This window comes from Bidens hawaiensis, unplaced genomic scaffold (genome assembly GCF_021521415.1).
Source record: "Bidens hawaiensis isolate Kalapana, Puna unplaced genomic scaffold, B.hawaiensis_p1.1 tig00004020_1, whole genome shotgun sequence".
In the NCBI taxonomy this organism is placed as follows: domain Eukaryota; kingdom Viridiplantae; phylum Streptophyta; class Magnoliopsida; order Asterales; family Asteraceae; genus Bidens; species Bidens hawaiensis.
The window spans coordinates 438,975-572,050 of NW_027491236.1; the positions used below are offsets into that span (position 1 = coordinate 438,975).

Consider the following 133,076-nt stretch of genomic DNA (forward strand, 5'->3'; position numbering starts at 1 on the left):
ATCGGTAACCACACTGGATGAGAAAATTTTGTTTTATTAATTAGTTAAAAGATAGTTTTATATTGTAAAATAAACGCATATGCATATCAATAAGTATCAATAAGTTAGATACTATAATATGAAACAACATCAAATACATTTTATTCTTAACATGAAAACAGTGAGAACCAATCTGCTGTTATTATTAGGTTTATTTTTATAGGTGTTTGCTGTTATTTTTTATTCGTATTTGCTAATTTTCGATTATGAGACGTTGTAAGTGTTTGCTGATTTATATTTTGTTGTTATCATTAGATTTTTTTCTTTTGTTGTTATAAGTATTTGTTGGTATTTGCTGTTATTATTTTGTTCTTGATTTTTATTCTTTTGTTGTAAGTTTTAGGTTTTTTTCTTTGTTATGATAAATCATTGTTTTTGTTGATTGGTATCGTAGTTGGTATTAATTCTTACGTTCTCATTTTTTTATAAATTAGTATTATTTCCCACGTTCTCATGTTAAGATTAAAATGCACATGAACCTTTTCTACTATAACATAATCATGTTATTTCTATATATTTATTGGCTTTTAATCAAACAACTTAATAATATAAAAATGATTTAAATGAAAAATGTCAAGTTACTACCCGCCCGTCACACTATGGGAGCTGGCCATGCACGAAGTCGTTACCTTAACTGCAAGGAGGGGGATGCTAAAGACAGAGCTAGTGACTGGAGTGAAGTCGTAACAAGGTAGCCGTACTGGAAGGTGCGGCTGGATCACCTCCTTTTCAGGGAGAGCCAATGCTTATTGTATATAACTTGTCTAAATGCATTCAATTTTTACATATGATGAATTCAATACATCAAATGAAAGTTATTTAACATTCACCGATTCTTGTAATATTTTACAATATTATAATACCAGTGTTTTGAAACCCGGCCCGGCCGGTCGGACCGGTTGACCCGACGGGTGGACCGGTAAAACCCATTTTTTATAAAATCCAAAATGAAATGTGCATGCCAGGATTCGAACTTGGGTCATTTCAGAAATAGAAGCTTTAATAATTACCCCATAAGCCAACCAACCAAGCTTCATTGATGTCTCTATTAATCAAACATAAATCACATATATTTAAAAAACAATGTATAAAACATAAATAAACATTAAAGTTTGTTATTATTATTATTTTTTGTTATTATTATTTTTTATATGTATATGAATTATATATATATATATGTAAATATATATTTAAATTATTTATGACGTCATCCGGGTCAAACACCGGTCCGCCCTCCCGGGTCGGTCCGACCTTTGACCCGGTAAGGAGTTCGGGTCGACGTCTGGGCCGGGTCTGAAAACATTGTATAATACTATTAGGTGATCGCCGATTGACTTTCTTATAAGATTTTGTTTGCGCCTCGATGTCGATGACATTTTCCCTTTTTCATGGCTTTCCATACTTTTTGAATCCTCTTTACCATTCTTTAATCATCGTTTGAAAGCCGAGTTAGAACAAACAAATACAAACTAACTATATGAAAATCTTTACATAAATAATTATAAGGTTGAATACCTTCTTAACTTGTTTGGTTGTTTCTTTAGACGAACTTTACTTCAGACATTTTTTATACGGCTCACTAAACATTTATTTACAACCAAACATTAATATAGAAAAACCATGATGAATGCTCTAGGGTTTGCCTTCTCTTAAAAAACAATCTTGGTATACTTGATGATATACGCGCATAACTACATATGAAAAAGGAAACCGTCATAGTTCTAACAAGTTTCATTTACCAACGATCCTATCCATATCGGCTTTACAATAGACGTTCTCAACATCCGTAGGTACAAAATCGAGTTGAGCCATTGTAATGCTTCACAACTAAATGATGTTTATTAATTGATAACTAGTACATGATAAGTGAGATAATTTATGGTATCCAAATAATAATAATAATAGTAATAATAATAATTATTATTATTATTGCAACGGTATCCAAATATAAAAATATAATTCTTACACTATGCTTCTTAGGGTGTTAAAAGAGGAGAAATATTTTTATAACTAGATCGGACAATGAACTGGCCGGGAAACCGGTTCAACCGGTCGGGCTGGCTGAATGGCTTTTGCTTAAAAAATGCTAAAAAATGATTTTTTCAAAAAAATTATTTTTTTAATAGAAAACCGGTTCAACCGGTTCGGTTTTCTGGTCAAACCGGTGAACCGGTTCGGACCGGCAGTTTTCTAGGAACCGAGCAAACTGCATAGAACTGAACCAGCCAATTAACCGAATCTCGGTCAAACCGGTCTCAACAACACTGAAGAGGATCACCAATTTTTTTTTTTCATCTTAATTTCTTGTTAATCCACTAGTGTCATTTTGAATGATTTAAAGTGAGATCTACCCACAAACCACCAATAACACCCGTTAAACCACAGCACAAGGGGCAACATCTTTTTGTTAATCCACTAATGTCATTTTGTATTATTTAAAGTGAAGTCCATCACTCTACCCCACCCACTAACCATCAATGTAACTTTTTTATTATGTTTTATTTCCTTTTTTTTATTTAATTTTATTTATATCTAGTTAACTCAGTTAAATGGTGAGTTAGTTAAACCCATTGTTTACATGGTAGGACGTTATGCTTTTTTTAGTTAGCCTATAACACATAACCTTATTTACTATTTGTATTCACTATACACGTATTAATTTGATAGGTTGTTTTCATGGTTCAACGTGTTAGCCAATTTTTACCTCTTTTGCCTACTGGCTTATTTGGTGTCGCCTATTTAGTTGATTTTGAATGTCTATAATATATTTTATTAAGGCGGTATTATATTCACACAATTAGCAATTGACTAGCTGCAAGACAACACAGGAAACAAAAATTCACACATCTGATTCATTAAATTTAAACTAGTTATCCGAATTTATTTCAATCCCTGATCTTATAAGCACAAGGAAGCCTCAAATCTTTATGTCTTCCAAGATTTTGCTCGGGCTTGTGTTGGTTTCATTGAACACGTTATTATTCCTTGCATTCCAAATACGTCATAGTGTGACACGAAAGATTGCTTGAATTAACTTCTTTTGTGTTTGATTTCGTCCCAAGTAGAATAATAACAAACATCGTTTATGGAAAAAGCAAAGAAAGAGGAAGTTTGCACCACTGTATCACACCTTGCCATGGTCCATTTGCCACCGAGCATTGTACCAGTAAACGTTCCACATCTCATCAAAATCAAAACATAACGAACATGATATCAGGCCCACATCAACGTTTCGTCTATGTAGTGCGGTACCCGTAGCAATTCTCCCAACATTTATTCTCCACCCAAACACGTTTAACTTCAGGGCCCAATTTATCTATTAATATTTTAATTTTCATTTCAGTTTTTTTATAAAACTTTTTAATCAACTAAACTAGTCTTAAAAATGGTATCTTCAATAAAAAATTTTCTTTCTTTCTGCAATCAATTTGGGAACCTATAAATAAGTGAAGCAATTACATAATTCACAAGAATCAGCATATGTATCTACCATTTCATCCAACATCAGATCACATCAAGATTCTACTTTACGCGGGCTTTTAACTGCCAAACGAATCATTCATTTCCCCCAAACTTTCCGTCGCTAAAATGTCGTTTCTTGAAGATTTTCAAGCCAGTAATCCTCAATCTCTCTTCTTTTTATCATAAAACACATTTCTTTAGCAAAATATTAAACCCCATGTCGTCAATTTACGGTTTAATTGAGACAAAATTGAAAATTGATTCGAGCCCTAGTTTTCTAGGGTTTCAAAATTTTTCTTGTGTGGTTACCAAGGTGTTAAATTGAGGGCATAAGTATGCTTACGTGGCTACTCTGTCGTTAAATTGACTGCCAATTTGATAGATTTTGATGCTTGATTGGTATACAAGTTTTTAATTATTAGGATTTCATATTAGAATTATTAAATTGCTTTCATTTATGTAGGTTTGGAGCCACTGCCAAATATTTTACAGAGGAAGTATGCATTGTTACGTGATTTGGATAAAAGTTTGCAAGGTATATTTTACGGATCCTGTTTTCTGCAAATTTATATGAAGTTTAACAAACTGATGTACGTGTCTGCAGGTATTCAACGACAAAATGAACAGCATTGTTTGCAGGAAATAGAAGAGTTTAAAGAGGGAATTAAGTCTGGGAACATTGCACCGGGTACTTCACTTACCAAATTCTCGGATGAAGCTCAGGACGAGCAGAAACATGCGATTAGGATTGCTGATGAGAAGGTTGCTCTGGCTGTTCAAGCATATGATTTGGTACGTTTACGTATTTGTTTTGTTGTTTTTGTTCTTGCGTTTGTGCAGTAGTTTTGAAATGTTTGTGTTATTCAAACGTATGAAGTCTGGCGTGTGTTGTGAGGTTATTTTGTTGGTTTAAAGAAAAGTGTTGAAGATGTTGTTTTCACAGGTGGATGCTCATATTCAACAACTTGATCAGTATCTTAGAAAATTTGATGAGCAGCGACGCGGTAGATTTTCTTTTCTTTATAAATCTGTCACAAGCAGATGCGATATTATATGGTGTAGAGGTTGCATTTAGGCTTGTAAACCAACTGAACGTTCAGTGAACCGATCACGAATCTTTTTTAGGGACGTTTGTTTATTTAATAAACGAACGAATATGATTTTTTTTGTTAGTTTAGTTAAATGAATGAACATGAAACATGTGTTGTTTGTTCTTTTATATTTGTGAACAATGGTTCATTTATTTCCGTTCAGTCGTTCGGTTGTGTTTGTTCGTTTACGTGTATTAATATATTTGTTTAAGTTTTTTAGTCCCATTTCAATATAGTCTAGGTTTAATAACTTTTTAAGCGCAACACATTGTTGTTCACGTTTATTTTTAAGACCAACACATTGTCGTGCATGTTCATTTATGCTCATGCATCGTTCGTTTATACTTCTGACAAATGAAATCAGTTTTGACCTGACCCATAGGGTTGAAATCGGGTTGTAACCTTACACTTTGAAATCGGCTTGTACCTGGTCAAACCCATCCAAGTTAAAAGTTAAAACCTGGCTTCAAACCGGTGAAACCTGATTTGGCTTTTAGCCATAAAGGGGCTCCAACTGACTCAGTCCCGCCAAAACTCATCTTTGACTTTTGTTGACTATTGTGCACCTCTATATGGACTGGTGGGTTAGGTTGATCGCAAACAGATTTTTGTTCAGTTATTAATAAATGATTGATGAGTTAAATTATGATTAAAAACAGAAAAATACTAGAATAATAATATGAATTTTTGAATAAGGATCGACTCATTTCGTTTATGATATTTTTGTGGTGGTTGCAGAAAAGGAAACTGTTGCTGCAGCTGGAACACCTGGTTCGAGCCCTGATGGCAACGGAAAGCCTGCAAAGGAAGGTGGAAGAGGAGGCCGAAAAAAGTAATAATCTTTATAATAAGAACTTGTAATTTCTTGAAAAAAGTTGTGAAATTTGGTCACATATATGTCTTTGGGTTGAACTTTAACGGTCTAAGATTTTACTTTTCTGTTATTCAGGTCCCGCCTTGCTGCTGCAGCAGCAGCTCAAGTAGCAGCTGCAAACCCACCCAGTATTGACTTGGATCTACCAGTTGACCCTAATGAACCGACATATTGTTTCTGCAACCAAGTTAGTTATGGGGAAATGGTAGCGTGTGACAACCCTGATGTAAGTTTTTTAGAGGTTGCAAAATGGATACGTGTGGCAACGGGTCAAAATGGGTGCTTTTGGTTCCAAAAATTATTTTTATGAATAGCGTGTCAATACAATGATCTGCAATTGTTTTATAATAATAATAATAATAATAGTAGTAGTAGTAATAGTAATAATAATAATATTAATAATAATAATAATAGTAATAATAATAGTAATAATAGTAATAGTAATAATAATAATAGTAATAATAATAGTAATAATAGTAATAATAATACTAATAATTAATAATAATAATAATAATAATAATAGTAATAATAGTAGTAATAATAATAATAGTAATAATAATAATAGTAATAATAGTAGTAATAATAATAATATTATTATTAATAATAATAATAATAGTAGTAATAATAGTAATAGTAATAATAATAATAATAGTAGTAGTAATAATAATAATACTAATAATACTAATAATAATAATAATAATAATAATAATATTAATCATCTTTGTTTTGGAATACAATAATTAGCCGACTCAGTTTGTAAATGATCCGAGCCGAGCCAGAGTCCACTCAGCTCGTGGCTCATCACCTTAACAAAATAAACTAGTCAAGCTGAGCCGGGTCATTTAACTTCGAGCTTGAGCCCGAACCAAGTCTGGCTCAGCTCGGCTCGTCCCGTTCAAAGCCCTAAGCGAAATTGGCATCTTAATGAGTTTATAACCGACACTAATGAGGTGGTAATATGTTCACAGTGCAAGATAGAGTGGTTCCATTATGGCTGTGTTGGTCTGAAGGAACAACCTAAAGGAAAATGGTACTGTAGCGATTGCAGTGGGATGCAAAAAAGGCGAAAGGGGAAATAAATTAATGGGCCTTTTTTTTCCTTTTTTTTTTCTGGTATTATAGGAAGTAATTGAAGATCAATTAACTTGGATTTTGCGCTTTTTAGTGTTTGAATTGATGTTTTGTGCTACAATTAGATACTGCTTATGTGACATTAATTAGTATGAGCATAGAGTTCCTCATCTTTTCTAAAAGTTACTTTGCTAGATGCTCACCAGAGTTTAAGATTTGACCTCTTTATTGGTAAACGGGGTTGATCCATGACGATGTTAATCTGGGTTATTCTCGAATGGGTAACATCTAGGGGTGGCAAATGTGACCCGTGGGTTGAATGAGTTGTAATAAAATGTATATAATGGGTCAAGTTAAAAAAGAAAATGATTGAAACAGGTCCAAACGGGTTGACATTTCTTGAGCCTTTTTTTTAAGAAACGAGAAAAATGGAGGAAACTTTTTAGTTTTTGTACTTTTTTTCGAGTTATGATTTTTTAACTATTTTTGTTGAATTTTTTAATGAGGGGTTTTTGAAATTGGTCAAAATGAGTTGGGATTTTAGAAACCCTTACTAAAATATTCAAAAAAAATAATTAAAAAATCATAACTCGAAATATAAGTAAAAAACTAAAAAAGTAAAAAAAATAAAAAATTTCCTCCGTTTTTCTCGTTACAAAAAAAAAAAAAACCATAAAATGTCAACCCGTTTTGACCCATTTCAATCCTTTTCTTTTTTTAGTTTGATCAATTATATACATTTTATTGCAACCCATTTAACCCACGGGTCACATTTGCCACCCTCAATAACATCTTTTAGAACTAGCTAACCTAAACTTACGTTTTAATTGTTCTTTTAAAAATTAATCTCAATTAGGATGTCCTATGAGTTCAAATAGGATGAAAGGAGATAAAAAGACATCATTGTTTTTTTTTTTAATATTTATTATTATTATTTTTTTCGCAATAACTTATTAATTTTGCATTTCATCATAAAATAAAAGGATCCAATTACAATAGAGAGGCAGGTAAGCGGGCAACAAGCTGCGCCGCTACCCCATTTTGAATAGCAAAACCGATCTTACTGAAAACGAAGTTATTGTTCTTCGGCGTCGTTGAGTTACTGTGCATGACCCGCTTAACTCTTTTCAGAAACATAGCAGCATCGGGGGCAAGAGACCCAAATGTATCGAAAGCAAAAGGAATGAAGACATGTTGGTTCTCAACACACGTGTTCTCGTGCTTAGCCATTTTTCCTGTTTCTGCCTTTAGCATGATCTGCCTAGCAACAAACCCGGTGTCCTTAAGCCCGACAAGAGGGGACACCCCAGTAAGGCCCACATAAGCATGCCCCCCGGCCCATCCATGTAACACCCCGACCAAAGGCGGATTATACATCGGGGCGCCACATATTGTTTCATTACTCGTGACACTATTGGGTGTCAATATTTAATAAATACATTCATTCGCGCACGCGCAGGGTAAACACAAGATAACATAGATCATTAAAAATCAATATATTATAAATCATAATATTCGAACAGCAATAACTTGTCTTGATACATTTTAATCTAGGTCCAAAAGTAAAAACGTCCTACGTGTCCACAAGCTCCAAAACAGCTACTGCAAACCTGAACATGTGTTAAAATAAACGTCAAACACTTGCGTGTTGGTGAGAAATCAAGTTTAATACAATACATAGATAACAATAAATCTGCGCGCAACATGTGTATGTCTGGTTTTCAACAAGGGTGTAATCTGATCGGGACCAACTCTAAGATTCATAGACTGCCAGTGCTCACAATTGAGCTCACAAACAAGACAAACTGTGCATGTGCAAACAAAAGAGAAAATCATAAACGATAGTTCTCCCGTGTTCATCTAATGGTACCATGAGAACTGCGGAATAGACCGACAAGACGGTTAATGATCCAAACATACAAATAAACAGCCAAGTCTACGTCCTCAACACATGGGATACTGCGCGACTAAAGTTCATAAACAGTTTAAGACTCTAAGTTTGTATGAACACATGAACATCCCAAAACATTAAAAGCAAAAAGGGATTAGGTACGAGATTACTCACTTGATAAACGATGCGGTGTAAGATAAAGCAAGAACCAACTTTAAACAAGCACAAGTTAACCTATAAATAAGATTATTGCTTTAATGATTTGTTTTAAGTCTTGATTATAAGTTTGCATAAGTAAATTATTATATATATATTACCGAAAATCAGGGCAGAGGAGAGGAGAAAACGGAGGCAAGAGAGGAGGCGGCAGAAGGACAATCGGCAGAGAGCAAAGGAAGAGAGATAATAAGTGTTTTGTGTGTGTAGTGTTAGGAAAAATAAGATTATTATTTATAGGGAAACCCTAGGAGACATGAATCCAGAAAAAAAGGGAAAAGATTCCAAGACAAACAGAACAAGACAAAACAAAAGATAACAAAAGATATCAAAAGCAAGTAAAAGATATCAAAAGATATGGCAGCAGGGAAAAAGAGAAAAAGGCTGACAGGGAACAGTAAAAAGGCATGGGCGGTTCAGATAAAGGTACAGGTCAGGCATGGAAAAAGCAGATCTCAAAAGATAATGTCAGTCACTTTTTCTGTCAACCAATGGGGTTGCTGCGCCGAAAGTAACTTTTCAGACATAAAGCAGATTAGGTCAACAGCACAAAAGATAAGACAACACAAAAGCAAACGGCTAGATTTAAACAGAAGAAAACTCGAAGGGTTTAGCGCGAGAAGGCTGACACAGAAGGTCAAGAGAGCGCGAGCGCGAAGGCAGACAGAACTAACCTTAACGCGTCGCGGAAAGAACTACATTTCTAAGCGCGCCGCGGGAAGAACTACATTTCTAAGCGCGCCGCGGGAAGAATCACATTTCTTAGCGCGCCGCGGGAGGAACTAAAATTCCTAGCGCGCCGCGGGAAGAACTATAATTCTTCGCGCGTCGAGGGATGAACTACAATTCTTAGCGCGCTGCGAGAAGAACTACAAATCCTTAGCGCGTCGCGGGAAGAACTACCGTTCTTAGCGCGCTGCGAGAAGAATTACAATTCTTAGCGCGCTGCGAGAAGAGTTCGTCTCGCGTATCGCTGAAACAGGTGGTCTTCACGCAGGATTCCTTGTAAGGGGTCTGGCACGTGGAGCTGCGCAGACAACCTTAGGCGGGAAGGAACAAAGGACAAGCAAAGAGTTAGAAGAAAAGGAGGGAAACAAGGCGTAAGGGCGGGACGGCGACAAGAGGGAAAAGAAGGCGGAAAGAGAGAAGGAGAGGGACGGGACGGCGGAAAGAAAGAGAGAGAAAGAGGCGGGAAGGAAAATATATATTATTATTAAAAGTAAAATATAAGTATAAATATTAAATCATAAAAGAAAGAGATCGGGTCAGAGAAACGGGTACCTGGGTCGGGTCGGATCGGGGCAGATGTTACAGTCTCCCCTACTTTAAGAAATTTCGTCCCGAAATTTATCTCGAAGTAGGTGGCGCAGAGAACAGGTGCGGGTACTTGATCTTCATTTGATCTTCCCTTTCCCATGTAAACTCGGCTCCGCGCCTGGACTCCCAGCGAACTTTCACGATAGGGATGCGACTGCGCTTGGTTTGCTTAACCTCGTGATCCAAAATCTCAACAGGCTTCTCAACGAAATGCATAGTTTCATCAACTTGAACTTCATCAAGTGGAATGTGAAGGTTCTCGTCAGCTAAACACTTCTTGAGATTGGATACATGGAACGTTGGATGCACATTACTGAGCGCGGGCGGCAGGTCAAGTCTGTAGGCAACTTTTCCTACACGCGCGAGAATCTTAAATGGTCCAACATATCGAGGAGCAAGCTTACCTTTCCTCCCAAAGTGGACAACACCCTTCCAGGGCGACACCTTGAGGAGAACAAGATCACCAACTTGAAATTCGAGAGGCTTCCGCCTACGATCTGCGTAACTCTTCTGTCGGCTTCTGGCAGTCAGCAGATGATCACGGATCTTGGCGATTTTATCGGTTGTCTCTTGAACAAGTTCGGGTCCTGTGATTTGAGTTTCACCCACTTCGCTCCAACAAATCGGGGAGCGGCACTTACGACCGTAAAGTGCTTCAAATGGGGCCATACCGATACTGGAATGATAGCTGTTATTATAAGAGAACTCGATCAAAGGCAGGTGCGAATCCCAATTACCTCCAAAATCAAGAACACAAGATCGGAGCATATCCTCAAGAGTTTGAATAGTTCGCTCAGACTGACCGTCAGTCTGGGGATGATATGCCGTACTCATGTCCAAGCGAGTTCCTAGCGCAGATTGGAGAGATTTCCAAAAGCGAGATATAAAACGGCCATCGCGATCGGATATGATGCTCAAAGGAGTACCATGGCGGCAGACAATTTCCTTGACATAAAGCTGCGCGAGTTGCTCAACACGGTAGTTTTCACGAATGGGCAGAAAGTGAGCAGACTTAGTCAAACGATCCACTATTACCCAAATGCTATCATGTTTGCTTGCTGTCAAAGGTAACTTGGTAATAAAGTCCATCGCTACACATTCCCATTTCCACGTAGGAATTTCTGGTTGTTCGAGCAAACCAGATGGGCGTTGGTGTTCAGCTTTCACTTTAGAACAAGTCAGACATCTAGCTACGAACACAGCAATATCCTTTTTCATACCGGGCCACCAATAAGTAATGCGCAAATCCTTGTACATCTTATCAGCGCCAGGATGAATAGAATACCGAGATTTGTGCGCTTCACTCAGGATATCAGCGCGAAGATTCTCATCAAAGGGAATCCAGATGCGATTAAGATAGTAAAGAATTCCACTCAGATTAGGGACAAAGAGTGCTTCCGCGCCACACGCTAACTCGGCGCGAAGGTTACCATTACTGATGGATGCGCGCTGCGCGTCACGAATACGCGATTCAAGGTTGCTTTGAATCGGCGCGAAGTGAAGCTGGGTGCGCGGCAAGATACAGTTAAGTTGGCAGGGTTTTCGGCTGAGCGCATCGGCTACCACATTAGCCTTACCAGGATGATACCGGATCTCACAATCGTAATCGCTGATGAGTTCGTTCCATCGGCGTTGTCTCATGTTAAGTTCCTTCTGATCAAAGATATGCTGAAGGCTTTTATGGTCAGTGTAGAGGATACACTTAGTACCATAAAGGTAGTGTCTCCAGATCTTCAAGGCAAAAACAACTGCATCAAGTTCGAGGTCGTGAGTTGTATAATTCTTTTCATGAACCTTAAGTTGCCTTGATGCGTAAGCGATAACCTTGCCTCGTTGCATAAGAACACAACCGAGACCTTGGTTGGAGGCATCGCAGTACACGACAAAATCATCATTACCCTCAGGTAGCGCAAGAACAGGAGCTTCACACAACAATCGCTTGAGCGATAGAAAGGCTTCTTCTTGCTTCGAGCCCCAAATATACGGTTTACCTTTGTGCGTTAGAGCTGTTAAAGGCAAAGCGATCTTCGAGAAGTTCGAAATGAAGCGCCGGTAATAACCAGCTAAGCCCAGAAAGGAACGGATCTCAGAAGGAGAGGATGGCGTAATCCAGTTCTTGATTGCTTCAATTTTGGATGGGTCGACATGAATGCCCATCTTGTTAACCACATGACCAAGAAACTGTACTTCATCAGACCAGAATTCACACTTGGAAAGCTTAGCATAGAGCTGCTCGGTTCGAAGCTTCTGCAACACCAACCGGAGATGTTGCTCATGCTCGGCCTTGGTCTTAGAATACACCAGAACATCATCGATAAACACGATCACGAATTTATCCAAGAAAGGCCTACACATCCGATTCATTAGATCCATGAAAACGGCGGGTGCGTTGGTTAAACCGAAGGACATGACCAAGAATTCAAAATGGCCATAACGAGTTCGAAAAGCAGTCTTCGGAACATCTTCATCGCGGATGCGCAACTGGTGATAGCCAGAGCGGAGATCAATCTTGGAGAAACAAGATGCACCTTGGAGTTGATCAAAGAGGTCGTCAATACGCGGTAAGGGATACCGGTTTTTAATGGTGAGTTTGTTCAACTCGCGGTAATCGATACACATGCGAAACGATCCATCTTTCTTTTTAACGAACAACACCGGAGCACCCCAGGGCGAAGAGCTAGGGCGGATGAATCCTTTAGCAGTCAACTCTTGAAGTTGGCTGGCCAATTCTTGCATCTCAGCGGGTGCAAGACGATAAGGAGATTTAGCTACGGGGGAAGCACCAGGGACAAGATCAATACGGAACTCGACTTCTCGAGCGGGAGGGATACCAGGAAGATCATCAGGAAAAACTTCAGGAAAATCACGCACAACAGGGATATCGCGAAGCTTCTTCTTTTCTTCAGCAGGTTTGACCACATGGGCTAAAAATGCAATACGCTCCTTCCGCATGAGTCTTTGGGCTTCGGCGCAAGACATAAGCTTAAGACCACTGGAGGGTTTTTCGCCGTAGATGTGAAGATCACCATTTTCTCGAGGAATGCGAATCAACTTCTTGGCGCAAATAACTTCGGCGCGATTATGCGTAAGCCAGTCCATACCAATAATAACATCAAAGCTCCCAAGAGGCATGGGGATGAGGTCGATCAGAAAATCGTTTTCGTTAAGGTTAAGCGTACAATCCTTAATCACTGAGTTAATTAAAACAGTTTCACCATTAGCCAATTCAACTGAAAAATTTTCTTTTAAATCGCTGCGCGGTCGCGCAAGCTTCTGCTCGAAGGCGCGAGAGATAAAACTTCGATCGGCGCCAGTATCAAAAAGTACAGAAGCATAAAATCCGTTAAGCAAAAATGTACCATTAACTACGTCATTATTCGCTTGCGCTTGGTGCGCGGTTATGTTAAAAGCTCGTCCACGCGTCACTTGGTTCGAAATCTGGTTCACCGGATTCGCCTGTGTGATTTGCACTTGTAGTCTCGGGCACGCGTTTCGGAAATGACTGGGATCACCGCAGTTAAAGCACGATCTGGGTCGTGGGTTTTGGTAGGTTGGTTGTGGGTTCTGCGGGTAGACTGGTGGTGTTGGCGCGATTGGATTGGCGGAAAGGACTCTACAGTTTTCTGCAAGGTGACCAGCGCGGCCACATCGGGTACAAAGTCGACACGGGGTTTGGGTTGGGTGGTGAAATCTACAGGTTGGGCAAAAGGGGTGGTTTCCTGTGTAAGGTTTCTTAGTTGGCGGGGCAGGGAGTGCTGGATTGGTTAAGGCATAGTTGTGGGCTACAGGAGGTGTTGGGTAGGCTGACAGAGGGTTAGGCGCGTAAACTGGAGGTTGGTAGATGGGTTGCTGGACAATGGGCGGGTTGGTAAGCGCATAGGCCTTGCGCCTGCGCTTGAGGTTGTTACGGTTTGAGGGTTCGGGTTTGGTTTCTGTTGGTTCAGGGGCAGTCTTGGTGGGTTTGGTCTTCTCAGCTCCCCGCAGGAACAGGGTTCCTGCTCTGACATGGTTGTCGCTGAGCACAGCGGCCAATTCGATGGCGTCAGAGAGGGTAACTGGGTTTCTGGCCCATACAGAATCTTGAATTTCCATGGGGAGACCCCCAAGGAATTTCTCTATGGCTCGGCGGGAAGGGGTAACAAGGTGAGGGACCAGTAAGCTTAGCTCGTGGAAGCGCGTCGCGTACTCGCGCGCTTCTCCACTGTATTGCTTCAGGTTCCAAAATTCTTCCTCCAGGCGCTTTACTTCGTTGGGAGGGCAGAATTCTCGCGTCAAGAGATCCTTAAATTCCTCCCAGAGTATGCTGGAAGCAGCTTCTGCGCCACGCGCATGAGCTACTCCATTCCACCATGTAAGCGCTCTAGATTCCAGGACACTGGAAGCATACAGGGTTCGTCTGTCTGAGGGGCATTGGGTGTGGAGGAAAGTGTTTTCTATTTTCTCAAGCCACTGGAGCATCACGGTGGCTCCTTCAAGACCTGTGAACTTTGGAGGGTTACCCGCGTTGAAGGACTTAATGTTGTAACCAGAGGTGTTGGTATTGTTTTGGCTCAAAGCTTGGGCTATCGCGGTGGCCATTTCCTGGGAACGTTGCTGCGAGCGTCTGCGCGAGGCTTCTCTTCTCTGAAATCGGCGAGATAGCGGAGGCATTCTATAAAAGTTTAAATTTTAGTTAATATCTTGGTTTTAGCGCAAAGTATAACCTCGAAGAGCTTGGTTTCGCGGAGTTAGATACTATCAAAAGTTAAAGTAAAATAAATGATCCTAAATGCAGACTTAATAAAGGTAACAAATTCGAATCAAGAATCGACAATTCATGTATCACCATGACTTTCCGAATTCCCAATTTAAAATATACGAGCAAACGAGTATTGGAGATTGACGATTCATGTATCACCATGACTTTTCAATCTTCAATATAAAATACACAAGAAAATGAGTATTGGAAGTTGACAATTCATGTATCACCATGACTTTTCAAGTCTCCAACCTCAGAACATAATCGTAAATGGAAATTGAAAATCAACTATTCATGTATCACCATGACTTTTCGGATTTTCAAATCCAACAAACGAGTATGTAAGTAAAATCAATAAAAATCGAAATTCAACAAAAATCGAAATATCGCGGAATAAAACATAAAATCATATACTGCGCAAGCGCGAGCATATTCATAAATAACGAGTAATTAACAATAAGCGCGCAAACATGAGATTTCTCCCATGCGCGAGAAGGGACTCTTAGGTATTCTAGGCCGTTACGTCTAACCACCTATCCTAAAGTCAACGAGCTCTGATACCAATCTGTAACACCGCGACCAAAGGCGGATTATACATCGGGGCGCCACATATTGTTTCATTACTCGTGACACTATTGGGTGTCAATATTTAATAAATACATTCATTCGCGCACGCACAGGGTAAACACAAGATAACATAGATCATTAAAAATCAATATATTATAAATCATAATATTCGAACAGCAATAACTTGTCTTGATACATTTTAATCTAGGTCCAAAAGTAAAAACGTCCTACGTGTCCACAAGCTCCAAAACAGCTACTGCAAACCTGAACATGTGTTAAAATAAACGTCAAACACTTGCGTGTTGGTGAGAAATCAAGTTTAATACAATACATAGATAACAATAAATCTGCGCGCAACATGTGTATGTCTGGTTTTCAACAAGGGTGTAATCTGATCGGGACCAACTCTAAGATTCATAGACTGCCAGTGCTCACAATTGAGCTCACAAACAAGACAAACTGTGCATGTGCAAACAAAAGAGAAAATCATAAACGATAGTTCTCCCGTGTTCATCTAATGGTACCATGAGAACTGCGGAATAGACCGACAAGACGGTTAATGATCCACACATACAAATAAACAGCCAAGTCTACGTCCTCAACACATGGGATACTGCGCGACTAAAGTTCATAAACAGTTTAAGACTCTAAGTTTGTATGAACACATGAACATCCCAAAACATTAAAAGCAAAAAGGGATTAGGTACGAGATTACTCACTTGATAAACGATGCGGTGTAAGATAAAGCAAGAACCAACTTTAAACAAGCACAAGTTAACCTATAAATAAGATTATTGCTTTAATGATTTGTTTTAAGTCTTGATTATAAGTTTGCATAAGTAAATTATTATATATATATTACCGAAAATCAGGGCAGAGGAGAGGAGAAAACAGAGGCAAGAGAGGAGGCGGCAGAAGGACAATCGGCAGAGAGCAAAGGAAGAGAGATAATAAGTGTTTTGTGTGTGTAGTGTTAGGAAAAATAAGATTATTATTTATAGGGAAACCCTAGGAGACATGAATCCAGAAAAAAGGGGAAAAGATTCCAAGACAAACAGAACAAGACAAAACAAAAGATAACAAAAGATATCAAAAGCAAGTAAAAGATATCAAAAGATATGGCAGCAGGGAAAAAGAGAAAAAGGCTGACAGGGAACAGTAAAAAGGCATGGGCGGTTCAGATAAAGGTACAGGTCAGGCATGGAAAAAGCAGATCTCAAAAGATAATGTCAGTCACTTTTTCTGTCAACCAATGGGGTTGCTGCGCCGAAAGTAACTTTTCAGACATAAAGCAGATTAGGTCAACAGCACAAAAGATAAGACAACACAAAAGCAAACGGCTAGATTTAAACAGAAGAAAACTCGAAGGGTTTAGCGCGAGAAGGCTGACACAGAATGTCAAGAGAGCGCGAGCGCGAAGGCAGACAGAACTAACCTTAACGCGTCGCGGAAAGAACTACATTTCTAAGCGCGCCGCGGGAAGAATCACATTTCTTAGCGCGCCGCGGGAAGAATCACATTTCTTAGCGCGCCGCGGGAGGAACTAAAATTCCTAGCGCGCCGCGGGAAGAACTATAATTCTTCGCGCGTCGAGGGATGAACTACAATTCTTAGCGCGCTGCGAGAAGAACTACAAATCCTTAGCGCGTCGCGGGAAGAACTACCGTTCTTAGCGCGCTGCGAGAAGAATTACAATTCTTAGCGCGCTGCGAGAAGAGTTCGTCTCGCGTATCGCTGAAACAGGTGGTCTTCACGCAGGATTCCTTGTAAGGGGTTTGGCGCGTGGAGCTGCGCAGACAACCTTAGGCGGGAAGGAACAAAGGACAAGCAAAGAGTTAGAAGAAAAGGAGGGAAACAAGGCGTAAGGGCGGGACGGCGACAAGAGGGAAAAGAAGGCGGAAAGAGAGAAGGAGAGGGACGGGACGGCGGAAAGAAAGAGAGAGAAAGAGGCGGGAAGGAAAATATATATTATTATTAAAAGTAAAATATAAGTATAAATATTAAATCATAAAAGAAAGAGATCGGGTCAGAGAAACGGGTACCTGGGTCGGGTCGGATCGGGGCAGATGTTACAATCCAAACACAAGAATGTCCGTTGGTAGGAGATTAGACCTTCCTTCACGCGGATCCGACAAGAAATTCACATGGTCCTCTTTTTTGCCAAGATTCCCGCCCATTTTAACGCATCATAAAGGACATCCCTGACCAAATCATGCCTGTATTAGACCCTGGGAGTTCTTTGCAATGAACCGAATGTTCACCAAAATTATCTAAACAAACTTTACGACAGACTAGGCAGAGCTCATCAACTGAGAACAGGAGGATCATTAAACGACATTTAAGAATGGCCCGGTACTCCGCTGCTGACATGTGTTGGCCTAACCCTTCGATGGGGGTGACAGCCAAAAAGTCTTGAGCATGAGAAGCCTGGAGATATTCTAATACCGCTCTCTAACGAGAGGACAAGCCAAACTTTTCTCCCAAACTTTGGACGGTTTGCATTTTGGGCCGAGGGGGGGGGGTCCCTATTATTAGTACAATCACCTCCACATGCTCCATTTTCCGCACACAGGAAGAAGTGTAAAGTAGGCGCACACAAATGCTTAAGCTTATGGCTTTGTCAAAGTATCCTATACTGCCGTACACAAACTACTATTGGCATATCCCAACACTACACATTTCCCTACACTCACCTTCACATGCTTGCAATTTACCATACGCAAGTGTTGACGTTTTTGCTGACATACAAAAGCGACTAAGTTTATGATTTCTCAAACTTTCCTACACTACCATACACAACTATTTTATGTCATACCATATTGTCAAACTATCATACACTGCCACACATGAAAGAAAAAAATTGACATAACCCTTCTCAAACTTTCCTACAATGCCATACACAAACTATAGTTCTCCAACACCATTATGAAAACTACTATTGTCAACAAAACCAATTAAGTTTATAGAACTGATACTATAGATATGTTTGGGATTGAGTTTGAAAAATACTTATTGGCTTATTGATATTTTCAAAAAGCTAATAAATTAAAATGTGTTTGGCAACTACAAAAATTTTTCTTATTTTCGCTTTTTGAAAGCATTAAAAAGCAGTTTTTCAAAAACTCCAAATCTTAGCTTTTCAAAATGACTTTTTAAAAAAGCCAATAAGGCAATAAATATTTTTAAACTCAATTCCAAACACCCCCTACATACAATCCCAATCAACCATATAAAGGCATACGTAAAACCTTTATATTAACTCCATACAAAATCCATATATAATACAACCTTTGTGTAGGCATGCTCAAAACATAAACGTTCACAAAAATATAATAATCGCACCCGATATAGAATTGATAATTAATCTTTAAAGACAAAATAACAAAAGACGTTCTTTATGTTTGAACGTTTTTTCAATTGGCGTTCTTTAACAAAAGAATGGCAAAAAACATACATCATTTTTCAAATTCTTTTCACGTTACGTCCTTTATCACTAACTCAATTAAAATTTTTTTTGTTAAATATAGTCATGTGCAAGACACATAAGGATAGTTTAGTAATTTCACCTATTTACTTAATATTAAAACTAAAGGAAAAAAGAACTATTTCTTTCTCTCTCTACAATCCATCCACTAACCAAACAACCACCACCACTTGCTGTCGATCGTCCCTACCGCCATCACCAAATAACCAATCGAACACCCACCTGGATAAAAAGAATAAGAACACAAATTGATGGGATGGTGTACTCAATACTACGATTAGTCACTGTCACCATTAACACCACTGCGATGCTCTTCCCCGCCGCCACCATTAGCACTAGCCAAAAATCGGACCCTAAAATGGATCTCACCATTAACACCGCCCAACTGCTATGTCGATTTTCAGCGGCCGGGGGGGGGGGGGTGGGTGGGGACGACCACATCGGACCAAAATGAAATTGGAACATGACCTGAAGCACACCAAATCGGTGATGAAGATTAAAGAAAACTCCGAGTATCTACTTCAGATCCCCAATATTTGCATCTTCAGATCCCCGATTTTGTTGTGCCTTGTTCGATTTTCCAGTGATTCGTGACTCTGAACAAGAGGGTGTCGGTGGTGTTGGCAAGAAATGGAGAGTAGATTTTGGTGTTGTTTGTGATGACGACGGTTGGGTAGCCGGTAATAGGAGAGAAGGGTGGAGAGTCTGTGGTGGTTAATGGTGGTATCCGGAGCGGCCTAGGGCTGGTGGTTGTAGTTCGGTGGTGGCTGTGGCAGTTGCGGTTTCGATGGTTGCTAGGTTGTGACGGTTGATTAATAGTGGTGGTGGATGGTGGCGATGAATTGTAGTGTGAGAGAGAGGGAGGACAAAGTGAGAGAGAGAGAGTATATGATATATATATATATATATATATATATATATATATATATATATATATATATATGGGATGGATCAATTTGTAACATCATCATGGTTGTTACATTTATGTACCTACATTTGTCATTTTGTCATTGCGTTGATCAAGAAGATAAAGAAGGTTCGACAAAAATTAGATTTTTTTTATGCGTGTGTGTGTGTTTGTTGTTGTTGCCAAAAACGAGTTTATATTTACATTAATATATGATTTCATATGGTACAACATTTTACTACACTATTTAATTTGTGTAAGTTGATTTTTTTTGTTTTTTATATAATTTGACATATACTAATATCATGGTGAATTAGGATGTATACATGTAAAACAACCAGCTAGATTTGCAATGCCTGCTGTGTATGATGCAAGTTTTATGGTTGGTTTGTTATAGGATCTCAGATTTTAATTTATACAAAGGTTGTTTTGGATGTGATGTTATTGTGTATTATGTAATAATTATTGTGTAGGTTTGGTTTTGTAAGAGTTATATTATTGTTTTTGGGTAGTACATGAAGCTTTTGTGTAGGAAGACAATGGTGTTGTCTTGTTCATTGATATATGTATAGTGTAGGTGTTACATATAGTACGTTGGTAGTAATATTATATGGTATATTTGTTGTGTAGCGTATAAACTTTTTTAATTAACAATTTAATAGTGTAGAAGATAGTTATCCTACAGTAGAAGTCATTTTGTATGGTTTAATGTTTGCAGTAGGATTTTTTTTTAATTCTGGATCCTTTAAATCTATTTGCAGTTCATAGCTACTAATCAATTCCTTCAGAATGTCAAACACTAAGTTCATTGTGTGAAGGTATTTAGTACATGTGCTAAATGCGTTACTACATCTCATGTGTAAACGTATACCTATATAGGTTGTCATTGTTATTTATTATGTGTTGATATGATGCAGAAAGTATTTAAAGAAATACAATATTTCCAGAATTATGGTTGTGGTCTATGGGAGGAGTCGGTGAAGCAGGAAAAGGTGTTAAGTCAATTTCAGGACTAAGTTCATAGCAAAGATTCTGTTTGCTGAAATAAACACCAAAAATTTAGTTACTATGAAAGCTCTCATGATAGAATGATGATTTGGTTTAAGCAGGCTAATAGTTATTTTAAATGGCATTATGTTTTCTAGTCGTTTAGAGGTCATTTTGTTTAGTTAAACTGTTTAGTTGTTGATGGTCCCTTTTGTTTATATTTTGCCTACACGAATGCGGGTTAGGCATGTATGAATTACTTATGTGGTTGGCAACTTTTATAAGTTTCAATGAAAATGGTTTTAATTTTGGTTGTGAAATAAATGTATTTTATCTACTTTTTTTTATATTAACAGTGTATTTGATGTGTGTTTACATGTAGGCTTACTTTGTGTGGGTGTTTGTTAACAAAATGTGATCTAAGTTTTGTAGGCTTACTTTGTGTAGGTGTCTCTTAAAAGGAAGTGATCTAAGTTTGATATGAAGTCATGAGTCATGACCGATGATTAGTCAATAAATGTTCACATTTGGTACCATTGTATATGTCTTTGAAAATAAGTTCCAAATATTTGTTTCTTAAAGTAATGAAGGGTTTCAAGCGAACGGAAAAACAAGTGTATGCTTCAATTGTTTCGTTCTCAAATAAATGTGTGCCTACATATGTACCTACCTACACAAATAAATGTGTACATAGGTACATACTTACAAGGCATAAACAATTTGTTACACGTATATACATACGCACGCACGTACCTACCTACCTACATATATATATTGATATCTGTACGTGCACATGTGCCTGCGTACCTATATACACATATACATACCTACCTACCTACATAAAAACAATTTACACGAGGCATAAATAATTTGTTTTCAAAAAACATATATTTGATTTATTATTGTGTGCAAATGTTTAAACAAATATATGGATAATTCTATTATGAAAACCATTATACAAAACGAAGAACCATTGTTAAAAACACAGCGTAACTAATTCAAAGATAATATAAATCAAGCAACACACATTTATAAATCAGAATTCGAATCGGATTCTAAGATTTCATAAGAATCTACGGTTTCATCGCCGTCACAGGGATATACTTTGAAGAGTGAATTCGAGCCCTCACATCTAGATGTAGTTTTCATCAAACAACACATGGGCAAGTATCTAAAGTAATTGCGAACCAGTGTTTCCTGATAGCAACCATGTCATTGTCACCTAAGTTGAATTCTTTAATCAAATCATACCTACTTGCTTCAAATGTCTCTTGTTTGATTAATATGTTTCAAACCATATATGAACACAATCCCTCATGTGTTTATTATGCTTCAGCTCACCCTTTAGCTATAAATAGAAAAGACATACAAAATATAAAAACAATTGATGTTGGATTTTGTAGGCACTGTATTATGTATATAGCATCATAATGGCTAGAAAACAATGCAAGACATTTAACTATTTATTAAAAAGTGACCCTACACAAGCAAGTGTGTCACAAAAAGCTAATAACTTACTAGTGGCTGTTATTGGACTGAATTATACACTGCAGTCTACCAGTGTTACACAACAATACATAATGCAAATTATAATAATAATAATAATAATAATAATAATAATAATAATAATAATAATAATAATCATCTCACCAGCACATACCAACCACAATTCTACAATTTTAGTTTTGGGTGAGCATAAAGAATTAAATTCAAAAACATACCTGCATACATTAACAAAATGATTATCGACATCAACACAAAATTGTTTAGATTAGCAAAACGAACGACACAAATTTTAAAAAAAGTGTGTACATCAAATAATATAATTACCAACACGGCAAGTTGGATTATAAACATAACACCAAAGAAACTAGTTACATGTTTTTTTTTAATATAACAAACTCTCATTGAATATTAACCTAATAAAACGAGAATTTAATAAGATTGTGAAACTGACCTTCCAAACAGCAAGTTGGCATGGCGTACGTAAATAAAAACATTTGTGCGTACATACGTTCATACATTACTACATACATACGAACCATGTGGATGTATTATGTACGTACTTATGTACGTACTTATGTACATACACACAAACATACCTACATACAAACATTCAAACGAACATATGTGCATACATACATACATACATACAAAATACGTACATGATTACATACACACAAACGTACCTACATACATACATGTAGCTGCTACCTTTTTTTCAATAATTTTATAATGAAGTTGTGATTGTTTTTTACCAGACAAACATCCAGATTTTAATGAATTTGAGCTTTTGGTAAAAATAAATAAATCTATTATATGCTATGATACTTAACTGATTGGAATTCAATAGACATCAAAAAGAGTAAATAGAATTACATTAAATGACTAATAATTGATATACTAATACAGAGCAAAAAAAAAAAATAATCAAAATTGTTATAGTCACACAGAGCAAAAACAGTTTGACCAAGTTCATATCATAATATAATAAACCGATTGGGAGAAAACGAAGATTTATAAAATTGAAATTGATATAATCGAATTGATTAAAACCTGATTCTGGTGAGGTTGGTTTGATGCGTCATCCTGCTGAGAAAATTAGGGCAGACTAATTAAGCAAAATCGGGTAGAATCGAAATAGGGTAAAATGACTTCTGCAGAATATTAGTATCAAATTAGCCGTTTTTGAATCAATACTAATATGCTACTGGATATTATTAGCCATGGTGATGCTTGAAATCTAAGATTTTGAAACTGGGTCGAAGGTCGATGATGATGCGAACATGGTTTTTTTTAATAAACATATAAAAACAAATAATAATATTTGAAACTCCTATAATTATTACTTACCAAAAATAAGATTTTGTTAGATTACAATCATGCCCTTATAAATAAATTAAAGATAAATATAAAGAAAATATATGATTGGATGATATTACTTATCGCACTTCTCGCTGCAAAAATACTTCTGAAATGAACCAATACCTATATATATATATATGGAAGGGTTCCATTGAGAACCATAGTTTTCTAAAAAACTAGTTAAATCAATCTAGGCCATTTATTTATTAGATCAAGGGTTGATACGCACAATGACAATTGAGTAATTAAATGAAAAATTAAGGAGACTAATCAAGAGGATTAAGGGTAAATTTGGTAACTAAAAATTTTAATTACAGATACCCTAAAAACCCTCACTCTACCTTACGATTTCTATTTTTTTTTTAATTATCTTTCCTTACTCCATAATCCATATTTGTAGGTAGAAAAGGATTCACATTTTAATCAATTCCGAAATAAACATGGAATTAATAAAATGCGTATACATAAATAAGGTTGGAAAATTTACTTGTCTCTATCCTACGTAATATCTGTATTACGAGATTACAATAAAAGAGAATTTATTGTTGCGTGTGTGTCGTTAAGTTAGTCATGTGTTTAGTGTTTGGATAATATTTGGACTTGGAAGTGTGAGTGGGTTGTGGGGCCCATAACCCCCTATATAAACCCAACCCCTCCACTCTTTCATCATTTTCTTTTTTTCCACACACTTTCACACACACCATAGAACACACATACTCTCTCAAGACCCGAATCCAAATCCGGGTTAAAGTAAGGAAAATCTTGGTGCTCAAAGTGTCTTCAAATAACAAGAATCACGTCCAGATCCTCAAGTCGTCTCGGATCCGAACCGAACCCGAAGCAAAAGGTAGGTTTCAGTTTAAATGGTTAAGTTTTTAGTCGGTTTCGACATGCAAACTGATAGGATGATAGATCGGGCTGTGAAATGTAAGAAAAACATAAACTTGGTGAGTTATAACCTCACGGGTATGTTATAGGACAAAAAGGTGATGTTCGGACCTCATAAAACACGGGTATACAAAGTTGGTACAACCCAAAACCCATAAAAAGAGTAAAATCGGGTCCTAATAAAGAGTCATGGAGTAAAATAGCTTTAAAAAGGCAAAAAAAGAAGAGATGTAAAAAAATGGATTTTTTCCATGAGAAGAGAAATTCCATGAGAAGCGAAATTCTTCCATGAGAAGATAAATTCCATGAGAAGAGAAATTCTTCCATGCGAAATTCCATGACCCCCGTTAGTTGAGGATTTCATTAGCATAGATATAAGAGATACTAGTAACAGATGATTGACACGCGTAATGTATTGTGCAGTTAGCCGTGCACAACTAAGGAAGGGCATTACCATTGACGGCGAGAGAAACCGACTCCAGGTGAGTTTCTAGCCCCTTATCTGTTATGTTTTCGGGGTTATGTGCATACCCAATGTGATAGTTGTTAATACACTTACCTTAAGTGGCGAGTGTATGATACGCGTATGATATGTGTATGACATATGTATGATTAAGTATTGAATGTTATTATAGAATGTTTATACGAATGAATATGTATGTGTATGTATATATATATATACATGATTAGAAGATATGTATAGTATGCATGTATGAAAATGAATGTATGAAAGAGTGAAGAGACAGGTATGGTTGTATGGTTAGTTGAGACAGAGGGACCAGACCCTAATAATATCTGAGACAGAAGGGACCAGACCCTAATAATATCTGAGACAGAAGGGACCAGGCCCTAATAATATCTGAGACAGAGGGACCAGACCCTAATAATATCTGAGACAGAAGGGACAAGACCCTAATAATATCTGAGACAGAAGGGACCATACCCAAAAAATATCTGTAATGGTAGAGATGGTCTAGCCTATGTTATACCATAGGGGATTAAGAAAGAAAGTATGAGAGCACGAATGAATGTATGTATGTATGTAAAGCAAGTATGAAAGAATTAAAGTCCGAAATACGTATCTCCGGACACGTATGAGTAAGAACATGAATGTATTGTATGTTATATGTTAATTGATTAACTAGAACTCACTCAGCGTAGCTGACTTTTAGTATGCACGTAGGTGAATAGGATGCGACGGGTTGCTTGAGGGAAGACACGTGGCAACAAAGTGAAGACTGGCATCGAAGAAAAGAAGATTCACGTGTCGTTTACGTTACCTTTTAAGACTTAATGTATTTTGTTTAAAAACAAGCATTTATGTTATGTAAGAATGTTTAATATTATGTATTCCACGAAAAGTTTTTAATTAACTCTGATTTAGAATTGTGTTTATGAGTAAATCCAACGCCAAAGTAGAGCTTTCGGGAACGGGGCCTTACATCCTATCTCCTAATTTATTATAAAAAGAAGTTTCTAACAAGTAACAATAAAAAAACAATCTTATTCAAAAAAAAAACTTATATTTATACCTACATACTACATATATGTAATTTGAGGAAACGCACATATGTATCAGGTTATATATATGTAACGTGACAGGCTACATATATGTAATTATCGGATGTTACATATATGTATCTGGTTACATATATGTACAAAATAAACTAAAAAACCAAGAAAGGGTTAATCAAGATCGTATGTAACAATATAAACATAAAGACCAGTAGCTCGAATATTAGATTGAATAAAAACTAAAATTAATAAGTATATAAAAGGGTATTTGAGATTGGTTCTAGAAAAAACTAAAATTACGTATTCGTTTTTTGTCTATAACATTTATTAAAGTATACATATGTGTAACAGTGTAAGTGACATTTTAATTAAACTTATGTTTTGAATAAACCTGAGAGTATTATGTAATTGAAATATATATTTGATTAATCAATCAACAACAATGACGATTTTGATGAACGGTTACATTAATTTTGTTTTTAAACAAAAGAAAAAACTAGAAAAAAGAAAGAAAGTTGTACCTTTGAATTTTGATCATCAATAAATTGTGAAAAAATTACTTTCAAATCAAACAAATGAACGTATACGTGGCAGGGTAAATGTAATGATTCTCTAATCGATTTTCATTGATCTTTCAAAGATTTTTATATCATTTATTTAATTGTTCTTCATCTGATTTTTTCCATAGCAACTGATCAACATATTAGATTTGTAAATGAGAAATTAAATGTAACTACCTAAAATAGTGGGATGCCATTTTACTAACATGCCCTTTTGATAAAAATAAAATGAAATAATTTCTAAATTATTTGATTGGTTAAAATGAGTTTTCATAGTTTTTAAGTTAGGAATAGTTCTTATTTGAGGAGGGATTTTTTGAGAACCATGTTGAGTTGTAAGAACTTAAGAACTCCATTTTAGGCCACACATTTAATTAAATGAATTGAAATATGTGTTTGAGATTAAATCTGGCAAAAAAAGTCAAAGTATGAGAGAGAATAAAGATGTAAGTGGTTACACTAACTTTTACGTCCGTTACACGTGTAAAAAGTCGACTCGGTGCGTAAAAAATTATGTAATTTTTTTACATGTATGTAACTTACATATATTACGCATATGTAAAAAAATTCGAAAAAAAATCGTTACACTGAGTTCTTTCGAGTTCTTAAAACTCTAAGGGGTTCTTATTTGAAATCTCCCCTATATGTATATATATATATTAAATATTTATTTTTTAAAGTATTTTCTTCAAGACTCAAACTCTAAGTAATCTACACAAATAATCTCTTAAGGAGTAGAAATACAAATTTACTCTCGTGTGCCTTGCGCATGACTATATTTAATGAAAAAAATTAATTGGGTTAGTGGCAAAGGACGTAACGTAAAAGGAATTTGAAACATGATTTTTTTTTGCCATTTTTTTTTGTTAAAAGGACGCCAATTAAAAAAAAATTTAAACATAAATAACTGTTTTTCTATTTTATCATTTTTAAAACTTCAAAAAAGATTACATGAATTGGTTTGACTATTTTGTTAAGATTGATTACACTATGTTAATTGGGTAAATGGAAATCTGAGATGACTATAGCGAGTAGTGGGGGTTCTCATTAATATTCACGAATTTCAACGTTTGATCTAGTATTGAAATTACAACAATACTCTTTTTAATTAAAATCAACAATTCACTAATTACGAAAATGCCATAATGAAATATAGTTCACTAATCATTCTTAATCAAGGGTTGCAATTCACTTCTCGTTTGATAGATCATATGAGAAATCATCTTAATATAAAAAGTACAAGAAAATGGTAAATGCCAATAATTAAATCAAATATGTATCAATTTACATAAAAGGGCACATATCAGCCTTGGTTTAGATAATTTATGATGGGAAACGTTCACAATCAATTACCTTTTTCAACTTCTCCTAAAAATCTTCTACAAACTTCAATCTCACGTTCAAGCACCTTCTTCACGAATTTCTGTTTAAACTTTTAATATTATTTACTTTGAAACATATAAAATTAACGATAAATAATGGAATTCGATTATTTGTTTATATGAAATTTGTAATTTGAGGGTAAACACATATATGGTGATCTCCAAATAATTTGAACACAATGATTTTAATTAGGATCGATGAACGAATAGATGAATTTTATTATGTTTTAGATACTTGAATTTTTAAAAAATAAAACCAAACAATATTATTTAATTTGCAAAGTTTCCTTAATTAAGTTTACTTTACTAAAATAAACACGGTAGTCTTTTTAGTTTTTTACTATTATGCTTCACAAGTAATTTAAATAGAAATAAAAAAAAATTATAATTAGTTGAATTAATTTATATTTTTCGCTTTAAAATCAATTTTAATATTAACTGAAGCCTTATATACCAATCAAAATAAGAATAAGAAGGGGTGTTTAAAAATGAAAGATGGATTTTGAGCTGTAGACAGCTCTGGCTAGGCTTTGCTTTACATTGAAGCTTACCCTAGGGACGTTAAAAAAATCCAAATTATTTGAAAATTCAGATATCCGAACGACTAGAATTTTTTTTAATTATTAAGTAATAAATATTATTTATAAATTTCGGATATTTTGGATAATTTTAGGATATTTTTTAAAAGTAGTTCTTTAAATTTTTTAATAATTATCATTTTTTTGGATATTTCAGATTTGGATAGTGAAATCACTATCCGTAATATCCGGATATCCAACTTTGAACACCCCTGGCTTACACTAGGCTACACATGAGATGTTATTATGCTTTAGGATTATTATTGGGAAATTCTAGGGACACCCCCCCCCCCCCCTTTTTGCTAAAACACCATCAATACGTCCCGTATACCCCCGTATAGTCCTATACAGGACGTATTGATAGGTGTCTGGGTGTTCATTGTAGGTTCTTTAGGAAAAGCCTCCATGTAGGGCTAGCTAGCGGTCAAGATCTCGGGGATGCCAAGAACAATTAGACAACTCGACCCATAACATCAATATCTCATCTCGGGGATTCCAAGAATACACATCACATAATCTTATTGTGGCCTATCTAAGGCAACTAATTTTAATTTTCACATGCATGCAGATCCAAAATTTTCGGTATGGAGCTAGGGTGGCACTGGAGTCGACCCATATATGTATATATATACGTCTATATATTGATCATACGTACTGTTTACCGCTACAAGATTTAAAACAATAAAAGCAGCTGTACGTACGTGTGTTAGAAGTTAATGATGATGATTGGGAAGATCCTACGATTCGGAAGAAGGCAACTCCACACCGTTATATCTCGAGAAATGATCAAGCCCTCATCTCCAACTCCATCTCATCTCCGGACTTACAATCTTTCCATGCTTGATCAATGCATGCCACACGTCTACATGCCGCTTATTCTTTTCTACCCAAACAATGAAAATTGCGGTTTAACCGCTCATGAAAAAGCCCGGGAGATAAAGAAATCATTGTCAGAGAGCCTAACACGATACTATCCGTTTGCGGGCAGGTTGATTACCCCGACAACACCTTATATCGACTGTAACGATGAGGGAGTTGCGTTTGTTGAAGCCAAACACGACTGCCACATGGACAGGGGCCAACTAATTATAAGTGAAGATTTTGCCAGTGTTGGCCAACTTTTCGCAGATGGCATGGTGTGGCAAAACTCTGTTCAAAGCACGAGTCTTGTCGCGGTTCAACTTAATCACTTTGCTTGTGGTGGAATGGGAGTGGCACTGTCTATGTCGCACAGAATTGGCGATGGCTCCGGCCTTGTCTCATTCGCTACTCATTGGGCTTCAGTTGCACGCTATGGTTCCACTGATCACAAAGAAGTACTCGCGCTTAACCCTCACTTTATTCAATCCCCATCTACTACTGATTCTCTTCCACTAGAAACCGCGGCTTTAAATCCTAGTACTGCCAATCGCGTCATCCGAAAATTCGTGTTTCCCAACTCAAAGTTAAGTGAGCTCAAGAAGAAGGTCCTAGGGATGGCGGAAGGTGGATCGAAACTATCTATAAACAATCCTACACGAGCCCAAGTATTGACTTCTCTAATCTACAAAACCGCGGTGGAGGCAAAGGCAACAAGAGCTTCTCATTTTATGCCATCTTTCTTATTTATTCCGGTGAATCTGCGTGATAAGTTCGTCCCAAGGCTGCCCCAAACCACGTTTGGAAATTTGGTCATAAGTATGTGGGTCATGACCCAGCATGAAAGTGAAACTTCATTAAGTGCGGTGGTTTCAGCGATACAGAAAGCGAAGATGGAAGTTAAACAAATCCCCAATCTGCAACAGGCTTCTCAAGACTATATTTCGTTTCTGTCGAGTTTAGGGAAGGAAGATTTAGAAACTTTTATCAACAGATCCTATTGGTATTCAAGCATGTGTGGGTTCCCGTATTTTAAGATCGATTTCAGATGGGGAAAGCCAACAGGTGCAAGCATACGTTAGGATATTCGGGCATGACTGGTTGTGTATTGATGGATACTCCAGATGGAGATGGTATCGTGGCACGGGTGAATCTAGAAACACAAGACATGGAAATATTTCAGAATGATAAGGAATTGCTTTCTTTTGCCAAACTTAAGTTAATTTGTTTATGCATCAATAAAAGACACATGCACTACTGAGATCTATCCACCAAATATATTGTTGCTTGATTTCTGCTAGCTGGTAAAGTTAGTAGATTAATTATGTTTCGTTTATGTATCAATAAAAATGCTTTGTTTAATTATACTATGCAAAATGTGTGTTTCTAAAGGTAACATACTTTTAGAAGTGTTCTTGTTTATGCAACTTATTTAACACATTTAGTCTCAGTACTTGGATATCCTTTTTTCCCTTTTTTTTGTTTCTTTAGTTTGAAGGCAGATTTACAAATAAAACATATAACTGTTTAGTGGTAGTCTTAAGGCTTGATTTATAAAAAGGTTTTGAATAGTGCGTGATTCATAAATGAGTAAAGTTCTAATTTCGTTCATGTGGTTTGCTCATTGTTGTTATTTTCATTCAATTTTTTTTCTTTCATATCACTATGATTTCTAACACTTGTTATTTTTATCAATTTTGTTAACTCCAACTATCTTTTAACACTATAAGAGCCTAAGAGGGGTATGTATGTTTTACACGTTTTTATCATTTTACTTACAAAATTGAAAAACGTGTGTATATATATATATATATGGGAGATTTCAAATGAGAACCCCTTTGAGTTTTAAGAACTCGAAAAACTCAACGTAACGATTTTTTTTTCAAATTTTTTTACACGCGCGTAATATATGTAAGCTACATATAAATAAATAAATTACAAAATTTTTTACGCACCGAGTCGACTTTTTTCACATGTGTTACGAACGTAAAATTTAGTGTAATCACTTACATCTTTATTATCTCTCATACTTTGACTTTTTAGCCAGATTTAATCTCAACCACATATTCCAATCTATTTAATTAAATGTGTGGCGAAGAATTGAGTTCTTAAATTCTTAAAACTCAACATGGTTCTCAAAATATCCCTCCCCTATATATATATATATATATATATATATATAGACACACACACATATATATAGGGGCGGGTTATAGTAAAAAGAGATATTTTTCTAGGAAGAGTAAGAATAGATCTAGGCCATTGGATCTAGGATCTAGTGGTTAAGATTAGTAGTTTGAAAAATACCAAATAGTTTCGTAGGATCTAGGATTTAGTCTACATAGTTTCCTAAATAGGCTCACATAGTTTCCTAACTCTAAATTTTATATTCTTCCTACTCTTCCTACAAAACTATGTATTTTTATTTTAACCCTTCTATATATATATATATATATATATATATATATATATATATATATATATATACACACTAGATTTTATCCCCCCGTATTACGAGGGTTGTTTTACATTATTCGTTTTTAATATTTATATATATGTATATTTGGATTTTAATTTTATTTATTGTAAGAAAGTTAGTAATTAATATACTTGAGGTTTAATGATAAAATGGTTTCACAAATAAATGATATGTTATAATCCGGTTTAAAGGCTATCTGGGTTTGGTGATACCTGTTACCCGTTTATTTTCTTTATTATGAAATTGTTTCTTAATTATAAATAATATCTTTTTTTTAAATAAAATAGGATTTTAATTTTTAGGTATCCCTATTTTATAAGATTTTCATATCAAATATTTTATGCGATTAATTTATAATATAATGAGATGTTATAACACATTTAAGAGCTATCTGGGTTTGGTAAGACATTCACCTATGAATTAGGGTCAAATACGTGAGAAACCTTCATTTTCAAATAAAGCAATCTCATGGCTTGAGAGAATGGTTGTTTTTACATTTTTTGTTTTTTAGTATTTATTTTTTGAATTTTGTAAGAGCGCTATATGGACGTTTACGAGCCAGGAATCTAGTCGCAAGTCGATACGTTAACTCGTGTTCATTCAATACGTTAATGGAGATCAATACATTAAGTCTGGAGAGAATCCGGCAGCATAACGTTACATGGGATAAATATGGCACAGATCTCTATGCACATTCACTAGGGAAGGCCTATTTATAGGCAGTCCTCCTCATTCGTTAACATCACTAACGAATGAGGCTTCCCATAGCGAATGACCTCCCATTCGCTAAACATCCTTAGCGAATGGGCATTACTTTAACGAACGAGCCACCATTCGTTACACAGTAATAACGAATGAGCTCTTACATTAACGAATATGTCTAGCCTTTAACGAATGAGGACCATTCGCTAAACATCATTAGCGAATGTGCCTTTATACATTAATATAAAGACTAAACAACCCCTATCCTATTCGAACAGCTGCGGACACCAAATCCGTGCACTAACAAACTCCCCCTTGTCCGTAGCTCTCGAATGCTTTCCAATACTTTAGCATCCAATACTTTAACATCGAATACGTTAACCTTCAATACTTTAGCGACGAATACGTTAACGACCAATACATTAACGTCGAATACGTTAACAACAAATACGTTAAAGTCGGATACTTTAACCGCTAATACTTTAACTGCATATCATCAGCCGTACAACCAACCCCCCCTTGGTTGATGATTCTCGGGCTTGAGCAAACAGACAAAATATAACTCTTTGTAAGCAAACCAACAACTTGTAGCGACTCGTATAGATCTCCCCCTCAAACAAGAATGTCCAGGTGATCATTTCGATCATCCAGCTGGCATATGATATGGTTCAATCAAACGAATCAATTAGCAGCAAGTCATCGGCTATTTGTCGCACCGGTAAAGTACAAATGTCTTTACGTTTAACCTCGTCACACATCTTCATGAACAACCCGATCATTCCACATCTTTCACAACGGTCTTCACTCTCTCGATAACGTCTATCCCAAAATATAACCATTTGAAGCTCTTCGGCAACCAATACGCTTGGATGCGCTAATGCTTTGGGCATATGATTTAGAGTTCCAACCTTCGTTAATCAATCCCGAACGATCAGATTCTTCAATCCAATAACAAGACCCGTATATTCCTCAACCACATCAAACCATTCAAGAATGTCCCCTTCAACAGAAGCAATCCGCCGAATACTCGTAGCCAACATAGTCAGGATCAAAGTCCCTCAGAAAGAAGTAAACGGACAGACACTCGTATCCCACATAGTCAGGTTTCAATCTTGAACAAATCAATCATCAATCGAAGAACAAACATAATCTTGAACTCGGTCAAACATAGCTTTGCAATCACATATTACCACCCGAAATGCAGTAATTTTTCAAGAAATCCTTGCAAATGTAGGAAAGATACCAATCGTTTAAACTCTTTGAAAGTTTTATCTCCCCCATTTCTTGACAAATTAGGCAAGGTCTTGATCAATTCTTCAAAAATCTTCAAGAAAATTATCATTAACTTAGTCGGTTACTCCCCCTCAGCCCCTCGATATGCGTGAAAAGTCAGCTGAAAAATATATCACCAAAATTTGCCAGAAGAGTATCCCTGATATTTAAAATATCCCCGAAAAATTTCGTTTAAGAAAATTTTCCGAAAATACTCTTTTTTTTTATTTTTTTTTACAATCCTCATTCGTTATCTCCTCTTTCGCTTGAACAGTGTCACATACGTTAAACATCCATCCACATTCGTTACCCTTGAACGAATGGGTCTCATTCGTTAACCCATTAACGAATAGCCACATATGTTAAGCTCTCATTCGTATGAACAGTACACGAATGAGTTTTCATTCGTTAAACACCTCATTCGTATGAACAGTGTACGAATGAAGTTCACATTCATTAAATTCCAACGAATGTACTCATTCGTTAAACCTCCGTAACGAATGAGTTTAAATTACGAATAGGTTGTTGGAAGTTACTGTAGATGCTGGAAAAACGAATCTCGCCGGAAAAATCAGTTACATCGCCGGAAAACACATATCTTCAAGCTGTAACAATGGCAGATTCATCCAAACATCATAATAAACCACCAAATTACATCCGTATGCTCGGAATTTTATTAGGAATACGAATATAGCATCTAATTCATCAATTAAGCACGGAATCCATGTTAATTTTGATCTGCAACATCAAAGCTCCATCCGAGGTCATCAATGGCAGATTCAACATTTCATCAGAATTAAACACCAGATTGATAACGAAGCTTCAGATTTGATCTAGAAACATGAATACATCATAAATTACATGATTCATCAACGAAATCATCCGAAATAAGATCAAAACCCGATGAACACGAACTGGTACATATCACGAGCAACCTCCTGCTCTGATACCAATTATAAGAGCGCTATATGGACGTTTACGAGCCAGGAATCTAGTCGCAAATCGATACGTTAACTCGTGTTCATTCAATACGTTAATGGAGATCAATACATTAAGCCTGGAGAGAATCCGACAGCATAACGTTACAGGGGATAAATATGGCACAGATCTCTATGCACATTCACTAGGGAAGGCCTATTTATAGGCAGTCCTCCTCATTCGTTAACATCACTAACGAATGAGGCTTCCCATAGCGAATGACCTTCCATTCGCTAAACATCCTTAGCGCACGGGCATTACTTTAACGAAGGAGCCTCCATTCGTTACACAGTAGTAACGAATGAGCTCTTACATTAACGAATATGTCTAGCCTTTAACGAATGAGGCCCATTCGCTGAACATCCTTAGCGAATGTGCCTTTATACATTAATATAAAGACTAAACAACCCCTATCCTATTCGAACAGCTGCGGACACCAAATCCGTGCACTAACAAATTTTAATTTTCTTTATTGTAAGAAAGTTAATAAAATACTTAGGGTTTGATGATGAAAGGGTTTTACAAATAAATGATATGTTATAACCCGTTTAAAAGCTATCTGGATTTGGTGACCCATGACCCGCTTATGTTTTTTACTATAAAATTGTTTATTAATTATAAATAATATATTTTTCTGTTTAAATTGGATATTAAATTTTATTATATCCCTAATTTATAGGATTTTCATATCAAATAATTGGTAAGATTAATTTTTAATTTAATGAGATGTTATAACTCTTTTAAGAGCTATCTTGTTTTGGTAAAATCCATACCTATGAATTTGGGTTAAATCAATGAGATGCCTCTATTTAAAAATCAAGCAATCAGGCTTCTATAAAAAGGGGGAGCGACCACCTCGCGACACGTAGGATTTTAGAGGTTATATATATATATATATATATATCAAGTTTTGTTCCGTGTATTTCATTTAACATTCGTCGATTTTCTGATTCGTATTTGTATTTGTTAACCCGACCCGTTGGGTCGTTTCGATGTATTATCATTATTATTTATCATTAATAATAATATTCCTGACATTTATTTTCAACGTTCGTTCATTTTTTTATGTTTGATTTATTCACAAAATCTCGAGCTTGATCGTTAAACAAACTATCTGGGTAAAATATAACACTTTCCAAGTATTTAAACTTTTATTACACTTTTGTAACTTATGAAAGCACAAGGTTCATTTGGTAATTTATGTTTAATTCCATTTTAATATAACTTTAAAGATCAGGGTGTAAAGTGTAAATATTTCAAAATATAATATAATATATAAAAAAAAACACTCCTGTCACCTTCCTCCATTCACGGTTTCCCGGCTTGAAATTCCGGCAACGCAACGACGGCTCCGGTGACCATAATTACCCCATAATCTTCGCATCTTGACCCGTTAAAATAGTATAACGACTTTAGTCTTCGTCAACAAACGTTAGCCAACATATTAATTGTAATTTTAACGTCCTAAAACCGTCAAATCAATCCGTAACCTTCGCCGGAAAAACGGCCAACCTCAATTACACTCAATTAACGAGTATACGCTCTTATTAATAGTATAAATAGGGTCCAAAGCTTAATCTAAATTCGCTACAATCATCATTTTTAATCAATTATTCTCTTAATAATCTCTAATCTTTCATCCAAGTTTCGTTTTCCGGGCAAGCTTCATTCACCTTCAATCTGAAACATTTCAAGGTAATGCTTACATGCTTTTTGATTTTTTTTCACCGCTAAACAAAACCCCCAACCTAATTAGATCAAACATGGAGCAGATTTCTTGATTTTAAACCTAGGGCTTACTTTGGGAAGAAGATGAAGTTATATTATTATTTATATATTTTCTTTCTGTTCTAAATCAAAAGAATTCTTCTAGTCCAGTTGTTAACATGTCTATGTGTGAACGGAAGGACTTGGGTTCGAAACCCAGGTCAGACTTTTTTTTTTAAACAGATTTTCTTAAATATAATTAATCAAATAAATTATCCATAAATCAATAAAATCATTTTTTAAACTAAACAATTTTTTTAAAAAAAATTAAGTATAAGTTTTACGTTACCATTTCCCATGTAAAAACCAACTTTCATAAACATTAACCTGTTAAAATAAATTCGCTCGTTAACCTTATTTGATTTTCTTAAATATAATTAATCAAATAAATTATCCATAAATCAATAAAATCATTTTTTAAACTAAACAAATTTTTTTTTATAAATTAAGTATAAGTTTTATATGTTAATCCCATGTAAAAACCAACTTTCATAAACATTAACCTGTTAAATAAATTCGCTCGTTAACTTTGAGTCATTAAACCTTATTTTATTTGCTATAACACGTTAAACTTTATTTAACTTTTAATTCATTAAAACCGTTAAAATTTATTTAATTCGTAAACTTTAGCCCGTGCCTTGCAAATATCATATTTCTCTTATTAATGTCAAGTTATTAGACAAATGCTTTGATTTGTTTTTAAATACATAAAATGTTTCGTTAAATCATAAATTTGATTATATTACAATTCGTTAGCTTTAACTAGTCAACTTTAATTTGTTAATTTTAATCCGTGCTTCGTATTCGTCCATATTAATATTAAATTATTAATTTAATAATATTAAAATAATATAAATCGTTATGTAACATCCTAAAATTTATAATGTTGAATAAAGAAAGTTACGTTTAGTGATTTCGCGTTATTAATTAATTAATATCGAGTAAAGAACGGATCATGGATTTAGATTAATTGAGATGGGTTAAATAAGAATGGGCTCTAGGTCCATGGGCTTTAAGGGATATAAATATCCCCTAAATCAACCTAAAACCCTAAACCCTCATTTCATTTCCATCATAATCTCTACACACTCAAAACACACACACACCACACACCGTCATATACGGCCGGCGGCCGAGGGAGAGAAACGAGCAAGATCCGAGAGAGAGTAAACGATTAGTTGTGATTAAACAAGTTAAACGAGATCCAAACGAGCACAAAAGGTATGTTCTTGACCTTTAAAGTTTATGTTTTATTGAATGTCCTTAAGCTTAAAGATCCAAGCTTTATAGTATATACGGGATATATATACGAACGAAATGGTTAGGGAACGTTAGGGGGTGATGCCGAACCATAACAAGGGTATTAAAATCGCCAAAATGCGTGATAAAAACCAAACCCTTAGCGAACTGGGCAACTTCGCCTGCGAACTGGGTAACTTCGCCTGCAAAAGCTTAACTTCGCCTTCAAAGCTTAACTTCGCCTTCAAAGCTTAACTTCGCCTTCAAATCATAACTTCGCCTACGGCCAAGTTCGCCTAAGTGATAACTTCGCCTACGGCCAAGTTCGCCTAACTGATAACTTCGCCTAAAGCTAAGTTCGCGTAAGGTTTAACTTCGCCTAAAGCTAAGTTCGCCTAAGGTTTAACTTCGCCTAAAGCTAAGTTCGCCTAAGGTTTAACTTCGCCTAAAGTCAAGTTCGATTAGAAAATAAATTAAAAACCTAATGAAAAATGTGTTAAGACAATTAATGTAAATAAAATTTTTCCAAGCTGACATGGCAGCTCGACCCCAGCCAGGGGCTCTGCCCCTTGGACCCTGCTAGGGGCTGCCACCCCTAGACCCCGCTGCCATGGGCGCTGTCCCCGGACCCCCGTTCGTTGTGGGTCATATAAAGATAGAAATACAACATGAGTAGTAGTAGTTAATTGATACGTGTAAATATTATACAGTTAGCCGTGCACAACTCAAGAATGGAATAACTATTAACGGAGGGCGTAACAGGATTCAGGTGAGTTTCTAGCCCCATTCCTTGTTATGTTTTCGGGGCTGTGTGCATACTCGATGTGTTTGTTAATACATTTATCATAAGTGATAAGTGTATGCCATATGTGATATATGTGATGGATATGAATGATTGCTTGTCGGTACGCGAACGATCTTCGGATATTGCGCGTACTGTCAGGTTAAAAATAAAGGTACGAATATTATATATCGAAGATGTATGAACATTACAAATGAATACTTGTCGGGGCGTGAATGATCTTCGGATATTGCACGTATCGACAAGGGGTATGGTTGTTAAATGAATGATGTAAAGAACGCCTAGAGTGTTCTTATGCTATAATGTAATTATTGTATATGTGAAGTATGTGTATACAGGTACACGAATGGTATGTGAGTTCTACGTTCGACATAGTAAGTTAGGATGGCAAATCCCTCTAGCTTCTGTCGGACATAGACTCGGCTGGTGATGGCGTAGTTAAGGACTGCGGGCCTTATACGTAATGTAGATGATAGATGTAAACGTAGATAGGGACGGTGGGCCTTATACGTGTTATAGATGATAGATGAGAACGTAGTTAAGGACTGTGGACCTTATACGTACTTCAGATAGGCATCAGCATAGGAAAGGACTGTGGACCTTATACGTGCTGTATTTGTGTTGTGGTAGCATAGGGGAGGACTGCGGACCTCGTACGTGCTATGAATTAGGTTGCAACATAGGGAAGGACTGTGAACCTTGTACGTGTTGTGGATGTAGGATGGTATAGGGAAGGACTGCGGACCTTGCACGTACCCTAAACGGTGAACATAAGTAAGGACTGCGGACCTTTTACGTGTTCACGACCTTGAGTACAGGTATAGACGGCGGACTATGAACGTTCTCTCGGTAGACTGAGGTTAGTGATTGTAGATATGTATGTATGTATGGTAGTAAGTATGTATGTAGAACAGAAGGGTAACTAGTTAAGTATGGATATGTATATTCGGATATGTATGTATGTGTATGTATTGTATGGCGTCCGATTAACTAGAGATAATCATATGCAACATACTAATATGTGTGCACTGAATTCACCAAGTATATATACTTATTGATCTAAGATCAAATCACTAAGTTTACAAATACTACTAAGATTATGTCAAGACATCAAGATGTGTTGATCGAACAGGAAACCGATATGTGCTTGAAGTTTAAGATAAGGTATAAATCATCAAAGTGTAACTGGGAATTAAGGCAAAGCCGATATATACCGAACGGATTAACAAAAATTGGGGTTTGACTTTCGATATAAAGATTGAAAAGGAGCCAACAAGAACCTGACATGAGCAATCAAGACAACGAACGATGAAGGTAATATGATATGGTAATGAGAATGATCTAAAACGGTTTATTAAAAGATCCAAGATTAAGAAAAATATAATTTTTATAAATCAAAGTCATTTCTTAAAAACATTTTACAAACTTGGATTAGTTTTATAAAATCCAAATCTTTATAAAAAGTGCCAAATAATAAATTTGACTTGAAATTTGAATTTTGAAGTAATTATGTGGAATTTACCACGTGAGCTAGTATCCAAAGATGTTTTATTTTGGAAAACACAAACACACTTAAAATGGCTTGAAGCTAAAACAAATGTGTGGAAAGCATCATTCAAACTTTACAAAATACAAAAGTTAACATTATCATTTTTATATAAACTCAACAAAACTTATAAAAATAAAGTCATGATGCTTCCCGAAAGTATTTTTATAAATTATATAACCCAAATCTTAACATTTTACAAATAGTTATTTTAAATCAAATAAATTTTGAATTAGGCGGGACTTTCCAAAAGAAGAAGTTTTAAAATGTATTTAACATAAAGACAAAACTATACTTGAAAAGAGAATGGGAAAATCCTCAAATAGGATCTTGATCATGCATTTCGAAATAACCATGGTTTTAAAAAATTTGCAAAATAGTCAAGCAATTTAGTCGGATCTGACGTAAACCATTTCTAACACAACGGATTAATTTGGCATATCAAAAGTCGCCTCGTATTCCGCTTTTAGCGGATCCGATTAATTGGGAGTTTTTTAATGCATTCGTGAAGGAGCCGACCTAAAAAGAAACAATCGGGTTCGACGGCTTAATTCTTGTTAGCGTCGAATCCGACAAATTAATCTACCATCGAATTTCTCTAGACCGGAAACCCAACCCAAATCTCTCTCGGTTTTTTCGGGTTCTAGTAATTTGGGTTAGGGTGTTTTCGGGTTTCGAGAAATTCGTAGCGTAAATTAAAGCTACAATGCAAAATTAAAGCTAACATATTCTTCTTCATTCGTAGCGTAAATAAACAAATAATAAACAACGTAACTTGATAAAACAAACCAAAAAATAAATAAATATATAAAATTTAAAAAAATCCAACCATAATTTTTTTTTAAAAAAAACCCCAACATACTGATTTCAATCTGCCGTGATTAGAGTATTCGATTATAGTTGATTTTAATCGTATATAAAAAACATTAGGTAATAATAAACAGCATACCATAATAGGGTGGGGTAGGAAAAACCGATTTGGGCAAAATTTTGATATCCTTAGAGCATTCACAGCATATCTTTCATCCCGATATCTATAATTACACTAAAAAACATTATATTTCTCTCTTCTGTTTAATTAAATAATATTTTTTTTACTTTAATTATTATAGTTTTCTCTCTTCACACTATATTACAAAAAATCACTATCTTTTCCCCAAATTTACAATAAATCATTACATTTTCTCTCTCCACCCTATAATTTACACTCACAACCACTCAAAGTCTCATCCTATAATTTACAAACTCCCCTCACACAAATTTGGGGGATAGGATGGGAATGCTTTTAGCGGCTAAAGCTTAGCCTATTATACCTAAATATGTATTGGTTTAAAACTAATAGTTTATTCAGATTTCTTGGGTTTGACCTGAAACTTAGAATTTGGACCCAATATAACCAACCTGAATTACATCGGTTCGGTTTGGTTTAGTCTTTTTTCGGGTTCGGGTTTTTTGGGTTGAGTTAGTTTGGGTTCGGGTACGAGTTTTCACGGGTCGGGTTTCGGGTAAAAGTGAAACCATGATTGTGTCATTCTCGAAAAACTAAGTGGATTACACTATGAATTTGCTTAATTATGTGAACAAAAATAAGAAAGATGGATATGGAAGTTGGTTATGGAGTTTTAAGGGTTTGAGATGTAGAAGATGAAAGATGGATAAAATTATGTCGGAAGACCAAAAAATTATGTCGGACAACGGAAAAAATTAAGTTGGAAAAATTAGGACGACAGAAAACACAATCTAATTCGTTGGGGGTTAGTTCTCGTTTACGTCGGATCCAATGAGAAAATATAGCTATTTTGGGAATATTTTTCAAAATCATGACTAGAAAAATATTGGTCAAAACCGAATATTTTATGAAATTCTCGATAAATGCATCATGAAACCTTTACAAAACACACAAGACAAACTTACCATTTTGATAAAAGCTTTCAAAATTTAGTACAAAAGGTAAAAAGATCAAATATGCTTTAGAAATCTCAAAATTTAAACTTCAAACCCCTAGAAATAAGTTTACAAATGTGGACAAGACAATTCAAAATGTTACAAACTCAAAACACAAAGAGCGGGTATGTTGTCTATCTTCATTGGTTTATGCTTTATGTTATGTTCTTTTGCTTCTTACAAGATTTTTTAGACAAATGGCGAAATTTAGTTGGTTAAAAATCCCTACAAGTAATGAATAAAATGTGTGCTGGCCAACGAAATTCACAATGGACATTAAAAAAAAAAACTGGTCAAATAGACATTTGTTGACTTTGAATATTGCTTCAAATAGACAATTTGGTCATTTTCCGTTATAACGCCCCCCATAAACAAACTTTAAACTGTTTAATCCAAAAGCAAGATACTTATAGTTCAATAAACTTAATACTTAATACATTAACAAGATAATTTGTTAACATCTTCTAAACTAATTAACTAGAGATGTTCATCATCATATGCCAAACCAAAAGAAGCTGCAGCCGGTATATTGTTCCAGTTATGCATTTTAATTTCCTTATACCGGCCATGGCCTTCAGTCCGATCCACGATGTATATCCCATCAGACTTAAGCAACCAACTGCACCTCCAGTGATCTGCATTGCTGTCGGGCTCACGACAAAGCCTGCTGATCGGATTGATGGTATTGCGATTGAACACGTCAAAAACTTGTTCTTGGGTACCCTTATATGCATGGCAAAAGTAAAGAGTACTCGGTTCGATAATGTTGTCACAGAACTTCCAATCAACAGATTCATGTAATCCAAGGGATTTCATGCCGATATCGTCGTTCCTGGATTTGCAGTGAACTTGAACTTGGTGAATGCTATCGACCTCGTTGATCACATTGATGATCCAACCATCTGACCAGAAACAACGCTTTGCAGCTGTTGCTGCAATCGTACAAACGAGCGTGGTGAAGAAGATGATCACGGGTTTCATGGCAGGCTGGTTTAGGTTTAGTGTTTGGAAATGATGCATTTTGCAGGTTAAATAGGGCCGGAGTTTATGTTCAGTGTAATTTTATGAAAAGATTATGAAATTAATGATATGATTGGTCTAGTATTTATTTGTGGAAATGCTTGCATGGGAGGTTATTTAGTTACCAAATAGGTGTGGTTGAAAAATATTTGACAAAATTGATTATAACTCGTAAGTCATAAGACCCAATATGACTCGTTAAGACATGTCCTGCCCAAAGTTAACCTTTAATCAAAACAACGTTAATTATGGTTAAACAAAGTCACTATTATTGATCGGTTAAATCCAATGTTTCTTACACATTAAAGCCTAGCATCCGCGATAACTCTTTTAACTCAATATGACTCGTTATAACTTTTTCATGCATAAGCACTAATTATCAAATCGAGCACATTAAACCTAATAAAGCTCGTTAATCTCCATTAACAGGTATCATGACTCGCAATATTGGATACGGACCATTAGACCATGTGTAGTGGATTGAGCCCCTATAGGGACGTTTTTCGCCATGTGGTGCCACATCACCATAGAGGAGTTTTTCAAAAAAAATGTAGTGGATGGAGTTTCTTCTAATAATTACCTCATTATTATTTTTTTTAAAAACTTTTTTTTAAAATGAAACAACTACACCAACCCACCAATCATCTTCCCCTATTCCGGCACTATGTGGGAAATTATCACCTATTTTATAAAGAGTATTTAAGTTGGTCAATCAATGCCAAAACATAACCAACCATACTAATTTACGGTTAAACTTGATCATATATAGTCAAACTTATAATTTACGCAAACTTTTATATAACACTTCAGATCCATATATGTTTTGTGATATTTTTTGTAAAAACATACAATCTTGAAACTTTATGTAAGTTATAAACTTATAATTTCCTTCTTCAGTGCATGAATAGTGTTATATAGCGGAGAACGGCAACTATATACTAACAAGAGGGTATAATATATATATGCACAACAATAACAGGCTGCTCTACACATGACTATGCTTAAAATCAAATGGCTGCATTCTTGAGGATCATGTTCTCAAGAAAGATCCAGTGAATCGAGTTGTATAACTTTTTATGCTCATCGTACAAGATATGCCCACGTTTTGCTCTGTAAGGGGAGTTTATCTTCACCAACCTTTCCCGCATAGGAGAGATTGATCTGAATGTGTCCCAATGGTTGCCTGCGGGTTAACAGATCCATTTGATGCTTTCCAATCCACGAGTTCTTGAAGAGCTGTCAGAATCTACAATGACTGATGGGTTTGACCATTTCATATCGCTTGATTGGTCAATAAATCCACTGCAACTTTTGCCGCCTTAGTTTGAATGATAAAGCCATTAGCCAGTGCATCATGTTTCATCCAATACACGGGATGATCTTGTTAAAAGGCCAAAAGCCCATGTCTTGATCAAGGTCGAAAAGATATGCTATGTACAAAAGCAAGACGTCTGGTGGGTTTGAGGGGGTATGCATGACCGACGATGGACTGAGGTTCCTTAATTTGGGTAAGGTCGGGTGTGTATCTTGACTTGTTGACTTGACCTGATCACAAGAGTAATTGAAAATGGAAGCAATGCAAACAGACCCACAAGCCTTACTCAACTAAAAATTGAAACTCGGGGTTTTCAAGGAGTTCAGCAGGTGGTTTAATGTTTGTAAAATCTTTCACGTTAATGGATTTAGCAAGTTCGTCAACTGGGAACGCCATGCTGCAAATAACAAAAATTGGAACAATTCACACATCTTTTAACAACGTAAATTATATTTCATTGCATTGTATATATAAGGGAGGGTTCTAGGTAGAACACAGATTTTTGCAAGAGTACACGGAACAAAATAAATCATTCATTTTTTCAGCCTTAATTTTTTTTTAAATAAAGAACGAATTGCACAGTTGGTCCCTTATATTACGTATTTGATACATAATTTCCAGAAATTACGCCTTCAATCCAGTGCTTTTAAAAAAAGTAACACATTTAATCCCTTGCCTTGGATGTAGGTGTCTTTGACTAAAATGCCCTTAACAATGACCAAACAGAGAAAAATAAAAAAACTAGATTTTAAACGGGACTCATCACCTAATTTAAAAGATTTCTTTCTACTCTTTCTCTCTCTAGAAATATACGTGCAATAGTAAGGGTTCTTTGGTCATTCACACCAACTTAACAGAAAAAGATGACCCCATCCAAGGGAAGTGACTAAATGTGTTACTTTTTTGAAAATCACCGCATATGATTCAAATCCCTAATATTCACAAAAAAAATGGTTGAAATGGAATGCGTATTCATCTCTCTTGGAATACAAAAGCAAAGATATGAACAAACTTCGTATATATATAGAACCTACACATGTGTAAGTCATGTGTGGATTACCTGCACGTGTGTACGTAAACAACCACCACCATACCCAGTAATAATCCACCAATAGCAAAGCTATTGGTAGGGTCTGGGGAGGGTGGGATGTAGGCGAACCATACCTCTATCCAAAAGGATAAAGAGGTTGCTTCAAATGAGACCCCCAACTCTAGTCAAGACTTGCATCAAAAAGCATCGCATACAAATATATAGTGCTCGTGTGTTAGTAGTGATGGTTTTAAAAAGCACATGAGTGAAAGACTACCATAATTCCAAAAACCCAAGATGTCGTGTATGTGTATGCGCGCGTGTGTGTGGAATGACAGGCAAAGTCTAACAAAAATATAAACTTGTCTACACATGTGTAGATGATGGTTAAAATTTAAAAAAAAAAACTTATGAACACATTAGTATGGTGGTTCTCTATGTACATAGCGTACACATTTGTATTTAGTAAGTATAAAAATTTTAAAAAATATGAACCATTGATCAAAGAATTAAATGATTTGGGTATTTTCTTTTTGCTCTCGCGATAATTTAGTAAACTGTAATGAACCTCGGTGTATATAGTTAATGTATACCTAGAAGTGTCATCTATCAAATAGGAGTCACTATCAGGATCATTGGAGTCCTCTGACATTAGAACTTTTAACTTGGATACAACCTGTAGAAAGTCAATAATTTAATTGTTTGAGAGGTAAACAAATAACAATAACCAAATATAATATTTTTATTATCCTTACTTCGGGTGCGGCACCATGTGTATCATCTTTATCATTTAAATAGAAAGTGCAGAGTCTAAAAAGTTGTTGGATACTTAGAACCTGTGTCAACTAAAGTTAGACATTCAGTTCATGATATATAAAAACAAAGCGGGTGACTTACAGGACATAGTTTAGTTGTGAACTCGTCGTATGTGATTTTAGATTTCTCTTTTGTAACCTAAAATGAAAAGGTAAAGAATTGTTACTCGGAATTGAAAAATAGAGAAAATAATTTAATTTATTTTATTACATACCAAAAATTCAGCTGCCTGCCTTACACGGTTAATTTCATCCACTGATGAGCCTGCATACTGATTCAATGAGTGGTTTGGGTTATTTTTAATCTCAAATGGGTCCAACAAAACACTTAACAGAAAAGGGTACGGGTCAAATCGGCAGAACAAGTCAAACGGGGTGAAAGTCGTAATGCATAACCGTTTCTTGGTAGCTTTATTAAACGATTTAGATTAGTATTCTAATAATATTGTTTTTGTAGTCAAATTTTAAAATTGGACCAAAAAGGCGTTTTCATTCTGTAAAGGATGACCCTTTTTGACCGGCTACCCAACCCAACCGACTCACCCATCTTGCCATCTTTAAACAAAATAGTGAAGGTTTGTCTGTAAACGGACAGAACAAACATTCGTGAACATTCAACATAAAGTTCGTTTATGTTCATTTATTTAGCTAAAAACAAACGTGAATACATGTTTTGTTTGTTTACATATTCATTAAAAAGTTTCAGCCCATTACAATTTGTTTAGTTTATCAATTTAAAATATCATATACAATTTACTCTAGTTTTATCAATTTTTAGGTCCAACACAGAGGCGGATCCAAGGTGTTGTGCAGGCCCATGAATGCATACATATATATTAACCAAAATGTTCTTTTATTAAAGATCCAACCCAATTTTTATAGAGATTTGGGGCTTGGTTGGGGCACAATTCTTTTCATGCATAGGCCCATTTCACTACTTATTATAATAAACTAAACAAAAGTCTTTAATATCAGCAAAACTAAATTAACTAAACTTAAAAACCCTACCGAGACCTCCCATCAATCTTTGGCCAAGCAATTTTAAGTTTTTAATGGTGTTTTAAAACTTTTATGTTACTTTTTTAAGCAATAGAAAAAATTTAAATGATTACTTTTGTTTTTTTTATAAATACTTTGTATGTTAGGTTTGTTTATGTTAGACTTTCTGTTCGTTTAGGTTAATTTGTATGTTTATGTTAATATGTCTTTTATCAAACCAATTTTGACCGACTCATATTTTGCCTCTCGTACTCAAAAATTCTGTATTCGTCAATGGTCCAACATAATAATGTTCATGTTTACTTTTAATTCACACAATTATGTTTGTTCATCCATATTAAGTTATGTTCGTTCCTGAACCATTTAATTATACTATTAACGAACAAATATAAATGAACACAAACACACTCACTTTTCTTAACGAACGACCACAAGCAAGAAAATACGCTCGTTTCGATGTTCATTTTTTATTGTTTTTCGGTCAAAGTTAAAAGAGCTAAGTGAATACCTCTGTTGTGACTTTAGAACACCAAAGCTCTAGTTTAGCCAATCCTGCTTTCACATACTTCCCATTTGGTAATGTGCAACACATTTTGTGTAGAAGAAAGCTGGCATGGCAATTAAATATTTACAGTTTAGGAAATGAGATAACTAGTTTGACATGAACAGAATCGTTACCTGTTGAAAAGCTGTACATCAATGAATGAAAAAACTTGACAAAATATCTTCTGAATAATGACTATTGGCACCTAATAAAATTATGCTGAGATGGTTAAAAGAATGAGAATACAAGTAACCTTAATAAATATTTAAAAAAAAAATAACCTACAAAGCATTCTTTTAATGTATCAAGCAGGCAATCGAAGCTTTCAATGATGCTATCCCAAAATTCAACTGGAAAAACTTTACCATCTGATGTTATTGGTGCCTGAATTGTTTACAAATTGCAAAAATTAGCATCATATACAACAACAACAACTTATGATGGTTTGAATTGCAATAAAACTTATAATAAACATATGATACCTGAATACAAGAGGCTATAAGTTGTGACAAATCTCTCTTTAAGTTGTTACGAATAAACCCATATAATTTTTCAACATATGTAGCAAGTTGTTTTTTAAAAAGCAAAGCTGGGTACTTGACTTCCACGTGGCACACTATACTAATGATTGATGCTGATCGAAATCCCTATAAAAATAAAAAAAAGTATCCCATAAATCCCCCAATTTTAGTACAATGAGATTCAAGACGTATTACCCCCCCCCCCCCCCCCCCCCCGGGATTTCCTGTAACAAATGATTCACTAAGAAAGATGAAAATCTTCACCCGATACATGCAAGTGGGTTAAACATGTTGAAACTTGCCTGAAGTTGAGTTTTGATGCACACAAACCCCTTAATCATTTTATTTAAAGATTTAGATTATTATTGTAATAATATTGTTTTGTAATCATTATTATTTATAAAAGTTATAAAAAATCAACAGAAGTATTTGCAGCCAAACCACCTCGTACAATAAAATGACCTATGATTAGACCTTTAAACGAACTGAACATCCGGTGAATCATCCAGCGGGAAATTCGCTTATTTAATAAACGAACGGACACGAAAATCATTTTTGTTCATTTAGTAAAACGAACAAACATGAACAGATGCCTTGTTGTTCATTAATGCGCAATTGTGCAATTATGATTGTTCGTTTATGTTTGTTTAAGTTCGGCCGTGTGTAAACATAAACGAGCAGGAACACGTTCATTTTCTTAGCGAACGAACACCCTGCCCATTTCAACTTGAAATGTTTCAACCATTACCCAACACACCCGACCAGTTTACTAGAAAACGAGTTTGTATTTAGAAACAAAGAGTACTTGTGTCATCCTTCCAAATAATGATGTCGGCTGCTGAGGTTTAGGAGGACTCGGACTTAAAGTCTTTTGAATCAAAAACAGCAATGTAGATGTGACAGAGAGCCAATAAGCCATATGTTTAATTTCTTCGCTTTTCTGAAAAATATGTAATAACGTAATCTAATTACTAATTATATAAATGTCAAAGGTAAAAAATTATATAAGCACAGACCTCTATAGCCGAACCCATCATCTGGATGGTCCGATCAAAAATGGTAGTTATATCTGGTTCAAAAGCTTTGCAGTGCAAAAGACTTCTGTATATAACATATGTAGCAACCGGCTTCCCTTGAGAAAATCCTAAATCTTGTGTAGCAGTTTTCATAACATTATCAACCAGTTCCTATATGGAAAAATACAATTAGATGAAAAATAAATTAAAGAAATATATGTGAAAAAAAAATCATGTAAAAGCGTACGCGCTCCCTTCCTATGGTGGATTGTGTCAAGTTGCTATCAAACTTCTTTGAAGGACTGCCACTTTGACCTTCCTGCAAATTAAACACTTGTCATTTTTAGCTTATCTAAGAAAGTGATGTGGCAGCTGACATGGTCCTTTAACATTACCTTTTGCCTTAAAATCTGGTCTTCTGCTTCCATGTCAGCAATCCTTTCTTGAAGACTAAAGAACCAAAAAGCATACAAGTAAGAAACTTATTTCCTTGGATTTAAAGTGAAAAATAATAACGTTTTAATGTAATATACAACCTTTGCATGTCAAGTTTCAAATCAATTATCTTTGCTTCTGCATCCATAGCTTCTTTTAACCTCTCTTCACTTAACTTACTGGTCTCTTCATATTTCTTCTGTGTTTCACTAGTTTCCAGTTCCAATGAACTAACCACAGCCTGCATATAACATATTATATTATTAAAGGTTGTATAAAAAGACATATTTTACTTTAAAAGTCAACCTTGAGTTTCTCATTGTCAGTAGTAAGTGTTTCTATTTTCTCATTGTCAGCAACACGAACTTGCTCCATTTCTTTCTTTGTAGCATCAAGCAGTTCTTTGGTTTCTTGAAATTGAGCTTCCACTTCTTCTATTGTTGACTGTAATTTTGCATTTTCCTTATTTTTAGTTTCCTCCATCTCGGCCTACAAAATTTTAGCAATTCAACAAATTAAAACAGAAAAAATAATATTATTTTTTTATGTTTTTTGTATCAAAAATATTATGAAGTACCAATTGAATTTCCGTCTCTTTTATAGCAGACTGCAGTTCTGTGGTTTCCTTATTTTTAATTTCTTCCATCTCAGCCTACAAAAATTTAGCACTTCAACAAATCAAAAACAAAAAATAAATGTAAAAATTTAGTAAACCTAAAGTTTTGCATTCTAGGTAGGCTTGTAAAGGAATCGAACGAATATGAACGGAGTAAGTTTGTGTCCGTCCGTTCGTTTAATTTTAACTGAACAGACACCCGAGCATGAAGAATTAAGCGAATGGGGTTTTCTTTTTCGTGTCCGTTCGTTAAGAAAATGAACATGTTCATGTTTGTTTATGTCCGTTTGTTAATTGCATAAATTAGCAGTTCACGGGCATAACTGTAACTGAACATAGACGAATGACGTAAGTGAGCTAAACCAATTAATAGTAGATGTCAACAACAGTGTGTTGGACTTAAAAAGTTATTAAAATGAAACTATATGGTAATGGCCTAAAACATTTAAATGAATATATTAACGAACATAAACGAACGAGCGTAAACTAGCATAAATGAACACTCACCAACATATATGAACGAATATTAGACATAATATGTTTAGTCATAAGGGATCTGAATATGTAGAGTCAAGGGATATGGATGGTCTGTAGGTTTCAGTTGTGGTAAACGCAGCAAGGAGAGCCATTGTTTGGCTGTGTCAGAAAACAAGATGAGCCGGACTGTTGTGTCGGCGGTGGCGGCAGAGAGACTAGGCTCTGATACCAAGTAAAAGTTGGTAATTGTATATTGTATTTGAATGTCTATGTACAAGATGAATATAGGGATATATAAAGGGATTACAACTGAAACCTACAGACCATCCATATCCCTTGACTCTACATATTCGATCCCTTATGACTAAACATATTCTGTCTAATAACGAACAAGACACGTGTTCATGTCCGCTCGTTTAACTAAATGAACAAAAAACTTTGTTTACGTTCCTTTGTTTATTAAGTAACCGAACAAAAGCGAACTTCCCACCAAGCGATTCCCTGAATGCTCAGTTTGTTTACAAGCCTAAGTCTAGGATATCTTATTTCTTGCTTTACATATCAAAAGTATTATGAAGTACCAATTTAACTTCCATCTCGTGTATAGCAGATTGCAGCTCTGCAGTTTCCTTTTTCTTAGCTTCCTCCATAACAGTCTACAAAAATCAAAACCAAATCAAACTACTACAAACAAAATAAAACAGTTGTAATTGACTTTATGTTTTTGTGCATTAAGAAATAGAACAAGTTATTAAAAGGAACAGATCACCAATTCAGCTTCCTTTTCCTTTATAGTAGACTGCAATTTAGCCTTTTCCTCATTTGTAGCTTCCACCATGCCGGCCTAGAAATTTGGATGCACACAAAAAAAAAGTTAAAAAAAAACAAGTTTTTGTTGGTGATCTCATAATTGCATCCTTTGTGTGTCACAACACGAGTACCAATTGAACTTCCATCTCTTTTATAGCAGACCGCAGTTTTTCACTTTCCTTATTTTTAGCTTCCTCTATCTCAGCCTACAAATTTTGAAAGCATTTTAAACAATCATAAACAAACAAAAGGAAAAAAATCATGTCAAAACTATAATTCCTTTTGTGTACCAACTGAGCTTCCATCTCTTTGATAGCAGACTGCAGTTTTTCACTTTCCTTATTTTTAGCTTCCTCTATCTCAGCCTACAAATTTTGAAAGCATTTTAAACAATCATAAGCAAACAAAAGAAAAAAAATCATGTCAAAACTAATTCCTTTTTGTGTACCAACTGAACTTCCATCTCTTTGATAGCAGACTGTAGTTGTGCATTTTCCTTACTTTTGGTTTCCTCCATATCAGCCTAAAAAGATTCAAAGAAGATCAAACAATCAAATATTAAAAAAAGAACAATAAATTAAAACAAAATTTTGTAATCTTTTTAATGTTTCATGAAACAAGAAGAAGAACAACTTGTTAGAAATGTATGAGCATCAATTGAAAGCATTTCAAACAATCAAAAGCAAACAAAGAGAAAAAAAATAATGTCAAAACTAATTCCTTTTTGTGTACCAACTGAACTTCCATCTCTTTGATAGCAGACTGTAGTTGTGCATTTTCCTTACTTTTGGTTTCCTCCATATCAGCCTAAAAAGATTCAAAGAAGATCAAACAATCAAATATAAAAAAAAGAAAAATAAATTAAAACAAAATTTTGTAATCTTCTTTTTAATGTTTCATGAAACAAGAAGCAGAACAACTTGTTAGAAATGTATGAGCATCAATTGAAAGCATTTCAAACAATCAAAAGCAAACAAAAAGAAAAAAAGTCAAAACTAAAAATCCTTTTTATGTGACAAGAAATAAAAGTTCTTGGAACATAATAGATCACCAATTTAACTTCCATCTCTTTTATAGCAGACTGCAGTTCTGCATTTTCCTTATTTTTAGCTTCCGCCATATCAGCCTAAAACAATCAAAAATAAACAAAAGAAAAATAAATTAAAACCAAAATTTGTAATATATATTTTTAAGTGTTTTGTGTGTGAATCAAGAAGCAGAACATATTGTTGGAAGGTTATTAAGCACCATTTGAGCTTCCATCTCCTTTACAGCAGACTCTAGCTTCAGAGTTTCCTTCTTTTTAGCTTCCTCCATCTCAGCCTACAGAAACAAAAAGGTCAACAAATATTGTTTCGGGTCAACCTGACTCATACCATAAAGTCTACGGGTTTGAACTGAACCCATTGTGACCAGTTACCCAACCACATGCCCATTACGGGTGTGCAGTTGGCTTTGAGCTCAAACCAAAACATAAACCAAACCGTCGGTTTTTGTTTCGATTTGGTTGAAAGTATACTTACCCTATTGCGTTCCTCCTCCTGCAATCGCATGGCCAGTTCTTTGGCTTCTTGTTCCAATTTAGATTTGGCATCTTGGAGAGCACTAGTGTCACTTGCAATCTACAACAATACATATTTATGCATGCAAAAAAAAAAAAGAGTGTTGAAACCAACTTCCACATCAATGTATTAGAAATTTAAGAATATGTAGAATTTGGTGTAACTAAAAATAATTTGAAAGAGAAAGATGTCATTAAATCTCGAGTCACCTTTTTAAGCCTTCTTAATTCTACGTGTGCCAAGTCTTTCCTTAAAATAGACTGCGCGTAAACTGCTACTTTCCTCGTTTTAAAATAACGACGCAGTGCCAAATGTCGCCGACATCGACTCTGCAAGTTCATTATGGAGAAATATAAATTTAAGAAAGAAAAAAGAGAGCCTATGACCAGGCTTTTATACTAGATGATTAAAATTAGACGTGGCAAAATGGATGTGTTGGGTAACGAGTCAAAACAGATTCATGTCCAAATGGGCAATTTTGAAAGGGGGTCATATGGGTCAGGCTGGCCTGTTAATTCTTTTCCCCATAATTAACAAAAATACCAACACCTTTATACAAAAACTGAAAATGGTAAATATGAAATTTGGTATTATGGACAGTTTTGTGCATAGCAATTCAGTTATAAATATAGTAAGTATGATTTTGTGGAGAAAATGTTAAGTCAAAGATTATACCTGGATACCAATTGCTGCTTTTGTTTTCCTTTTATGATTATATGCATTGCGTGCAGCCATTCCACGCATTCCATTTTGAATAAAAATAACTGAAGAACTCATGTATTTGTAACGAGTTCTCTCACGATGCATGCGTGCGTTTTTCTGAATCCTCAAACATGCCCTTTGTTTCCTTCGACGCTCATAACAAAGACGTGCAACTTCCCCTATAAAATGTTACAGTTGATCCGTTCACTTATTAAATGGCCAGTTTGGGTTGTGTTTTATCTCAAATGAATTGAATAAAAAACATTAGCTAAAAGATTGTTTGCTTTTAATGCATACAACTAGGCTTGTGAATGAACTGAACGTTCAATGAACACTTGTGAACCGCTTGGCGGGAAGTTCGTTTATTTAATAAATGAACGAACATGAGCAAACATATTTGTTCATTTAGTTGAACGAATGAACATGAAAACACCTTCTGTTCGCTCATTTATGTTCATGAACATTTGTTCATTTAAATTTGTTCATTTGCGTTCATTAATGTTCATTAGTTTAAATTTGGCCAGCACAACTTAGTCTAGTTTTAATAACCTTTTAGGCCCAAAACTTTGCTCTTCACATTACTTTTAACTAGTTTTAGCTCACTATGCCAGTTCCTTTACATTGTTAAAGCATAAACGAACACGAACAGTTGATTTTTTTAACGAATGAGCATGAACAAAAAACCCCTCGTTCGTTTAAATGCCCGTGTTCGATCGTTTGTTCAGTTAAAGTTAAACGAACTAACAAGCACATTCTCCGTTCGTGTTCGTTTGGTTCGTTTACCAGCCTACACACAACCTCCAAATTCATTCTATTCAAAAATTAGATATAACAGTGTTTTCAAAATCATAAGTAATTCTTTTAAAAACTGGAAAGAATGTGTGCGGGTCAATCCGACTCATTTGGAACAATTTTAACCAGAAACTGTACTGCTAGAAAGGTAATAGTTGTGTATACCTCTACATATAGTTTGTATAAGTACAGCTGAAGATCGTAGCAAGATAAACTTCTTGCACATAGAATACCCACGAAACCTTTTCTGGATTTTGATAACGGATCTTCCTAAAACCTCGGCTCTACGAGCATCAATTTCTGCCATTTGTCCCGCTCTTAAAAACACTTTCGTTTTACCAATCTGCAAGAGTTTTAATCAGAAACGTTGCACCTGTAAGAATATTCACACCATATAAAACTTAGCACTTGAAACTGCAACTTAAAAAGAAAATCTTTCAAGTACCTGATACCCTTCAAGGTCCGCCTTCTGTAATAATACCTTTGAAGCCTCTATTTCATCACTACAGTTAAATGCAGATAAGTATTTGTTATTAAAATTATGTTTAAGTACATTAAAGTCGATGGTACTACCTATATGATACAACATTAGGTGAAAGAATCTTGAAACGTTCTACAAATTCATGGAACGGTTTACGAGTAGGGAAACCCGCACAACTGATCCTAATTGCCTCCATAACTCCCTGAAATAACATGACTTGTGGTTAGGCCTCTAAACAAATCGAATGCTCAATGAATGTTCGGTTGGAAGTTGGTTTATGTTCATTCATTACACAACTTTTTGTTCATTGTGAATGAAACACATGTCTTGTTTGTTCTTTTACGTTCGATTATGCCCGTTTGATTGTATCCAACTATCCATTCATTTATGTTCGTTTAAATATTGGTTCAAATAAATTTGTTACTGATATTAATTTAAAATCAATTTGCATTTCGTCTTTGAAAAACTTTTATTTGAATATCTTTGTTTACCTTTGAACTACTGGATGTAATGATCTCGATATTTTAGCTTTTAACTTGGGAATATGGGTAGGTGTTCGTTTATGTTTGTGAACCATTCGCTTAAAATATTAACAAATGAACATGAACAAGAAAAGCCTTTCGTTTAAAAGTACATGTTCGTTCGTTTGTTCGGTTGCCTACTTGGGGCCTCAATATGCAAGAACAAGTATATAAAATTGGATACATGAAAACCCTAGAAATGCTAAACTTACGCCGCATCGAAGTTGTTGTAATATATTCGGATTCTCAAAAATTTCAGGCTTTAAAAGATTATTTGGTTTGACACAACGAACATAATGTGGCTCTGTGTGACTCAGTGTCTCAAGCAATGCTTGTAATTGTTGCTGTTAAGACGAAACATTCCAAGATGAGCTAGACTATATAATTAGGAGTGTGCATAAAACCGAAGTAAACGAACCTATATAACCGAGCCGATATAACCAAACCTAACCAAAAACTGATGGGTTGGTTGACTTTTTTTAAAAACCAAACCGACCCACAAATTAGTAAAGCACGGTTAACCGGCCCAAACCACTACCTTTAACCAATCCATAACTGAAGATTTAGTAAAACCATTGCATGGCCGGGATATTATAAGGATTCCTTAAAAAATTTCAACCCCAATTACATTGCGGGGTATTTAGTAAAGCATTGTTTTGGGTTATTTTGGTCAAGCCCAAACATCGCACGACCAATTCCAGTTCAACTTCTAAAGCCATTAGCCATCATCGACTTAACCATAACCGATTGGTTCTAGTTCTTTGGTTAACTTTCGGTTGTGATTACGGTTTTGGACCAAAACTGACCCAAACCGTCCCACGCACACCCTTATCTGGCAGGCGAGTGAGTAATGGGTAAAAACAAGTTTAGGTTGAAAAATAGTCACTTTCTGAAACGGATTGAAATGGTCTTGTCAGGGTTGACCTGCAACGCTTTTCATCTATTACTATAAACCTTTTTAACACAAAATAAACATTATTACAATAATAATATAAATCTTTGAACAAAATGACTTAGGAGGTTGTAACTTGTAAGCAATAAAAATATACTTTGGTCAACTTTCAAGGCAACCCATTTGACTCATAGCTAAGTTTTTTTCTGCAACCCAATTGGGATAGAACACACCCCAAATCAACCATATATAGAATGCAAGAATAATGGTGGACTGATAGATGTAGAAAAGTTATATGACCTTAAATTGGGAACCGATTGATATGAATTTTGAAGCTTTTGATGAATCTTGTGCAAGAGGCGGGAATAAGCTTGATACAAAAGAACACTTAGAAGCATTCATGAGAGCCTGATGCTCAGCAACAACATAGTCCTTGTTTTTATCCAAGAAGAAGTCACATTGATAGGTGACCTAAAACAAAGTACTTCAAATAAATATAAAAATATCAAATATCTTGCACTTTGTCTACATACAAATGCATTAACGGTTGATTGGATTTGCATTTTGAAGCTGATTATCTTATATCTAATTTTGTTCATTCAAAATCGCAGATAATCACTTTCAAAGTGAACAACCAACACCCATTAATAACAATATGTATTTATGTTAGTTATTATTATGCAATAAAAGGAAATGAATATACATACATCACCAGCATAATGGCAAATGGTGAAGTCTGTATTTGATAGCTTCGGTTTGCTAAAACGTTTATGATCTTTAAACGTCTGGTAAAGCTTTTCAGCAAAGGTATTATGAGTGGATCTTGGAAACATGCTGCATGGAATAGACATGACAAGGTCAGTTTTGTAATTTTAAACACAACGTTTTGGCTATTAAAGTTCATCATAGAAGGTGGCTCAGTACTTAACAAAGCATGTCATAACACATTGAACCACTAAGTAGCATCAATAAGTATTAACTACATAAAAACATCTCTTATTTAAACAAAATGCATGCATACCAAGCTTCATCCAAAAGAGCAAGGATTCCCCCTGGTTTCTGAAGCAATCAAAAGCTAGATTAGATCAACAGAAGAATATTATACAAACTGGTAGAGCTGGTGGATTGGGTTACGACAGTAAACGAACCGAGCCAGGTTGAAATCAGGCTAGACATCAAACTTAAATGAGCCGATTTAGCTCCGCTCGTTTATTTTAACAAGCTGAAAAGTCGAGCTTGAGTTCGGCTCGTAAATTAGCTCGAGCCAGCTCGTTAAAATATTTTTAATTTTTGTTTACATGTATTGATATATAAAGGACAAAAAAATATATATTTTTTTGTTTACATTTATTATTTTGAATTTTTCTTTTTTACCTTTTAAAGATCAAAATGCAGATTCAAAATACTATGGGTATGTTTGGTTGGAGGTAATGGAATGAAGGGGGAATGGAATGAGAGAAGGAATGGAATGGACTATGGAATGAAATGGATCATTACATTCCTTTATCTTGTTTGGTTAACATATTGGAATAAAATGAATTATTACTTTATGTTGTTTGGTATAAAAAAAATTGTAAGAATGAAATAGAAATAATAAAAACACTTCTAGCTCAAAATACTTTTTACAAAAAAAAAAAAAAACTACAATGGCGATGGTGGTAGCTCCGGCAACGAAAATGGTGGTGGTGGTGGTCAGGCGGCAGGGGTGGCGGTGGTAGAATTGGTAGTGATGGCAATGATAGTATGGTATGGTGGTGGTGGTAGAATTGGTAGTGATGGCAATGATAGTATGGTATGGTGGTGGTGGTGGTTAGGCAACGACATTGGTGGTGGCGGTGATGGTCAGGCAGCAGCGGTGACAATGGTTGCGATGGTTACGACGACGTTGTTGGCAGCGGCGGTGGCGACGGAGGTAGTGGTGGTGCTGATAGTAGTTGTGGTGGTTGTTGTTAGGTGGTGGTGGTGTTGAGAAAGTAGGGTGAAGGAGGAATGGAATGAAAAAAAAGAAGGGGGGTGGGAAGGAATGGTTTTGATGGAATGGGATTCCATGTGTAATGGATGATTCCATTCCCTTGAACAACCAAACACCACTTTTCTCATTCCCACGCAATGAATCATTCCATTCCCCCTGTCATTCTTGCATACCAAACGCAACCTATGTGCTATTTTTGTTTTTTGTTTGGTAATATTTTATATGTTATTATTATTATTATTACTAGTATTGTTGCATATATAATAAAAATTGGGGTTTTGTTTAAACGAGCCAATTATCGAGCTAGCCACGAGCCGAACCAACCCTGGCTAGAGCTCAACTTGCTTGCCAGCGAGCTTTTTTCGAGTCAAGCTTTTCTCAAGCACACTTCAAGCTTTCTAGACAGCCCTGTTTGTCCAAAAAATTACACTTTTTATAAAGAAAAGTTAAAATTTTTTTCATATTTCAATAGTAAACAATAACTTATAATAAACTGGTTTAGACAGTTTAATGCATTAAATTACATTGAAAAAATGAGCACGGACCTTTTCAATGAGATCTAGAATGTCTTGATTATCCACAAACTCGATATAACTCCAATTGATTTCCTCCTTGGAATATTCTTCTTGCTCCATTTTGAAGACATGCTGCGAAAAAACACATTTTACCAGCACCCAGATTAACCTACTATACATGTTTTAAACATTTAAAAGCATGCTTAGATAAACAAACCTGATTAAAATGTTGTTGGAGTTTTTCATTAGTCAGATTGATGCAAAACTGCTCAAAACTGCATACAGCCAATTAACTTTTATGTTAAACTAATTAAAAAAAATCAGCAACTTATAAATCTGTCAAGCAAACAACATAGTTTCACACTAAAATTTGTTTCCATAACTTACTTTAGGCAAGTCATAATGAGCCAAAAATCAAACTTAGAGTTATGTATTAATGGAATCATTAACCTTTTTTTAAATGATGAACCAAAAGCATACCAGTTAAGCACCTGTTCGTCTTGAAACTCTCAAATCCATAAATATCCAGAACCCCAATCAAGAATTTTGAACTTGCATCTTGACCAATAGAATTATTAATCCTGGTCACAATCCTGGATGAGGCAATAAAGATCTTGAGCTATAAACCCAAAAAAAAAGGGGGGGGGGGTAATAAAGTATGGTGATGTGGCAAGATAGGCAGGCCAAACGGGTTGGATAACGGGGCAAAGCATGCCATTCTAAAAATGAACAAAACGGGTCTGGTTGGGTTGACCCACAACTTTTCTTGTCCATTCTCTTACTTTACAAAAATAATATTAGGTAGCCTATAAACGAACCGAACGCTTAGTGAACCGTTTGGTGGAAAGTTTGAACATGAACACATGTCTCATTTGTTCATTTAAATTCGTTTATGTTCTTCCGGTTAGGTTTAATTGTGTTTGTTAGTTTACATATATTTAAGTTCATTCGTTTTACATTCATTAATATATTCATTTACATGTTTTGGCCCGTTACAACTTAGTATAGTCTAAATAATTCTTAGGCCCAACACATTTTGCTTCACATTACTTTTAACTAGTTTTATCCGACTTATGTTCGTTAATCTATGTTCAGTTATTTTCATCAAAACCATTCATTTATATTGCTCACGAACAAACACGAACATGTTCGTTTTCTTAACGAACGAACACGAACAAAAAAACCATGTTCATCCAATTGCTCGTGTTCGATCATTTGTTCAGTTAAAGTTAATCGAACAAACACAAACATGCTATGTTTGCGTTCGGTACGTTTATAAGCCTAATATTAGGAGGTTGTATACATTAAATATAGCCTTTTAGAGGACTTTCAACTTGTTTGTTCAACCCATTTGACTTGTTTGAAATGAAAACACAAGCCAAATAAACCCATTCATTAGTAAACAGGTCAAAATCGCCACCTCAGCATACAGTCAATCTTTCAGTAAGATAAAACTTACCAATCAAACAATCTTGTATAAACAATTTTGGCCATAGCATCTCTACTGATAGCTGCAGAATTTGGATCAAGAGATTTCTTAATGCTCTCACCACGAGTTACCATCACTCTCTGGCAGAAAGATTCTTGTAGAGCCATCTCATCACACCTAAACAGAACATGTCTACATTATAAGAAACGCTTTCTCGAATAGAAAAAATTGGAAATAAAACTTATAAAGACGAACTACATGAAAAGCTCAGCTGCGGTTTTCAGATGAAAACGAGATTTATCATCTTTAGGTTGAGATGAGTCTGGTTCACTCCCTCTAGTGAACTCAATATTCCCTAAATGGAGAATTGCAGCAACAACACGGAATATAGCTTCCTGTAAAAGTAAAAAACTAGGCCTGTTAATGAACCAAAAGTTCAGTGAACTATTCATAAACAGCTCGGTTGGAAGTTCGTTTATGTTGGTTTATTTCATAAACAAGCGAGCATAAACAATACTATTTGTTCATTTATTTAAACGAACAAGCATGAACGCAAGTCTCCTTCATTCATATGTTCGTGACCTTTTTATGCTCGTTCGTTCACGTTCATTTATGTTGGTTTAGATTTTTTTGTTATTTTGACTTTTCTTGCCCAACAGATTGACGTTCATGTTTACTTTTAATTGTGTTCACTCGGTTATGCTTGCTCCTCTAAGTTCAACTATGTTTGTTCGTTTGGGTTCGTTTACGTTCGTGAACCGTTTGTTTATACTATTAATAAATGAACATGAACACGCTCGATTTCTTATCAAACAAACATGAACAAGAAAATCTCATTCGTTTAATTGTTCGTGCTCGATCGTTTGTTCGGTTAAAGTTAACACGAACATGCACCGAATGTGTTCATTCGGTTCGTTTACAAGCCTAAAAAACATTTTAGATTACACATGTTTACACAATATGACAAAATATCACATGTTTTGATAACCTGCTCATCAGAACTGATCCCAACAACACCCATGGCATGTTGTGTTGCAAGGTACTCTTTAGACTCATCTACTCCTGTGAGTTGATAACAATTTGATTGGTTAAGATAATGAAACGTTCGTGGGTCCCCCAGTTTATACTTTCCAGACACCTGAAAAATGCACCAGTGAAGGTAGTAGAAATCAAAAGGCATGAGCTCAAGAAAGCATAATCCAGTTACAAGATAATTGACATACTACCAAAAGTCCAAACAGAATGTATACACGCAAAAATATTCAGAATTTAATTTTACAGATAACTGATTATTACCTCAGGTGGTGCAGCACAGAGCATGTAAAAGCAATGATAACTTCTCTCAGGGTCAGAAACTTGACAAACCCGTGATCTTTCCAGCAAATAAGTTCTTATAGCAGCTCCCGATATCTTTCCAAATTCATTGAATTGGAGCTCAACAAACTTACCAAATCGACTGCAATAACAGAAATTTTTAGTTAAATAACCTAAAACACACTCAGGATTTGAAACTTTCAATACAAAAAGCGGTTGTAAACCTTGAATTGTTGTTCCTGACTGTCTTGGCGTTACCAAATGCTTCTAAAACCGGATTAGACTGCCAAAAAAATTATACTTTTTATTGTTATGCACTAAAATACACTTTGGGTGACCATTGACCTATTTGAACCATGTTCTTTTAAGCTAAATCTTCAAATCTTACCCATTTGACCTTTACAGACAAAACATAACCCAATTACCCGAATTACTCATTCATAACTATATGGGTCAAAACTCAAAACTGTCACCTTTAAGTGACAGCATGCTTAATATTTTAAATAAATATAGCATACTTCTAGAACTTGCTGCTCCACACTCCTTTCATCAGATCCGCTCCGGCCTCCCATATAAGCAAGATATTGCATAAGATTTTTTGTGCTTTCGGTCTTACCTGCACCACTTTCTCCACTCACCAGAATTGACTGGCTTATTCCTTCATTAATCATCTGCCTGCATTTTAAAAGGTCCTTATATGTATATAATAATATTTTGAAACTTAATAATTAGAGAGCCATATACTTATGATCTACAAAAGGGGTCCATTCAGGTTACAGGTTACTCCTAACAGTTCAAATAGTTCAAAAGCAGCTTATGGTATATCTTTAATGTGTACAACCTACTAAATCCCTTTATTCAAAAGTTAGATTCTAATATAAAAAAAACATTATTTTAATCATATAGAGCACACAAATTATACATAAAAAATGGGATTAAGACCGAAACCTATCTAATCAAAAGTGGGGTCTAGTTTAAGCTGTCAAACTAATGGCAAGGAGAAGCACGAGCGGAGCGGTCTGGCAAAACGTGCAACCCAACTCAGTTAGGCCCGTTTTGACACGTTACACAACCATTCATTAATAAATTGGGCCATTGGCACAGGGAGGAAGAAAAAGAAACGGCCGAGCACGGCTGAAACGAACGGACCTTGTTCATGTCCGTTCGTTTAGCTTTAATCGAACAAACAAACGAACACGAACGGATTTTCTAGTTCATGTTCATTCATTTAGAAAATGAACATGTTCGTTTATGTTTGATTTTTAATATTCTAAACAAAGGTTCACAAACATAAACAAACACCTACCAAAAATAAGTGTATTCCCAAGTTAAAGCCTAAAATACCACGACCATGACATCCAATAGTTCAAAAGTAACCAAAGGTATCCAAATAAAGGTTTATCAAATACGAAATTCAACTTTATTTAAATCAATACTAGTTATAAATATGTTTGAACCAGTACTTAAATGAAAAAATACAGATGAACAGATATAAATGAACGGACATAACCGAACGTAAATGAACAAACAAGATATGTGCTCATGTTCGTATAATAAATGATCAACATCCATGTTCATGTCTGTTTGTTTATTAAATGAACAAGCATAAACAAACTTCCCGTCACATGGCTCACTGAAAGTTCGATTTGTTTACAGGCCTATTTTGTTACCATTCATTAACAAATTGACACAAGGAGAAAGCAAAAGGAAAAGAAAAATGCCTGTATGCCATATCAGCAATCGCATAAGGATGTGGAGTCAATTCACCAAGAGCCATCCCTCTATATTTTTCCATCACACTTTTGTCATATAAATTTGGTATTCGTTTAAAAGGGTTCACCGCAATCAAAATATTTCCTGTGTAAGTCTGCAAAACCAGTATGTGACCAAATTTAGTATTAATTATAAAATTCAGCATCTATTATATTCAATCATAAGCTAAACAAATAGGTACTCACGTAAATTTCATCCACGTCAAAGCGACATTTTAAGTTTCGTAGAACCCCGGGCTCATGCAAATAAGCCAACTTTGTCATATCATCCACTCCACCTTCCGGGAAATCAGGATCTTTTGGATACACATTCGACAAAACAACTACAATCTATAGAAAATTAACAATTGCATCAGTAACTGTTTTCCTAATTCAAAAACTATAAACTAATAAACGAAAACGTACTTCTTTGCCGGATGAGCATTGTACTTTTAATTCCTTGTCATTAATTTCTAACACCTCACCATCTATCCAACATATCTCATTATCCTCCACCCAGACTTTAGTTCCAACTATAATATTAGATGCAGTAGACTGCAGCATTCATTACAAGTGTTAATTAATTAATCATTATTATAAAATTATACATGTAACAATATAATGATCGTAACAAAATTTGCAATACGTGAAATTAGGTTAAAATTGGACTCACCATTTGGGGAAAATGTCACCGATCGTGTTAAATGTTAATTACAATGTGGAGATCTGGTATTACGATAAACGAATGCTGATTAAATTGTGTTTATTATTATTAATGAATAATAATGGAGGCGCAATGAATGTTGTGACATGGTTGATTGGTTAATTGAATGGGGGAAACGCTGCTGCAGAGAGTTGTAATGACGGTGAAATGAAAAACCTCTGGCGACGTCTCCGTCGTGATTTAGCGTCTTCGGTGACCGGAAACCCTAATTTGATCGGATTGCTTGTGTTTTGTGATCTCATGTGCGAGCTTTGTGGGTCGTTCAACGATAACGGAAACCACGGCTTCCTCCTTTTGTTTTTCGATTTTCCTGCTCTTTTATACATTCTCCCTCCAAATAATATCTACTGTTAATTAATTAAATAATTTTAAAATAATATTTATTATCTTTTATATGTTTTTAAAACAGAATGACAAAGCAAAAAATGATTATACGAGTTGTATGACTTCGTGTTTTGACATGCCAGTAGCTTATGTGTTTGTGAGCTATACGGGATGTATGATATGATAAAAAGGTCATACGGGGTGTATGATACGATGAAAAAAAGGTTATACAGGTCGTATGACTTTATCGTTTAGCTCTCATAGACATGTATGGTTTTTGCCTCTGTCATACATGACGATCATATGGCTCGTATGATCATTGATCAGTTCTTGACTTCTATCCGATAATATGGTCTGTATGATATGTTGTATGTCCAGATAATGCGAGATTAGTTATTTTCTAGCTATGATCCTTTTCATTTCATTTGTGTCACAATTTACTCGTTAAAAACTTGATCAAATCCAAATTGAGTTGACGTTTTCAAACTAGTTTTCGTATAAACTAAAAGTAATTTTATAATTTCCTTTGCTTAACATCGCAATCTTTTTTACAAATGTACCAACCACACATTTTATATTTTATCATTGAAACTAATTTCAATTTATTTAAATTATATTATATAGTTTCTTTGAATCCGGTTTCTTTCAAAACTCTATGTGAACCGACGTCCCTAAGATTAAACGGTCTTGCTAGATGAAACCATGATCAAACACGAAATTCGTTTTTGGCAAGAAATCGTTGACTTTTTTTAGGTTTAACATAGTTGTGTCAACTTTTTAAAATGCGAATGGTAAATACTTCATTAATTTTTTAAATATATCCAAAATCTAGAATTTTATTAATTTCAACTTCATTAATTTTTTAAATATACCAAAAAATCTGTAATTTTATTAATTTCAACTTAAGTATAATATTGTTGTATATTTTTAATTTTATAAAGACGTTAATAACGATGGATAATGTTGTGTTATAATAAATGCATGTTGCCTAATTATTTATGTTGGTTATTACATTGTGTAATTGTACGGATGTAAGTATTATTTATGTTGGTTATTACATTGTGTAATTGTACGGATGTAAGTATTATTTATGTTGGTTATTACATTGTGTAATTGTACGGAAGAAAAAGAAAAGATAAGTTGGGTGGCTTGGAGCAAAACTATAAGAGATAAAGAAAGGGGGGGCTTAGGGGTCGGTAGCCTAAAAGCTATGAACACATCTTTACTTGCAAAATGATTGTCTCGGTTCAAATCAGGTAATAGCTCTTTATGGATAAAAGTGATCTCGTCTATTCATAGAGGGTCTCACAAATGGGAGGCGATACCGGTTAAGAGATCACTTGGTGGTTCATGGAAACAAATTTGTCAAGCGGATAAAGATGGTTATGAAGGAAATAGTAGGATGATGGAAATGTTACAAATTCAGGTGGGTAGAGGTGACAAAACCCTTTTTTGGCTTGATAAATGGGTTAGCGAACATCCGCAAAAAGAGTTATTTCCAGGTTTGTTCGCATTAGAAAAACAGAAGGATGTCTTACTTGCAGAAAGTTATGAGTACGTCGCGAATGTAATGAATTGGAAATGGCGATGGAATAGGAAGCCCGAGCTACAATTTGATCTACAAAACTATGTTCGTCTTATTTCATCGGTGATGGTTTCTTCAAATCCAGATTGCTGGTTATGGAAGGAATTGAATGGAAAGTGTTCGACTTACTCGGTTAAATCGCTTCGGTGGGAACTGGACAATTCAGGTCAACAGGTACAAAAATCTAACTCTTGGCTCAAATGGTTACCCATTAATATAAATTGTTTCATCTGGCGATTGTTGCTGGATCGCATTGCAACCAAATGTGCTTTAAACACTAGGGGTATTAATGTGGGAGAATTGGGTTGTGCGGTTTGTGATACGGAACCAGAGACTACGCAACATTTATTTATGCATTGTAAAGGCATAAAAAGCATTTGGGCTATTATTTTCGACTGGGTGAAGCTACCTCAGAGGGTTGATTTTGAGTCGATAGAAGAGATTATGGATTATCCGAGCAAAATCATTAGATGCAAAGAGAAGTGTTGGGCGGTTCAGTCTATTTTGGCGACGACATGCTGGATGATTTGGTTGTCGAGGAATGGTGTAGTCTTCTATAACGCACCCTTGTCAATGTCCAAGATGGTGTTTGAAATCAAATCGGCGTCTTTCTTATGGGTCAAACAACGGAGCATAAGGATTAGTCTCGACTGGGAGAAATGGTGCCAGTTTAATTTCATTAATTTTCCTTTATAATCTCTGTTGTTTAGCTTTTCCGTTTTTCCTTTTTTCGGGCCACTTGCCTCTTGTAAGTGGTTACTCTTTGATTTTTCTTTAATATATTTGGCTTTTTAAAAAAAAAAATGTATTCTTGCCTAATACACGTGACCTCCTACTTATTCCGTAGGCTTCTCATGAAAAATAACCCTTTGTGGCTTTGCGTAAGTACCGGCCTCTTGTTAAATGAGCAATAGCCATGCCCAAATTCATCCTCGATTCCTCCCTTTTCTTGCTTAGCTTTTTAGTTAGTTTCATAATGTATTATCTAAAACTTGTATAATCTGATATTGTTATTATCATTACCATATGATTTAAGATTGCATTATCATAAGCATACAAAATCATCAAGCTTTAAAGGACAAGCTCAACAAGACATAATTGCATACAAGTTGCGAGGTTGATTTGGCCATGTTTACAAGAATAAGTTGCGAGGTTGATTTGGCCACGTTTACAAGAATAAGTTGCGAGCTTGAGTTGACCATGTTTACAAGAACCAGCCATGCCCATACTTTTTTCTAGACAAGCTCAAGTTCATATGAACTCAACTCGTATGGTCATTGAACCTCGCTATTTTGATCTTAGAAGAGTTAGCTAACTTTACATACAAATGAGGAGTTGTAAAGGATTAAAAACAATAAACCACTCAAGAATTATATTACTTGCAAGCTCAAACCAAGTGTTTGCTTCTTAGACCCCGTTTGGTTTGAGAGAATTCAAGGAATTTCAATGGAATTGAAATTTAAATTTTATTCCTTAATATGTTTGGTTGGACAACAAAAGGATTTGGAATTGGAATTAATTCAAACTAAATCACACACTTGATGGAATTCATATTCCACCATTGCTTTGAAGGATTTCATAGCAATTTGGGTGAATACCATAAATAACCCAGCCTCTACCAACAGACCGAAACCGTCGCCGCACTAATTAACACTACCACCCATCACCTGCCGCCAACCAACGCAGTAGCCAGGTCACCCGCCACCGCCCGTCGCAGACCCTCCCTCCACCATGCAACACCGTCGCCATCGCCAACGCCCGTCGCAGCCCCTCCTGCCACCGCCCATCGCAACCCCTCCTTCCAGCCACCTCCACCACGAAATTCTGACGATAGATCTCACATTTTTCGGATCAAAATATTCAGGTGACAATCGATTATGAGAAGAGAGAAGAGAGGGAGAAAGGTTGAAGTGAGAGAGGGGTAGCTGTTGGTGGTTTCCGGCGACGGTGGCGACGGATGTTATCAGAGATGGTGGCTTGAGAGATGAAGAGTGGGAGGTTGGATCTAGGTTTTGTTCTTTATCAATATAAGGGCAATTGTGTCTTTTTTTAACTATTTTCTCATTCGAATTCCATTAATAAATGTATAATCAAACACAAAGAATTTGCAAATGATTTCTTAAATTACAATTCCAATTCCAAAACAATCGGTGAACCAAATGCCCCTACTCTCCACCATTTTCATGGTCACTGAAATTTATCTTCAATTTTCAAACCAAAAGATGTTGTCATGGTCAATAAAGAGAACATATTTCCTCAATTTTACCTCCTTCAAATGATTGTGTTCAGCTATTAAGAACTAATAAAAGTGCCTAATACCCTTTATTTTCTAGATTACTGGAGATCATAAGCATTCATTTGAGTCATTTGACTCGAAATTAAGCATTCAGCTTAGACGGCAGCATGGCCAATAACTCGAAAACCACAACCATCACAGGTGGCACTAATAAATGGAAGTCCTTCCACAAATTCCCCAAAACAAGAAAACAGCAGTCTTGAACCAAGTATTAGCCTCTGTTGCACACATAATTTATGTGCAGCAAGAATGTAACATCAAACGATTGAAACTGCTAGCTGGCTAGCTTTTCTTGCAGCACTATTTCCCGAATGTGAACTTAAATTACTACTTATAACTATACAATAAAAACCGAGTATGCAGGACACGTATATGATATGTAAAGAAGTGCAAACAGCAGGTGCTACAAATTCAAGTGCCTACAATAATCAGATCATTCCCTAGAATAAAATGTGTTAATATAATTTAACATGAACAAGCCCTAACAGAAACTTTACTATATCATACATTCATACCTAGTAAACACGCCTAAATGCTATGAGCCCAAGAGGAGCCGATGTTTTTCTAGGGAGTGCATCATGCAATAAAAAAAATGACATTATTAATAAATCGATGTCTTGCTCCATGACCTTTGAGGGAATAAGAGAACTATAGCCTGACAGGGATTCTATCCGATTTAGGTTCCCAATTAGGTGTCAAACTTGAGGGAATAAGAGAACTATAGCCTGACAGGGATTCTATCCGATTTAGGTTCCCAATTAGGTGTCAAACAGACCCCACCGTTGATTTGATATATTGATAAGGTGAATACCTAGTCTATGAATATCCGGTTCATCCTTCGGAACCATATCACATTCCGAATCTAATACAATCAATAAGATAGACTTTACTAATTCCAACTTTCCAAAACTTCAATCCATAATGAATCATCACAAATCTGTATTTTCTGGTCATTCTATATACAAATTTTCAATTATTGGATTTTCAGTTATTAATCGCGTACCTCCGTCACATGTAGTAATCTGTCATTCAAAGAATGACGAAAAAAACGATCTACTTAATCCCATTACAATGTTTCTTACTTCGCAGTGATACATAAGCAAAACACTGAAAATTGGTTTCTATTTCTACCCACCCGGAGATTCATCCAACATTCCTATATATTAATTAATAGAGTCAAATTATTATAGTAACATTCTGATTTTCTCATAAAAACGTTTTATCATCATAACCAAATATAACTTATTTCAATCATCAAAATTCAAAAGCTATAAACCCTAAATCTGTCCCCAATTAAAGCCTCACTCACATCAAATCAGCAAATATTCCAAAACCTAAACCCCTAAAGTGTTCTGGCACCAACAATAAGCAATAAACACAATCTCAATTAGGTCACAATCACTTAATACCAATCCGATTAAATAAAAAAACATAATCCACACTACAAGTCTAGATCACGAAAACGAAAACCAAAGCATACGAACTATTAACATCAGTTGATATCGGCGTCATCGAAATCGTCTTCGAAGGAGTTGAAGAAATCGGAATCAACCAAGCGATGGTGATCCATGGCAGCAAGAGGACCTTCTCCGAAGATATCGAGTGCGTCCACGTCATCGATGTCCATCGCCACCGACGACGCTTGCTCCTCCATCTCTCCGAACATCTCCACCGGCATCGGCTTCATCTTCTACAAGCTTCTCGGTTACGGATATGATATTATTTCGTGAACGAATAGAATAGGGTTGGTGTGTTTGATTTATATAGCTGAAGTAAGTTATTATGTTTCTTTATGGACTTTTCAACTCATATTATTGGTTACTAACTATAACTGGTTATTGGTGAAACGGTTAAAATCGGTTATTGTTAGTAGACGGTTACGATTTCTAATTGGTTTTTTAATGGGAAAACTCTAATTGTTGTAGTTGGTTAGATTCGGTTAATAACATGTTAACTTTATTAACATGTTGAACTTAACTTTATTAGCTTATTAATATGAACTGATTTTGGTTTACGGGTTCCTATGTGAAAATCTGTAATTGGTCCCTAACACGTAACGTAGTAAATGTTTGTTACAAATAGTTTTATAGTATAACATTGATTACATGCTTTGATTTGTTTAATCAGTTAGAATTTGCATACCACTAGACGTGACCGTTATGATTTCATAATTATTCTATATATCCATTGTACCCTAGCCCTAAACCTTTGCATAATTCAGCATGCAATACTATAGGACGTTTTATTCTTCGATTTTGTAACATGACAAGATTTTGAAAGTACTCTATGAGTAGATTTCATAAGAGAGATCTAGCATGGAACTTTTTATGTGTGAATAAATGCTATGTCATGATTTAATGAGACATGAATTAACAAGTATGATTGATTTGTCAATATTGGTCCTACAAATTCACCGACTTATGATTTGAGGTCAGAAACTCACCAACAAATTAGCACTCAATTTCATGATGATGCTAGAAGACATCATTTTTTCTCTCTTAGTTTTGGAATGTTAGTTGCATTCTTTAAGTACTCGCACTTTTACATGAGAATTATTTCTCTTATATTGCCTTTCCTCATCGATGTGATTGCCACCAAAAATATGCATGTAATTCTTTCCATACATGAAACTTTAAGATTTATACGACGTTAGAGATTAAGAGAGAATCAATAGAGCATGATAAGAAAATGAAAATTGAAATCGAGAGATTATGATGAAATGGACATATAATTGGTTGGGTGAACTTTAGTTAAGAAGGAATCAAAAGAGAATTTGATGGAGATGTCACACCCTAAAACCCGGGCGCATGAATTTTGTTGGGTTTACTAATCATACAAGGCGATCGACTTTAAAAATTTAATGTCATACTCTCACGTTACAATTTAAGAACTTTTTTAAATAAGAACCTTAACCCAGGATGCCATGCATTCTTTCCTGTTAAACAGGTTGAAGATATCCTAGCCACTTTCTTTCATGTCTCACCCCAAAACATGCTAAAAATTGTCGGCTTTTGTAGTTCAAAAACACTTAAAATCCTTTATGTTTGTCGAATCGTAACATAAGACACATTATAAACAATTAATAGTAAACTCTCAAAACACTTCACCATATTATAAATATCTACATTGCATTTATCACATCAACATAATACAAAACATCGTCATTCGTAGAGCTTTATCTATTTTAAAAGTATTGTGTTTCTCTTTTACCACTTGACACATTCCATTCACAAATCATCCATCTCAAAACATTTTATACATGGTACGGCATTGTAAACGTTTACCCAATTCTTTAAAGCCCTATCACATTTCACGATTAAACCAACACATGAACAATGCCTCGGTTCGTGCAAACCAGTGGATCACTATAAGCAACATGTCACATGTTGTGTTGGCATTTTACTATCAAGCCCGGTGGTATATCATTGCCAACGTACGGCCCATGTTACGGTACCCACAAAACACATCACCCAGGGCTGGCCATGGCCTATGGCAAGGTGGTCGGTGACCATAGGCCCGACTACCCGTTAGGCCCGAATTTTTTTTAAAAATTTTTATATGTATTTTTATGAAAAACTATATATGTACTTAATATTTAAACTCAATTAATAACAACTAACTTGGTCTAGTGGTAAAGGGGTATGACTTCCAACTAAAAGGTTGTGGGTTATAGTCTCATTTTGAAACATCTTTAAGCCTATTTTTATGCATTAGTTTTTTACACAACCTAAATCATAACCGAGGAAGCCAATTTAAAAATTAAATTGTTTAAACCCAACAAAATACTCTTTTTACTTAAGGCCCAAAATTTTTTTCGCCTTCAGCCCAAAATTTTTTTTCAATTCTCGGCTCTGACATCACCCATGAATAATGTTATACGCTCAAGCCTTTTAACATTAACCTAGTTTTCTTATGAAAATACATTTATGATTTATGTTAATTCCATCTCACAATCTAACAAGGTTGTTTTATAAGTTTATTAGAGAAGCATATTTGTAAACCTACCCATGATTTGCTAATTAATGCACTGTTAATCAAATCACATTCACAGCCTTCCCGTTCATAATACAGTAAGCACCCTTATCGCATGTGATGATTTAGGTCTTAGGACAACATATCACACAATTCATAAAACAACCATTCATCATCCATTTATCGTATTTGCATGCTCATAAGCCTTCAATCAGAATCATGCATATAAAACTTCGTTTCCACAATTTGTTTAATTGCTGTCCCTTATGTGATCGAGTAGTGTGTCACTGTGTCTAGCTCATTATTTGAAAGCAGAAAAGAAAATCAGAAACTATCATTACGGTAGTAAAATACACCTGAAAAAATGGTACTTTGTATTTTTATGTATAACCAATCAATAATTAATGAAGTTATAATTTAGCACAAACGCAACAGTAGTCCAGTGGTAGAATAGTACCCTGCCACGGTACAGACCCGGGTTCGACTTCCGGCTGGTGCAACTGCTGTGATGATCAACGCCTTTTTGATGGTTGGGTCCATCAGTAAACATCTTGAACTTAACAATAGATGCAATTCTGAGCAAAATTTTTTAATACAGTGATTTCGATAAGCTGTTTTTGTGGTTTAAGGTTTGAGAAATCCAGTTACAATCCCGTATTCCGGTTCATGATCTGGAACTCCATTTTTAAATACATGGTCCACATGGGTCGTGTTAAGGTTACGGTGTTACACGATTCTGAATGTGTGCGGGCTAGAGTTGGTGTCTTTCACTCAAATAAATATATGGACAATTATATAAGATGATGATGATCTTGCTTTTGAAATGACCAGATTTATGTTTGTAGTCAAAATATAGATCCTCTTTCATATAGGAGCTTTATGTTTGTTGTTGTTAATTATGGGTTACTGTAATCAAGTAATCAATGGTGTTACTCTAATAGAAAAATCATGTACATTTGTCAGTTAACAGTACAAGTCAAAAGTGTTACCACTAAACTTTCTTAAAAGAACTTAATTTGGTAGCAAACAAATTGTTTCAAAGGAAAGAAGTTTTGCAAATCTAACTAAGGTCTTTTACCATTTTGGCAAGTTAAAATCACTCTTCTATGCTTTTGGTTGGAGAAGAACCATTTGTCCATCACTTGGTGGTATTCATTGATCTCTCATTAGTCATCGAAACATTACTTATGAAGAGATATATAGGCCGCCTTTGTATAGGTACATAAGATGATAAGAAGCACATACAAATGCTGCTACACTAAATACAGTTTCAAGAAATGTGAGAAAATCTTAATGACTTACTGTTTCTGAAGAGTTATGTTAGTGGTTTCACACCTACTATGCTTTATCTTGGCAATAAAAAATCTCTATAATCTTTAATGCTATCAAGATGGGTATAATGTATGTTTAAATCATAAACCTATTGTAAAACACTAAATCATATCCTAGCCTATTGCATACACTACATGTTTATTTAACTATAACAATTATAAGTTACCATCATTATATTATTAGGTACTATACACCATCATCATATGTTTTGTCCAGAAAAAATCTAAGCAATTTCTGAAAGAACACATGCATTTATCTCTACGTTAATAGAATGTCATTAATTAACCTCCAAAACGTATCATCAAGCACCAGTTGTCTAGTGGTAGAATAGTACCCTGCCACGGTACAGACCCGGGTTCGATTCCCTGCTGATGCATCATTTGCTGTGATGATCAAGCCATTGCGGGTCAGACTCCAAGAAATTGAGACAAGAAGTGGTCAACAAAACTAAACTTTAATTCATTTTTCCTCCTCCTAAAAACATAAAACAATCATGCCTTTAAATAGGCTTACAAAAGGAAACTACCAAGTACATGCACTAACCCACTAACATAAAACTAACAACCAACTAATGAAAACATGAATTGTGGAATACAAAAGATGAGGGAAACGTGGCAGTAGGTACGTATCAGCTTGTTGAGATGATGTGATACGTAACAGATTGTAGAGAGAAAGTTTAGAGAGAGAAACATAAGAAGAAGGTATAAACCCAATCAAAACATAGCTAATCTCTCATTAGGGTTCATAGTGTTTAAGTACACCGTTACACATTAACATATTTACACTCAGACCCCTATGATATTACCTAACTACAATAAAGCCCCTAATCCTCAAATCTACCGTATCATGATGGGTCATGCATATGTTTAGTACCGGACTAAATATGAAAGTACTGTAAATAAAATGGGTCAAACATGTCACACGGCACCCAGAGTGTACTTTTCATGCTTGACTATTGGGAAAACTTGAAACACCATTTTTTTTCTTTTGCAGGTGACTAATGGCCCAGCTGTCGTTCTGTTTCATGAACGGTGTGTCCACTTTTTTACATAATATCATGCGTCCACTTTTACATTAAGTCCTTGCAGTGGCGGAGCCACATATAGTTCGCCAGGTTCGGCCGAACATGGTCTTTTTTTAGTTTTATATATAAAACCTATAGCATCGAATTAACGAGTAAACTCATTCTTTTTCGACGATCAAACCCAATATCATTTAAAAAATATATTTTCGAATCCATTGATTGTTATAAATTTAGTTAAAAAAAAATTAGTAATGAATATCTATAATATATATAAACAAAAACCCAAAAATCCTATGTGTCGCGATATGGCCGCTCCCCCCTTTTATAGAAGCCACCAAATTTCTTGAACTTTAAATGGAGGCCTCTCATTGATTTAACCCAAATTCATGGGTATGGGTCTTACCAAAACTAGATAGCTCTTAAACGGGTTATAACATCTTATTAAATTAAAAATTAATCTTACCAATTATTTTATATGAAAATCCTACAAAATAGGAATATACTAAAATTTAATATCCAATTTAAAAAGAAAAAGATATTATTTATAATTAATAAACAATTTTATAGTAAAAAAAATAAGCGGGTCATGAGTCACCAAACCCAGATAGCTCTTAAACGGGTTATAACACATCATTTATTTACTAAACCCTTTCATCATCAAACCTAAGTATATTATTAACTTTCAAAAATTAAAATCCAAAAAATAAATATTAAAAAACAAAAAATGTAAAACAACTATTCTCTCAAGCCATCAGATTAATTTATTTGTAAATGAAGGCTTCTCACGCATTTGACCCTAATTCACGGGTAAAGGTCTCACCAAACCCAGATAGCTCTTAAACGTGTTATAACATCTCATTATATTAAAAAATAATCTCAAATATTTGATATGAAAATCCTATAAAATAGGAATATACTAAAACTTAATATCCTATTTTATTTTTACAAAAAGATATTATTTATAATTAAGAAACAATTTTATAATAAAAAAAATAAACGTGCAATGGGTATCACCAAACCCAGATAGCTTTTAAACCGGATTATAACATATCATTTATTTGTGAAATCATTTCATAATCAAACCACAAGTATATTAATTATTAACTTTCTTACAATAAAGAAAATTAAAATCCAAATATACATATATAAATATTAAAAACGAATAATGTAAAACAACCCCGTAATACGAGGGATAAAATCTAGTTTCTTTAATAAATATTAAAAGTTTTTAAGAAATCTATAAATACTACAAACATTATAAATATAAATGGACCACAACACATATATAGATTATTAAAAAAAACCAAAATTATTCGTAAACACACATAGATTACTAAAAAAAGCCCATATAGATTATTAGAAAAAACCCAAAATTATTCGTATATTGGGTCATTAAGACATAAGATACCTAACTAAAATTATTCGTATACACATAGATTATTAAAAAAGCTCAAAACTATTCGTATATTGGGTCATTAATATATTGAGTCATTAAGCCATTAAAGATACCTAACTAAAAAAATACAAAAACAATCGATCAATTTCCTTTCCATCCATCGAGCGGATGAGTACGCTATCTAATCGGACTTCCGGATCGGATATCCATCGAGCGGATGAGTACGCTATATAATCGGACTTCAAACCTGGATGAGTACGCTATCTAATCGGACTTCAAACCCCGAAGACAACACCACCAAAAACCCATAGGAAAAATACAGGAAGACTAACACCAAAAACCCATAGGAAAAATACGCTAAACCTGAAGACAACAAAAACCCATAGGAAAATTACGCTATCTAGTCGGACTTCAACCAACAGGAAAATTACGCTATCTAGTCGGACTTCAACCAACGACAACACCGAAAAATCCCAAACCAGGAAAAAATTTCTCCGCCACCGAGTCCTCATTAATATTTATCCAGCTCACTTTATATAATGATTTCTGCAAAAAGGTTACCAACGGGGCAAGTTGGTAAATTGACATTACATAATCACACCATCAATAACGTTTGCATTGTTATGGCCGCGTAAATATTTAACTTCCGGATGTATATCACACCATCAATAACGTTCGCATTGTTATGGCCGCATAAATATTTTAACTTCCGGATGTATACATCGTATATTTATGATTCACACTAAATTTAACTTCCGGATGTATACATCGTATATTTATGATTCACATTAAACAACACGAAACAACTTACAGACGTAGAGAATATATCGTACTATTTATGATTCACATAAAAGTGAAAAGATGCAACAGGGAATATATAAACGGTACATTCAGAAATCAGAATCCATACAAACAAAAAACACCAAATCCACAGCATTTAACATCTCTCACAAACTTCTTAATTACAAGGATATAGATAGACATGATGAGATCAGACCCTGGTCCCCACAGGGGCCGCGGTACCTTTGTAGCCTGTGTCCGCTCCATGTGTCCCCATTCCATACTCGTCCGTGTCACGGTATCCCGGCCCATATCTGCTGCTGTACAGCCCCGCATGCACCAACAGAACATATAGCAGCTCTGTCACTGCCAAGATGATGATAAATGCCTCCACTATTCGCAGTCTCCACCCTCTGTGTCCTCCTAGATTTATCTCCTTACAAGCCAATCTGCATCATTTTCGTCGGTCTAAATATTCCAAGTGCTTTTTTATTTATATATTTTGTTAATTTACTAGGTTTTCTATATTTTTTGTGTTAATATTATATAAACCCACAAAAAAGAGCTTGTAAATCCTCTCAAAAGATTCACATACTGTAATAATTTATTTTAGATTTTGTATAATAAGTGTGCACGTAATTTAAGGTTTTATATTTTCCTTTTAATACCAAAAACCCTTAAATCATAATTTATTTTACATTTAATATATTTCTTTGTTTAATAATTTTTATATTGTAAAAATTAAGAAAATAAAGTGCTATTATTACTTTTTCGGAGGAGTCTTTTTTGTGTACTTGTAGAACCCGAAGCCCAAAGCTTTGTTGCTGTAAAACCCGGTTGGATATGCAACCCACTAGGTATGAAAACGATATGCTAGTGCTATATATGAATATGAATATTACCCGAAAGCAAGAACAGTAACGGCCCACGCGACCAACGAAGAAGATCCGGCAGCCGCTAAGCTGTCGTTCCTCCACGCCCTCAAGTGGTTGCCACCAGCAAACTTGGAAACAATCCCAAGAACCGAAGCCAAGATTGCAAACTCCAAAAAGAACTCCGTTGCACCGTTACCTCCAAAACCTACAAATTCAACTAATTAATTTACATTCCAACCCCACAAATGAATCATCTTTATATTAACTTACTTGGGTGATTTGTCTGGCGGTTGATGAGCCTGTTGAGACACCAACTAGCAAACCCTAACGTGATGAAGTACATCACCAAGTTAAGAAACAATAACGGCGCCGCCATGTTTCTTCCCACTGTTTGTGCCATTGTTGGAACAGTAATGAACCCAAATATAAAAACACTTTTGTTTGTTTTTAACTAAAAGATGGTAGTAGTGATGGAATAAAAGGTGACGGAGGAATAATATATAGGAAGAGGAGCGGTGTTCGGTGGCAACTCTAGAGTGATACGTGTCAATTAGATCAGGATTTGTGCTTTTATGTACAGGTGGCCGGACACGTGTCGGATGGTTGATACATGGGGTGTACGGGCCGACGACGTCACGGTGGTGTTAGTGGTGATCATGAGTAAGCGGTGAGTTCATTTGGATAATGTAATGTAATGAATTGGTAACGAGTGATTCATAAAATATTGTATTTAGTATTTACTGTTTGCTTAGACGGTTTTTTGTTGAGATTTCGTTGGAATTTGTGAACTACAATTTAATATTCTCATTTTATGAAAATACATATACATATATTCAAGAAATTATTTTTAAAACACGTTATAAATTTAATCTATGAAATTTTAAAAATAAAATAAGCACGTAAATAATATCTTAAATATGCATTTACAATTATAAAGGGAAGTAATAAAATTTAAGGTAAATAATAAGCACATAAAAATGTTTCAAATATTCAAATGAGAGTCAACTACTTAGTATGAACACTGAGGATCTTTCGGAAAAGTTCTGTTCGCATTTGAGATCCTCGTTACTTGAAATGAGCCTCTTTTGCAGCCTCGGCCAAAACAAAGTTTGAACATCAAATTTAGTTCCACTAAAAAGCTTCCCCTCTCTAATCAATGGGCAGACCAAATTGGTTCCAGTTTGGTACTAAAATCTGTCAAAAAAATCGCCAGATAAAAAATAACTCAGAACAAAGTTACAAAACTTCCAAGGCTCACCCTCCTGGCAATTGAACACGAAATTAACAACTGAGCGTAAGAAAATGTTATTAATTTGGTAAATGTTTGAAGCTTTAAATATAACTGGTAGTAATTAGGGAGAACCAGAAAATACCGATACATATTCCAACTTTTCCAATCCCGAAATATCTTATTATTTGGTACACGTACCGATACCTGGTATCAAACGCTCATCCCTATCCAACAATTGGCCCATATTGAAATTTTTGGCCTAATACTACTTGATTTGGTATTAATCAAAATTCCTAAAATGCCGAAAAAAAATTGAAAATTCTTATGATCAATTTAACCCGTTTGCAGCTGGTAACCAACCAATATCATTCAATTGCCTTATCCTCACATTACTCTTTCACTTGATTTAAACGCAATCTACAATATTTTGACCCATATCTAATACTTTCGACTTTTAAACCAAATTTTGTGGTACCTGCAAATGAATATTATTAATCTGCAACTGTGACCAAAATATCCATGTTAGAAAAATGACATGTAACTCAAAATGTGATTTTCTAATGCTTTTGGGTTTATATTTTAGATGCAGCTGTCCATAAAGATGAACAATAAAAAGGTGCATTGCGTGCTCGAATATATATATATAACTTAGAAATTTACCAGATCCTCCATTTGTCGTGCATGCTTCATGGGTGAACCAGGATCACACTCAAATCGCTAATTCACCAAAAGTATCTTCAATCTCCCTATTTGATTTTTCAAAATGACTAATTTTCTTGAACTTGTACTTGGGCATATAGCAGATTTTTATAATATAATGTGCAACTTGTGTGGCCCCCAAATTTCCTTAAGAGTGTATCTTTTGTGTGCTGTCATTCTCACCTTCACTAAATTCCTCTTTTGATGATATTGTCTCATCATCTTCATAAATTCATATAATATAAAATTAGTATGGATTATTAAATAAAAATTGTTTCGTCTTCTTTGTAATTTGATATATGAAGTTCAAAATTAACACCTACAAAGTATGTTTATACTTAAGGGTTATCTCATCTCGCAAGTTGGTAAAATCAGAATCACTTTTAAAAAACATGTTAACATATAAAAAATATATAATAAACCGATAAATAGTTTGAACAACTACTCTACAAAATGCAAAACAAACCCTAGTTTATTTATACCATGATGGCTTTACAGGAAATATATTTCTAGTTTATCAATAAAATTACTAATTCCAACCAAAGTATCAAGTATATATGTCTAGCTTAATTATTTAAGATTTGGATTAGCTTAATTATTTAAGATTTGGATTGTAGGAGTAAATAACACAAATGCAAATAACATCCTAACCCACAAAGCTCATATAAACCTTAAAAAATGAAAACTTAAAATGCTTGTAGTATACAATTAGATAAACTAACCGTTTCATGTGAAGCCACATCCACTTAGATGGCATTCAACAAAGCAAAGTCAAATGCTATATAAAAAGTAAACAATTATGTTAGACAAATCAACCCATAACCAATTTAGAAAATAATTCAACAAATACAATGTTAGATTGATTTAAGTTATGTTGTATCTCATACATAAGTCAGGTAGAAATTAATTCAAAAAGGAAACATGTGAAGCGGTCAAATAGGTTGACAATCACACAGAGTATTTTAATACATAATATATCTTATGATACACTTTTTCGTAATTTGAAAATTATTTCTTAAAAGCAAAATTTTAGGCTAAAACAATTTTTAATCAACCTCACTAGGTTCAACTTAACTTGAATTTTTTTTGCTTTTTAACTCCTAAGGTATTTTAACCCCTCGGTACACGGTAAATCTACCTATACATACACACCTAATTAACCTCCACTATTATTCAAAGTAAAAACATAATAATAACAATTGATTACAGGCAGAATTCATACCTGAGCTAGCCGCACTAAAAGAGACCTGCAACTGACATTTAAAGATCATAGAACTCCAAAAATCAAACCTGCAAAACCAAAGATTGAATATTAAAACAATATGTAAAAATGTCTTATAAAAAACAAAATAGTAAAACATAAAATGAATTAAAAAAAACAAATCGTATCAAAGGAAAAAAAATCACTTGATTTAAATTTAATTAAGCATGCAGGTTACATATGGTATTGACCATTGGTCTACGTAGCCATTTGGCATATTAGCAACCCAACTATTTTTGAATCGTTTAGCCATTAAAAAGAAAAGTTGTTTTTTTAATAGGTTCAACAAAATATAGGAAACCTGACAAGTTGAAAAAGTTAACAGTGTTTTGGAAAGACAGATTGTTACCTTGTTGGTGAAATGTATAGTTGACCAATATTATGTCTTTCAAAAAGGTTTTCACAGGTTAAAAGAATGTTTTATTTTGAAAAGATGCAAAACAGTTTTATGTAAGGGAAAATAAGAGATCATATACCTTTTTATAAGATCAAATGAAAATTGTCAAAAGAAGAAAGAAAAGTTGTTTTTGTAATTTTTTTAATAGATATAGAAAATATAGAAACCTGAAAAGTAGAAAAAGACAATAGTGTTTTGGGAAGATGGCTTTTTACCTTGTTGGTGCAATGTATAAATTTTATATTGTAGAATTTAAATTTGAAAAAGAAAAACCAAAAGATGCATCACATGAATATAGCTAAAAAACAACTTAAATTTTCAGACAATTAGGAAGAGTGCGAAATATTTAACTTTCATACTATTAAATGTGTCAAAATGCTATAAAGAGTTTTTTTCTTCTTTTTTCTAAAAACTTTATAGACATGAATATGCTAAGTTGTATATTTATCAAATATGTAACAGCTTCAATTAACACTTTGTTATGATGGAATGTAACTGATGAATATTGGTAAACGGGATCAATCTTAATGACATGAAAAGTAAGATGTGAATTATGACTTACAGTTTCATCCAGTTGATATAAAAAGCAAGATGTGAATCCATGTCAATCCTCATTGCGGCCACATAATGTGATATTCCAAAATACTGAATACAAATTTGCAGAATAATCAAAATTAGAAATAAATTAGTGTAATTGTAAATTACAATTTTTTAGAAGGAATGTGACTTACAATTTAATGCATTTGAAATGAAAAAGCAAAATCCAAATCTATATGTCCATCATCATTGCAGATCCAACATTATGTGTGATTCCCAAAAGCTTGACAAAAAATTGCACAATAATAAGAATTAAAAAATAATTTCGGTAAATTAAGAAAAATATAAATCAGCCTAATCTAATTTCAACCATAATTTTGTTTTACCAAATGTTAGATACATACCTGCTAATAATCTTAATATTGATTACTTCATAAAGTAGGTAATCTTTATGATCTGAAATAGAAACACAAAATAATCAAATTTCAAGTTCGGGGGTAAAATTAGGGTTTCAGATTGAGAAAAAGATTTGAGTTTACCTTAAGCAGTGGTGTGTGACGATGGATGAGGAGAAATCAAACTTTATAAAGAAATATGATGATGGATGATAAGGAAGAAATCATTGGAATTGGAACATTTGTTGATATGAAGAAAGAAGGGAGAAAGAAAAGAGAAAGGAAATAGAGGAACGTTGGATATGTAAAATAGAATTAGGGTTTGGAATATTGAATGGGAGGCGTGGACACATACAAAGCGAAAACGTTAGTAAATGGATTCTGGAATGAACACGATAGCATTTGGAATATTGGGGTGACACGTGTCCGAACAATTTGCTTTATTATGTATTGAGGTTGAGATTGAGATATAAGAGTTTTAGGGGGTGTTTGGCTGAGCTTTTAAATTGCTTTTTTGCTTATTTGCTTTCTGACGTAGGCTGTCGCGGTCTACTCAAAAACAATTAATTACAGACTTAAATACCTATAACTAGTACGGGTAAGTAAGGTTGTCTACTCAAGGACTCAAGGAAAGTGCAAGTTTATTTAATTTATAACTAATTATTTAATCTAAGCGGACAGACGATGTCAAGCGGTTTTTATAAAAAGATTTAATTAAAACTAATGATTACTTAAAACGATTTGTAAATAATATTAATGAAAAGTATTCATTCTAGGTTCGGGTTATGTGTTCCATACGTTAATCACAGATTCTTTAGTCTTTGGTTTTATAATAATTGCTAGTCCTATGGTTTGATTTATGATGACAAGCGATACCCTAACCGAATTGTTGACACAAATGAACCCGGACACCACAATTACCAATTCCATGTATAGGATGATTAACTCAATGATAAGGTTTGATGATTATAGTTCAAGGACACAAGAGCCTAACCCTAAATGTTGATGAACAACCAAACAAACGTTACACAAATCAATAATCACAAACACAACCTTTAATCAAACAAATAACTAATTAAGCAAGACAAATCATATAAATTCAATCAAGCTATAACCATTAAGCATCAGAATCTGATCAAAACAGTACTTCACACAAAATCTTAGCCTAGAACGAACACACACGATTAGCCAGACATCGACATAATCGTTAAAGTACTTATCTTGATGAACATAAGATCTTAGGACAAACCGGAAGCTTTGGAATGATGGAAAATCGCCCTAGAACTCCTCTTTTACCTCTGGAAGTCGTTATATCCAAAATAGGGTCGAAAAATCGTTTATATAGTGAAAACCTTAACTTTTGCCGACATTGAGCATCTTCGCGTATCGCGAAGTTGCATGTCCTACATCTTCGCGATACGCGAATATCCAACTGACTTCAAACTCAGATTCCTCTCGTTGAGAAACATGAAATTCATATATTATGGATTCCGTAACTCATTTTCTAGGCCGAGATATGCCCATTTTACTAAAAGACACTTTCCTGGTAACCCATCTTGTTCATTTTTCACTTTGGCTTCAAGTTTCTCATCCAATCATCTCCCGAATCCTTCTTAAACCTCAATACATATTTCCCCATTCTTCCATCATCTCGAGGCTTGCTTAATCTTCATCTGGATGGCTCTGAATTAGCTCGTTTAAGCTCCTTAACTTCCAATGTCCTGAAAACACATAACAACGCTTGAAGTACCAATGTTCATTCGATTATTTAACTAAAATTAACTAATTAATATATAAAATAAACTAACTTTTACCCAACCATCACATCCTCACACTTAACCTTTTTCGTCCCGAAAAATACTTTGTAATGGAATCAGAATCAGAGACTATTTTCAGAATACTTTTTAGATTATCTTAATTAAGCACAAAGAACACAAAAACCGCGATCGCCGATATTGTTGTCCACTTAAACCCATGCCTCAATACTTACCGGGAAAAATAAGGTGTTACAGTTTTATTAGTTCATATGATTAAAATGGAACCCACACCTCAAAGCCCTGAAGCCGCCTTACCATGCTTCATTATAGTTTTATCGAACTAGACCACCCCAACTTGACTTAAACCTTAAAATTAGACGATCAAAATTTTGCACATATGTACAATTTTTAAGCCCATATGTAATAGCTAAGACAATCTTGGATATTTTATCGAAACCGAAACCTAAACTTAAGTATTAAAGTCTACCAGAATGGCCATTAGATACGATTAAGGTGCAATTAGGTAACCAACTAGTAATAGCCCCCACTACATGACATACCCCCGTTATCAAGCAATACTCCGAAGTCCATCACCATACGTGAGTAGGCACGAATTCATCTGTAGGGATTGCATATGACGTGTCCCGTGTGGTCCGTTTCTTAATGGTAATGAGACACGAGCACGGGGACCCCATATGACTAACAGCGTGGATGATCAAGTCAGTAGTGAATTTGTACTTTTAAAGTACTTTTTGTGATCATGTTTATTGACTTATGAATTGGTAGATGAACTGCGGGTTTGCTCTTTTTAAGCTTTTTTTAATATGAATAAATCCACTTAGGATTTACGCATACCAGATGATAAACCGCATACCGACCCATGGTCTCCGTTCCCCGAGGCATCCCATCAATACATAATTTAAGGCCATAAAACCATACGCCTATGAAGTGTTAGCCAGTTAACTAGCAGTTTTTTCATTTATGTTTATATCACAAGCCATTTAGCATACTCTAATGTTAAGCCTATCCAACCATTGTACTATAGACTATTTATATTAAAATATTTTTTTGGGGATCAAATCTTATAGGAAGGCTTGAGTATGGCCTAATCTTTCATTCTAGTCCTTACACAGGCTTAGCTAAACAAACAAAACCCTAAAGGCGTTTCCTACTAAAAATCAAGCATTTAAGGTTCAATTAATTCAACAACCAAATTATCCTTTCATTCTCATGGCTGAGCCTACCGACACATCCCAAATTAAACGTGTTCTCGTTTTATTTATCTCATATTATATAATAATTTTGAAAAATAACCCCCGATTTTTCTATCATTTTCCATTATTTTGCAAAAAATCTTAATTCAAGGAACATTAAAACTTTTAATTTTTCAATTTCTCCCCCATCCCCACACTTTAGGCAAACATTGTCCTCAATGTTTAAAATTTAAGACATAAAATAGAGACGGGGTTAAAATTCACTTTGTCAATTTTAAAACCGGGCTTAATGTGATGGTTATTACTAAGTATATAAAAATACAATTACACTTTTAACACAAAAACTAATAAAACAATGAAGGTTATGAAAACAAAATCACCTGATAGAAAAGAAAACTCTCATGTGCAACTCTCGTGCCCTCGGTGATCTCTCGGTGAACTTACTCCTCAACTCTCAAAATAAAATCTGCAAACTCTCACACGTGTAGAAGCAAGCTTCTCACAAGTGTTAAAAATATAGGTCTTTTAAACCGTTTGCAAAACCATTAATTTTAAATTACCAATCAAGATTAATTAATTCCAAAACCAAATTTGTTAAATGAGTAAAAATGTTAAAAGACTTAACTCACTTTCGTAGGAAGCACGGTTGCATTTAGCGTATGCAACAAGCCCATTAAACCCCCCGGTAGCCCGGTTGGACGGGCATGGTCTCGTGAGGGTTTATAGTGAACTACATCCACAAAGTTCAACTACAAAATATACATGTACCTAAATACAAAACCGGGTTGCCTCCCGGTTAGCGCTAAGTTTTTTTTAAGGTCTTCAGCTGGACCATTACATGATTTGGCGATTATGGTGGTCTAATGGAGTGCTTACCTTCCTCCACCTCGTTCTTCTTACTCCTCCAACAAAGTGGTGCACTGTCCATGACACTCCATCTTGGCCCGAAACATGCCAATCTTCTTTGTTCATTTTCAAACCCCGGTGGCTTCCTCACCTTCTCCTTCTTTGGCGATTTCTCCTTACTTGTCTTACCTGTCTCATCATGAACCACCTTTTTTCTTGCATGTTTGAAATCATCACCTGACTTTGCCGCATCTGCAACACGTATCTCTACCGCATTTAGCTCCTCCTTTTCTTTTTCCCGCTTCAACCTATCAAACACAAAAATTTCTTCTTTGGTGTCATCCTCACTTACATGAGGAAGACACGTGTTAGTAGCACCTGACCTAGAAGATTTATTTTCACAAGAATAATTAAATGAATTTGTAAAAATATGCAAAACTAAGTTACGATTACCAAAGGTCATGCACACTGTTCTGTCTCGGCAATTGATTTGAGCATTTGATGTTGCCAAAAACGGTCTCCCCAATATCACTCTCGGCTCTTCTTCATTCTCTACCGATTCATAATCCAAAACAAGAAAATATTCAGGATAGTAAAAATCACCAACCTTTACTGCAACTCCAACCAACTTCCCTCGGGGCCGTCTTCGAGTGAAATCAACTAACACCAATGTGGTGTCAACTTCTTATAAAGGTTCGAGGTCAAACCGGTCATACACACTACCCGGTAGAAACTTACACTCGCCCAATAATCAACTAACGCCTTGGTGGTCTTAAACTCGCCAATCTGAATGGGGATAAGTGGTGCCCTGTTTCAAATTCTTCAACTGTGTCGTTCACCCCATGATCTTCAATGGTGATTGCACTCACGTGTACGTTTTTACCATTTGATGAACTACTATTCTGATGGCTCGGGTTCTTCACAGTATCACTTGGTAGCTTGGATGGATTCCTCTTCAAACTAGCCACTTCTTTTGCAAGCTGGCTCACCTGTTTTCTCTCGCAGCATTAGCTTTCTCTTGGAGCTCTAATCTTTGATTCACGCTTTTATTCTGAGCCTCTTGATCCGTTTTCATTTGCTTTAGGAAGTCCATCACGTCCTTAATCGATTCCTCCTTCTTACCAGAAGAACTTCCTTGACCTTGTGCTGCCTCTTGACTTTGCTGACCTTGCTGATAACTCTTCTAATAGCTCTTGTTATAACCCCCCGGCTCCTTTTGATTGAACCCGCTTTGACCGCTACCCCTCTCGTTCCCATATTGACACTGATTTGACTGATAACTTGCTTTTTGGGAATTACCTTGAAAATTCGGGTTTTGTTGCGTGTTCGGGTTTCCGTAGCTGAAATTGGGGTGGTTCGGAGGCCCGGGTGATAGGTGTTTGAATTCATATTATTATTATTATTATTATTATTATTATTATTATTATTATTATTATTATTATTATTATTATTATTATTATTATTATTATACCTCTTCTCACCTTGAACAAAGTTCACCTCCTCTTCTTCTTCATCTTCCAACACGACCCCACAAGTAGCCACCACAGGGCCTATTCCACCACATCCTTCACAAACTGGATACGTCTTTCCTGATTTGCCTTTCTCTTTAACTCCCATACCCATCAATTGATCCAACTTTCTCTCCAACCTGGCCATACGATCATCCGACTCACCACTATCCACGGCCTTCACAACCGCCCTTTTTACCATGCGATTCGACTAAGCTTTCCTTTTTGAATTCATTGCATGCCTCTCTAAGTGTTGCCAATCTTCATTCTCATCATTAGTCAAAAAGGACCCATTTGTGGTCGACTGAAGATCATGCACATCGTCACTTGACAACCCGTCATGAAACGCCTTAATCAACTCCCACAGCGCAATCCCGTGATGCGGACAAGTTCTCAACAACCTCTTGAACCTCGTAAATACTTCATGAAAAGTCTCACCCGGTCCTTGCTGAAATTTCTGATGGAGGTTGGGCCTCGGAAGTTCTTTGCGGTGTGTAATACTCGTCTAAGAATTGCTGAGCCAGGTCTTGCCACATATAGATACTTGCTGACGGTAAGGATAAGAACCACTGCTTTGCTAGATCTTTAAGGTTGAACTGGAGCACGACTAGCTTGACTTCATCAGCAGTAAATCCCGATGAGACATTTTATAGAGTTAAGCATTCTAAATTTTCTATACATCAAACACGTAAAACTCTGACGCAAGCACCTAATGACTTAGTTCCTTATTCCCTGAACAATAGTCAACTTAAGTGGCACATGCGCAATTCTTGTATGAAATCTTTATCAATCGACCTCTTCAAGCGCTACAATCTCTAAAAGTTGGAATATATCCAGCGCCATGAATTGGTAAAATGAGTCAAGTGTATCCGCCATGGAACCCAACCATGTAAGACTAAGTGTACGATTTACACCACTACCAAACCATTTCAAAATACGCCACTAGGTTTTCCACACGTGCTCATACCTATAGCTACCAACTCTAATATGTTATTGGTTTATTATTGGTGAGGTTCCTTATGGTGCTTTGAGCAGTGATCTCTGCCTTAAAAGCATGGTGACAGGTCCCCTGGTGGGTGTAAGACCTAACTTAGTGACTTCATGTTTGTGGCATCGTTTTCTCTCTTATTAGTGCACTTCATCTTTCACCATCGCTTAAGCGTAGCAATTATGCCTAAACTCATTTTCATACATTGTCGACAAAATGGGGGGGGGGGGGGGACAGACCTAGCGGCTATATGACTACGCTATTGTTTATTCCTTATTTGAATATGCTATCTTTAAAATGTTTATACACATAATTTTTATTTCAAATCTTATCTTTACCCCCTTGCCTTGTCAAAAATGGTGGATTCGATTAAGTTTAGTTTTCAAGCTTCATTTTCGAAAAAATAAAAAAACACAGAGTCCATCTCGACAATCATATGTACATCCTTGCGATTTAAGATGTCCTTCGCTTCATGGATTTTGCTACATGATATCGTAAACTCACACATAGAGTCCATCTCGACAATCATATGTACATCCTTGCGATTTAAGATGTCCTTCGCTTCATGGATTTTGCTACATCATATCGTAAACTCTTAGTTTTATTTTTGCTACTTGGAGAAGAATCATGAACCAAATCATATGTAGCAGTTTGACATGGTGATAACACTAGATATTTTCACCAATTCATCAACAGCAACCAGATTTTCTTTTGATTTAGCATTCCCTTCCAATGTGGATAACCAACTTAAGTTAGGCATTTAAAACAGTTCATCATAGCAGACAACCACATTCTGTAAAATAACTATTTAATTTTTGACAAGAATATTGAGCTCGGTCAATTCTTTCAATTTCCTTACTCTTGGTAGGAATCCATTCTGTTGTTTAGACCACTCCTAATCGGTAAAAATTCTTCAAATAAACATTTTTTTTTGGAAATGGATAGTTCCGGCAACGTGAGATGATATATCATTAATGCAAGAAGAAAATCTTTTTCTTTCTTAAATCTTCAAACCCTAACATCTTGTCTATTAAACAACTCTTGTAAGGGCCAAAATCACCATTGTATATATCAAATTACCACTGGAAGATTTTTTTTTATATAAAACCTTACATACCCTTACCTGCATTTCGACCACATCATTCTAATCCAATCTTGAGAAATATAACAAATATGACGTCTTTTCGACTTGACATCTAATACCTTTCAAAACCTCCGCCAGGACAATAAAGTCATCCAAAAGCAAGTTATAATCTTTATTACTAAACTATCATGTTTTCAAATAAACCGATTACTTCATCATTACATCTCGTTGAAGTTTCTTATTTTCATATAAGCTAGGGTGACTAATCATATTTCAATTGGTGATTCTTAAACTCCAGCTTGACGTCAATAATTTATTTGGCCTTGTGGTAAATTCATAATCCTAATGACCTAACTACTAATATATTGTCTTCATTCTCAAATCTGGTCCCAGCAGAGCCCAGTTGGACCCGCAAGACTCACCTTAAAGAGGGACGTCTGCGCAGAAACCAACTGGATCCGCAGGACCCACCATGCTCAGAGACGTGACGTCCTTACGCGCAGTACGCAAGCTGTTCCCGCAGGAAATGCCTCCCAATTTTGAAGGACTCTGCCTGTTCCCGCAGTTGCGGATACAAGCCATCAGGGAAGGCCACCCGCGCAGCAAGGCTACACACATAAGGCACTTAGCTCTCAATCACTCAGTGTCACCTGAAGGAATGAGCAAAGCCGGGAGCAATCCCGCACAAGGGCGGGAGGGGGAATACTCCCGCCCAAATAAGCCAGTCCGTAGATACGGGAAGATCTTCTGTACTGTACCTGACGAGGTATGGGCAAAAGATCTGACTAAAGATACGACAGCTTATTGACAACAGTATGGCGAGCAGCATACTCCTGTAATGTATGTCACTATTAGCCGCTGCCTACTCACCAACTCCTGTCATACCACGTGCATAGCCGGCAGTTGGTGGAAAAGGAATAGTACACAGCAGGCCTGGTCACTATCAGCCGCTGCCTACCCACCAACTACCAGCAGGGCACGTGCGTAGGCCACTGTTGGTGGAACAGGAATACTATTCAGCCGGCCACACCTCCTTGGAAACCTACCTTCGGCTATAAATACCACAAATGGTATGATCATCTTATCTCATCATATCTTATCACATTATCATCATATTATACCTGATATCTGCTCTAGCAATCTCTTAATATACATTTATATTTAAAGAGCAATCTAGTCTGATTCTCACGCCGAGGGTGGTCACAAGGAGGAACCCCCCCTTCTCAGTGACAAGCTCACGGTGTCTGTTTTGCAGGTTATCAGAAGAACCATCTTTACCGGGTCTAACCCCTCGTGGGAAACATCTATCTAACCCCCAGGTTACCCGTAATCTGCCCGGGGTCCGGTTAGTGTTTCTTCATTGGCGCCATCCGTGCATAAAGCTAGAACTTCATTTCTTTTCAGTTTTTTCAAACTTCTGGAAAGATGGTTAAAGAAATTCCGGTAACCACAACCCCAGCTACTGGGGGGAATACCGGCTACACAGTCTTTACAAACACTACCCCGGTTACCCAAGCCGGGGCAAGTGAAGTAAATTTTACGAACACTACCCCAGTTATCCAAGCTGGGGCAAGTGCAGTAAATAATCGCTCACTGGGATTCACCGATACCCAGTTAGAGAAACGAACAAGACTCCCCCGCCAAACACTCGATTAAGTTAAGGCATGGGTGGAGGCACGTCAAAAGGAATTCCAAGCTGAGTTGGACGAACGCTTGCGTTCCGTCCAACAGGCTGACGAATTCGAAGAATACTTGGACGATGACTCGGAGGAATCCGACACCGACGCGAACCCTCGCCATAGGGCAAAAGGGAAGCGTAAGGAAACGGACTCCTAACCGAGAAGGCATTTTGGAGAAGCCTTCAAACCAAAAAACACAGGTGGAAGTCCACGTGACTTCTCCAAAACATTCAGACCAAACGTTGCAAATGCGGGAACGTCCAAATTTGCAAGGGACATTACGGAAGCAATTGCCCCAAAAAGTGCCAAACAAATGTCCAGCATAGGCACATATGATGGTATATCTGACCCAGATGATCATTTGAACAGATTCATAGCGGGGGCAACCGTCAGTAGTTGGACGGAACCTACGTGGTGTTACATGTTCCAAATGACGCTTGTTGGGGCTGCTAGAGCATGGTTCGATCGTCTACCGGTCAACCACATCTACGACTGGGCAGACTTCCAACAGAAGTTTAGCCAACACTTCAGCCAGCAAAGAAAGTATACCGAGGAGCAATGGACAATCCTCAAATGCATTCGAGAGAAAGATGAATCTTTGCTAGACTTCATCACTCGCTTCAACTCGAAGAAGCTAAGTCTGGGTAACATTAGCGAAGATCTTGTTCGCGCTGCTTTTATTCAGGGCGCGAACGACCCAGAGCTCATCCGCACCTTAACGGGTAAAGATGGCATGCCATCATGACAGCAGCTAAACGCTTTGCGGAAACGGAGAAACAACTGGGTAGAGATCTCCCACAGAGCACAAACCTCTACACCCAGAAAACAAGGGAAGACAACGTCCTTACCGCCCGATTAAACAAAAAGCGAAAGCTAGGCATTTGGCAGTCAAGGGTAAACTTTGACACCTCATCCGGCTTGCAACATCGGTTAGGCGGAAGGGGTAACATACAGTCGAACCAGAACTCCAGATGGACGCCGCTCACCAAAAGCGTCACCGAGATATTCGCCACTGAGGAGCTCCCATGGCCAAAGCCTCCAATAATCCGACATCGTCCCAACGCTGATCGGAGCAAATACTGTGACTTTCACAGGACAAAAGGCCACAACACAGAAGAATGCACAGACGTAAAGGATATGGTCGAAGCATTTGTCAGAGATGGGACGCTCGCGCACCTCGTGGCGCAATGAACGCTGAGCAGGCTGATGCGTGTAGAACCCCAGCTGGGGAAAACACGAATAAAAATTCCAGCTTCAGTGTGGAGACTACATGCTGCGTAAAGAACGAGATCCCGAACCAGGTGCGTATCGGCTCGATGGCACTCCCATCCCAACAACATGGAAGGGAGCTCAATTACACAGTTTGCATGTAGATCAATTCCAAATTTGTAAAGAAAAGGCCAAGAGCCACTTCTAATGGAAATGATTCTTCTTAGAACATCGACGCTGATGATTTTACATTTATACTTTATGAACTATCAACACTGATGCCGGTTTTCACCGCATACATAAGTGTGAAAGTCGTTGCATGGGGAAGGCGGCAAAACCAGCATAAACCCAAAAAACGGCAAACCTTCACGCAGGTCAGTTGAAGGGGAAAAGTTCAGTCATCCTACTAAATGAAAGTGCCGGTCTATCCACATGAATCATGATAGAGGAAACTGAACACTAACCTATTAACAACCGCTCGTCGAACGGTTAATTTATTTAACACTAATATGCCGGTTTTCACCGCATAATTACGTGGAAAGTCGTTGCATGGGGAAGGCGGCAAAACCCGCATAAACCCAAAAAATGGCAAACCTTCACGCAGGTCAGTTGAAGGGGAAAAGTTCAGTCATCCCATTAAATGAAAGTGTCGGTTTATCCGCAAGAATCATGATAGAGGAAACTGAACACTAACCTATTAACAACCGCGCGTCGAACGGTTAATTTATTCAACACTAATATGCCGGTTTTCACCGCATAATTACGTGGAAAGTCGTTGGTTGGGGAAGGCGGCAAAACCCGCATAAACACAAAAAACGACAAACCTTCACGCAGGTCAGTTGAAGGGGAAAAGTTCAGTCATTCCACTAAATGAAAGTGCCGGTCTATCCGCATGAATCATGATAGAGGAAACTGAACACTAACCTATTGACAACCGCGGGTCGAACGGTTAACTTATTCAAGAGAATTTCTAACAAAAGGATGATGAAAACCTACACGCAGGTCAGGTATAGGTAAAGTTTAGCCATCCTACTAAGTGCAAGTGACGGTCCTACCCGCACAATCACGAAAGAGGAAGCAAAACTTCAACCTATTATCTACCACGTTCAAAGGTTAACTTATCCTAAATACTTAGAAATTTCAAAAAAGATGAGGAAAACCTCCACGCAGGTCAGACGTAGGTAAAGTTTAGCCATCCTACTAAGTGCAAGTGACGGTCCTACCCGCACAATCACTAAAGAGGAAGCAAAACTTCAACCTATTATCTACCACGTTCAAAGGTTAACTTATTCTACACTTGGAAAATTGCTAATTTAAACTAAAGTATGCAAGTCATAACGTTTATAAAGCAAGGAATCCAGAGAAAGTAGCGGTCTTACCCGCACAAAGATTTATATTTCACAATGATTCATTATAAGAATGGCCGGGTAACTACCCGCCTACAAGAAAATAAATCTATACAAGATAAATCTATCCTAGCAGTAGGAAGGGATCTTCAGGATCAAGCTTCAGGGCCACTTCCACTTGGACCAGCACCATCAGTAGATCGTGGCAGTTCAAGGAAAGCTTTAAGGATAGCTAACCCATCATCAGCAGCAGCAACTTGATTCACCTTCTCCACCACCGGATGCGGGAAGGCGGCGTACTGATTCACTGCTTGGTCGTATACAGCTTCAGTATCTACATTATACAAAGGGAAGTTGGAAGGCGGGATGCCTTTCTCAACGAACCCTAGACCAAGCAGGAAGCCGGCCTTTTCCCCATCCTCGTGAGAAGCGTTGAGGGCTGCGCTCATAGCATCGTCATAAGACGTATCAGCAAAGACTCGATGCACAACCTACAAGAAAATATACAAGTATCAGAACCTTTTCTATTTACAAAGAAAAGCGTAAAGACATGAAAAGCATACCTGAGACAACGCTTCCCGAAGAAGCCATTCCTTGGCAACCAGAGCTTCTTGGAGGGCAGCTTGAGCTTCGTTACGGGCGCGTTCGGCTTCACTCTTGTTGAGGTTGGCAAGCAACACTTCTTTAGCCGCAGCCTCTTCGACGCCCTTTAGCTTCCGCTCAGTATGGTCAAGCACCCCCCTCTGGTCCAAGATCTCCTGGAGCTTTTTGGCGTCTTCCATCGCCAAGGCATCATGAGCCTGCTGGAGAGCCTCTAATTTGGCTTTAAGCTCTTCATTCTCCACGCGTAGAGGCTCGGCAACAGCTTCAGCCTTGGTGGCCCTCTCGGTTGCGTTCCTTGCAGTTTCCTTAGCCAGCCGAAGCTGTTCATTAACAGCTTTGGCAGCCTTGGAACGGGCCTCGAGCCGGGCCTGAACTTCAACCTCGAGGGCCTTGAAGGCCTTCTCTTTTTCCGCAGCAGCTGCGGTAAGCTTTACGTTCTCCTCCCGGACAGCCCGCGCCCGAGCTACTTCTTGAAGACGAGCTGCTTTTAACTTGTCGTTTTCACGACAAAGCAGCTCGACGCGCGGCTTCATCCGGGCCAGGAGAACCCGAAGCTCATTGGTTAGCCTACCCTCCTGGTAGCTAGCCATGGCTTCCCCCAACGCACCATTGGGAGCAGCGTGACGAGCCCACTCCGCGCACTCCACAGGGGTGCGAAGGGTTGTTCCTCGGCGAATGTTCCATCGTGGAACATACACTTCATTGGAATCCGACACTGCAAAAAACAAAAGGCAGTTAGGAAAAGATGATAAAAAAATATATAAAATGGGCCAAAAGAACCCTACGCACCTGTAGGGTCAATAACAGGGCGATAGCCGCCAAACCCATCACCTGAACCCAAGGGAAATCCATCCAAAAGGTCAGGCAGATGGGAAGGAGGCAGAGGTTGGCGATAAGCCCCATGCAGACCTGAAGGTTCGGCCGTCGTTGCCGATGACGGAGGCATGGTAGAAGCCGCCGCGGTCGCCGCCGCGGAATCCGCAGCAAAAGTAACCGCCGGCTCGGTGAAAGATGCGGTAAAAACAGCACTCACAGCCGGCGGTGACGTCATCACAGCTGGAGCAGTCGGCTCAAAGGAGTGAGCAACTGAACCAGCGGAAGCAGGCGCAGGCACCTGGGTCGTCGCCTCAGGTAGGCTGACCAAGCCTACCGTCATGGGCGGAGGGATACTCTGCGCTCCACCCTGGAATGCGTCAACATCCACGCCTGCACAAAGAAAAGCATTAATGCCGGAAAACTATGAAGTTAAAGATAAAGGAAGTTTGTACTTACGGGTTTTCTTAAGCCTGAAAGTGCGGACGGGCGGGGATGAACCCGATGGAGCCGGCCTTTTCACGCCGCTCACCATTGTCATCCTAGGCTCTCCGGTGACAGTTGTCACAGCCTCTGGAATGGTCTTATCACCACCGGGATTCCCCGCCACCTCTTCGCTCTCGGTCTCCGAGTCAGACCGAGGCACTGGATCGGCAGTGGAGGCCACCTTCTCTTTCCCCTTCCCGCCGGCAGCCTTCTTCTTCCGCACCAACGGAGGACCATCTGCGGATTCCTCATCAGAACATACGATTAGAGGAATTCCAGTAGAGGTTTCAACATTGAAGGGTCGAGGGTCGAATAGCGCCTTACCTGGCCGCCTGGCGCTAAGGATCTCGTGGCCTAGCGGATAGACCTCCACGAACCGATCCGCCGTTTGTTCTAGGATGGGCAACTCGTTCTCGTCTAGAGCGCGAGTACCCATCCGAGCGGGACCATCAGCCTCCCGCGGGTACATGAGCGACTGCAAGTCGTTCCCCTCTGAAATAAACAGGAAAGAAGTTAGAAGAAATTCTAAATCAACAAAAAGAAACAAAGCATACCGTAAGGAACAGAGTTCGAACCGTATTCAAGGACGATTGGGATCTTTCGCGCATCCGCATCCTTCCACACCCGGCTCATCCCCAGCATCACCATCCCGGACTCCGCAAACCGGTAAACCGGAGATTGGACTCGGGATATCTTCGCAAACCATTCCGCCTCCTGGTAGTTGGAGGCGTGAAGGCTGGGAAGTGCTTGCCCATTCTTGAATTTCATGGCAAGGGGGATGGCGCGAGCGGAGATGTAGAAGAACTCCCGCTTCCACGAGCGAAAACTGCGCTCGGTTGCGCAAATCTTCAAACCCTTAATCCGGGTTATCAACGTATACCAACCCTGGATGCACCTCCAAGAGTAGAAGGTCATCAGGCGGTCAACATAGGGCTCAATGCCCAGAATCCGGCACACCCACTCGAAGTGCCGAATCTTGGCAATCGCCATCGGGTGCACCTCGGTCAGGTGCACACCGTGCCTTTCCAGGACACGGAAAACAAACTTTGTCAATGGGAACCTAAGATTCCCATAAACAAAGAATGCAGCATATACCCCGATCTTGCCTCAGGGGGCATCGTACACCGTCTGATGGGGTTCAGGAAACTCAGGCTCGAGAGACTCGAGCATGAACTTCCTGACGACGTACTGATACAGATCGACAGGCAGAGCACACTGGCACTCCCCAGCAGTACTCTTGTCATCGGCTGTAGATTCAAGATCACGAGACGACATCTTGCAAAAGAAAGAAGAAAACGATTTCAAGAGAATGCCCAACTGAAAGATGAGTATTCGCCGGAAATCGTTCTAAAGATGAAGAGAAGAGTGAAAGTGTGGATTACAAATAACCCTCTCCCCCTTTATATACTAATCGCAATTAATGCGATGCATTTAATGCGGAAGAGAGAGAAATCGAAGGTGCAATGAAACTATGACACGTGGCAAAAAGCAAGCTGGCAACAGATGTTGAAAGGACGTGTACCATTAATTTCGTGGCCACGCGCCCGAAAAATCGCGCCCACGCGCCTGAAAAAGCGTCTGGAATGACCATGTACTGTCACGTCACCATAACTTCCTGCACGTCCTGACACAGTCAGAAGAAACCGTCGCACGACGTTTCAGAGGTTTGGACTGTTCTTATCCTCACCAACTCTTCGAATTTCAAAATTCAAAAAGATTCAAAAGTAAGCGGGAAAATACCCCTTACCTTGGCAACCAAGTAACCGTAAGACGAATGCGGGTACAGTGTTAAGGCAAAACCCTTCACATACCTAGCACCCGCAGGGAATTGAAGCCAAGAATAACTTGGCAACCAAGTAACCGTAAGACGAATGCGGGTACAGTGTTAAGGCAAAAACCGTTCCCCGAGGCATCCCATCAATACATAATTTAAGGCCATAAAACCATACGCCTATGAAGTGTTAGCCAGTTAACTAGCAGTTTTTTCATTTATGTTTATATCACAAGCCATTTAGCATACTCTAATGTTAAGCCTATCCAACCATTGTACTATAGACTATTTATATTAAAATATTTTTTTGGGGATCAAATCTTATAGGAAGGCTTGAGTATGGCCTAATCTTTCATTCTAGTCCTTACACAGGCTTAGCTAAACAAACAAAACCCTAAAGGCGTTTCCTACTAAAAATCAAGCATTTAAGGTTCAATTAATTCAACAACCAAATTATCCTTTCATTCTCATGGCTGAGCCTACCGACACATCCCAAATTAAACGTGTTCTCGTTTTATTTATCTCATATTATATAATAATTTTGAAAAATAACCCCCGATTTTTCTATCATTTTCCATTATTTTGCAAAAAATCTTAATTCAAGGAACATTAAAACTTTTAATTTTTCAATTTCTCCCCCATCCCCACACTTTAGGCAAACATTGTCCTCAATGTTTAAAATTTAAGACATAAAATAGAGACGGGGTTAAAATTCACTTTGTCAATTTTAAAACCGGGCTTAATGTGATGGTTATTACTAAGTATATAAAAATACAATTACACTTTTAACACAAAAACTAATAAAACAATGAAGGTTATGAAAACAAAATCACCTGATAGAAAAGAAAACTCTCATGTGCAACTCTCGTGCCCTCGGTGATCTCTCGGTGAACTTACTCCTCAACTCTCAAAATAAAATCTGCAAACTCTCACACGTGTAGAAGCAAGCTTCTCACAAGTGTTAAAAATATAGGTCTTTTAAACCGTTTGCAAAACCATTAATTTTAAATTACCAATCAAGATTAATTAATTCCAAAACCAAATTTGTTAAATGAGTAAAAATGTTAAAAGACTTAACTCACTTTCGTAGGAAGCACGGTTGCATTTAGCGTATGCAACAAGCCCATTAAACCCCCCGGTAGCCCGGTTGGACGGGCATGGTCTCGTGAGGGTTTATAGTGAACTACATCCACAAAGTTCAACTACAAAATATACATGTACCTAAATACAAAACCGGGTTGCCTCCCGGTTAGCGCTAAGTTTTTTTTAAGGTCTTCAGCTGGACCATTACATGATTTGGCGATTATGGTGGTCTAATGGAGTGCTTACCTTCCTCCACCTCGTTCTTCTTACTCCTCCAACAAAGTGGTGCACTGTCCATGACACTCCATCTTGGCCCGAAACATGCCAATCTTCTTTGTTCATTTTCAAACCCCGGTGGCTTCCTCACCTTCTCCTTCTTTGGCGATTTCTCCTTACTTGTCTTACCTGTCTCATCATGAACCACCTTTTTTCTTGCATGTTTGAAATCATCACCTGACTTTGCCGCATCTGCAACACGTATCTCTACCGCATTTAGCTCCTCCTTTTCTTTTTCCCGCTTCAACCTATCAAACACAAAAATTTCTTCTTTGGTGTCATCCTCACTTACATGAGGAAGACACGTGTTAGTAGCACCTGACCTAGAAGATTTATTTTCACAAGAATAATTAAATGAATTTGTAAAAATATGCAAAACTAAGTTACGATTACCAAAGGTCATGCACACTGTTCTGTCTCGGCAATTGATTTGAGCATTTGATGTTGCCAAAAACGGTCTCCCCAATATCACTCTCGGCTCTTCTTCATTCTCTACCGATTCATAATCCAAAACAAGAAAATATTCAGGATAGTAAAAATCACCAACCTTTACTGCAACTCCAACCAACTTCCCTCGGGGCCGTCTTCGAGTGAAATCAACTAACACCAATGTGGTGTCAACTTCTTATAAAGGTTCGAGGTCAAACCGGTCATACACACTACCCGGTAGAAACTTACACTCGCCCAATAATCAACTAACGCCTTGGTGGTCTTAAACTCGCCAATCTGAATGGGGATAAGTGGTGCCCTGTTTCAAATTCTTCAACTGTGTCGTTCACCCCATGATCTTCAATGGTGATTGCACTCACGTGTACATTTTTACCATTTGATGAACTACTATTCTGATGGCTCGGGTTCTTCACAGTATCACTTGGTAGCTTGGATGGATTCCTCTTCAAACTAGCCACTTCTTTTGCAAGCTGGCTCACCTGTTTTCTCTCGCAGCATTAGCTTTCTCTTGGAGCTCTAATCTTTGATTCACGCTTTTATTCTGAGCCTCTTGATCCGTTTTCATTTGCTTTAGGAAGTCCATCACGTCCTTAATCGATTCCTCCTTGTTACCAGAAGAACTTCCTTGACCTTGTGCTGCCTCTTGACTTTGCTGACCTTGCTGATAACTCTTCTAATAGCTCTTGTTATAACCCCCCGGCTCCTTTTGATTGAACCCGCTTTGACCGCTACCCCTCTCGTTCCCATATTGACACTGATTTGACTGATAACTTGCTTTTTGGGAATTACCTTGAAAATTCGGGTTTTGTTGCGTGTTCGGGTTTCCGTAGCTGAAATTGGGGTGGTTCGGAGGCCCGGGTGATAGGTGTTTGAATTCATATTATTATTATTATTATTATTATTATTATTATTATTATTATTATTATTATTATTATTATTATTATACCTCTTCTCACCTTGAACAAAGTTCACCTCCTCTTCTTCTTCATCTTCCAACACGACCCCACAAGTAGCCACCACAGGGCCTATTCCACCACATCCTTCACAAACTGGATACGTCTTTCCTGATTTGCCTTTCTCTTTAACTCCCACACCCATCAATTGATCCAACTTTCTCTCCAACCTGGCCATACGATCATCCGACTCACCACTATCCACGGCCTTCACAACCGCCCTTTTTACCATGCGATTCGACTAAGCTTTCCTTTTTGAATTCATTGCATGCCTCTCTAAGTGTTGCCAATCTTCATTCTCATCATTAGTCAAAAAGGACCCATTTGTGGTCGACTGAAGATCATGCACATCGTCACTTGACAACCCGTCATGAAACGCCTTAATCAACTCCCACAGCGCAATCCCGTGATGCGGACAAGTTCTCAACAACCTCTTGAACCTCGTAAATACTTCATGAAAAGTCTCACCCGGTCCTTGCTGAAATTTCTGATGGAGGTTGGGCCTCGGAAGTTCTTTGCGGTGTGTAATACTCGTCTAAGAATTGCTGAGCCAGGTCTTGCCACATATAGATACTTGCTGACGGTAAGGATAAGAACCACTGCTTTGCTAGATCTTTAAGGTTGAACTGGAGCACGACTAGCTTGACTTCATCAGCAGTAAATCCCGATGAGACATTTTATAGAGTTAAGCATTCTAAATTTTCTATACATCAAACACGTAAAACTCTGACGCAAGCACCTAATGACTTAGTTCCTTATTCCCTGAACAATAGTCAACTTAAGTGGCACATGCGCAATTCTTGTATGAAATCTTTATCAATCGACCTCTTCAAGCGCTACAATCTCTAAAAGTTGGAATATATCCAGCGCCATGAATTGGTAAAATGAGTCAAGTGTATCCGCCATGGAACCCAACCATGTAAGACTAAGTGTACGATTTACACCACTACCAAACCATTTCAAAATACGCCACTAGGTTTTCCACACGTGCTCATACCTATAGCTACCAACTCTAATATGTTATTGGTTTATTATTGGTGAGGTTCCTTATGGTGCTTTGAGCAGTGATCTCTGCCTTAAAAGCATGGTGACAGGTCCCCTGGTGGGTGTAAGACCTAACTTAGTGACTTCATGTTTGTGGCATCGTTTTCTCTCTTATTAGTGCACTTCATCTTTCACCATCGCTTAAGCGTAGCAATTATGCCTAAACTCATTTTCATACATTGTCGACAAAATGGGGGGGGGGGGGGACAGACCTAGCGGCTATATGACTACGCTATTGTTTATTCCTTATTTGAATATGCTATCTTTAAAATGTTTATACACATAATTTTTATTTCAAATCTTATCTTTACCCCCTTGCCTTGTCAAAAATGGTGGATTCGATTAAGTTTAGTTTTCAAGCTTCATTTTCGAAAAAATAAAAAAACACAGAGTCCATCTCGACAATCATATGTACATCCTTGCGATTTAAGATGTCCTTCGCTTCATGGATTTTGCTACATGATATCGTAAACTCACACATAGAGTCCATCTCGACAATCATATGTACATCCTTGCGATTTAAGATGTCCTTCGCTTCATGGATTTTGCTACATCATATCGTAAACTCTTAGTTTTATTTTTGCTACTTGGAGAAGAATCATGAACCAAATCATATGTAGCAGTTTGACATGGTGATAACACTAGATATTTTCACCAATTCATCAACAGCAACCAGATTTTCTTTTGATTTAGCATTCCCTTCCAATGTGGATAACCAACTTAAGTTAGGCATTTAAAACAGTTCATCATAGCAGACAACCACATTCTGTAAAATAACTATTTAATTTTTGACAAGAATATTGAGCTCGGTCAATTCTTTCAATTTCCTTACTCTTGGTAGGAATCCATTCTGTTGTTTAGACCACTCCTAATCGGTAAAAATTCTTCAAATAAACATTTTTTTTTGGAAATGGATAGTTCCGGCAACGTGAGATGATATATCATTAATGCAAGAAGAAAATCTTTTTCTTTCTTAAATCTTCAAACCCTAACATCTTGTCTATTAAACAACTCTTGTAAGGGCCAAAATCACCATTGTATATATCAAATTACCACTGGAAGATTTTTTTTTTATATAAAACCTTACATACCCTTACCTGCATTTCGACCACATCATTCTAATCCAATCTTGAGAAATATAACAAATATGACGTCTTTTCGACTTGACATCTAATACCTTTCAAAACCTCCGCCAGGACAATAAAGTCATCCAAAAGCAAGTTATAATCTTTATTACTAAACTATCATGTTTTCAAATAAACCGATTACTTCATCATTACATCTCGTTGAAGTTTCTTATTTTCATATAAGCTAGGGTGACTAATCATATTTCAATTGGTGATTCTTAAACTCCAGCTTGACGTCAATAATTTATTTGGCCTTGTGGTAAATTCATAATCCTAATGACCTAACTACTAATATATTGTCTTCATTCTCAAATCTGGTCCCAGCAGAGCCCAGTTGGACCCGCAAGACTCACCTTAAAGAGGGACGTCTGCGCAGAAACCAACTGGATCCGCAGGACCCACCATGCTCAGAGACGTGACGTCCTTACGCGCAGTACGCAAGCTGTTCCCGCAGGAAATGCCTCCCAATTTTGAAGGACTCTGCCTGTTCCCGCAGTTGCGGATACAAGCCATCAGGGAAGGCCACCCGCGCAGCAAGGCTACACACACAAGGCACTTAGCTCTCAATCACTCAGTGTCACCTGAAGGAATGAGCAAAGCCGGGAGCAATCCCGCACAAGGGCGGGAGGGGGAATACTCCCGCCCAAATAAGCCAGTCCGTAGATACGGGAAGATCTTCTGTACTGTACCTGACGAGGTATGGGCAAAAGATCTGACTAAAGATACGACAGCTTATTGACAACAGTATGGCGAGCAGCATACTCCTGTAATGTATGTCACTATTAGCCGCTGCCTACTCACCAACTCCTGTCATACCACGTGCATAGCCGGCAGTTGGTGGAAAAGGAATAGTACACAGCAGGCCTGGTCACTATCAGCCGCTGCCTACCCACCAACTACCAGCAGGGCACGTGCGTAGGCCACTGTTGGTGGAACAGGAATACTATTCAGCCGGCCACACCTCCTTGGAAACCTACCTTTGGCTATAAATACCACAAATGGTATGATCATCTTATCTCATCATATCTTATCACATTATCATCATATTATACCTGATATCTGCTCTAGCAATCTCTTAATATACATTTATATTTAAAGAGCAATCTAGTCTGATTCTCACGCCGGAGGGTGGTCACAAGGAGGAACCCCCCCCCCTTCTCAGTGACAAGCTCACGGTGTCTGTTTTGCAGGTTATCAGAAGAACCATCTTTACCGGGTCTAACCCCTCGTGGGAAACATCTATCTAACCCCCAGGTTACCCGTAATCTGCCCGGGGTCCGGTTAGTGTTTCTTCATTGGCGCCATCCGTGCATAAAGCTAGAACTTCATTTCTTTTCAGTTTTTTCAAACTTCTGGAAAGATGGTTAAAGAAATTCCGGTAACCACAACCCCAGCTACTGGGGGGAATACCGGCTACACAGTCTTTACAAACACTACCCCGGTTACCCAAGCCGGGGCAAGTGAAGTAAATTTTACGAACACTACCCCAGTTATCCAAGCTGGGGCAAGTGCAGTAAATAATCGCTCACTGGGATTCACCGATACCCAGTTAGAGAAACGAACAAGACTCCCCCGCCAAACACTCGATTAAGTTAAGGCATGGGTGGAGGCACGTCAAAAGGAATTCCAAGCTGAGTTGGACGAACGCTTGCGTTCCGTCCAACAGGCTGACGAATTCGAAGAATACTTGGACGATGACTCGGAGGAATCCGACACCGACGCGAACCCTCGCCATAGGGCAAAAGGGAAGCGTAAGGAAACGGACTCCCAACCGAGAAGGCATTTTGGAGAAGCCTTCAAACCAAAAAACACAGGTGGAAGTCCACGTGACTTCTCCAAAACATTCAGACCAAACGTTGCAAATGCGGGAACGTCCAAATTTGCAAGGGACATTACGGAAGCAATTGCCCCAAAAAGTGCCAAACAAATGTCCAGCATAGGCACATATGATGGTATATCTGACCCAGATGATCATTTGAACAGATTCATAGCGGGGGCAACCGTCAGTAGTTGGACGGAACCTACGTGGTGTTACATGTTCCAAATGACGCTTGTTGGGGCTGCTAGAGCATGGTTCGATCGTCTACCGGTCAACCACATCTACGACTGGGCAGACTTCCAACAGAAGTTTAGCCAACACTTCAGCCAGCAAAGAAAGTATACCGAGGAGCAATGGACAATCCTCAAATGCATTCGAGAGAAAGATGAATCTTTGCTAGACTTCATCACTCGCTTCAACTCGAAGAAGCTAAGTCTGGGTAACATTAGCGAAGATCTTGTTCGCGCTGCTTTTATTCAGGGCGCGAACGACCCAGAGCTCATCCGCACCTTAACGGGTAAAGATGGCATGCCATCATGACAGCAGCTAAACGCTTTGCGGAAACGGAGAAACAACTGGGTAGAGATCTCCCACAGAGCACAAACCTCTACACCCAGAAAACAAGGGAAGACAACGTCCTTACCGCCCGATTAAACAAAAAGCGAAAGCTAGGCATTTGGCAGTCAAGGGTAAACTTTGACACCTCATCCGGCTTGCAACATCGGTTAGGCGGAAGGGGTAACATACAGTCGAACCAGAACTCCAGATGGACGCCGCTCACCAAAAGCGTCACCGAGATATTCGCCACTGAGGAGCTCCCATGGCCAAAGCCTCCAATAATCCGACATCGTCCCAACGCTGATCGGAGCAAATACTGTGACTTTCACAGGACAAAAGGCCACAACACAGAAGAATGCACAGACGTAAAGGATATGGTCGAAGCATTTGTCAGAGATGGGACGCTCGCGCACCTCGTGGCGCAATGAACGCTGAGCAGGCTGATGCGTGTAGAACCCCAGCTGGGGAAAACACGAATAAAAATTCCAGCTTCAGTGTGGAGACTACATGCTGCGTAAAGAACGAGATCCCGAACCAGGTGCGTATCGGCTCGATGGCACTCCCATCCCAACAACATGGAAGGGAGCTCAATTACACAGTTTGCATGTAGATCAATTCCAAATTTGTAAAGAAAAGGCCAAGAGCCACTTCTAATGGAAATGATTCTTCTTAGAACATCGACGCTGATGATTTTACATTTATACTTTATGAACTATCAACACTGATGCCGGTTTTCACCGCATACATAAGTGTGAAAGTCGTTGCATGGGGAAGGCGGCAAAACCAGCATAAACCCAAAAAACGGCAAACCTTCACGCAGGTCAGTTGAAGGGGAAAAGTTCAGTCATCCTACTAAATGAAAGTGCCGGTCTATCCACATGAATCATGATAGAGGAAACTGAACACTAACCTATTAACAACCGCTCGTCGAACGGTTAATTTATTTAACACTAATATGCCGGTTTTCACCGCATAATTACGTGGAAAGTCGTTGCATGGGGAAGGCGGCAAAACCCGCATAAACCCAAAAAATGGCAAACCTTCACGCAGGTCAGTTGAAGGGGAAAAGTTCAGTCATCCCATTAAATGAAAGTGTCGGTTTATCCGCAAGAATCATGATAGAGGAAACTGAACACTAACCTATTAACAACCGCGCGTCGAACGGTTAATTTATTCAACACTAATATGCCGGTTTTCACCGCATAATTACGTGGAAAGTCGTTGGTTGGGGAAGGCGGCAAAACCCGCATAAACACAAAAAACGACAAACCTTCACGCAGGTCAGTTGAAGGGGAAAAGTTCAGTCATTCCACTAAATGAAAGTGCCGGTCTATCCGCATGAATCATGATAGAGGAAACTGAACACTAACCTATTGACAACCGCGGGTCGAACGGTTAACTTATTCAAGAGAATTTCTAACAAAAGGATGAGGAAAACCTACACGCAGGTCAGGTATAGGTAAAGTTTAGCCATCCTACTAAGTGCAAGTGACGGTCCTACCCGCACAATCACGAAAGAGGAAGCAAAACTTCAACCTATTATCTACCACGTTCAAAGGTTAACTTATCCTAAATACTTAGAAATTTCAAAAAAGATGAGGAAAACCTCCACGCAGGTCAGACGTAGGTAAAGTTTAGCCATCCTACTAAGTGCAAGTGACGGTCCTACCCGCACAATCACTAAAGAGGAAGCAAAACTTCAACCTATTATCTACCACGTTCAAAGGTTAACTTATTCTACACTTGGAAAATTGCTAATTTAAACTAAAGTATGCAAGTCATAACGTTTATAAAGCAAGGAATCCAGAGAAAGTAGCGGTCTTACCCGCACAAAGATTTATATTTCACAATGATTCATTATAAGAATGGCCGGGTAACTACCCGCCTACAAGAAAATAAATCTATACAAGATAAATCTATCCTAGCAGTAGGAAGGGATCTTCAGGATCAAGCTTCAGGGCCACTTCCACTTGGACCAGCACCATCAGTAGATCGTGGCAGTTCAAGGAAAGCTTTAAGGATAGCTAACCCATCATCAGCAGCAGCAACTTGATTCACCTTCTCCACCACCGGATGCGGGAAGGCGGCGTACTGATTCACTGCTTGGTCGTATACAGCTTCAGTATCTACATTATACAAAGGGAAGTTGGAAGGCGGGATGCCTTTCTCAACGAACCCTAGACCAAGCAGGAAGCCGGCCTTTTCCCCATCCTCGTGAGAAGCGTTGAGGGCTGCGCTCATAGCATCGTCATAAGACGTATCAGCAAAGACTCGATGCACAACCTACAAGAAAATATACAAGTATCAGAACCTTTTCTATTTACAAAGAAAAGCGTAAAGACATGAAAAGCATACCTGAGACAACGCTTCCCGAAGAAGCCATTCCTTGGCAACCAGAGCTTCTTGGAGGGCAGCTTGAGCTTCGTTACGGGCGCGTTCGGCTTCACTCTTGTTGAGGTTGGCAAGCAACACTTCTTTAGCCGCAGCCTCTTCGACGCCCTTTAGCTTCCGCTCAGTATGGTCAAGCACCCCCCTCTGGTCCAAGATCTCCTGGAGCTTTTTGGCGTCTTCCATCGCCAAGGCATCATGAGCCTGCTGGAGAGCCTCTAATTTGGCTTTAAGCTCTTCATTCTCCACGCGTAGAGGCTCGGCAACAGCTTCAGCCTTGGTGGCCCTCTCGGTTGCGTTCCTTGCAGTTTCCTTAGCCAGCCGAAGCTGTTCATTAACAGCTTTGGCAGCCTTGGAACGGGCCTCGAGCCGGGCCTGAACTTCAACCTCGAGGGCCTTGAAGGCCTTCTCTTTTTCCGCAGCAGCTGCGGTAAGCTTTACGTTCTCCTCCCGGACAGCCCGCGCCCGAGCTACTTCTTGAAGACGAGCTGCTTTTAACTTGTCGTTTTCACGACAAAGCAGCTCGACGCGCGGCTTCATCCGGGCCAGGAGAACCCGAAGCTCATTGGTTAGCCTACCCTCCTGGTAGCTAGCCATGGCTTCCCCCAACGCACCATTGGGAGCAGCGTGACGAGCCCACTCCGCGCACTCCACAGGGGTGCGAAGGGTTGTTCCTCGGCGAATGTTCCATCGTGGAACATACACTTCATTGGAATCCGACACTGCAAAAAACAAAAGGCAGTTAGGAAAAGATGATAAAAAAATATATAAAATGGGCCAAAAGAACCCTACGCACCTGTAGGGTCAATAACAGGGCGATAGCCGCCAAACCCATCACCTGAACCCAAGGGAAATCCATCCAAAAGGTCAGGCAGATGGGAAGGAGGCAGAGGTTGGCGATAAGCCCCATGCAGACCTGAAGGTTCGGCCGTCGTTGCCGATGACGGAGGCATGGTAGAAGCCGCCGCGGTCGCCGCCGCGGAATCCGCAGCAAAAGTAACCGCCGGCTCGGTGAAAGATGCGGTAAAAACAGCACTCACAGCCGGCGGTGACGTCATCACAGCTGGAACAGTCGGCTCAAAGGAGTGAGCAACTGAACCAGCGGAAGCAGGCGCAGGCACCTGGGTCGTCGCCTCAGGTAGGCTGACCAAGCCTACCGTCATGGGCGGAGGGATACTCTGCGCTCCACCCTGGAATGCGTCAACATCCACGCCTGCACAAAGAAAAGCATTAATGCCGGAAAACTATGAAGTTAAAGATAAAGGAAGTTTGTACTTACGGGTTTTCTTAAGCCTGAAAGTGCGGACGGGCGGGGATGAACCCGATGGAGCCGGCCTTTTCACGCCGCTCACCATTGTCATCCTAGGCTCTCCGGTGACAGTTGTCACAGCCTCTGGAATGGTCTTATCACCACCGGGATTCCCCGCCACCTCTTCGCTCTCGGTCTCCGAGTCAGACCGAGGCACTGGATCGGCAGTGGAGGCCACCTTCTCTTTCCCCTTCCCGCCGGCAGCCTTCTTCTTCCGCACCAACGGAGGACCATCTGCGGATTCCTCATCAGAACATACGATTAGAGGAATTCCAGTAGAGGTTTCAACATTGAAGGGTCGAGGGTCGAATAGCGCCTTACCTGGCCGCCTGGCGCTAAGGATCTCGTGGCCTAGCGGATAGACCTCCACGAACCGATCCGCCGTTTGTTCTAGGATGGGCAACTCGTTTTCGTCTAGAGCGCGAGTACCCATCCGAGCGGGACCATCAGCCTCCCGCGGGTACATGAGCGACTGCAAGTCGTTCCCCTCTGAAATAAACAGGAAAGAAGTTAGAAGAAATTCTAAATCAACAAAAAGAAACAAAGCATACCGTAAGGAACAGAGTTCGAACCGTATTCAAGGACGATTGGGATCTTTCGCGCATCCGCATCCTTCCACACCCGGCTCATCCCCAGCATCACCATCCCGGACTCCGCAAACCGGTAAACCGGAGATTGGACTCGGGATATCTTCGCAAACCATTCCGCCTCCTGGTAGTTGGAGGCGTGAAGGCTGGGAAGTGCTTGCCCATTCTTGAATTTCATGGCAAGGGGGATGGCGCGAGCGGAGATGTAGAAGAACTCCCGCTTCCACGAGCGAAAACTGCGCTCGGTTGCGCAAATCTTCAAACCCTTAATCCGGGTTATCAACGTATACCAACCCTGGATGCACCTCCAAGAGTAGAAGGTCATCAGGCGGTCAACATAGGGCTCAATGCCCAGAATCCGGCACACCCACTCGAAGTGCCGAATCTTGGCAATCGCCATCGGGTGCACCTCGGTCAGGTGCACACCGTGCCTTTCCAGGACACGGAAAACAAACTTTGTCAATGGGAACCTAAGATTCCCATAAACAAAGAATGCAGCATATACCCCGATCTTGCCTCAGGGGGCATCGTACACCGTCTGATGGGGTTCAGGAAACTCAGGCTCGAGAGACTCGAGCATGAACTTCCTGACGACGTACTGATACAGATCGACAGGCAGAGCACACTGGCACTCCCCAGCAGTACTCTTGTCATCGGCTGTAGATTCAAGATCACGAGACGACATCTTGCAAAAGAAAGAAGAAAACGATTTCAAGAGAATGCCCAACTGAAAGATGAGTATTCGCCGGAAATCGTTCTAAAGATGAAGAGAAGAGTGAAAGTGTGGATTACAAATAACCCTCTCCCCCTTTATATACTAATCGCAATTAATGCGATGCATTTAATGCGGAAGAGAGAGAAATCGAAGGTGCAATGAAACTATGACACGTGGCAAAAAGCAAGCTGGCAACAGATGTTGAAAGGACGTGTACCATTAATTTCGTGGCCACGCGCCCGAAAAATCGCGCCCACGCGCCTGAAAAAGCGTCTGGAATGACCATGTACTGTCACGTCACCATAACTTCCTGCACGTCCTGACACAGTCAGAAGAAACCGTCGCACGACGTTTCAGAGGTTTGGACTGTTCTTATCCTCACCAACTCTTCGAATTTCAAAATTCAAAAAGATTCAAAAGTAAGCGGGAAAATACCCCTTACCTTGGCAACCAAGTAACCGTAAGACGAATGCGGGTACAGTGTTAAGGCAAAACCCTTCACATACCTAGCACCCGCAGGGAATTGAAGCCAAGAATAACTTGGCAACCAAGTAACCGTAAGACGAATGCGGGTACAGTGTTAAGGCAAAACCCTTCACATACCTAGCACCCGCAGGGAATTGAAGCCAAGAATAACTTGGCAACCAAGTAACCGTAAGACGGATGCGGGTACAGTGTTAAGGCAAAACCCTTCACATACCTAGCACCCGCAGGGAATTGAAGCCAAGAATAACTTGGCAACCAAGTAACCGTAAGACGGATGCGGGTACAGTGTTTAAGGCAAAACCCTTCACATACCTAGCACCCGCAGGGAATTGAAGCCAAGAATACCTTGGCAACCAAGTAACCGTAAGACGGATGCGGGTACAGTGTTAAGGCAAAACCCTTCCCATACCTAGCACCCGCAGGGAATTGAAGCTAAGAATACCTTGGCAACCAAGTAACCTTAAGACGGGTGCCGGTACAGTGTTAAGGCAAAACCCTTCACATACCTAGCACCCGCAGGGAATTGAAGCCAAGAATACCTCGGCAACCAAGTAACCATAAGACGGGTGCGGGTACAGTGTTAAGGCTTTTCCTTCACATACCTAGCACCCGCAGGGAATTGACGCCAGGAATACCTTGGAAGTAAAGTAACCGTAAGACGAGCGCGGGTACAGTGTTAAGGCAAAACCCTTCACATACCTAGCGCTCCGCAGGGAATTGAAACCAAGAAGGATCTTCTGGGCAATGCTTGCGGAAACGGAAATAATATCCCCGCATAGCGGGAACGTCGAGAACTACATTGTTTGAAGCTCCAGGATGTAATTGGTGGTTTTAACATAATTGATCACTATGTTCAAAACTACCAAAACCTCATGGAGAATCCACACAAGTGGGACTCAACGCTCCTGACTTGCGAGAAGGTTACAGACCTACCCGCATCATACCCAAAGATCAAGCAGGAAACTCGGGAATTTCTGCAAGTGACAAGGACTTCCGCGGGAAGAATCCCCATGGAAAACCTTAAAAAACCCTTTTCAAAACCCTTTGCTTAACTCCAAAAGTTCACCTCACTTTATTAAACACTCATGAGAAGAACATTGGACTGGGGGGACTTGAAGAGGCAGGTCCCAGCAGAGCCCAGTTGGACCCACAAGACTCACCTTAAAGAGGGACGTCTGCGCAAAAACCAACTGGATCCGCAGGACCCACCATGCTCAGAGACGTGACGTCCTTACGCGCAGTACGCAAGCTGTTCCCGCAGGAAATGCCTCCCAATGGTGAAGGACTCTGCCTGTTCCCGCAGTTGCGGATACAAGCCATCAGGGAAGGCCACCCGCGCAGCAAGGCTACACGCACAAGGCACTTAGCTCTCAATCACTCAGTGTCACCTGAAGGAATGAGCAAAGCCGGGATCCCGCACAAGGGCGGGAGGGGGAATACTCCCGCCCAAATAAGCCAGTCCGTACGATACGGGAAGATCTTCTGTACTGTACCTGACGAGGTATGGGCAAAAGATCTGACTAAAGATACGACAGCTTATTGACAACAGTATGGCGAGCAGCATGCTCCTGTACTGTATGTCACTATTAGCCGCTGCCTACTCACCAACTCCTGTCATACCACGTGCATAGCCGGCAGTTGGTGGAAAAGGAATAGTACACAGCAGGCCTGGTCACTATCAGCCGCTGCCTACCCACCAACTACCAGCAGGGCACGTGCGTAGGCCACTGTTGGTGGAACAGGAATACTATTCAGCCGGCCACACCTCCTTGGAAACCTACCTTCGGCTATAAATACCACAAATGGTATGATCATCTTATCTCATCATATCTTATCACATTATCATCATATTATACCTGATATCTACTCTAGCAATCTCTTAATATACATTTATATTTAAAGAGCAATCTAGTCTGATTCTCACGCCGGAGGGTGGTCACAAGGAGGAACCCCCCCTTCTCAGTGACAAGCTCACGGTGTCTGTTTTGCAGGTTATCAGAAGAACCATCTTTACCGGGTCTAACCCCTCGTGGGAAACATCTATCTAACCCCCAGGTTACCCGTAATCTGCCCGGGGTCCGGTTAGTGTTTCTTCACCTAACTACTAATATATTGTCTTCATTCTCAAATCTGGTACTGTCTGAAAGTCGGGTATATTAAGTTAAGAAAGTTGTAAAATATAAAACAAGAAAAATAGATGTTACTCTCATTTATATAATCTATATTGAATTTCGAGGACGAAATTCCTATAAGTTGTGAAGACTGTAACAACTCTGAAAATAGGACTAGATTTTTTTTCTTTATAAGAACACTTATCGTCAGATAGTGAGTATAATGTTGGTCGAATAGTCGAAGTGACTCGTGGCTCGGCCGATGATTATGTAGAAACCGATGGAGATAGGGATAAGCCGAATAATAATATCATGTTTTATAACGTGAGCTTGGCCCAAATTAATCGAATGAAACAGAGAATCGGTTAACCCAAACGAACATGAACCCGATAACCTCAAAATTAAACGGACCATTCAGTAGTTATTTAACTTTACTGGGTAACTAAAATATATAATCCAAACATCAAACGATCTCTCATATTACTGTCCGGTCACCAAACCAAAGGAAACGAGAACCGACTAACAAGATTTACAACATACTATGTATTAATTTAAAATACATAACTTCATGTTTATACATAAAAACCTGCACTCTTCTAGTTTTATTATTTGAAATTTATAAGAATAAAACAATAACAACATATTATAGATAATAAAAGATATTATGAGATCTTCAAATCACAAACCCCAATCCCTGGCCTCCTGCAATCTATTGTCTGCCCCAATCAACACTCGTCACCACCGGTCCCAATCAACATCGATGTCAGCCTCCATCCCCAATCCAGCTTCATGCAAAAATTAGATTCTCTGCTACAAGAAGTCTTCTCCTTCATCTCAGTTAATATATATTTTAATCTCATCTTCAAACATCATCAACTCTCTGCTCTTTTGTTCCTGCTTAAAGAACCTAACCAGCAACTAAGAACAGAAAGAAGCGATTAAATTCATAAAGCAAAAGAAACCAGCCAGATGCTTAAATCATTCGAGGTATCTGTCAATCATGTTCTTCAATCTCTTTGTTTATTTTAACTTTTCGAAACCCTTGTATTGATCTAATCAGACCAGGTCTGCACATGAAGAAATTTTGTCATGTGCAGATAGAGTAACCAGCCACAAACTATGCAAAAACCTTAATTCTTATCCATGTAAAAACTGACTTTTGTGTATAAAATGCTAACCGGAAAAACTCAGCTTTAAACCAAACACACCTGGATAAAAACTAAGCATTGCCTGCTTTAAAACTCTAAAATTGGTTGGAAACTGTCGTATAATCTGTGTAGCAAACAGGAGTCATCATGGCTGCCAAGACACATGTTAAACTCGGGTATAATATAACCGGGAGGTCGAAACCTTTAACTATTAAACCAAAAACTCAATTTTTAAAACCCAACTAACAGGCCTTAAAACTAAACCAGAACATGTAGAAAATGTTATTGATTTGAAACTTTTAAAATTGCATTATATGCAGCCTCAAAACCGTGGCCACATCAATGGCCATTCGGTAACTCGTTTAAGGACAAACTAGTTAGAAAACCTAACAAATAAGTGACCATATTAACTTATGAACTGTTAGCATGATTTACAGAAGTTAGACACTTAATTTAATTCCTTAAACCTGGAAAATACCAGCCCGAATGTATAAAACCGACAATTAAACACCTTTTAAACCCACGCTTTGTAACTCACTTAACTAAGAAATGATACCTGTAGCCTAAATCATATTATGACATTTTTTAGCCTAAATATACTATTTTAAAGATATATAACCTTATCCAAAACTATTTTATTTGATTTATCATTTAAAAAAAAAACTGAATATGTCCTTTACAGGCCGTTAATCTTTAAAACTGGTTCATACATATTCTGTTTATAAGTCTAAACCGAACCAAAGCCACTATTAAGGTTCCGAGCACCCTAATATCAATATGAAACTTTTAATAAGTCATTTTCAATGAATTATAACTGGCCCAGAACCGTTTTGTGGTGAGGAACCAACTTTAATCAATAAACGTGGCTACGGGCATTTTTGGAATAAAAATATGACGGGTAATAACTGAAACTACGAAACAGAAAATATTGATTTTAAAACAGAAAATTTTAAGTTAAACATGTTTATTTTAAAAGCTGAACTTGGTGTAGAACAGCCCTGAAAGATGCCTATAAACCGTGTGTTAAAAACCATCCAAACCGACATTTTTGGTGACTCGTTTGATAAGAAACAAGCCGTGCAACCCAAGTAATAATATTATATTTTTGCAGCCCTAAACATAATATTTTATTGATACGGTCTGACCCATAACCATTTTGCATGAATCATCGCTTTTAAAAAATCGAACTAGACCCCAAACGGGCCAAAACCGGGCACGTTAGCGAAACTATAGCAACGAACACTTTTCGAAACGCATGATATGCCAAAAACAATCTATTTTTATTTATTCTAACAGGCCCTAACATATTTGATGACCAAAAGTAAGTTTTTGTTAAAAACATGACGAAAGGGCATTGTCGGAAACGAGATTTCTTAAATTCTGAAAGTATAAAAAAATAAGTTTTAAAACAGAAACATACGAGCTAAAATGTCTCATTATAAGTTATAAAATGTCTTAGGGTAAGAGGATTTACAAAATGGCCCGTTTACAAGCTTTAGAGCGTTGTTTCGTTTAGAACCGAGCAGGCCGGCTTCTTAAGACCAAAATGGTTCAAAAATATAAAGTGTATATTTTTTCATAAATTTATATTTAAAGGTACCTTATTACACCAGTATAAAACATTTTTGATAGATACACCACCACTTTTGTCAAGAATGGTCGTTTAAACGTAAGTTACGGTTAAACCGATGTAAACCGAACAAGCGTTTTGAAAAATATAAAGTTATGAAGTTTCTAATTTTTAACAGCAACTATAAGCCAATAAAATCATGATTTGAGTGTTTACTTATTTTACAAAAAATATCTTAGTCTTAAACTTGGTTTTTGCCAAAATAAATGTTAAAACGAAGGTACGAGGACTAAAAACTATACAACCCCAAATTTTTGAAATATTGGACCTGCAATAACTCATTTTTATGATATACGTAATTCTAGAAAATGATAAATTTCAGTTACAAAAGTATTCGTTTATTTAAACTATTCTTTTAAGACGTTTCGTTAAAAACCGACAACACCGATGATAACCGGTATTGCCAACTTTTGTAAACACAAGACATTGTTGTTTTAAACAAGAATCATTAAAATTTTGATATATATATATATATATATATATATATATATATAACTTCTATGTTCATACGGTGGCCCGAAACCTAACTGAAAGCCCGAACTTTCCAAAAATGGAAACTTTACCGAAACCCGACAAGTAAACCGAGGTAACTAAAACTCTTAAGAGTTGAACTATAATACTTATACAACAACACCAATATTGTAAAATTGTTTTAAGTGTAAAATTTCCATAAAGGGGAACTTTATTCACCGGGAACCAAACACATTGGTCGACAACTAGAATTAGCTAGTACACGATACCCATAACGAATTTTACATTGTTGTCCAATAACTTATTGTTGATTGATATATATAATAGGCGTACTTGGTGGTTCCTAGCGTAGTTGCAAGCTCATAGATAGTCTCTCATTTACACATATTGCATACGGACTGAGGTGAGTTTCGTGCTGCCCCTTTTACTTAAACTTTTTGGGCTGAATACATGCTGTGATGTTTATCAAGAACTGTTTCTGCCCTGTTTTTTTTTGTCCCACTTTAAATTACGCAATCATTAACTCAGGGAGTGAGCCTATGGCTTGTATGGGTAGTACTATTTGGGAGACCCCCACGCACAGTGACCCTATATCGGATAAACCACACTGAGGTCTGCGGACCGTTGCGGCATATGACCTAACGTTTGGATTATTGCTTGGCAGAGTAATAATCGGGGACGGGTGCCGTTCGGTTGTAAGTCGAAGGAAGGCTTATGATTGAATGCTGGATTAATTGTGGACTTGATTGATGTGGCACCATGCTTTATACATACATACATGCAAACTTGCGCACTGTTATAAATTAACTCTTTTATGTGTATGTGAGCTAAACTCACGAACTCACCAACTTTTTAGTTGACGCTTTTTAGCATGTATTCAGGTACTATGTGGATAGCAATTTGGATTAGCGATGTAATGAGAATTCCTAAAGATAGAGGCATATGCCGAACAAGAACAATGAAGATTAGATGCTAAGAAGATTAGTAGAATCTAACACATGATTGCAGCAGTGTCAGAGATAAGATAGTTGTGTAGTTACACCTTGTCTTAAATACATAGTTTAATCAATAATATTTCACTGCTTCCATTTGGTACCAATTTATCCATGAAACTCCCAGACTCCCATGGCAGGGTGTGACAGGCACAAATCGCATTAAACTCACTCAAGTGCAAGTACGGTTCTTCTGATGCTTTCCCATGAAAAGTAGGCATCCCGGTCAGGTTACTTTGCCTTATTGAAAACTTTCTTCCTTCTCGGACCGGGATTACAATGGGAAGCGGGTTCGTGGCCACTTGTGGAATGAAGTGGCTTTGAACCCCTCGAACGGTCGGTGGAACAAATGCCCTCGGGACCCCATCGTCAAATCCATACTTGGGAAACTATGGCTGGGGGGATCTTGTCTTCTTCTCTCTCGACAGTTTCTTGGTGGTTGAGCGGGCTCGGGTGTTCGGTTTCTGGGAGGTTGTTGTTTTCTATAATACCGATCCCCTTACACGTCTTCCATCTCCTCTTCATCCTCGAACTCATCAAAATCGTCAAATCCTCTCTACCGATCATACTCGAACTCGACTCTATTGTGCGGTGGTTCAAACCTGATTGAACGATCATCTCTCTTTTGATATCTTCTTTGAGCTCTCGGGTTTTGGTTTTGGTGAATGGGTGGGTTGAATGGTGGTAGGTCATGGATTGGCGGGTTTTGTGGGATTTTCTGTGCGATGGGTCGTTCTCGATTGTGCGGCGGGTTAAGGTCATCGGGTTGAAACACAGGTGGAACCGGGTAGGGGTTATCTTCTTGATGATTCATATCTTCTCCTTTCGGTCTTGAAGTTTCACCCCTTCTTTGTTTTGTTCGGTTTCTTCTCGCGGCTTTCTCAATCTCAGGATCAAACTGCAACACCTCCTTGTCTCGAGCAAACCTTGTATGCATCAACCTGAAAGATTAGCTGCACACCACAAGCAAGCACACCCCGCGTAAAATCAACGAAGAAAAGAAATTAAACTAAATTACGCTAATTTAAACAAAACTTAAACTAGCACTAAGCGTGTTGAGTCCCGGCAACGGCGCCATTTTGACGTAGGCTGTCGCGGTCTACTAAAAAACAATTAATCAAAGACTTAAATACCTATAACTAGTACGAGTAAGTAAGGTTGTCTCCTCAGGGACTCAAGGAAAGTGCAAGTTTATTTAATTATAACTAATTATTTAATCTAAGCGGACAGACGATGTCAAGCGGTTTTTATAAAAAGATTTAATTAAAACTAATGATTACTTAAAACGATTTGTAAATAATATTAATGAAAAGTATTCATTCTAGGTTCGGGTTATGTGTTCCATACGTTAATCACAGATTCTTTAGTCTTTGGTTTTATAATAATTGCTAGTCCTATGGTTTGATTTATGATGACAAGCGATACCCTAACCGAATTGTTGACACAAATGAACCCGGACACCACAATTACCAATTCCATGTATAGGATAATTAACTCAATGATAAGGTTTGATGATTATAGTTCAAGGACACAAGAGCCTAACCCTAAATGTTGATGAACAACCAAACAAACGTTACACAAATCAATAATCACAAACACAACCTTTAATCAATCAAATAACTAATTAAGCAAGACAAATCATATAAATTCAATCAAGCTATAACCATTAAGCATTAGAATCTGATCAAAACAGTACTTCACACAAAACCTTAGCCTAGAACGAATACACACGATTATCCGGACATCGACATAATCGTTGAAGTGCTTATCTTGATGAACATAAGATCTTAGGACAAACCGGAAGCTTTGGAATGATGGAAAATCGCCCTAGAACTCCTCTTTTACCTCTGGAAGTCGTTATATCCGAAATAGGGTCGAAAAATCGTTTATATAGTGAAAACCCTAACTTTTGCCGACATTGAGCATCTTCCCGTATCGCGAAGTTGCATTAGCTGCATCTTCGCGATACGCGAAGATGCAACTGACTTCAAATTCAGATTCCTCTCGTTGAGAAAAATGAAATTCATATATTATGGATTCCGTAACTCATTTTCTAGGCCGAGATATGCCCGTTTTACTAAAAGACACTTTCCTGGTAACCCATCTTGTTCATTTTTCACTTCGGCTTCAAGTTTCTCATCCAATCCTCTCCCGAATCCTTCTTAACCCTCAATACATGTTTCCCCATGCTTCTATCATCTCGAGGCTTGCTTAATTTTCATCTGGATGGCTCTGAATTAGCTCGTTTAAGCTCTTTAACTTCCAATGTCCTGAAAACACGTAACAACGCTTGAAGTACCAATGTTCATTCGATTATTTAACTAAAATTAACTAATTAATATATAAAATAAACTAACTTTTACCCAACCATCACTTTCTGAAAAGCAAAAGCAACTTTTGAAAAGCTCCAATTTGAAGCTTTTGGAGGATCTTTGCCAAACACATTTTGCTTTTCAAAAAGCAAACAAGCAAATAAGTAAGTTTTAAAAGCTCACCCAAACACCCACTTAGTATGGAGATTTTATTAACACGTCTTCATATTTGTTTTTGGTATGGAGATTTTATAAAAGACAACAAAAAAGGCATTTGAGAGCCTAATAGTGTAACACCCGTTAATTCCGGTTCCAAGAATTAAAGCTTGTAGAGTATGTATAATTCTCGGGATTTATCCGACGTTTCTCGGAAGCCTTTACGTTATCCCAGTATGTTAAAGAACTTAACTTTTCCTTCCATTTTGCCTTACACTTCAATTTGGAGGGACTTGGATGTAACTATTTTTATTATATCATAAAACAAATAAACCCTAACCCCTAACCCTTATAGCTGCCGATCGGACCTCAAGACCCCCCTGCTCGTTTTTCTTCTGCCCCGCCATGTTTCAGCCATGAAAACTTCAATTCAAGGTCGGTTTTATGATTCCCCATGTCTTTTACACCTTAATTGATCATATTAACGCGCTTATTGGTCGTTAAGGTTGAGTTTTGATGATATCAGTTTGCTGACAGATTCGTATACGTTTATTTTAGGGTCTGTAATGCGATGATAATCCACTGTTTTTGATCGATTCTTGATTCCATAATGTTCTACTTTGAGTCTAGTTTCCAGAAAGGTATAATACGTAATTTTTGGACGAGATTTGAATGGTTTTTATGAATTTATAAAATCGAGTGTCAAAGCTGATGCGGGATGACGGATTCTGGTCTGTCTTCCCGACGTCATAACCTTTTTTCGACAGGTCCAAATTGGTTGGTTCCACTTCTGGAAGTTAGTATTTTGAGTTAGGAACCAAACCTAATTGGAATCGTTTAATTTGGTTCAGTAATGAATTTTATAAAAATAAAACCATTTTGTTGCGCACTGAAATAGCTGCACGTACCTTGCTGTGTTGGAGAAATTTTTATAATTTTTGTTTCCAATAGAAAAATATAATAAAAATATTTTTATAAACCTAAGACATTTATTTAAGTCTGGTAAAAATTTAATAATTTATTTCAAAGGTTATCCTATGTAATTAAATGCATCTTTGCATGCTAAAATCTGCACGTTTTACTCGTTATTGATCGATAAGTTCGGTTTAGGCTTAACCGGTGGATGTTCAATTGTGTTCTTGTCGGGGCTGTTTGAAGTGAGTTTTTGCACCACAATCTTCCTAGGTATGTCCCGTGTATCATACTTAAAGATCATGATCTTAGGTGTTCGTTAAGTTGATCAACTAATTGTAGTTTGATTGTTATGTTCGGTTGTCTAGAATTGTTGAGTTTGATGCATTAATCGGTTGGATGACCAACCGAATCAGTTTGCATGGCCCTAGGGGAGTTTGAGGGCTGTGGAAAAATTATTTTTTTTATGCTCGGGGCTGTTGTGGTTAGTGCTTCGTCAATCGAGTCGGTGGTGCGCGAATTTTCGTTTAAACGGTAAAGTAAGAGTTGTAAGAAGTAACCGTCAACCCTATCTACTCGGGTGACATAATTTTGACGAATGAAAAGATTTAAAATGGAATTTGGTCCATTCGGGGCTGATTCGTTTAACAAATGGTTTTAAGGTTTATTGCACGCGCATTCGACCCGAATTGATTTTCCTTGGGTCTTGGGCCAAGTTGTTGGGCCTTGGGCCAAAGTGTTGGGCTTGAACGGCCCATTAGGCAAGAGTGTTCTTACGGTCTAGTTTAGTAACGTGTTGTGTATAATTTACAGGCCCTTGCTTGTGATTGTGCACTTAGGGATTTTCCTAGCTCGTTGCAAGTGTTCGATTGATTTCAGGTGAGTTCTCGATGCCCCGTTTAACTCTTTTTAAGTTTGGCTAGCATGCACACCTAAGTGTTTTTCTTGATGAAATGTTTTGAATGGTTTTACATAGGCTTGCTAGTATCGGTAGGCCTTGGAATGTTATGGAATGTGTATGTATATATATATTTATATATATTTAGAATGGCCATTATTTGGCGAATGTTATAGTCGTCTCGACTACTGAATGTTGCGTATGCCTACCTTGTGTTTGCACGCGCCGAATGTTACGTGTTTGGATTGTACGTTTGCTCGACCCTGAATGTTTGTAGTCGTCTCGACTACCGAATGTTGCGTATGCCTACTTTGTGTTTGCATGCGCTGAATGTTACGTGTTTGGGTTGTACGTTTTCTCGGCCCTGAATGTTATTATTGAATGTTATATATATATATAGTGATTTATATAGGAATGCACGTATAGAGATGCTCATACATAAGGATGATTATTTATTTGGATGTGGTGACTTAACCGATGTACTTCCGTTTACCATTTTAAAACCGTTGGAATGATTATTAAAACTGCTGCTACTTATTTAAAACTTGAACTCACTCAGCTTAAGCTGACTTTGTGTGCATGTTAGTGTGAGTTTCAGGTTAGGAAGAGGATGCCTTATCGCTTGGACGTGCATGGAGCTACTTGGACGGTGAAGGGCATACTAGAATGAAGAATTACTTACAAACTTTTTATTTCAAAAGACTTTTAAAAGTTATAATTAATTTTGATTTTGGGAACTTATTCATCTATTTACGTTTTTCGTCAAATTATACTCTGTAATGCTATTTTAATGCAAATAATTGTTTTTAAGTTTATTTAATTTCTCAAGTGTTTTGTATGATTACCAACTGTGGGGTTTCCCGGGGTTCAGGGCCTTACAAGTAGGCAAAATATAAGAATTGCAAGTTGAAATCACATCATCACATCTGACCGAATTTCTTGTCGGTCATTCGTATACTTAGGTTAAGACGAGACATTTGAAGACTTTACTTTTAAAAAGAGAGGTAATGTGTTTAAGTCGTACATGTATTAAAGAAATAGGAGTTCCGGGCTGGACTAGGGGATTTGGTGAGTTTCTTCTTGAAGATAGAATAAAGATGATCTAACAAGTCAACGGCCCGTCTGTAATCCAAACACAAGTTAAACAAATAAAATCTAATCTAATCTAATTCCTTCTTTTTTGCTCTACTTTTAAACCATAGAAAAGTGCACTCCTTGAGTTTGTCTAATAGGATTCCTGACTTCGCTGTTGAACAACTTATGATTATGGGAATTCCAAACTGAACATAGTACTGTTGCCAAATTTTATTATTGTTAGGACATTTTGTGTTTAATCTAATTCTAATAAACTTAGGTTTTTTAAACATTCCAAGTCCAAAAGTGGAGCCATTTTGTAGATTTGAGTATAAGTTTATAGCTAGAAGGGTCACATTCATCAAGTCCTTGACTTTTAAGGAAAGAAAAAGCATTAATATTCTTCTAAGGCTAAAATGTTGTTGTGTCAGTGACCAATTAAGGAGGAATCTTCATAGTTGATTATGTCACATGGTAGGAGTAGAAAGTAAGAAGATATATCTTAAAGTCTTAAACTAAGATGCTTGATTAGAATGTTGGTGAACCTAATTTTTTTCTAGTTTTATGTATCGAGAGAACTAGCTAGTTAAATTTTGGTTAAACTTGTATGGGAAGGATTACAGTTTTCAAGTGATATACGTATCAAGATACACAAAGGCTATACTTTAAACTATATCCGGGTTCTAGTAGTCCGAGCTTTGTGGATTTATGACGGTAAAATACGCACCCTTAGCTATTACAATTTCGATCAACAAATATTTATACATGTTTTAGTAATCTTCGGGTTTTAGATATTTTTCAATTGTTTAGACCAAAATTACGTGATTAGGATGGCCAAAATTTATGATTGGTTAGTTTGTACATATGTGTGTCCAAAAAGGCCCATTACGACCTTCACCACCCTAATGTCATAATTTTGGTCCAAAAAATAATGAAAAATATCCAAAACTCAATGGGTTGCATTGGGTTGGATCGGATATATCATTTTGGACTTTCGAGTTTGTTTACTTGCATGAAACTTCTGCGAAATGAATAGGTTGGGGAAGTTTGGTGATCACGTTGTTTATTTGTTTTCAACTTTGGACTTGTGGGTGAGTTAGATGTTTGGACTTGTATTGGGTTGGATCAGTGCGGGTCAGTTTGGTTATATCACTTTGGAGTTCTTTTATATGTCTAAAGCTTTGATAAAATAGACGGGTTGGTTTGGGTTGAAAACTTTAACCTTTTTGTTTTTCGGCTTGTCATCTCAACGGTTTTATGATTATCATATTAGATATGTTCTGACAACATTTATATAAAAATTTGTCATGCAATTATTGGCATGTGATATTAAGAACTTATTTGTGGTAATGTAATTAAAGCTACACATTTTTCTCAAAACCAGTTTTATATCGAGGGCGACATACAAAAATTCTACCTATTGCATATTTGCATTGATGATATACTAAGATCATGCAAAAAATACAACTTTGTTAGATGCAAAGCAAAATATGCAAACCAAACATAGTACCAAAAGAATAGCTTTGAAATTAAAAGTTATTTTCTTATTTAAGGTTTGGTTATAAAAAGAAAAAAAAAATAAATGCTTAACGTACATTAATTAGGTACGCGAGAAATGCTCAAGGTTAAAACCCCTAAAATGCTCAGTTGAATTCCAGTCCTTAAAACGCTCGAGGTTGAATCTGATTATGCTCAAGTGTAATTGAAAAATGCTCAAGGTTAAACCTCATTACGCTCAAAAGTCAAAATTGATCAGTTGAAGATTCAATTGATAATTAATTGGATCAATTTCAAAGTTTAATTGATCAATTGCTAAAAACAAACCCGTGAACTAAGGGATCGGCGTTCTCGTGTTTTTCTGGCGAGTTGCATCACACTCGTCGACACCGGTGATGGTGACGGAGGAGTGTTGATGATGGCGAGTGGTGGAACGGCAGCGGAGATGGCTTGAGAAGTGTTGATGCTGACGTGGTGGATCGGTGGCGGTAACAAGGGGGTTTATTTGGGATTTAGGGTTTCACGTGTTTTTTTTTAAATTAACAATGTAGGAAGTAGCATACCTAATATATGTTAAGGGATTATTATATTCTATCTTATATAAAAAGAAAAAATAAAAGACTTGAATGATTAAACTAATCATCAAAACCCGAAAGTTAGTAAAAAGAGGAAAAAAGACAAGTTAATAAATAGAAAAATAAGCAATTTTATATTTTTAGTAAAAATATGAGTAAAATTAACATTTTATAGTTATTATTAATAAAATATATTGAAATGATTAAATATGTAACATTCATCTAATAAAATCATCAACGAGGTTTGGTAGGGCCGTCTCCGAATATCCTTTAAAATTTCGAGGCTCGGGGAGGGAAGAAAAAAAAGGCCCTAAAATCAAATTTTCATTTATGTGATAAATAATTTGACAATTTTATCAATTGCATTGCATTTCCAAAACCCAATATGGACCAAAGTAATAATAATAATAATAATAATAATAATAATAATAATAATAATAATAATAATAATAATAAAGTTACTAAAATGACACATATAAAACACAAAGGAAAGTTATTTTTGTATTTAAGAAAAAAAACACATGTGGGAATTAAACCCGTTACCTTCGATTTCATGAACTAACACTCTTTCCATTACACCAAGATGTCATTTTGTATTTTTTTTGTCTTAAAACAAAATTATATATATTATGGCTTTGTGAGAGACTGGGCCTTGGTCGGTCACCCTTTGGGCCGATCCTGAGATTTAGTTACATTTGGCATTTTGTAACATCCGTATTTTGAGAATTAATAAATAAGAGAAAGTTTTATTATTATCGGTGTGTTGTTAGTTTGGTTCTGTGCGTGTTTGTATTTGGATAAGATTGGAATGGAGGTGGATGGCGGGGCCCATGGCTCCCTATATAAGGCCATTCCACATCCTTTCACCATCTCTTTACACAACACACACACACTAGAAAACACACACTTTCTCTCTAGCATTTCGGATTCGGATCCAAGCAAAAATAAGGAAGATTTTGGTGTTCAAGTGTCTTCGAATAGCAAGAACACGTCCAGATCCTCGTATTGTCTGGATCTGAACTTGAACCCGAAGCAAAAGGTAGGTTTCAGTTTAAATGGTTAAGTTTTATGGTTAGAATCGGCATGCAAATAGATATAATGGTAGATCGGGTTGTGAAATGTAAGAAAAATATAAACTTGGTAAGTTATAACCTCTTGGGTGCACTTTAAGGTAAAAAGGTGACGTTTGGACTTTGAGAGATGGGTTCAGGATCAGGTGCATGGGGTCAGAATGTGTCGAAAGTTGAGAAAGAGTAAAAATCAGGTCCTGAGGAAGAGCCACGAAGTAAAATGGCTTTAAAATGGTAAAAACGAAGAAAGGCAGGCATTTCGCTTCGCTCAGCCTTGAGAAGCGAAACAGTCATTTCGCTTCACTCAGCCTTGAGAAGCGAAACAGGCATTTCGCTTCGCTCGCTCAGCCTTGAGAAGCGAAACAGGTTATGCGAAGCGAAATTCCTCCCATGCGAAATTGTTTAAGTTGTTATTAAAATGTGACCCGATTAATTTTCTGATACGTTTTTGTTAAAGGCTCAACCCCAGCCAGGGGCTCTGCCCCTTGGACCCTGCTAGGGGCTGCCGCCCCTAGACCCGCTACCAGGGGCGCTGCCCCCGGACCCCCGTTAGTTGAGGGTCTCATTCACCTAGATGTAAGAATTAGAAGTGATAGATAATTGATACCCGTGCCTTTTTATACAGTATTCCGTGCGCAGCTAAGGAAGGGCATTACACTTAACTCAGAGAGAAACAAGACCCATGTGAGTTTATAGCCCCATTTCTGTGTTATGTTTTGGGGTTGTGTGCATACTCAACGTGATTAGTTAATACACTTACCTTAAGTGGTAAGTGTATGCCGTATGAATGTTATAAATATACCTAATTAGTGTAGAAAGAGTCAAACGTATGTGTGAAGAGGTATATGAGAACAGATATAGCTAATGAAAGAAAGGTATGTACGATATGTGTAGTGTATGAATGGTATGTATGATATGTAGAGTTGAAGAATAAAGGGTTGCCTACCCTAATAATATAGGCGAAGAATAAAGGGTTTCCTACCCTAATAATATATGCGAAGAATGAAGGGTTGCATACCCTAATAATATATGCGAAGGTTATAGGGCGAAAGCTCTTTAAAAACGTAGAAAGGTTATGTATGTATAAAATAATGAAGGTACGTAAAAATAGGAATGTATGGAAGTAAGAATGTAAAAAATGAGAATGAAATGTATGTTACCTGCTTAACTAGAACTCACTCAGCGTAGCTGACTTTTAGTATGCACGCAGGCAAATAGGTTGAGGCAGCTGGCTTGAGGAGGGACACATGGCATGAGCTAAAGAGACTGGTATCTATGAAGAAGTGTTATGACTGTTTTATATTATGTCTATGAAAGGATATTTTGTATGTTAAGACAAGATTCGATGTTTTGTAATGTAATGTATGAAGTTTTTAACTATTCCGCGAAAGTTTTAATTAACTCTGATTTTAGAACTGTGTTTATGAGTAAATCCAACGTCAAAGTATGGTTTCCGGGATCGGGGCCTTACACATTTTCATCTAAATAGGTTATAAGACAAAATTAACTCTGACATAACGTGAAAACCTAACAAGAGTTGATTAAATGTACGAAAATGACCAAATTCATAAACCTCAAAAATCCAAACGAATAAAAAAAATTAATTAAAGTTGCATAAGTGATCAAACAATAAATATAAATGGCACCCTACTCTAAAATAAATTTAGGTGACTTGTCTACATCAAATCACTTTATTGCTGGATAAAGCTGTCATCCTATCTTTTTAATAGCCAAGATTCTCTTCTCATATTCAAAATAGAAGAATTATTATTTTTTCAAATTTTGTGTTGGTTTAAAAAGTATTTATTTAAGTATTCTTAAAAGTCTTTTCTATCTTCATCTTTATAATTATATTATAAAAATTTATTTTTTCTTTTTATCTTTTTAATTAAATAATACTATTTTTATAGTTAATAGTTTTATCATTACCTTTTCCTCTCATCCACTCATAGCCACTTTCAAAAAAACATTAAAACATTATAAAGGTTGAACATTGTTTCTCAAATTTCAATAATATGTAAGGTGTTCAAAGTCGGCTATCCGAACATTCGGTTATTCGAACCATTCGGATAGTTGATTTCACTATCCGAATCCGAATCTAAAATTTCGAAATATCTGAAGTTCGGATAACCGATCGGATGATATCCGAAATATCCGAAAAATAATAATTGCAAAAAATTTTAAAGAAATATCCGAAAAATTGTTTGAAATATCCAAAGAATCCGAAATATCCGAAAAATTATCCGAAATATCCAAAAATTATCCAAAACATCCGAAATCATATGAATTATGAAAAAAATAATCCTAAATTTAAATATAATAATTATTGTTTAATAATTAAAAAAATATTTCGGATAATTTGGATATCCGAATTATCCGAAAATTTTCAAAATCACTATCCGAATCCGAAATTCGGATATCCGAATTTTCGGATAATTCGGATTCGGATATTTCGGATACGGATTCGGATTTCTTTGAACGCCCCTAGCTATGCACCATCTTAGCTGCTAGGAATGAACAAACAAAGTTTCCGGTAGTTGCTGACCATTTCTGACAGACAGAGGTCTCTTAAAACAATTTCGAGCCACCTTCGCAAGCCTGTCTGTTCCACAGAGTACAACAGCCAAAGCAATATATATTGCCGGGATTACCCTAACACCCGAACCATATTTATAACGTGAGTTCGGAATCACGATGCTGGAAACAAAAGTTGAGAATCGGCTGGTCGTTTGTGTGATGTTGTGACTGAGTTCGTTGGTTGTTATCAATTCTACCTCTTAGCTGCTCCCAAACATTTCTATATATAGCAGGAGATTCATGCTGACTCACCAGACACATATCACAACATGACACTACTTGTCATACGATGCTGCCATGTGTTGGTTGGTGGCACACAAGTCGCTAGAGGATGACACGTAGCAGGTAACTCATCACTGCAAGGCCCCGTTACCGGTAGCCCTACTTTCGTGTTGGATTTACTCATAAACACAGTTCTAAATATCAGAGTTAATTAAAACATTTACGCGGAATATAAAACTTTCATAAAACTTTACATAATTCATAACTTGTCTCAAAACATCCTTTGTCTTTCACATTAAAGCATTAAAATTAGAACATCATAAGTCTTCAGATGCCAGACTCTTGTTCAGTGCCATATGTCTCCTCAAACGAGCTGCCTCATCCTACTCACCTGCGTGCATACTAAAAGTCAGCTACGCTGAGTGAGTTCTAGTTAATCATACACTATACAATACACATAAACTTATATTCTTTCATTCATACTTTCATACTTTCATACATTCATTCTTTCATACTTTCATTCTTTCTTTTGTATTAACTTACCTTCATATCTTACGTTATAAAGAGCATTACGCCCTACATTCCTCGAGTATTATTAGGGCCCGGTACCCTCCTTCCTCGAGTATTATTAGGGCTCGGTACCCTCCTTCCTCGAGTATTATTAGGGCTCGGTACCCTCCTTCCTCGAGTATTATTAGGGCTCGGTACCCTCTTTCCACGAGTATTATTAGGGCTCGGTTTCCCTCTTTCCACGAGTATTATTAGGGCTCGGTTTCCCTCTTTCCTCGAATATTAGTAGGGTTCGGTTCCCTAGTTCTCGAATATTAGTAGGGTTCGATTCCCTCTTAGTTACCATACAACCATACATCATACCTCGAGTATTATTAGGGCTCGGTACCCTTTTCGTAACCATACAACCATGCAACCGTCATTTCCTTCTTTTATTAACTTTATCACGTTCATACACATAAGCATACATATCATACTTATCTTATACTTAGCGTTACAACCTGACAGTACGTGCAATATCCGAAGATCGTTCACGTACCATCAAGCAATCATTCATACATTTCACATTATCCACATAAAGCATACACTTATCTCTTAGGATAAGCGTATTAACAAACATATTGAGTATGCACACAGCCCCGAAAACATAACACATAAATGGGGCTAGAAACTCACCTGAACACGGTTACGTTCACCGTTAATCGTAATCCCTTTCTTCAGTTGTGCACGGCTGACTGTATAACAAGTATACGTATCAATTAACTATCACTTCTCATAATGTATTTCTATCTTTATATGACCCACAACGAACGGGGGTCCGGGGGCAGCGCCCCTGGCAGCGGGGTCTAGGGGCGGCAGCCCCTAGCAGGGTCCAAGGGGCAGAGCCCCTGGCTGGGGTCGAGCTGCCAGGTCAGCTTGGAAAAATTTTATTTCCATTAACTGTCTTAACACATTTTTCATTAGATTTTTAATTTATTTTCTAATCGAACTTGGCTTTAGGCGAAGTTAAACCTTAGGCGAACTTAGCTTTAGGCGAAGTTAAACCTTAGGCGAACTTAGCTTTAGGCGAAGTTAAACCTTAGGCGAACTTAGCTTTAGGCGAAGTTGTCATCAGGCGAACTTGGCTTTAGGCGAAGTTAAGCCTCAGGCGAACTTAGCTCTAGGCGAAGTTGTCATCAGGCGAACTTAGCTTTAGGCGAAGTTGCCATCAGGCGAACTTAGCTTTCAGGCGAAGTTCATCAGGCGAACTTGGCTTACAGGCGAAGTTCATCGCTTTGAAGGCGAAGTTGCCCAGATGAAGGCGAAGTTGCCCAGATAACCGCAGTTTTGGTTTCTGTCCAACATTTCGAGCGATTTTAACACCCTTGTTACGGTTCAACATCACCCACTACGCTTCCCGACCATTTTCGGTCGTTTATACACTAAAAGCTCGGATCTTTAAACTTCAAAGATCAAGAATCATACCTTTTTGGGCTTGTTTGGATCTCGTTTACTTGCTTATCACCACTAATCGCTCTCTCTCTCACTCGGGTCTGCCGGATCTGCCCGGATCTGCCTTCGGTCCGGCGGCGAAGTTGGTGTGGTATGTGTGTGTTTTTGGAGTGTTAGGGAGTTTGGTGAAAAATGAAGATATTTTGGGATTTTGGGGGTATTTATATCCCTGAAATCCCATTCTCATTTAACCCCTCTCAATTAATCCAAGTCCAAGACCCGCTCCTTACCCGATATTAATTAATTACGCGAAATCACTAAACATAACTTCCTTTACTCATCATTAAAATTTTAGGATGTTACAAGTCTCCCCTCCTTAAAGAGGTTTCGTCCCTGAAACCTAACTATTACATAAACAAACTAAGGTAAAACTTGTGCATCTCATCCTCGGCTTCCCAAGTAGCATCTGATCCCTTGCGGTGTTTCCATATCACTTTACCAAGGGTATAATCTTGTGACGAAGCTGCTTCTCCTTGCGATCAACGATCTCTATCGGTTGCTCGATGTAGTTCAATTGTTCATCAACCTCAATGTCCATTAATGGCACGTGAGACGTGTCATCAGCTAGACACTTCCTCAGATGAGAAACATGGAAGGTTGAATGAATTCCTTCTAACTCATCGGGTAAATCCAGTTTATAAGCTACTTCACCCACACGACCTACAATCTTGAACGGTCCAATGTACCTCGGACTCAACTTTCCCCTTTTCCTAAAACGGATAATCCCCTTCCAAGGCGAGACCTTGAGCATCACATAGTCACCAACGTTAAACTCAATTGGTCGTCGCCGCTTATCTGCATAAGACTTTTGTCTGTCTTGCGCGGCTTTCAATCTTGCTTTGATCTGATCGAGCTTTGAAGACGTTTCTTGAACCACTTCTAGGCTTCCCATTTCTTTCTGACCAATCTCGCCCCAACACACCGGGGTTCTACATCGTCTACCGTAAAGCATCTCAAACGGTGGCATACCAATACTTGAATGGTAACTGTTGTTATAGGAGAACTCTGCCAGGTGCAGATGATCATCCCAACTTCCACCAAAATCTAAAACACAAGCACGTAGCATATCCTCAAGGGTTTGGATCGTCCTTTCAGACTGTCCATCAGTTTGAGGATGATACGCCGTACCGATGTTCAACCTCGTCCCCATAGCTTCATGGAATTTCTTCCAAAACCTCGAAGTAAACCGTGTATCTCTATCAGACACGATCGACAACGGTATTCCATGCTTGGTTACAACTTCTTTAATGAACAAGCTTGCTAACATTTCTGACGAGATGGCCTCTCGTATGGGCAGAAAGTGAGCACTCTTGGTCAAACGGTCCACAATCACCCAGATGGTATCATGTTGCTTAGCTGTACGAGGTAGCTTAGTTATGAAATCCATGGTGATGTGTTCCCATTTCCACTCAGGTATCTCTAGCGGTTGCATCTTCCCATAAGGCTTTTGGTGCTCGGCTTTGACTTGTAAGCAAGTTAAGCACTTACTAACATAATCCACTACATCATTCTTCATTCCTGGCCACCAGTAATCTCTCTTCAAGTCTTGGTACATCTTTGTAGCTCCAGGATGGATTGAGTACCTTGACTTATGAGCTTCATCTAAGATTCGACTTCTAAGATCACCATGGCGTGGGATCCACATACGGTCGAACCTAGTTTTAACTCCATGAGTGTTTTCCATCAACTCGTCTTGCTGGCCATAAATCCTTTCTTTCTTCACTAATCCTTCATCTACTAACACCTCTGACTGTACCTTGATGATTTCTTCAAAAAGACTCGGGTTCATGATCAACTTGTATGACTTCACTGTTGCAAGGACTTCCTCATTCTTACGACTTAGCGCATCAGCGACCACGTTAGCTTTACCGGGGTAATACTTAATCTCACAGTCGTAATCCTTTATCAATTCTAACCATCTTCTCTGCCTCATGTTCAATTCTTTCTGCTCGAAGAAGTACTTTAAACTCTTATGATCTGTATAGATAGTACACTTAGTACCGTACAGATAATGCCTCCATATCTTAAGAGCATGCACTACAGCTGCTAACTCCAAATCATGCGTTGGATAAGTACTCTCATGGACCTTCAACTGTCTAGACGCGTAAGCTATCACCTTTCCTCGTTGCATCAACACGCAACCTAACCCTTGATGCGAGGCATCAGCACAAACAACGAAATCCTCGTCACCATCGGGTAGAGCAAGGATTGGAGCTTGCGTGAGTCTCTTCTTTAATTCTTCAAAGGCTTCTTCTTGAAACTTTCCCCAACTGAATACTATCGACTTTCGGGTCATACCGGTCAGTGGTGCGGCTATCTTGGAGAAACCTTCGATGAATCTCCTATAGTAGCCAGCTAACCCTAGGAAGCTTCGTATATCAGTCGGATTCTGCGGAGTCTTCCAATTCGTTATCGCTTCAATCTTAGCTGAGTCCACGGTAATCCCCTCCGGATTAACCACATGACCTAAAAATTGCACTTCTCTTAACCAGAACGCGCACTTCGTAAACTTGGCATACAACTTCTCTTTCTTCAGAGTCTCCAATACCTCTCTCAGATGCTCAGCATGGTCAGACTCGTTCTTTGAATAAATCAATATATCGTCAATGAAGACGATAACCGACTTATCCAACATCGGCCGACACACCCTATTCATCATGTCCATAAATGCTGCAGGAGCATTTGTTAGACCGAATGACATTACGAGGAACTCGTAGTGTCCATACCGCGTTCGGAACGCTGTCTTAGGGATGTCTGCCTCCTTCACCTTCAGCTGATGGTAGCCTGATCTGAGATCTATTCGTGAGAACCAACTTGAACCTTGCAGTTGGTCAAACAGATCATCAATCCTTGGCAAAGGATATCTATTCTTTACCGTAAGCTTATTCAACTCACGATAGTCTATGCACATCCTCATACTTCCATCCTTCTTTTTCACGAACAATACTGGTGCGC

General features: G+C 37.4%; 5 protein-coding genes and 1 pseudogene across 5 annotated transcripts; 3 read left to right on the forward strand and 3 right to left on the reverse strand.

The window, feature by feature from the left end:
* The first annotated feature begins 3,546 nt into the window (after positions 1-3,546).
* Positions 3,547-6,559, forward strand: LOC143625077 (PHD finger protein ING1-like). The gene is made up of 7 exons (XM_077095532.1): positions 3,547-3,655; positions 3,965-4,036; positions 4,106-4,293; positions 4,445-4,505; positions 5,331-5,424; positions 5,542-5,692; positions 6,435-6,559. The coding sequence occupies exons 1-7, from the start codon at positions 3,628-3,630 to the stop codon at positions 6,543-6,545; spliced, it is 705 nt and encodes a 234-aa protein (XP_076951647.1). The 5' UTR covers positions 3,547-3,627; the 3' UTR covers positions 6,546-6,559.
* Positions 6,560-29,148: 22,589 nt separating this feature from the next.
* Positions 29,149-30,551, forward strand: LOC143625009 (akuammiline synthase 1-like; annotated as a pseudogene).
* An 11,945-nt stretch (positions 30,552-42,496) lies between these two features.
* On the reverse strand, positions 42,497-43,039 carry LOC143625010 (S-protein homolog 6-like). The gene has a single exon (XM_077095483.1). The coding sequence runs from the start codon at positions 43,037-43,039 to the stop codon at positions 42,497-42,499; it is 543 nt and encodes a 180-aa protein (XP_076951598.1).
* A 1,208-nt stretch (positions 43,040-44,247) lies between these two features.
* Positions 44,248-63,845, reverse strand: LOC143625163 (myosin-7-like). The gene is made up of 43 exons (XM_077095595.1): positions 63,756-63,845; positions 63,519-63,664; positions 62,316-62,472; positions 62,022-62,080; positions 61,780-61,939; positions 61,472-61,621; positions 60,742-60,878; positions 60,514-60,660; positions 59,546-59,647; positions 59,272-59,329; positions 59,085-59,186; positions 57,589-57,626; positions 57,275-57,401; positions 56,868-57,038; positions 55,888-56,019; positions 55,247-55,356; positions 55,119-55,176; positions 54,839-55,016; positions 53,855-54,060; positions 53,389-53,508; positions 53,141-53,239; positions 52,866-52,940; positions 52,669-52,743; positions 52,350-52,424; positions 51,749-51,823; positions 51,577-51,651; positions 51,389-51,463; positions 50,292-50,366; positions 50,021-50,203; positions 49,816-49,955; positions 49,675-49,729; positions 49,527-49,598; positions 49,280-49,450; positions 49,069-49,203; positions 48,225-48,389; positions 48,028-48,126; positions 47,877-47,947; positions 47,707-47,806; positions 46,415-46,471; positions 46,282-46,338; positions 46,140-46,220; positions 45,978-46,060; positions 44,248-44,751 (listed from the first exon to the last, which is right to left on the reverse strand). The coding sequence occupies exons 1-43, from the start codon at positions 63,831-63,833 to the stop codon at positions 44,637-44,639; spliced, it is 4,644 nt and encodes a 1,547-aa protein (XP_076951710.1). The 5' UTR covers positions 63,834-63,845; the 3' UTR covers positions 44,248-44,636.
* A 1,984-nt stretch (positions 63,846-65,829) lies between these two features.
* On the forward strand, positions 65,830-66,877 carry LOC143625011 (uncharacterized). The gene is made up of 2 exons (XM_077095484.1): positions 65,830-65,852; positions 65,896-66,877. Exons 1-2 carry the CDS (start codon positions 65,830-65,832, stop codon positions 66,875-66,877), a joined length of 1,005 nt encoding a protein of 334 aa, XP_076951599.1.
* A 10,315-nt stretch (positions 66,878-77,192) lies between these two features.
* LOC143625078 (membrane protein PM19L-like) lies at positions 77,193-78,259 on the reverse strand. The gene is made up of 3 exons (XM_077095533.1): positions 78,127-78,259; positions 77,884-78,061; positions 77,193-77,430 (listed from the first exon to the last, which is right to left on the reverse strand). Exons 1-3 carry the CDS (start codon positions 78,254-78,256, stop codon positions 77,193-77,195), a joined length of 546 nt encoding a protein of 181 aa, XP_076951648.1. The 5' UTR covers positions 78,257-78,259.
* Between the last annotated feature and the right edge of the window lie 54,817 nt (positions 78,260-133,076).

Excerpts from the sequence above, each read along its gene's own strand:
- LOC143625077 (XM_077095532.1), top strand. The coding sequence starts at position 3,628 with ATGTCGTTTCTTGAAGATTTTCAAGCCA. Across the intron at positions 5,425-5,541 it reads GGAAGAGGAGGCCGAAAAAA|GTCCCGCCTTGCTGCTGCAG; the intron begins GTAATAATCTTT and ends TCTGTTATTCAG. Across the intron at positions 5,693-6,434 it reads TAGCGTGTGACAACCCTGAT|TGCAAGATAGAGTGGTTCCA; the intron begins GTAAGTTTTTTA and ends ATATGTTCACAG.
- LOC143625010 (XM_077095483.1), bottom strand. The coding sequence starts at position 43,039 with ATGCATCATTTCCAAACACTAAACCTAAACCAGCCTGCCATGAAACCC.
- LOC143625163 (XM_077095595.1), bottom strand. The coding sequence starts at position 63,833 with ATGACAAAGTTGGCTTATTTGCATGAGCCCGGGGTTCTACGAAACTTA. Across the intron at positions 62,081-62,315 it reads TGGAGCAGCAAGTTCTAGAA|TCTAATCCGGTTTTAGAAGC; the intron begins GTATGCTATATT and ends TTTTTTTGGCAG. Across the intron at positions 44,752-45,977 it reads TTGATAGATGACACTTCTAG|CATGGCGTTCCCAGTTGACG; the intron begins GTATACATTAAC and ends TGTTATTTGCAG.
- LOC143625011 (XM_077095484.1), top strand. The coding sequence starts at position 65,830 with ATGATTGTCTCGGTTCAAATCAG. Across the intron at positions 65,853-65,895 it reads ATTGTCTCGGTTCAAATCAG|AGGGTCTCACAAATGGGAGG; the intron begins GTAATAGCTCTT and ends GTCTATTCATAG.
- LOC143625078 (XM_077095533.1), bottom strand. The coding sequence starts at position 78,256 with ATGGCACAAACAGTGGGAAGAAACATGGCGGCGCCGTTATTGTTTCTT. Across the intron at positions 78,062-78,126 it reads CCGCCAGACAAATCACCCAA|GTTTTGGAGGTAACGGTGCA; the intron begins GTAAGTTAATAT and ends TTGAATTTGTAG. Across the intron at positions 77,431-77,883 it reads GTTACTGTTCTTGCTTTCGG|ATTGGCTTGTAAGGAGATAA; the intron begins GTAATATTCATA and ends AAAATGATGCAG.